At 41.6% G+C, this 144,179-nt stretch overlaps 1 protein-coding gene across 2 annotated transcripts; it reads left to right on the forward strand.

Moving 5' to 3' along the window:
- The first annotated feature begins 707 nt into the window (after positions 1 to 707).
- MYRFL (myelin regulatory factor like) lies at positions 708 to 120,519 on the forward strand. 2 transcript variants are annotated; one of them, XM_073215587.1, is made up of 25 exons: positions 714 to 1,273; positions 20,996 to 21,086; positions 37,186 to 37,253; positions 37,352 to 37,598; positions 38,404 to 38,495; positions 44,322 to 44,472; positions 46,726 to 46,921; positions 51,494 to 51,570; positions 52,733 to 52,843; positions 54,493 to 54,583; positions 63,819 to 64,019; positions 76,967 to 77,075; positions 77,665 to 77,774; positions 95,314 to 95,477; positions 96,086 to 96,149; positions 100,476 to 100,561; positions 103,060 to 103,134; positions 103,216 to 103,262; positions 103,384 to 103,563; positions 109,766 to 109,828; positions 110,503 to 110,590; positions 112,471 to 112,545; positions 115,009 to 115,129; positions 115,457 to 115,531; positions 115,664 to 120,519. In XM_073215587.1, exons 1-25 carry the CDS (start codon positions 1,228 to 1,230, stop codon positions 115,748 to 115,750), a joined length of 2,715 nt encoding a protein of 904 aa, XP_073071688.1. In that variant the 5' UTR covers positions 714 to 1,227; the 3' UTR covers positions 115,751 to 120,519. The 2 variants fall into 2 exon arrangements, 1 of the variants encoding a protein (XP_073071688.1); XR_012122363.1 differs by lacking the exons at positions 110,503 to 110,590; positions 115,664 to 120,519 and having other exon boundaries at positions 708 to 1,273; positions 115,457 to 115,530.
- Positions 120,520 to 144,179: the final 23,660 nt, after the last annotated feature.

A 144,179-nucleotide genomic window follows, 5' to 3' on the forward strand; every position in this document is an offset into this window, starting at 1 on the left:
GGAAGTTTATATATGAGATACTATTAAGTTACCATTATATTTCTTGGGTATAATAATAACATGGTGAGTATGTGGGAGAATGCCCTTATTTGTTGGGAAAGTATACAGAAATACTTCTGAGTGAAATGGCAGGATGTCAGCAACTTATTTTCAAATGGCTCAGCCAAAAAAGTTTATATACATCAAGAAATAAAAAGCAAAAGTGAGAAAATACTGGTAATGAGTAAATCTAGACGAAGAGGTATGTGAGTATTTCGCGGTACTATATTTTCAGTTTTTCTATAGGTTATAAACTTTTTCAAAATAAAAAGATGACTTTTTTTAAGTATAAACATTAAAAGTAGGGAGAAAAGAAGAAAAGGAAGGGGCTAAAAGAATTGGCTTCACTTCCTAATTGTATTCTTCTTAGGCTATTATGAAATTAGTTGCTGAGCAGTGAAAACAAAACATATTTGCATATGGCTTTATATTTAGGAGAAAAACCAGCAAGTAATGAACCACATACTTGGTGGTTAAGAATTATTGAATCAGAAATGCAGTTTCATTGCTCATTAAAGGGACATCTATTTTATACTTCCAAAGAAAATAAACTGGAAGAAATAGACTAGGTGTGTATTGAAGATTTTGTCTCCACTGTGAGTTAATTTGGAAATATTTAACAAATCCTAACTTCATTATCACAAGCTTGTTTAAATTATCTGCTATTCAAGGTATCCATACAAGTGATTCTATTGATTTGCCCCCTTTCTCTAGGTGAGAAAAAAGAAAAGCAAAAAATCTGTCTCTTTGCATGATTGTGGCTAAATCCATCCAGTTGATGAAGGGGAAGATATAAATATGTTGGCAAAGAAGGCCAAATCAGAGATAAGACTGTATTTATTGCCTATTTATGTAATTACGTGTGTCACTAAGGACAAAGGTCCTTGAAACAGACGAAGGCAGAGTAGACACACTTCCTGATAATCAGATAGATGGATTTGCTACCACTTCCCTTTTCATGAATTTTTTTTTCTGTATAGTTTGCCGATCCTAGTTTTAAAATCATTATGAAAACTTAACTATCTTTCTGGGTACAATTAGATGGCTGAAAATATGCTCCACTCCAATAAAAAGAAAATGAAGACTTTTCAAGAGCATTCATAGGCTTCAAGTCAGGAGGACTGCACATACTTCCTGGGGTCTGATAGCCCTTGCGCTGTGAGAACGTATCCCTGGGCCCACAGCACCATGGACATGGTAGGCGAAAATGAGGCCCTGCAGCAGTTCTTCGAAGGTAAGAGGCCAGTTTCCACCATGAAGTTACTGCTTCTGAGATCTGCCACTGCTCACTGTTACTCTTTCTCCTTCCTGGAATTCACTTAAACTTCACCTTGGAAGGAAGGCCATCCTACTGACTGTCCTGAAATCAGAAGTAGAGGTTTATTTGCTATGTTTGTAGCCCTAATCAGTGGTATAGGTAGTGATTTGAAAAAGTACAGATTTCCATCTTACAGCATGGTTGTTAAAAGAACCCAGGAATCAGCATACCTGTGTTACTAGTATTTGTCCCTGTCTTCTGCTAGATTTTATTTCTTCTAATTCCCTACATTTCAAAAATTACAGATGTCATATCTCTCAAATTATTGAATATAGTACAAGGAAAATGTAAGAGTTTGCTTAAGATAGTCTTTCTCATAGTGTAGTTAAATACAAAACAGCCTAAAACAACAAAGGAACACCTCTTCCCCCATTCCCATCTTCATTTTTCAGAACAGTGAAATTGGATAATAATTTATTTTTGAAGTTAATGAATCTTTTTCCCTAAGGGAGAAGCATACTATAGGATGTTGTTACCCATATTTTTGTCTTTCGAAAAACTTAACACAGCAGTACAGCTTCTCATATTTACTTCTGGTTGATGTTCTAATGATGGGTCTGTTGAAAAGTTTGGCAAGGACTTGCCACCTCATGGCACCTCTTGGGTGTGCCGTGGGGAGCTCTCATCCGGGAAGTCTGGTTCCTTTTGGTTAGCTGTGCTCAGATTTCCATAGGAAGGGATATGTGGCCACAACTTTTACACATTTCAAGGTATTTTTCCAGGAGTGAGTAGGAAAAGTGAGGGCATACCTTCTTACTCACAGGACCCAAAGGGCAGTTCCCAGCATACTGAGAAAGAGCTTTTGGCATTTCTCATGCTTAGTAAAGAGCCTGACAAATGCTAGATGTTTGAAGGTTGAATGGAATTCAGCCAACACCCAACAGTTCTGGACACTAAAGGGTGGTCACACTGAAGAAATAGATTCCAGGTCACTCACAGAAGGATTCAACACAATGCGATAGTTTCTGTGGCTTGGATTTTGACAGAAGTGGCAAGAAGGAGTAAGAGACCAAGGGAAGGATTATGTTATCTCAGCCATCAGACCCATCCCACCAGGTGTCCTGACTGGCAGTGGCCCAGGCAGTGCGCCCACTGGCTCATGCTTGGCCCACAGAGGCACACTGATGTTGCTCGATTGTTACTGCCTGATTTTATATTTTATGTGACTTCGATTCCAGCAGTAGTTTGCAAGCTCCAAGCTCTAGTTATATCCACTTTATTTTTAAAAAAGCCAATTCATTTTATAAATGCAAAAAGTCTACTTGATTTTCTTCCAGAGCTGGAGAAGATCTGAAAAGTTAATCTGGTCTACCTTCTGGTTTTTTTCGGGGGGGTGGGGAGGAGTGATATTATAGCTATAGGATCCTGAAACTGTCTCTGTACTGTTTTCAGAAGTCTCTGTGGGTGTCGTTTTCATGAGTCCCCTCTGCAAACTGTTATAAGTATATGATTATTTTCATAATAACATCTTCTTAGCCCAAACCAATCTCTGTTACTTCGTTTGAAGGCTTTTTCATGAGGGACGATTCATTTCTTCATGGAAAGAGAATAAAATGGTTAGTATTTTTCTTACATTGTCTTTCAATGAATAGATAGAAAAGATGATAGATTTTAGAAATAAAAGTTGGAAATACGGATTAAATGATTTCTTACCCCCTGAAAATCTCGTAGCTAGTTATCAATTCGTTATTACCTCCACTATTCAGGAAATATTCGAACACCTACTGTGTTCCCAGTACAACAGCCACCTTCTTTAAATGGTAGCTTGTAGGGATTTAAATTCTTTCCCTTAGATTTTTAGTGATTTCCTCTCCCAAATATTCCTTAGAATGAGGATGTAATGTTCAAATGAGGAGGGCCAGTTGTTGCATGTCATGTTCCTGCTGATGTGTTAGTTCTAATTAAATGTGATTTCATATAAAAATTCAAGATCTGAAAATCAAGAAAAGTTTTGGCAATTTGTTACCCACCTGAAAGCTATTTTTCTGTTTCCTCAGACTCTTCATTCTTAGAAACCAGGCCCTAAATAATGTACTTTTCCTAATGAAGAGGTTTGTAATAAGAAGTATCTGTATTGACAATACCATCTTGAATGAAATGGCCTTGAGTGTCGAAGCTCATGACTCTTATTTTTTTATTTTCAACTGTCGTACAGGCCTAAATCTTTATGGTGTGCCTCAGGAAAACAAGAACAAAGAGGGTTCCAGGGGGCCGTCTATTCTAATTTTAATTCAGATCCCCTGTCTGCCACCCATGCAATAGGTGGACCCATGAGCTAACGCGGAAGGGGCAGATCAGGCACCCTAGGGATCCCAACATTCCCCTGGAAACCCAGACACTATGTGAAATGTTTGGCTTTTTCAACCATGCTGGTACCACTGTGAGAAAAAGGCTGTCAAACAGGAGGCATGTTATTTTACTTAACCCCAAATTGGTAAACCTAAATTTCTAATAGTGGTGGATTAATTAAATTGTGTTTTTTCTCACATGATGAAATACTTTACATTTGTTGAAAACGATGCTGCTAAGGAAAGTGTTTATTATATAAAGGGGATAAGTGGATTACAAATTATTATATACAATATACTTGTATTTTAGAGGTTGGCATAGTTATTGGTGAGGTCATGAGAGGAGGTGACTGGGGTGAGGTGGAGAAAGGCAGTAAGAGCTGAGGAGCTTCGGGACCTGGGAGGCTGGGGTATCACTGGATGCCTGCTGAAGCAACCAGAAGGAACGTGGGCGAGAGCAGGGCTGGAGAGAGGAAGAGAGGGACTCAGATGCTGAACGCTCAGTGGGAAAGGGACAGTGACCAGGAAGTCGGTAGGTGTGCTGCCAGGAGGTGGCGTTAGGTCTATGCTTAAAATGAGCTGAAGCTTGTGAAGAAAACTGCTTTGAAACAGCAACAAAGAGCAGGAGAGCACCTCTCACATTTTCAGGCCCCAGGGCCACACGAGAGAACCTCTAATTTGAGATGTTTCATCTTTAGCCAGTTCTTATTGTTGGACATGTAAGCTTGTTCTTGATTTTTACCTATTATACATGTACTGTGATAATCCCTCCCCACCCCAAAGCCTTAGTTATTTACTTTATATGAATCTCCCCAAAATAGAATTCTTGGCACAGAGAATTTTCTTTAAAAATTAGCTCTTTGGTAAGTGCTGCCAAATTATCTGCTAAGAAGTTTAATCGATCTGCAGACTGTCCCTACCACTGCTATTTTCACTTTTTGACTAAAAAATGACTCTATGCTTAGAGTTCTTCACCTGGGATAGGACTGGGGAGGGGGAAAGTTGAACTGTCTGAGATTGGGTGGAAATATGTATTTGCAAAGGCTTATACTTACAGGGAAAGGCTCCATAGTTTCCATCGGACGCCCAGAAGAGGTTAGGAGCCCCTGCTCCAGGCACAAGCTCTCGGCCCCTTCTCTCCCCCACCTTCCCAGACGGGCCAGAGCCTGGAGCAGCCCACAGGGGGGAGGTGCACTCTGAATCAGGCAGAAGATCCTGCACCGGGCATGTTTCAGCAATCAAATACTCTAGAAACTTCTAGATTCTACTCCAGATGTTCAGAGATGGGAAAGGGAGATTTGATAACATGATTAAAAGCAGTGATGAAACACTTACTAAAATTTCATCTCTGTATTCTGAGTTGTAAAAAGAAACACTTACACACAAATGATACTGTAACTAAAAAGGGAGTAAATTCTTAAAAGTCTGCTCTCAGTTTTACTGGTGGGTCTAGAACACCAGGTGATTTCTCCCTGAGCAGTTGACCTGACCAGAAAAAGGTGATTATTTCCTGTGCATGGAGCTTCCTCCTGACCCCAGGGGCTGTGCACGAGGCCCTGGACAAGATGCTTTGCAGGGCTCCAGTCTGCTGGGAGGAAGCCCCTCACCGGGGAACAGCATTTATTGTTTATGCCTAGCCTGCTTCTAAAAAGATTCTGGGAAAAGGTCAGTACGAGGGAAAGGAGAGGTATCAGTAGTCAGCAAGGAGATTCAAATCCCTCCTGCAACTCCATCCTTCTTCCAAACACTCACCTTTCTCTTCCCTTTTTTCACCCAACTCTTGAAAAAGCCCCATACTCTTCATTCTTCACATCCCACTCACTTTTCAACCTAACTTCTTCTGGCTTCTGCTCTGACTCTTCTGAATTTTCTCCTAACTGCTAGGTTGCATTACAAACCTCCAGCGCTCATCCTCCTGGCATTCTCCCTGGGGTTTGTCACCGTCCCCCATTGTTCATTCATGGAAACTCGCTCCAGTTTGATTCGGCCTATATTTACAACTGTTTCACGTACACATGTATGTACACGGGTGTACCTTAGTTTTCCCAAATCAGTACATTCAAAGTGGAGCTCGTTCTCTTCCCCGTCCATGGTTTCAGTCTCGGCTGCCTCCTGTATTCCCCCCACTCTCCAACAGAGCCCCTGAGACTAGAAACCAGGGCGTCTCCCCTGGCAGCTCCTCCTACACCCTACAGCTAATCCTTGACCAGATTCTGTTCCTTCAACCTGAGAATTGTCTTTCAGCTGCAATCTCCCCTTTGGACGTTTATCTCTTGCAAGAGCCTCCAGAAAGGAAAAGAGGGGAATGCGAACTCCACAGTCCAAGCTAAACTTTTAGTTATTGCTGAACCAGAGAGGGACCTCCCTGTTCCGGCGAGCAGAACAAAGAACGTGTCTCTTACAGGCTAAGACCCTTTTTTATGGCCAGGTTTTTTTGGCAGGCTTTTTGAGGGGAGGGGTCAGGGAAAAGGTGGGCTTGTAGCTTACTGACGTGGCTTCTGAAGAATGCTTGTAGCGTAGGTAAGATGAAACCTAAATCTTTCTGGGATGGTGGGTGGGCTTATTAAAAAAGGCAGTACCCCTCTCCGGATTCTATCACCTCCTAACTTGTGTCCCTGTGGAGATACCTCCCACTTTGCTCTTGGCTCATAAGAAGTAATGCCACTACTTACACATTTCTGTTGCATCTCCATTGCCTGAGCTTAGCAGAATGGCCCGATGTAACGTCCCAGTCATCCTTGTCTCCCAGGACTCCCCCTGCTCACATCTGGTGTAAGTGGTTAGGAGGATGTTCTGTGGCCAGAGCTCTCATTGTGCCCCTGCTCCTTGCTAACCGCGTGATCTTTGTCAAGTTACTTCATGCCTCAGTGCCTCGAGTATGTATCTGTGAAACCGGGATATTATTGGTACCTCTCGAATTCAGTATCCATGAGGCTCAGAACAGTGCCTGGATTGCTCTGGGTTTGTTATTACTATTATTATCTTCAGTATTGTTCTTGCTGTTCCCTATAACCAACTAGTCAGGGCATTACATGGCTTTTTTGAACCACCATCTTTGAATATACCCTGCCGCTTCATAACAGGGGGGTCTTTGTGCCTTCTGCCCAGAATGCGCTTTCTTACTGCATCAACAAAGTTCCCTGGGGACAGTTAAAGCAAAACTCTCCATGCTTCTCCAGCGCTTTGCCCATGCCTCTGGGTGTGCACCCTCCACATCGAAGTTCCGTTTATGTGTTCACCTGTCTGTGTCCCCAGACGACAGTGAGTATCTCCAGGTGCAGACTTGCCTTTATCTCATTCATTTTTGCGGGCTTAGTGTCTTGCATGTAGCAGTTACTCAAAACATTTTTGTTAAATAATGTGCTAAATGAATGGCGTTCTTGACCAAAACTCTTATGGAAAAGCAGTGTATACAATTTACTGCATTGTACATAGTAGTCTGGTTTATGCTCCTTTTCTTACAGATACTTTAATATCAGAATCAGCTCTGGGGAGGAAGTCACAGCTCCTCGCCAAGGTTTTTGATGTAACTTGCTATCGGATCTATGGCCTGTAGTAGTGATCTTCCTTTAGTGTGGTAACTTTGTTTCCCCTAAAGGGAACTTTTTATTAGCAGGAGGGAATGGAGGTGATGTGGTGCTCAGTAGGAAACAGGGCAGAGGTGCTAACTGGAGATGGAGAGGATTCTACGTCCAAGTCACTAGGTGAGAGGTTCAGGCTATAAGTCAAATTGAGTTGTGAGCTGAGAATCAGAATCAATACTTAGAAGTTACTAGGAGACGTTAGGAGTCAAATGGAGGACTGAGAGCTGTAGTCCTGAACAAAATAAAGGTCTAGGCACCAGGAAACATAGACAAGGTAATAGACTTGGGGTTGTAGGAATGATTTTGGGAATTGTCTCATTACAGCATCTTTCCCACATTTCACAGGCCACCCACATCTGCTCTGGAAATTGGGCACCATTACAAATTACACACACTAACCCTGAGCTCCTGACCCTTACCTGAGCATGTGGTGATGAGTGACATAGAAGTTAGTATGTCCAAATCGCCCTGGGTTCAAATCCCACCTCTATTGTGCTGCACTGGCAAATGATGGCCTCTCTGATGCTGTTGCCTCATCTGTCAAATGAAGTAGCCATTACTTTGTAGGAGAGGAATGAGAATTCAGATGATGTATGTGAAGTACTTCGCATAGTACCTGACACACAATTACTGCTCAATGAAGTAGTGTTGTGAGTATTCTGTAGTGAAGAAAAATGTTTATACTTTTAAAGGCCCAGCGCTAGCTCCATAAGATGTGTTAGTGGTAAAAAGACAATGGTTTATGTTCATAGAGCAGGCAGCTACAGAAACTCAAATGACAGGACTACTCATGAGAAGGCAAAGACACAAGAACACCGGCGCTGGCCTGTGCTACTGCTTCATGCCGACAGAACTCCACAGAGGGAATTTAGGTGGCTGGGTTTGCTCATAAATGTAGTAGAAAATATTAACTCTCGACCTTGTCCGGTTTGGTAACGAGACTCAGGACAAAAAGTCCAGCACGGTGGGACCCTGATATTTGATACCCTGCTGTTAGCACCATAACAAATAATGATTGTGTATACCAGTGGGAGTCATGTGTTTTAAGGGGAACATCATATGATTTGATAGTTGGAAAAAGTGTCACTTCCATAGGGTGGAAGCAATCAATATTCTCAAATGTGAAGAGCTGAGAAATATGCTTCCTATGAATCTCCACGGTGTGGGGTTGGTGGTGTGAGCCTAGGCTCAGGCAGGCCGGGGTGTCAGGTCTGGTTCCTCTGTTCCTTTGTGTGACCTTGGGCCCATTGCTGAACACTTTTTAAGTTTCAGTTTTCTCTATCTGTAAAATGGGGGTAATAACATCTACCTCTTAAGGGTTGTGAGGATTAATGATGAAATGTCAAAATGATAAAATAAATAATAGTTATTGATATCTATTATAGCATTTGCAAGTGTGAAGGAACCACATTCTTGCTTTATTTATTTTGAAAAAAATGGGAACAAGCTATATGTATATATATATACACACACACACACACACACACACACACACACACATGTCTTCATGTATTTCATTTTCAAAGAAACACTCCTGTCTCCAGGGAGTTATTACAACTTTTACATGTTCACATTAATTCCAGTACCTTTATAATCATAAAATCCATTTATAGCCCTTAGTTGCCAAGCAACAAAGGACAAAGTACTGAGTATTTCCTTTTATTGCTAAAGGTTCAGCTTTTCCATGTTGGTCTTGAAATGAACATTTTTAGAAAAGACAGAACAGTGAAATGATAAGATATTTCCAAGGTTTAGCGGGCATTCCTTGTTTGGGGATAGAATCACAGCTGAAGGAATACATTATTGTAATTGTCTGTTATTAAATAGTCTAAAACATTTTATGCTAATTTTATAGTAAAGCTGTAAGAACTTCTGAAGTTGGGAGACAGCAAATTCAGTTTAAGGAGAGAACTTGTTTCATTTTCTCTGTTCTGTGACACTCTCACTGTAAGGGAGCTAGTTCTTTTATCTGTCAATTTTCTTTGGGAAAAAGGCTGGGGTGGTGTAAAATGCATGTGAGAAAATGTTATCTGCTGACCTGGGTTATCACAGACCTGGAACAGGTCATTCAACCATACATGGCCAGCGTTCAGGGAAGCTGGTTCTGAAGCACATAACTAAGCTAAATTCTCTACTTCTTTGAAAGGTATCAAAGCTTTTAATTACTTCTGTTGTTTTTGTCTGTGGATAATAAGTAAGTAAATGTTGGAAATCCAAAAAGAATTGAAAGAATGTATGCCATTTAACATCCTATGAAGTACCCCAGTACAACTTACATTTTTAAGAGCTCATAAAAGCATGTATAGGAATATTTTTTTAATCAGCATAGCTGCCCCTCTAATTGTGTGTATTACAACACAAAAGCAGATCAGAGTGTCTTGATTGGAATTTTACTCTGCTTCTCCCATATGCATTCTACATGTGCCGTGGGGTTCTGTACATGCAAAGAGCAGGCACAACGGTCCTCTTTTTTCTCTTCCCTTCTTGGGTAAGGGAAGCTTGTTGCTTTGAAACAAATCTGCCAAGAGGCTTTATATGCAGGAAGAGGCAGAAAGGACGCCTACAAGAGATTTCTTATTAATACTATGAGGGAAGAGCTAACCAAGGCTCTTCTGCTGAAAGTACATGAGCTTTAGGATGACTTCTGTCTGTGAATGTAAAAGAGTAAGATCTAGCTGCTACCATGACTAGGCTAACTCCAGTTAGAGGGGCACTTTAAAATCTGTTAGCCACATGACTCAAGAAGTGTGCCATCAGGAACATTTGGAGAATTACCATTTCCTCTTTTTATCTGCATGGGGATGAGACAGACAAAAATCTGTTCCCCTCCCTGGGAGAAGCAGGCTTCCATTGAAAATCTTAATTGACCTTTCATGGGGGTGAGGCTGTCAGGCCTGGAAACCCTGTTCAGGGCTCATTCTTCCCTTTGCTGGCTGTTTATGGAGATGTTGGAAAAAACCAAAATCCATACACAGCCACCGATTTTTACATTTTCTTATTTTTCCCATTCATTCTTAGTTCTTCAGTTTTCTTCTCACTCTTCCATTTGTATTATGTTTATTTATATAGAATTTGACATTTTACAAACTCTTTCATTCCCATCAAGTCATTGTTCCCTCACATGACTCCAAGAGGAAGGCATTTTACAGATAAAAGAAATGGACCTCAAAGAAGTTGATACCATCACACTGGCAGCTGTCAGGGTGGGTGACAAAACCTTTGTCTTCTCATTTCACATCCAAGGCTCCTCCCATCTGCATAGCTCTCTGCCTTCCCAAAGGGGAAAAAGGTGAAAATGTGTACTGGCTTGTCAGCTTCCATACTGGAGGGCTAGATGTCAGAAAAATATGTAAGTAAACATGTTTGGTCTTTGGAAGCAACTCCTCCCTTTTATCCTCTCGTCCTGCACTTAACTCCAGACACCCCATTAATCCCTCACAGACTGACCACTGGCTCCCCGCTCCACCGGCACCCACCCACCACTACTCCCCAGAACAGAGCCAGTGAGTTCCTATCTTTTAGGCCTTCATTAACTCCCTGCTTTGTTGAAGCAGATCTGCCCCACCGTCAGCAACTGGTTTATTGTTCTGTACCCTGTGCTGGGGTGGGGTGGGGTGAGGTGTGAAGCAGAGAAGGAGTAAGGAGGGAATGAACATTTATAATGTGCTAAGCAATCATAGTGTTAAGGAAAAACAATTCAATGACATTGTCAAAGCATGGTGAGGATGACATTATTCAAGGGAGGGATATCACCATAGATATAATGACCACCCGGCTGAAATTTTGCAGCTGGGGAAGAGTGGGCTCAGCTCTGAGTACCAGTGCTGGCAAGTGGGAATTTCTAGCCAAGGAGCAGGGTAAGGGAGGATTCTGGCTAAACCAACTTAACAGAATTCTTGCTGAAAGAAGGCAGGGATGACCAGCCATCACCTGGGGCATGTTGGAGGATGAGGAGCCCAGCCAGATAGCAAGGCTGATCAGATATGGAGGGTGGGAATTCTGGCTAAACTGATTTATCAGGTTCTTGCTAAAATTGGACAATGCAGAGGGAAACATGAAAGGAAGGAGGTGTCATTGAAAAGTACAAGGGGGCCTGAGTAGAGTTTGATCTAGGAGAAAATCTCTCAGTAAGTGAATTAAATATATTATCACACTTAGTCTGCAGACAACACTGTAAGTTGATAAAACCCAGCTCCTTTTTTTCCACAGAAAGAAACAGTCCCAGAGAGGTTCATCAGAGCTCGGATTTGCCCAAGCTCTGCCTGACTTGTAGTTGCCCACATCTCATGCTTTTCCTGACTCTGGGTCACACAGGGCTCCCTCCTTCTGGAATGCTCTCCTCTCCCTTGTTGATCTGGCTAACTGCCATTTGCTCTTGAGGTCAGCTGTGGGTGCCCTCAGGGCTCCTGGGTCTGTGGGCTGCTTTGTACTTCATCTTTCAAAGCATGTATTGCCTTTTACTGTGTGTCTCCTGTGGACAACCAGAAGGAAGGAACTATGCCTCGTTCATTCTGGTAGCCTCTAGGAACCGGCCCATATTAGGCACTCAAGCATATTCATTGAATCAATAAATAAACCCCAAGCCTGGTTTTTTCTAGGATTCCAGGTCTTTTCTAGGATTCCAGGTCTTTTGGATTTCCCTCCTTTATTTCTTGCATATAAGAAGACCTGAGTCTCTGTGCTACACCTGGCTGGAGACTCAGCCCCCAGCCAGTGTGCTCTGCTGAGCTGTGCCCTCCCTGTCTGCCTGGCTTGGCAGGACAGGAAGGCATCGCTGAGGCAGGACAGTCACTGCTGAAAGCCATAGGCTTTCCTGAATTTGTGCCCTGCAGGGTCTTCCCAAGGGGCACTGGTTTAATATTGAACACTGTACACTCCACATGGGCCCAACCACCTGTAAAGCCTGTGGGTGGGTACCCCCACTTCAGCTGTCCCTCCTTTGGGATGCCTTTCTCTTCATGCTTTCCTCTTCCTCCTCTTTCTTCTCATTTTTGGCCCTTGGCAAAATAAGATTTTCTAGTAAACCAAACCAAACAATAATTCTTCAAAACCTTGGACATAAAATAAATGAGATTCCTTCATATATTCCTATACCATTTAAAGGAAATGTTGCCAGCTTCTGTTTTCTACATGTATCTTTCAAGGTTAAAAAATAATATTGGTTAACATGTAGTTGAGTGTGTTTCATTTATCTTTTGGTGTTTATTTATTCCTGTACATATTAACAGTAGTTAATATGTTATGTGTTATTGAACAGAAAATGGACAAAGCATGAAAGCTAAATCCTCATGTTGAAGGGCTGGGAGGAAGCTCAGCTGTAAGGTTCTAAAACTCTCAGAAAATGAGTTCCAAGGCTTCCAGAAAGGCCAGAGGATCTTACTTAATTTGTATTTAAAATCATCAATTCAAAAGGAGAAGGAAAGTGAATCTATAGTCAGCTAGTGAAGACACTGAAATACGTTCATGAAAATTGAGGTTACATGATGCAATGGACTAACCAGTTCCCCTTTGTACTTTAAAACCCATCTGAATTGTTCAATTATTCACTGGGAAGCTGGTCATATGCCACAAAGACAGCTCTCCAAAGGTGTTGAGCCAATCAGCAATCATTTATTATTTACACCATGCAGCTCCTGAGTTTGTGAAAAAGCAATAGAGGACACAGTCGTACGGAAGTGTAGTGACGCTAATGCTGAAAGGACCTGGATCTACATCTTCAGCTTATATGCGGCAGACGCCATCAGCTGCCTGTCTGATGGCAGTGCACCCCTTCTTTCCTGCTAACAGTAACTGCTGTTATAGTTTGAGCAGGCTACTTAAGCTTGCTGAGGCTACTGGCTTTTCTGAAAAATGGGGATAATAATACCTAACTGGTGGAAAAAAATTATCATGAGGATTAAATGAGAAAGTAAATATAAAATTCATAGCACCGTATTGGTCCATAAAAAGTGTTCAACCAAGTATTATTATGATTACTAACTATTCTCCACTGATCATCTCTCATGTGGCTTGACCTGTGATTCTTTTGCAGTCTGTTGTATCTCCTCCAGGCACCCTACTGTTTGTCAATATTCCCCTTGAGGTCTCGGGCCCAGCTCTTCAAGGTTAGACCTGTGCAGAGAGGACCAGGGACCTCCCCATTCTAGCTCTGCACTCAATGATTTTATTAGTATAACTCTACCTGTATTCGTTTCTATGTCTTCCCAGTACTTCCTCATGATGACACAACATAAAGACTTGTCTTTATTATCTCTTCACTCATAAACCAAGTCCCCTCATCACACATATACATAATTTTAAAAGTTGATGTAGAGCCAAATGTATTTACTAAATTTCATCATGTCGGAGTCAGCCATCTTGCCGTCAGCCCAGGTGAGACCTGACTCTTTCATACTCTTGCACCTGGCCCACTTCCTTCAGGCTGTCTGCATACTGGGCCATTTTGCCCTCTCTACACCTACCTAAGTCCAAATAACATTACTGAGAAGGATGAGAGCAGAATCATTTTATACTGAATTTTAGGGTTTTCTCCAGGTTACCATTTTGGGGTACAGTTCTCCCACGTGTAAGTTTACCTAACTCTAATGTGATTTCCTCTACCATTCTTCACCTTAGCTACAAATACAGCCATCCTTGACTGCCCACCCTCGTCCCCCAAATCAGAGTAGAAGCTGCCCATGTGTCTCCTTGGGCGTGAGTTTTCACACTTTGGTAGTACTGCCCTCCCCTACTCGAGCGTAAGATTGAGTGTTGCTCACTGTTATACTCCTGGTGTCTAGCATACACACACTACATTAAATACTTATTGAATGTTGAATAAATGAGTGAAAAATTCTGTTGTCTAGTTGAAGTCAAGATATGCATTTCCAGAGAGACTCTACTAATCTTCTACTCAAGTAACTGAACAGGAAGAAAAATAAAGTCCATTCACACAGCTGGTTCTTGGTTGGCATATGCTGGCTCCACCATGTCTTCAGCTGTTATTAGATTCCAACAGGCAAGTTTTTAGCAAATCTTTCTAGAATTTTGCCTCTGTGACAGTTATAGGGAACCCATGTGGGTGTTGCCATCCTGTTACACAATGTGCTTGAACTATTTATTAACTCAAGTTGAATGAAGTTAATTTAAATTTTATCTTTTGATTATTGGGCACATACATTTCCAGTGACTCATATCATGCTAAAGTCCAGAGAGTCTTTTAATTTGTTCACTGTTTGCAACAATGGGTCATGTTAACCCTGATTGAAAGAACTGATTAGATTCTTCGTGGATCGATGGTACAAGGAAGACTGGGAGTCTCTCAGGATTCCAGGTCAGTGGGTGGAGTTTTCTTGAGGGCAGTAACCTGCCACTCACTTCTGTCTCCAAGAGTGCAAAAATAGGATTGATGGACATGGCCCCAAGCAGATAAGCTCAAGCTCCTTACCAGGTTCCTCACCCTAGTCTCTCCTAGTCTCAAGGCTCCAGCACAATCCCCAACCCAGTCACCAAACAGACTAGAGAATCTCCTGGGTTCCTTCCAGTCAGTCACAAAGTCCAGTGTGTCTCTCAAATATTACTTACATCCAGTGGTGAGCTGGTAAGTGTTTAACAGCCAACTCTTTTGGGGAAAAAAAATTCCCTGGTTTGTAGTGTTTGTCAATTTCCACTATGATTGACTTCAAGCTACTAAAATGAAGACACTAAATATGGAGTTGATGTGCATGAGCAGCTTGCACAAGCTGGCTTCAGCATGCTGCCTCAACTGTCCACTTTCCTGATGCCTCGTCCACTGACTAAATCAGAGTCTCATAACATTTAAGGGTTGAAGATCTGCCCCCACAGACAGGTCCAACCTCATGCACCTCTGTTCTCTATTTCAGAAGCTTTTCCTGTCCCCCTTTTGCTCCAGTTGAGTCTTTTCAGCATCCCATAATACCCTGTGTACATCTCTATGGTCATATCGCACTGCTAGGGTACGTTATTATGTCAGTCTTTTTTGCTAGTCTTTGAACCTCTTGAACACAGAAACTGATGGTAATGGCAAAGGGTAGTTATTTATTGAGCTGGACTATGCTAAGCCCCTTTATCTCACTTAATCCTCATAGCTGTATGGAGTAGATGCTCTCATAGATAAGGAAACTGAGGCATAGAGAGGCTTGAGAAGTGGTTTAAGGTTCCACAGTTGGTTGTACAAATCAAGCCTGATTATGGAATCAGGACCCTTAACTACTCAGGCTCCTTTGTCTGGGTGTTTCTAGCACTTGGCATGTCCCTGTCCATAGCAGGTGCCCTTTGATTGTGTTTGTGTGATTTACTGAGGGAAACTAGTGTTGGCAGCATCTTTAGTCCCTTTGTTCTAGTCTTGCCAGCTTCAGTCCAGTCTACCTCCAGCAGGCATAGTGATCTTTCAAAAGTATAAACCTGATCATGTCTTTCCTTTGGTGAAAAATTTTCAATGTCTCCATAACTTTCAGTATTAATTCCTTACCTTGTTACCTATGAACTATCATTATCTCGTGTATACCAGCTTCTCTAGATAGACCTTCCACCATTCATAATCACATTTATTCATTGTAATTTTATTACTCATTCAAATAATTCAGTATTTAGTGACTGACTACCATGTTGCAGACCTTGTTCTGGGTGCTTAGCATGTGTACAAAAAGAGGCAGTTTTTACCCTAGCAGGCTTAGAGTTCAGTAGAGAGAGATAGACACTCACTCCGTAATTGCTGCAAGTGGTTGAAATAAAAGTACATACAGCTTGCAGTGGGGTCTGTGAAAGGCACTGTTCTCAGTCTGTGCCATGTTCTGCACCTGCCTCCGGCTCTGGCCAGACTACTGACACATTCCCACAGAGCCCTGCTACTGATTGAATTCATTTGCCAGTGCTCTCTTCTGTTTCTAGAATATTTTTTTATCACCCTCTACTTATCCTTAAGAATCGCCCTCCAGTGTCACCTGCAGGCAGTCCTTGGTGCACCCCAGCCTGTCTGATGGCAAGTCTTCCCTAGGATGTACCCGTGTCCACAGCCACCCTAACACCAGGTCCTCCTGCAGCTGATTTCCCTGTCCCTCTCACTGAGCTGGTTTTATTCCTCGATACATAGTGGATGATGAGCAAATGTTAAAAAAATGAATGAAACAGTCAATTAATGATTGGCAATGTTACCTTACTCATTAACTCTGAATGGCTATGGCTCGAAACATCGTTAGATTTGAAATCCAGTTTTATTTTCAGTGGCTTGTCAAGACAAAAGTATCCCTTGGCAATCAGAGAAGGAGAGTATCTCCTCCATCTCCTCTTCTCCCACCACTTCTCCTTTGGAATATCCACTGACATTTCTCAAGAACACTGGTCTATCAGAGGGAGCTGTCTTTATGTCTAAATCCAAAGGGCAACCATTTAGGGGATCCTCATTGTTGCTTTTTAGAATATTTTCAAAATGTACAATTGTGATAACAGACACATTTTGCCATCTTGCCTATTGTCTGAATACTCTGGGTATTGTTGTTTTGGGACAAAGGATGAAAGAGCAGACAAAGGAAGGACCGGGGGGCATCTAGATTGAGGAAAGGGATTGGGAGCCTATCAGATGGAGGCAAGAAAGGGCTGGTGGGAGGTGCCTGTGCAGGTGGGCGGAGGAGGCAGGGAGTACTGACAGGAAGTCCTTGCTGTGAGCGCTCTACTCATACCTCTGAAGAAGCACTGTTTCCCAAAGGCATGTGTGAGTCTGCCAGCAGATCCTGTGGGTGCAACTTGGATGTGCCTTGGTGCTCCTTGGTGGGCTGATCCTTATCACCATGTGCTTTTTTCTTGTCTGCCAAGACCAAGGCCACAGGACAGGTTACCAGCTGCAGGTGTCACTGTGCCTGGAAGGGAGGCAGGGAACCAGGATGGGGATGGGGGGTGGGGGATGGGCTTTGTTTCCCAAGAGCAGTGAGGTGGGCAGCTCTCCGGCGTTCCCAGGAGGCCTGGGCAGCTGCTCCTCTTGGGAACAGGGCTGCGGCGGCTCTTCTCAGTCACAAAAGACAAATGTAGAAAAGAGTGGACAATGTTTGAAACTGAGCTTCCCTGATGGGGAGAGATGCCCAACAATGCCGTCTCAGCAGGTTTGGGTGTTATAAACAAGTGTTTAAGACATGTAGAGCAAAGTAATTATTTCTAAAAGCCTAAGATTTATTTTAAGAGCCATTTGAGAGCTGCCCTGTGTGTGTAAAGCCTCCTGCAAACAGTTTTGTCTGACATACAGATTTATCTTGTTGAGTGATTTCCTCTGGGTCTGGAAGGCACAGATGTGATTTTGGAGCCTGAGAGAAAGCTGGCTACTCTGGGAAACACTTCCCCTTGTTCATTAAGGTGTTTGGACCAGCCACCAGGGCAGGTCCTGGGAGCTAGGGACCAGCTCCTATTTCTACCTGGGATGAGAGGAGGGGAGGGCAGGTGATATAAAGCAAGTGGAGCATCGGTCATGTCTTAGCATCCAAGGGCCACATCCTGTTTGTGCCTGGGAATTGTGTGTGTGTGTGTGTGTGTGTATGTGTTTGTGTGTGCTGTACAGAGCAGATGGGACACCAGCAGGGGCTAGTAGGAAACTAAATGGATCCCTCCTTCCATCTGCTTCTTTTAGCAATAGGCTTCACCCAAGTATAGGGCAGTGGTAGGAGCAAGCCAGCCATCTCTACAGGTGGCTGGTCTGTTGGGGGCCTGAGGAAGCCTGGGGTCGGGGTGGCAGTGAGAGCACACCCAGGAATTGGGGTAGGCCTGTTGGGCTCCCCTGTGTGTCACTTACTGCCTGTGTGACCCTGGGAAAGCTAATTAGCCCATGTAATCACTCTGCCTTCTCTGGAAACAGGATAATATTAATGTCCCTCTCCTTGGGCTATTATGAAGATTCGTGAGGCCAGGTAAAATGCTCCTCCTTCTGGTTGGCCCAGAGTGAGAACTCCAAACTACCTCTGAATGTCCCCGGACAACTGAGATACTACCCCACTGATCTCCCTTCCTCTCTTCATGTCCCCTTACAGTCCTTTCCCACAAAGCAATCAGAGTGACCGCGTAGAAATGCAAAACATCAGGTCACTTTCCAAAGGCCTCCCCTGCTCTGACCACCTCTCCTGTCTGTGCTGCTGGGCTCCTGGGATCCTGGGTTCCTGTGCTCCTATGCTCCTGGGCTCCTGGGCTCCTGTGTTATGTATGTCCTCCTCCACCCCCACTGTTGTCACCTTTCCCTCCCCTAGTATATAGGGCACCCCCTCCCCCACGAACAGGTCTTGTTTTTTTTTTCCTCCCCCACTGCTGTGTTCTAGAACCGTGTACAGTGCTTGACATATACATGGCAGGTGTTTGATAAATATTAGTTGAATCAGTGAAAGTATGAATGTGTCTTCTCCTCACTCACCTCCACCCTATGTGTTCTTCAGAGTCAAGCTCAAGACTGAACCCACTGTGAGGTCATTTCTGAGCATCTCAGCTTTGAGGACTGGCTTCCATCCATTTCCCTCTTTGTTCCTGCCACTGAAAGACTTGGCATTCTCTCTCCTCTTTCTCTTCCCTTTTCTTTCTTCCCTCTTCCCTTCCCCCTTTCTGGCACCCATCAAATGTTCACACTTGGGAGGTGCTCAAGATTTTTACAGTTTTATTTTAGTGCACTTGGAAGAGATAGCAACCCAAAAGCTAAGCATAAAATGGCCTTCCTGTAACTAGTGTGGTGATCTGGACGTGAAGGGGCCTGCCCCACCCCCTCCCCCGGGGGAAGGCAAGGCACTGGATTACAGGAAGGACGTTGGTGTGGGGGACAGAGATTCTAAGTATTACCTATTTAAATTGTACCCAGAAAAAAACCAATAAAGTTAATAATTGGTGAATTATGAGTGATGGGTATAAATGAGTTCCTTTGTATTCCTGAAATTTTTCTTTAGGGTTTGAAATTATTTCAAAATGAAATGGGAAAAATTCTTCCCCCTCAAAAAATGTGTAAAGTGAAATTTATCAGTATTTTTCTTTATAGTTTTTATTTGTTATGCCATGCTCGCAAAGCCTTCTTTATATCAAGATCATAAGAATATTCACACATCTTCTTTCTATGGGTTCACTTGTTTATGTTGAAATATTCAATCTATCTGGAATTTTGGTATGAAAGTAGGAAAATGATCCAGGTCTCTTTCTCCTAAATGTCTGACCAATGTGTCCCCACAACTTTTATTAAATATTTAATCTTTCTCACTGCTTCTGTCAAAGTATATGATTATTATGCACTAAAAGTCCTTATATATTCCCAATATGTGTAATATTTCTTGATATAGCCCAGATTTTTTTGTGTTCCTTTCATATGTCCATTTGTTTCTCAGCACTGATTTACCTCCTTTCTCCCTAGTTTTCTTGGTGATTTTGGGGTATTTATTCTTCCAGAAGAATTTCCAGACATTTTAACTTGTTGATTATTTAATTTCAGATAACATACAACCCAGTTAAAAAGGGTTTGTTGGGTGTATACCAAAGTTTGTCATACGATTGGAGTAGAAGTGGAAAAACCAGGCCTTAGAAAGGATAGAGTCAAGAAGGACCTCAGCAAATATTTAGACTATCACTCCAGTCCATGCCTTAGTTATAACCTGACTTAATCTCAACCACCAGCTGTAAAGTCTAGTTCAAATTCTTGGAAGAAATAATTGAATTGGTCATTGGCTAAGCAATGGATTGGTTCTTCCTGCTTCAGGTGCCCGGAGAGGTTATGTGTTAAAAATATGGCTTCTAAGGGGGAAGTTCTCAGAAAATGAATATATGGGCTTGGCAGACATCTTAAATAATGTTTAGTAAAAGTTTTAAAATATTGAGTCTTTTAGCCTAAGAACAATGTAGATCTTTTCATTTATTCAAACTTCTTATGACCTTTCATAGAGGTTTTTTTTAGCTTTCTAAAAAGATTTTGTCCCTAAATATATGGATAGATATTTTATATTTTTGTTATTTTGAATAGAACCTCACTTTTTTCCATTATATTTATCTGAGAGGTTTACTTGTTATTTTTTGCATATAAGGACCTAATTAGTTTAATATTTAATTTTAAGCAATGACTGTTGAATTTTCTGATCATTTCTAATTGTTGTTAGATGCTCCACTTGCATTTGCTAGGTATAGTCATTTTATCCACAAGTAAGTATTGTTTTATCTTCTTTATAATATATTCCTATATTTTATGTTCTTTTAAAATTCTAACATTTTTGTTATGACCAGAAAGAAAACAGGAAATTTATTTTCATTTTTTAAACCAGGAGAAAGGACAGAAATATTGTGTTAACCTTTGGGAAGTCTAACAAAAAAGTTGAAGAAAGTTACTCAACTTCTTGTTGGAAATAATCTGTCCAAACAACAAACCAACCACCAATCCACTTATCCATCCATCCAATTAATCCATCCAGCAGATGTTTATTGCTGCCTTTTTTATACCATAGATTTTTGTGGCTACAAAAAGAAAGACACAGTCCCTGCCCTAAAAGACTTCAGATAGAGAAACAAACACAAAAGCAAGCATTATAATAGTGTCTAGGGCAAAGCACATGGTGTTAATGGACACACATAAAGAGGGGCACCTAAAGGTGCCCAGGAAGGCTGCTGGAGGAGTGTGACATCAAAAGAGATTTCTGGAGGAAGTATTTGAATAGAGGAAAGACCTTAACTCTCAATGCATGCCTTATGCCATTTAGTTGCTTTGTCTGTTGTTTTTAGCCATTAGTCATTCTGAAGTCTTCATGAATCTTAGGATTTTTAATTTGTCTTTGCAGCTCAGGGGACTGATGGCCCTCTGGGGAATCCGGCCCTGGATACGAGTCTGCTGGAGGAGTTCCTGGGCAATGATTTCGATCTGGGGGCCTTGTAAGTAATGAGAGCACTGCTTTCTGTTTGATGTTTAAAAAAATATATGAAAAATTAAATGAGTTGGGAAGTATTCCCTCCTCTTCTATTTCCAGATCTCTAGAGTTGGTAATGTTTCTTCTATAAATCTTTGGCAATTTGCACCAGTCAAGCCAACTAGGCCTGAAGTTTTCTTTCTAGGAAGGTTCTCCCCTTCCAAGTCAATATCTTTAATAGATGTGGGCTATGCAGGTTATCTACTGGAAGTTATCAGGCAGTTTATGTCTTTTGATGAATTTCTCAATGAATTTCATCTAAGCTGTCAAATTCATTGGCATAAAGTTGTTCAATTTCCTTACTAAATAGTGTTTTTATATGCTCTTTATGTCTACAGAATCTATAGTGATGACCCTTTGGTTGTTCTTGATGTCAGTAATTTGTGTCTTTATTCTTCTTGATTAGCCTGGCAAGAGGTTTATCAGTTTTTTTTAACCTTTTAAAGAACCAGCTTTTAGTTAATTATATTCACAATTGTTTTTCTGTTTTTTATTGTATTGATTTCTGCTTTTATATTCTGACATTAATATAGCCACTGCAGCTTTCATTTTTTTAATTTCAACTTAAATTGAAAGTAAAATCTTATCCTGTATATTGTTTTTTAAGTTTTAACAAATGATAGTCCTGAGTCCTGTACTACCACCATGATCTGCACACAAGATAGTTTCCTCACCTGAAGCATTTTGTATGCTTCTCTTTTTAGTCAAACCATCCACCCACCCAGAGCCCTTGGTGACAACTGATTTGTTCTTTGTCCCTAGAGTTTTGCTTTCTCTGGGACATCACATACTTGAAGTCATACAGTGTATAATATTTTGAGTCTGGCTTCCTCGACTAAGCACAATGCCTTTGGTCAATAGTTCATTCCTTTTGGTTGTAAGAAAATGTTGAATGATTATAACTCTGTTTATCCAATTACCCATTCAAGGACAGTTCGATTATTTTCCATTTTTGGCAATTATGAATAGCTTCTATAAATACTCATGCAGTTTTCATGTGATCAAGAATTTTAATTTCCCTAGGATAGTATTTAGAATAAAGACTGCTGGGTCATATTGTAAGTGTAAGCTTAACTTTACAAAAATTGCCAGATTTTCCAGAGGGGCTATCCTATTCTGCATTACTACTAGCGATGCTGCTTCTTGTCTTTGCCAGTCCTTGGTATTGTCAGTTTAAAAGAATTTTTTTATAGCCATTCTAATGTTAAGCCCACTCTGACATGACTGTAAATGGCCTCCCACTGCTCTCCAATGAAAGTAAAAATGGGCCTGAATCTAAATAGTAATAGGGAAGCTTACTGTGGATATTTTTGGTACCTGGTCTTTGCTGCTATTTGCCAACAAAAATATTCCTGCCAAATGATCAAGGGAAGAAGGGAGGCTCAACATTTTGCAAGCTAGTTAAACACACACACACACACACGCACACACACACGCACACGCACACGCACACGCATGCACACACAGCTAGTGGGTTGCCAAATGTCTGAGCCAAAACTCTCACACTCTGAGCCAGCTGTTCTGCTCCAGGCACTGAATGGGCTAAACCCAGACCCTAATTGCCCCTGTCCCTGCTCTCACATTCCTCTCACTCCATCCAAGCTGCTGGCATGAACTGCTCTGGGAAGTGGGTGCCACGGATGTATTCTTAACATCTTTGGCTTGGAAACAATCCGCCAGAAGATGTCTAGTCTCTTTCCCCTACATGACCTTCTCAAGAGAAGGAATAGCTGACTCCACTGGGGTTCTGTTTAACCATCTGGATCACTTTTATGACTTGCAGAAAGTACTTCAACTGTTTGTCAGGGAAAGTGGACAAAAGTCTTATTTAAAGAGCTGTCTTCATACCTGGGAGGCCTGAAATCTACTGAATGACTTTAGTCTCTGTAATATGCATGGCCCTTCCTCTGCAGCCAGAGGTATCTCCCAATAGGCTACTGGTGTTGGTTTGCCCAGTAGGTTTCACTCTCTGCCTCTGAGGGTGGGTAGGGGATGGAAATGAAGTAGAGGACAGTGTTAATATTGTTGAGCACTTAACCAGTGTTAGGTGCTATGCTTTGCACTTGACATATTCACTTATTTAATTGCATATTTGATTTTACGCATTTCATTCTCTTAACAACTGTGCCACATGGGCACAATATATCTATATTTTACAGATAAGGAGGCTGAGGTATAAAGAGGTTAAGTAACTCTCCACAGGTCAGTAAGTGGCAAAGATGGGATTAAAATGTGCCTGGCCCCAGAAAACATGCCCTTTGTCCTACATGTAGCTTTTAGATTAATTGATAGTTTAGGTGATATTTTTGAGAAATGTGGACTTCATGGAAATACATTAAATGTGTATAAAATTATCTGCCAAAAGGTATGACTCAGGATGAATCTGGGCCACAGTTTACAAAGATGGTCAGAGTTCACACCCATTAAAGAGAAGTCCTGTGATCAGCTACCCTACTCATTGCTTGATAAAAACTGCTCAGGTGCATGCAGTTTAAGTGGGGCTGCAATAATAATCTGAGTGAGAACAAGTGGAAACAGGTCCAGTTCATGACTGTGGGGTGTCGGGCTGCTTCAGTGATCACATCTGTACAGCCTATTCAAATGCTGCAAGTGTTGAGTATTTCTAAATACTGGAGTTCTCTTTTTTTTGCAGGTTATTTGCATACCTCACAACAGCCCTGAGATGTAGGTTTTCTCTTGGGGCTTGCAGCTAAATCACAGCAGAGTTGGGATTCATACCTGAGTTTAGTACAAATCCTGTTACTTCCATTCTGCCATATTGTCTGTGAATTGTGCTTTTAAAAAATGTCAATGACATATAGCATCTTACTTCGCTGATAGACAGTGACTGCACTGGGGTTGGAGGGGGTGAGAACTTGATAATATGGGTGAACAATGATACTTTAATTTTAAAAAATGTCAGTGACAGATCCTATCAAAATGATCTAAGAGATCAGTAGGCTGAAAAATTACTAAGAGCCAGTCTGAATCTCATAGGCAGATTCTCAAATCTGAAACATCAAACAATGGGATTATTGGCCCTGTAAAACAGATGGGCCTAAATACTCCATGGAAAATTGGTTCCATGAAATGCTGCAGGGAAAAAAAACCCTCCATATCAATAAATAAGCTTATGACTCATTGGTTTAAACAAAATTAAATAAACTTCTTTGTTGCAGGACTTCTCAGAGCCTTTGACATGCTAATATGCAACTGAGGAAGGGAAATGGTATGCAGTGTTCCTCAAGCTTACTTGGCCATGGATCTTTTTTGGGAGGCATGTACTCACATATGAGCATTGGGATATGCTGCTCAGGACTTTCTCATCTTTCTGTGTGAATCTAATTGGTATATTGAGCTGGGGGCAGTCTTGTCAACATGTGAAGTTTTCTGAAATTGCCCTTAGCCCCTGATTCCCTTGTGCGGTAGAATCCAGGGCAGCTGTCTGCCAGGAGAGGTGGGCTGAAGTCCTCTCTGATTCCCGAGGATAGCCAGCCAGGTACCTACCAGGAGCACAGGTGAGCTGTGATGTTTGGACACACTGGGAAATGTCTAGGTATGAAGAGCTGCTCGGCAGGAAGGAGGTTACATAGTCACTGGATAGCATAAGACCCTGGAGGTTGCTGTGAAAAAGGCCAAGAAGTGTGTGTGGATGTGTGCATGTGTGTGCTTGTAGAGGAAGGAAGACTCTGGAAAGAGGCTAGTGAATCTTCAAAACAGGCTTTGTATCTTTCAAAACTGCCTGCAGATTCACTTGCTTCCTTCTGTTACTCAACGTGTGGGTCAGGGAGCCGCACCATCGGCACCCCTGGGAGTTGGGATTGTAGTGTCTTGGGCCTCACTCAGAAATGCTGAGCAGAACCTGCTCTTTTAGCAGAAGCCCTGTGGGCATCACATGCACATTACAGTTTGAGAAGCCCTGCTTCAGGTCACATAAACATGTCCCCTAACCCCCACCTCCCAAGCCTAATAATGAATCCAGTTTGGACAGGGTAAGTGTGTCCAGTGGGGGTAGATATCATACCGAGCTTTAGGCTGTCATTGAGGACCTACTATGGGGTAAGAAGGAACTAGCTGAGGGCACTGAGGTGACACCAATTCATAGGTTTGAATGGGTGACTTCACAGCAGAGGGTCCTCAGAGAAACTCTCCATCCAGGTGGAATAGACACCAGGTTTCATTTCATTTCATTCTAATGGTTGAGCTTGTGTCTAATATTCTGGGTTTTACTTTGGACTTGGTTTAGGGCTGGAAGACATAATGAGTCTCGGGTCAATGACCAGCTGCACGTTTTAGTCTGTCACTGGTAGAGTGGAGCTGATAAGCTCTTTACTGTGATGTTGCAAAAGGGAGTGAGGTAACTCCTGGGGTTCTCTGAGAAGAGCTTGTTAAAGGCTGTTTGAGTTCATTGACCGGTTTGATTACTGGATTCAAACTGATGGAGTAGAAGGAAAGCTAAACAGAATCCTAGGCTAAAACATTACTGGCTACTTCTCAGTTGAAAAGATATTTGTGGAAAATGAAATAACCTATAGTAATTAATTTGATTAGCATTGTCTATATTTAAATCTGTGTCTTCAGAGCATGAACTCTGGTGGCAGACCGTATGACTCCAGCTTGACTTGCTGTTGGGTGAATAATCACTAGTAGATTATTCAATCTCATCAGTCTCATTGCCTGTGGGATAGGGGCAATAACAGCACCTCTTCACACGCTGATAGTAGAAATTAGACAAGACAATGCATGCAAAAGGTTAGCTCTGGGTCTGGATTAGAGTAGGTTCTCCATAGAGATTATCTGCTTCTAAAGCCACAGAGGTGGGTGGTGAGAGGCTCAGGGTCCTTGCGGATTGCCAGATAGGACTGGAAGGGAAGAGAGGCATCTTGGCTGTTCTTGCTTCTGCTGCACTGTCATGAAATGGTTTTCTTGGGCCCCCTTATCCATTGATGACATTTCTGCCAAAGCCCTCTCCCACCCCGATTTCTAGATGGTGGGTCCAAACCCCATTTAAGCTTATTCAAGTATTTATTGAGTGCCTACCACGTACTCACCACTGGGGCACTGTACATCACACACACACACACACACACACACACACACACACACACACACACACACACAGTATTAAGTCACATTAAGGCTCTTAATGTGACTGTCTATGTGGAAGGATAAATCATACACAATAAAAATTAGAGAAAATACTTTCAATAGCTACTATTTTTATAGTTGGGTGATAGGATGCAACAATGAACAAAACAGATGAAATTCCTGCTGATAGTTTCAGGGTTCAGGGCAGTTTGGTGGGAAGCAGTCTGTCCTGGCAGGGCACCCAGGCATTTTTTTCTGAGTTAGTGGTACATGGTAATAATTAAAAGCACACTGACTTTTTAAATGTTTAAGGATTGTTTTTAAATTCTCATCACACACTGTATTTCCTTATTGCCTGTTCCTGGGGTGAGTCATTCCCATCCCTTTACTCCTGGTACTCCACCAGGGTCCTGCCACTCTAGTGGGAGGGGGGCGGGAAAGACAATGGCATATGGTATAGTCATTCAGTAAGATGAAGAAAAGTAAGCATAAAGTAAGAGAGTTGAAGTGAGGGGTGGGGAAGCCTTCCATTTTATATTGGGTGGTCAGGAAAACCCTCTCTTGACATATGTGTGTGTTTGTGTGTGCATAAACATATTTATAGCCATATGTAGCTAATATTCATGAAATCATTTCTGCCTTCTGCAATGTAATGAGTCATAAGAAATACATATTTGCTCATTCATATGACCAAATATATACTTCCCAGGTATATTTGGTCTTCATCCACAGTTCCTGAAAAAAATGCAGGGCCTTAAAGGTGAAATGGATATCTTGTCATGTTAATGAGAAACTTTTGGACCCCCCAAGGGCAAGGGCTAGAGGCTGAATCAGCCAATGGCCAATGATTTAGTCAATCATGACTATGCAATGAAGCCTTCACAAAACCCCATGAGAAAAGTATATCTTTCTCTTGCATCCTGCTTCTCTGTTGGAGAGAGCTTCCATGTTTGGGGAACCAGAAAGCTTCCACATGCCACTGAGATAGGCCCCAAGCTCCCTCCACAAGAATGGAAGTTCCTTTATTTGGGACCTTGCCCTATGTATCTCTTCATCTGGTTGTTAACTTTTATCTTTTATAATATCCTTTATTAAACTGTTAAATGTAAGTGTTTTCCTGAGTTCTATGAGCAGTTCTAGCAAACTAATTGAATCTAAGGGGGAGGTTCTTGGAACCTCCAATCTGTAGCTGGTTGGTCAGAAGCACAGGTCACTGCCTGGGACTCTCAACCTGTGTCTGAAGTGCAGAGTGGAAGGCAGTCTTGTAAGACGGAGCCCTTAACCTGGGGAATCTGGTGCTGTCTCTGGGCAGATAGCATCAGAATTGAGTTGAGCTCCCAGACCCCTGATGTTGTTTGATAATTGCTTGGTGGTGTGCATGAAAAGAACCCCTCCCACACACTTATACACTGGAATTGGGTCTGGGAACCTGAAAGGAGTTGAACTATTACTGCTGTGTACTACTGCATATGAAGAAAACTCACCTGCTCATACACATTTTTTTCTCTATTAATGTTCAATTTATATGAGGCTTTATATTTCAAGTGTTTTCTTGTAGGCCATATACAGTTATGTCTTGCTTTAAAAAAATCCATTGTTCCATTCTTTTCTTTTTAGTCCATTAATGTTTAATGTAATTATTATATTTAATTCTGCCATTTTATTTTCTTTTTATCCTTTTTATTCTTATTTCTTTGTAACTCCTCTCCTAGTTTGTCTTATATTATTTGAATCATTTACTTATTTATTTTTTTAAAATTCATTTTATCATTAATCTACAGTTACATGAAGAACATTATGTTTACTAGACTCCCCCCTTCACCAAGTCCCCTCCACAAACCCCATTACAGTCACTGTCCATAAGCATAGTAAGATGCTGTAGAATCACTACTTGTCTTCTCTGTTGCACAGCCCTCCCCGTGCCTCCCCCCACATTATACATGCTAATCGTAATGCCCCCTTTCTCCTCCTCCCTTATCCCTCCCTTCCCACCCATCCTCCCCAGTAACTTTCCCTTTGGTAACTGTTAGTCCATTCTTGGGTTCTGTGATTCTGCTGCTGTTTTGTTCCTTCAGTTTTTCTTTATTCTTATACTCCACAGATGAGTGAGTGAAATCATTTGGTACTTGTCTTTCTCTGCCTGGCTTATTTCACTGAGCATAATACCCTCTAGCTCCATCCATGTTGTTGCAAATGGTAGGATTTGTTTTCTTCTTATGGCTGAATAATATTCCATTGTGTATATGTACCACATATTCTTTATCCATTCATCGGCTGATGGACACTTAGGTTGCTTCCATTTCTTGGCTATTGTAAACAGTGCTGCAATAAACATAGGGGTGCATATGTCTTTCTCAAACTGGGCTGCTATTCTTAGGGTAAATTTCTAGAAGTGGAATTCCTGGGTCAAATGGTATTTCTATTTTGAGCTTTTTGAGGAACCTCCATACTGCTTTCCCCAATGGTTGAATGAATTTACATTCCCACCAGCACTGTAGGAGGGTTCCCCTTTCTCCACAAGCTCACCAACATTTGTTGTTGTTTGTCTTTTGGATGGTGGCGATCCTTTCTGGTGTGAGGTGATATATCATTGTGGTTTTAATTTGCATTTCTCTGATGATTAGTGATGTGGAGCATCTTTTCATGTGTTTGTTGGCCATATGAATTTCTTCTTTGGAGAACTGTCTGTTCAGATCCTCTGCCCATTTTTTAATTGGATTATTTGCTTTTTGTTTGTTGAGGGGAATGAGCTCTTTATATATTTTAGATGTCAAGCCTTTATTTGATATGTCATTTATGAATATATTCTCCCATACTGTTGGGTACCTTTCTGTTCTATTGATGGTATCCTTTGCTGTACAGAAGCTTTTCAGCTTGATATAGTCCCACTTGTTCATTTTTGCTTTTGTTCCCTTGCCCGGGGAGCTATGTTCATGAAGAAGTTGCTCGTGTTTATGTCCAAGAGATTTTTGCCTATGTTCTTCTCTAAGAGTTTTATGGTTTCATGACTTACATTCAGGTCTTTGATCCACTTTGAGTTTACTTTTGTGTATGGGGTTAGACAGTGATCCAGTTTCATTCTCTTACATGTAGGTGTCCAGTTTTGCCAGCACCATCTGTTGAAGAGACTGTCATTTCCCCATTGTATGTCTGTGGCTCCTTTATCGAATATTAGTTGACCATATATGTTTGGGTTAATGTCTGGAGTCTCTATTCTGTTTCACTGGTCTGTGGCTCTGTTCTTGTGCCAGTACCAAATTGTCTTGATTACTGTGGCTTTGTAGTAGAGCTTGAAGTTGGGGAGCAAGATCCCCTCCACTTGATTCTTCCTTCTCAGGATTGCTTTGGCTATTCAGAGTCTTTGGTGTTTCCATATGAATTTTTGAACTATTTGTTCCAGTTTGTTAAAGAATGCTGTTGGTAATTTGATAGGGGTTGCATCAAATCTGTATATTACTTTGGTCAGGATGGCCATTTAGATGATATTAATTCTTCCTAGCCAAGAGCATGGGATGAGTTTCCATTTGTTAGTGTCCTCTTTGATTTCTCTTGAGTAGTTTTCAGGGTATAGGTCTTTCACTTCCTTGGTTAGGTTTATTTCTAGGTATTTTATTTTTTTTGATGCAATTGTGAATGGAATTGTTTTCCTGATTTCTCTTTCTATTAGTTCATTGTTAGTGTATAGGAAAGCCACAGTTTTCTGTGTGTTAATTTTGTATCCTGCAACTTTGCTGTATTCTGATATCAGTTCTAGTAGTTTTGGAGTGGAGACTTTAGGATTTTTTATGTACATATCATGTCATCTGCAAATAGTGACAGTTTAACTTCTTCTTTACCAATTTGGATTCCTGGTATTTCTTTGTTTTGTCTAATTGCCATGGCTAGGACCTCCAGTTCTACGGTGAATAACAGTGGGGAGAGGGGGCATCCCTGTCTTGTTGCCTATCTCAGAGAAAAAGCTTTCAGCTTCTCACTGTTCAGTGTGATGTTGACTGTGGGTTTATCATAAATGGCCTTTATTATGTTGAGGTACTTGCCCTCTATACCCATTTTGCTGAGATTTTTTATCATGAATGGATGTTGAATTTTGTCAAATGCTTTTTCAGCATCTATGGAGATGATCATGTGGTTTTTGTCTTTCTTTTTGTTTATGTGGTGGATGATGTTGATGGATTTTTGAATGTTGTACCATCCTTGCATCCCTGGGATGAATCCCACTTGGTCATGGTGTATGATCCTCTTGATGTATTTTTGAATTTGGTTTGCTAATATTTTGTTGAGTATTTTTGCATCTGTGTTCATCAGGGATATTGGTCTGTAATTTTCTTTTTTGGTGGGGTCTTTGCCTGGTTTTGGTATTAGAGTGATGTTGGCTTCATAGAATGAGTTTGGGAGTATTCCCTCCTCTTCTGTTTTTTGGAAAACATTAAAGAGAATGGGTATTATATCCTCTCTGTATGTCTGATAAAATTCTGTGGTAAATCCATCTGGCCTGGGGTTTTTTTTCTTGTATACTTTTTTGCTTACCACTTCAATTTCTTTGCTGGTAATTGGTTTGTTTAGATTTTGTGTTTCTTCCTTGGTCAGTCTTTGAAGGTTGTATTTTTCTAGAAAGTTGTCCATTTCTTCTAGGTTTTCCAGCTTGTTAGCATATAGGTTTTCATAGTAGTCTCTAATAATTCTTTGTATTTCTGTGGTGTTGGTCATGATGTTTCCTTTCTCATTTCTGATTCTGTTGATATGTGTTGATTCTCTTTTTCTCTTAATAAGTCTGTCGAGAGGCTTATCTATTTTCTTTATTTTCTCAAAGAACCAGTTCTTGATTTCATCGATTTTTTCTATTGTTTTATTCTTCTCCATTTTATTTATTTCTTCTCTGATCTTTATTATGTCCCTCCTTCTGCTGACCTTAGGCCTCATTTGTTCTTCTTTTTCCAATTTCGATAATTGTGATGTTAGACTATTCATTTGGGTTTCTTCTTCCTTCTTTAAATATGCCTGGATTGCTATATACTTTCCTCTTAAGACTGCTTTTGCTGCGTCCCACAGAAGTTGGGGCTTTGTGTTGTTGTTGTCATTTGTTTACATATATTGCTTGATCTCTATTTTAATTTGGTGGTTGATCCATTGATTATTTAGGAGCATGTTGTTAAGCCTCCATGCATTTGTGGGCCTTTTTGCTTTCTTTGTACAATTTAGTTCTAGTTTTATACCTTTGTGGTCTGAAAAGTTGGTTGGTAGAATTTCAATCTTTTGGAATTTACTGAGGCCCTTTTTGTGGCCTAGTATGTAGTCTATTCTGGAGAATGTTCCATGTGCACTTGAGAAGAATGTGTATCCTGTTGCTTTTGGATGTAGAGTTCTATAGATGTTTATTAGGTCCATCTGTTCTAGTGTGTAGTTCAGCGCCTTGGTGTCCTTACTAATTTTCTGTCTGGTGGATCTGTCCTTTGGAGTGAATGGTGTGTTGAAGTCTCCTAAAATGAATGCATTGCATTGTATTTCCTCCTTTAGTTCTGTTAGTATTTGTTTCATACATGCTGGTGCTCCTGTGTTGGATGCATATATATTTATAATGGTTATATCCTCTTGTTGGACTGAGCCCTGTATCATTATGTAATGTCCTTCTTTATCTCTTGTTACTTTCTTTGTTTTGAAGTCTATTTTGTCTGATACTAGGACTGCAACACCTGCTTTTTATCTCCTTGTTGTTTGCATGAAATATCTTTTTCCATCCCTTGACTTTTAGTCTGTGCATGTCTTTGGGTTTGAGGTGAGTCTCTTGTAAGCAGCATATAGATGGGTCTTGTTTTTTTATCCATTCAGTGACTCTATGTCTTTTGATTGGTGCATTCAGTCCATTTACTTTTAGGGGTGATTATCGATAGGCATGTACTTATTGCTATTGCAGGCTTTAGATTCGTGGTTACCAAAGATTCAAGGTTAATTTCCTTACTATCTAAAAGTCTAACTTAACTCACTTAGTATGCTGTTACAAACACAGTCTAAAGGTTCTTTTCTGTTTCTCCTCCTTTTTCTTCCTCCTCCATTCTTTATATATTAGGTATCATATTCTGTACTTTTTTTCTATCCCTTGATTGACTTTGGGGATAGTTAATTTAATTTTGCATTTTCTTAGTAATTAGCTGTTCTACTTTCTTTACTGTGGTTTTATTACCTTTGGTGACAGCTATTCAACCTTAGGAACAATTCCATCTATAGAAGTCCCTCCAAAATAACCTGTTGAGATAGTTTGTGGGAGGTAAATTCTCTCAGCTTTTGTTTATCTGAAAATTGTTTAATCCCTCCTTTAAATTTAAATGATAATCTTGCCAGATAAAGTAATCTTGGTTCCAGGCCCTTCTGTTTCATGGCATTCAATACATCATGCCACACCCTTCTGTCCTGTAAGGTTTCTGCTGAGCAGTCTGATGCTAGCCTGATGGGCTTTCCTTTGTATGTGATTTTATTTCTGCCTCTGGCTGCTTTTAACAGTCTCTCCTTATCCTTGATCTTTTCCATTTTAATTACTATGTGTCTTGGTGTTGTCTTCCTTGGGTCCCTTGTGTTGGGAGATCTGTGGATCTCCATGGCCTGAGAGACTATCGCCTTCCCCAGATTGGGGAAATTTTCAGCAACTACCTCCTCAAAGACACTTTCTATCCATTCTCTCTTCTTCTTCTGGTGTCCCTATAATGCGAATATTGTTCCACTAGGATTGGTCAGACAGTTCTCTCAATATTCTTTCATTCTTAGAGATCCTTTTATCTCTCTGTACCTCAGCTTCTTTGTATTCCTCTTCTCTAGTTTCTATTTTATTTATTGTCTCCTCCACTGTATCCAACCTGCTTTTAATACCCTCCATCATTCTCTTCAACAATTGGATCTCCAACCTGAATTCATTCCTGATTTCTTGGATGTCTTTCCATATCTCTGTTAGCATGTTGATGATTTTTATTTTGAACTCCCTTTTAGGAAGGGTCACGAGGTCCATATCATTTAAATCTTTCTTGGGAGTTGTATTAATAATTTTACTCTGGATCATGTTTCTTTGGCATTTCCTATTTGTATATGGCGCCCTCTAGTGTCCAGAACCTCTATTCTGGAGCTGCTCAGCCCCTGAAGCAATGTTGGGGGTTGCAGGGGAGCAGTACAGGTGACTGGGGGTAGGAAAGAGCCGTTTCCCGCCTCCTGGCTGCTGTGCCTGTCTCCACTGCCTGAACCAGTGGGCTGAGCACACAGATATAAGTTTTTGTCCCAGAGCAGCCGGATATGGATCCCTGCTTTCCACAAGCAGCCAGAGTCCCAGTCTCCCCAGGTACTCAGCCTGTATTAACTTTCCAACCCAGTAGTCATGCAAGTCTCATGAAGGCACCATGAAATGTAGGTTTGTGCTCCCAGAGCAGATCTCCGGAGCTAGGTATTCAGCAGTCCCAAGCCTTCCACTCCCTCCCTGCTCCGTTTGTCTTCCTCCCGCCGGTGAGCTGGGGTGGGGGAGGGGCTCAGGTTCCACGGAGCCACAGCTCTGGTATGTTACCCGGTTGGGTGTGCTCTGCTCTTTTCTCCAGGTGTGCAGTATGGCGCTGTCCTCTTTCCTGTTGCTCTCTCAGGATTAGTTGCGCCAACTATATTTTCTGATTGTATCCAGTTTTAGGAGGAAGCCTCTGTCTCTCCTCTCATGCCGCCATCTTTAATCTTTTCCCCATCTTGAATCATTTTAATATTCCACTTTATCTCTTGATTTTAGCTGCATTTCTTTGCATTATCTAACTTTTTATAGTCTACTTAGAGTTAATGAGTTAATATTATACTACTTTATATAAAATGTAGACACCTTTAACTGTATAGTTCCATTTATCCCCACCTCCATCTTCTGTGCTATAGTTGTCATAAGTATTATACCTACATACATTATAAACTCTACATGATGTCATAATTTTTGCTTTCAACAATCCTATGTATTTTAAAGGAATTAAAAGAAAAAGTAATTTGTACTCAGATATATACCGTATTTTATTCTCTGCATTCCTTCCTAAAGTTTCATGTTTCCATCTCATATCATTTCCCTTTAGACTGAATAATGCCTTTAACATTTCTTGTTGTACATGTCTGTTCATGGTCTTACTTAAAACATTTTTTATCTGAAAATGTGTTTACTTTGCCTTCATTCTTGAAGGATAGTTTCATTGGCTATAAAATTCCAGATTGTCAGTTTTTATTTTCTTAGCACTTTAAATATATTGTTGCACTGTCTGCACATCTGGAGATTTTGATGAGAAGTTTCTGATCATTTGAATCACTATTACCATACATGTAGTGTGTTGTTTTTCTCTGGCTGTTTTTGAGAGTTTCTCTTTATTTTTGGTTTATAGTGATTTGACTTTGATGACCTAGGTGTGGTTTTCTCTATACCTATCTTACTTGGAATTTGCTGAGATTCTTGAACCTATAAATTTATGTCTTTTAACAAATTTGGCAAGTTTTGGGCACTCATATCCTTAATTATTTTTCTGCTCCATCCTCTCCACAGGTTCATGGGTCTTTTTCCCTCTTCCTCTTTTTAAATTCATTTTTCCTCTCTATTATTTAGATTGAATGATATCTATTGATCCATCCTCAAGTTCTGTTATATGACCCAGTGTTTATTTTTATTTTTTTAAATTTCATTTCTAATTGTTTGTTTTATCATAGAATTTCTATTTAATTCTTTAATTCTAGGCCATATTTTCTTGGTTCTTTGTTTGTTGACTAATTCTTAATTATATCCTAGACACTGTGAATGTGAACTATTGTATTCCTCTAAAAAGCATACTTTTGTTTACCAGGCAATTACTTTGCTTGTACTCAAATTGCAAACTGTCTTTTGGACCTATAGCTTAAATTTCAGTACAGTCCTTTTGAATCAGTTGGGGCTGCATGCAGTCACCCCCATACATTGATGGCTCAGGAGTCAGCCATACACGTGGCCAGAGTTAATACACAGAATCTGGGTTTCCCTTTGTACATCTCTCTTTTCCCAGGATTCTCTTTTCCCTTTTAGCAGCTATGTTTACCCTAAGCTCTATTCTCTGGATCCCTGGGCCAGAAACATTGTGGATTTCTATTGGAGGTTTAGTTGTCCTGTGGTTCTGAGTTCAAGTGACCCTAAGGCTAAAAGCTGTAAACAGGTAACTCACATGCTCACATTATGCCATACCTTTGCCCAGGTTTTAATGACCCTCCAGAATCTTTTTGCTTTGACCACTTTCCAGTATTTTAGTGTAGATTTTTTAAAATTAATTTTTCACATTCATAGGGTCAGGTCTGGTAAGAGCTTACCAGCCATAATGAAATCAGAAGAGCTCTTTGTGACTCTTTTGCATTCCTTATCTGTCTAGTTGTTTGTTCTCTGTCTTTAATGTTAGGGGCTTTCTGAAAATGTCTGATCCTTCATTGTTTCTGCTTGTAAGCCATTACTTTCAAAGGGTCAGTTTCATGGTGGAGTGACCAGGCAAGGACTGGCCATCTCCTTGGGTGACTTTAGATGTCCTCTTCCCCCTGAAGACATTTACTTTTTCTTGGGAACATCTTCCAAATTCTTACTGTGAAAAATCTGCTTGGATGCCTGCAAAGCCAATTTGAGAAGGGTCTCACAGTTCAGCATTTAGACTTTTAATTAATTCTTCCATTTTTAACCTGGTAGCTCCACAGTCTCCTTGAATATGTTTCTCCAGAGGATAAACCTTTCCAATGTCTGTGGGAGTGATGGAGATTGTTGCCTGGCGGTCCAGGTTGGGGAAGCTGATCTAAGCGTCCAATTGCTCCTTAATCAAACTTTAAGTCATCAGCTCCACCTTACTCCTGAGTTCAGAGGCTCTAATTTGTTGGGCTTTGTATTGCACTTGGATAACATTTTGTTGGTTCTGTTGCCCTCCACTATCCCCAGATTGTCTTGTTTTTGCTTTTTCTGTTTTGTTAATTCATTTGAAATATAGTCTACTGTAGTCTCTGCTCAGATGCACTATGTTCTTTTGTGTTTGTGCCTCTCTATTCCTTTATTTTCATTTGGGTGGGGTCTTTGGAAGAAGGTTCTCTCTTCCCTTATTAATAGAAGTGAATACATTATAAAAGACCAATCTGAGGAGAAAACATAATATATAAAAGCACTTTATGAAGTCAAAATCTTAGTCTACCAAGAAAAACATTATAGTTTACACTCCAGTGAAAGAATGGGGTGGAAGGTAGTGGTACATGTGAATGGCTTAGAATCATAGCGTTTAAGCCATAATGGACTTGTAGGTTTTTGGAACAGAAATTTTCATGCTTTTTCAGTGGTGGTATTTATTATTTTAAAATGAAAATATACTTGCACCTCAATATATAGCAGAAAAAAGTTATGATTCTTTTTACCCAGGCACTTAAAATTTCTCTTTTTTAAATCCCTTAGCTCCTCCCAAAAACCTTGGGATTCTCCAAAGCACAGATGAAAAACCATTTGCTTTAGTGGTGCCATTTTATAGTGTTTTTGCCCAAACAGTATATACAACCGTCCCTCTGATATAACTGCTTTGAGAGTGTTAAGTAGCAACAATAATATTAATTAAACTTTTTTGAGCACACATTCTGTGTAGCGGCATTATATTATAGGCTTTGTGCTCAGCATCTCATTTAATTCTCACAATGATGCTATAAGGAAGGCATAATGATTATTTCCATATTGTAGGTAAAGAAAAAGTGGCCTGGAGAGGCTAAGTACTTGTTCCTGGATACACATTTAGGAAGTGGCAGAGCTGGGACCCAAACCCAAGTTCGTCTGACTCAAAGCCCACTCACTTAACACATGTCACTGGGCATGGGCTGGTGGGCTTTGGCCCCCCTGGAGCACCTGGAACCATACGTGGGGGTGCTGTACACAGAGGGCTGCCTCCCATTTGTGATAAAAATACACTAATGTAGTGAGTTAAACAACAGAAGCAATGTGTGTCTCCGATCCTCAGGCAACGCCAGCTCCCAGACACCCCACCTGATTCTGCATCAGACTCCTGCTCTCCTCCACAGGTCAAAGGTGAGTGCAGTCTGCCTCTTGAACACCTTGTGCTGCTCCTCTTCTTCGACTCTGGGTGGTGAAAAAGACAGGCCCTTCTCACCTGTGTGTTCCCACAGGTGCATGTTGTCCGCCCCTGAGACCTACAGATGTGAGGACTCCAGATCCTTCTCTCCACACCACAGCCACACCTGGGATGCTACCTGCACACCTGTTCCAGAGCTCACCTGAAATGAGTGACTTTGGCCGTATCCACTGTGGCTTTCACAACTGCTACCCAGACACCAGTCATCTGGACCAATCCATGCCCTCCCATCTGGGAATAAGCCATTCTTACCATCAGCAGCCTCTATGCCACAGCCCTGGGTAAAGGGCAAGACATTTAGTAATGAAAGACCTCAGGGCAGCAGCCAGCCGCTGGCCAAGCGGGCAAAGCCCGAACGGTGGAGTCCTCCCCAGGAGATGGCAGTGTTGAGACATATATCAGACACGGCGAGGCCCCAGTGCTCCTGGCTTTAGACCATCTTTTAATTAAAAAACCACTAAACTCAAGGTCCTCATTCTATGGAAAGTCAGAATGTCAGAAATATATAGGGAGATTCCAGGTGATGGAGAAAGCAGTGTTTACATTTGCTCCTCAGCTGGACTACTCAAATAATTTGGGAATGAGCTCTCAGAAAAGTATCTGCCACTCCAGTAGTGACTAATATTCCTTTCCTTCCTCTCCTTCTTTTCTCTCTTTCATTCCTCCTTCTGGATCTAGAGGATGGGGAAAAGAGTAAAGTCCATCAAAAACTGTGGTAAAATTCCATGTGAAAAAATTTGCAGGTGTAAAATATACACTTATATTTTAAGTCCCTATCTTCTCTGTCTCAATGCCTTTGGAAATGTCAGCTCATTTTTCAAGTAGGAAAATCCCAGATCTATTGGATATCTATTGATATTGGAAAACTAAGTTTCAGACTAGTAGGGATGATGGAATAGGCACTTGCTCTACCCATTCCATCCACTGACCTGGTATTTGCAGACTAACTGGGGCTTAAGGAAAGTTAACTTAGTAGAATTAGTCACAGGATGGCCAAGAGCAGAGACCTAGGAAATTAGAATTGACTTAATGTAACATAGAGAGCAAAGAAGAACCCTAACCTTCATTTTGGCTTCTTGATTGTAGAGCCTCATGGCCACCATCCAAGAAGAGAAAGTGCACGCAGGGGCTGGAGGACTCCAGGAACTCTCAAGTGTGGACCCACCGCTCCAGAACAAGTGAGCCACCATGGGGCCTGTTGCTGCCTTTGCTGTTAAATCAGGGATTTTTTTTTCCAGCCTTGAAGTAGCCCTACAAAATTATTTTCTGTCTCATAGAAGAGCAGTGATCAGCTCTGAGAGTTTATTTCTTCCCCCTTGACACAGTGTTTCACGCAGTCTTAGGGTTACACAGATGCTCCTAGAAGAGATGCCATTCTCTCTGGTGGAAATGGAATGTCAGTCCTTTCAGTTGTTTTGGAGGACGCAAGCTCCAGGCTGGGGAAGCTGCACAACCTGGCAGCATCTTCAAGAGCCTGCTGGTGTGCTTAACGTGTTTGTGCACTCCTCCTCAACTTCCATGTGCACACAGATAACATGCAGATCTGGGTAAAATGCAGATTCTGGTTCAGAGAGCCTGAGACGGGATCAGAGATTCTGTCTTCCCGACCAGCTCCCAGGTGGGACCTCTGCTGCTGTCTCCTGGAAGGTACTCTGAGAAGCAACACTTTGAAAGGTTTCTCCAGTGGAGCAGAAAGGCAGAAAGTTCAACTTGCCTAGCACTCACTTCAAGTTAGCAGGTTCCCAGTAGATCTTTGAAATTTCGTAAAATCATTTTAGAAGTCTTTCAGCAGAATCATACGGTGCCCAAGTGGTCAAACTGCCTTGTTCTTTGTCTTATATAACACAGGACACACCATGTTTTGAGCTCAGAAACCTGATTAAGTTGTGAACAAACTCAAGTTTTTGAATCTGAAGCCTTGCACTTCAGAGTTTTCTGATCGAAGCCCATGGTACTTACCAGGAGAAGGATATGCCAATTCTATTGGCCATTGTGAATAGTCAAATGCAGGCTGTGTGAACAGCACCCCAAATCAAGGGTACCAACTCACATCTCTTTCATACCCACACATCAGCTTGGCAAGAAGTCCAAGATTGCCCTCTTGGGGGCTCCCCCTTCCACTAACGTCCCCAAACTCCACAAGTTTCTACTGCCCTGAAAAGATATGCACGTGGCTTTCACACCTGCTTGAGTTCCTCCTTTGCCTTTCACAGCTGTATGATAACAGCTGGTACTCTGTGCCCCATGGAGCCCTTCCAGGGACATCGGGTCTGAGCTCCACCATGGGCCATGGGTGATGCCTCCAACCCCCCAGCCAAGGCCCACACGTTGCCGTCCCCCAGAAGTGCTGTGGCAGAAGTGTGCTGGGCATCCAGCCCTTGTACAAACCAAACCTCTTACAGCCTTCTTTCCATTTACATGAATGTACCATGGCCAACAGTTGCTCAATTTTTCTTATTCAACCGCAAAGACACAAAATGCTAATTAGAGCCCCCTCTCTTGATAATATAGGGCTTGCCATCCCCTTTCCTATGCAAGGCTACTCTAATTTCTTCAGGAATCCTATAACCAGTCTGGAGCTTCTTTATGATTTTCAAACACAAAAGGCTGAGTAAATGCCCAGCCAGATGAGGGAACCACATGTTCACCCTCCCACAGATGCACCAGCTCACTGGCAACACTGGGCAAGCCACCCAGACCTTCCATGAGCTTCCCCATGGGACCACATTGCTGCTCAGGTCATCCCAGCCATTTCAGAGTTAAACTCCATCCCATGAGTATTTTTGACTGCCTGACCCCGGAGACGCATTGGGCTTTTTCACCATCTCCAAAGAACAGCCCTTGAAGAGTAACTGAAATGTCCCAACAGACAGAAAATCCTGAATCCCTCTTTAAGTCCTATTCAAAGGTCACTGAAAAGCTGGTTAAAGATAATTGGCTTCGGACAACTGTTCCAGAATGAAAATGAGCAGGTTCCCAGGGGGGAAAGAAAAAGAAAGCCATGTTTTCATTATAGTTTATATTTTCAGCAGAGATTTTCTAGTGGAGAACTATTTGCTGTTGCAGAGGCTGACGGTTTTTACCAAAGCCCTGGGGAGATGGCACATGGGTAGAGAAAGGAGGAGCATATACTAGTCTAATAGGCAGGATTTTTTGTGGGAGAAAGGTGTTGTAAGTTAATCAGTAAGGTTTCTCTGGTGACCTTCTCCCAAGTAGTTTACTTTGGCTAAGGGTTCAAAGACCCCCATTTTAGGGCTCACAATATAGAATTACTGGGTTGCCGTGAGCATATGTAAAATCTAGCTTAGAGAGAAAGCAGCTGGTGACAGGGCCATGCTAGTTGGTTCCAGCCCTATGTGGTCTGGACCCCAAATGTGAGTGAGTTCCTGGTTCCACCTGATCTGAACCCCAAGTATAAGAGAATTCATGGCCTCATATGGTTAAAACATCAAATACACAGGGATTTTTCAGTCCTGGAGTTGTGGCCTTGGGTTCCCAGTAAGAGGTGCACTGGCTGAATTCATACTGTAGAGTCAGAAAAATTATCTGTCTCCTCTCTCCAGTAACTGGAGACTTTCTGAGCCTAACTTTTCTTGATTATCAAATAAGAATAATAATTTCTACTTAGCCCCATTTTAAAGATGTTTTTAAAGTAATGTATGAAGAAATATTTTGAAAGACATTCAAATGTAAGTTTTCGGCTTTCTCCAGAAGATGGGACCTGGGTGGTTAGCTGCCTTCTTGTAGTTCTCTCTTCTGTTGCATTTTCTCAAGAAATCCTAAGTGCAGTATGAAGGGAAGAGGGAGGTTTGAGTCCCGTGTCTTCCCCTTAATAGCTGTGACACCCGAGCTAGTTATTTTAGGGCTTTGAATCCCAGTTTTCACATTTGTTAAATGAGATTAAGAATCCTTACCTCATGGCCACTTTATAAATCTGTTAGACTGCATCTACCAAAGCATATCCTATGACCTAGTGATTCCACTCCTGGGATTTCACCTACCAGAGATGTGTACATATGTCCACAAAAGACATGCACAAAAATATCCAGCATTGCTTATAGTAACCACAAACTGAAAAGAAGCCAAATGGCCACCAGGGAAGGGGAACTGTAGCTTATTTATATAATGGAGTACTATACAGCAATGAGAATGAACAAATGACTGCTGTTTGCAACAATAGTGAGTGAATCTCATAACTCTAATGGTGGGCAAAAGAAGCCAATAGATAAGCGTAGGTATCATGTTACTCTGTTAACTGGAAAGGGGCAGGAGTGTGTCTTCTGGGATGCTGGAGGTGTCCTATTTCTTGATCTAGTGGCAGTCACCCAGTATAATTCACTTTTTAAGAATAGTATCAAATTGTGTAATAAAGATCTGTGTACTCTTCTTCATGTATATTATACTTCATTAAAGAAAGTTTATTGAAAAAAAGGAATCCTAACCTGGAAGGTGAGTCACTATGTTGATGAGAAACTATCAAGTGTCTGGGAGAATGCCTGTGGTACAGAAAGCACATGGGAGTAGTAGATCTTATTATTAGTGTTAATAATAATAAGTCCTGGTATTGGGCTCAGGGTGCCTGGAATTTCAGTGTGGTCTTGTGGTCCCAGATTCCCATCCCTGATAGCCAGCCCCAGAGAAGCCACAGCTCTGTCAGCCCCAGGATGGCTGCCCTGATACCCTTGTTGTGCGACAGGAAAGGGAATGAGATGCCATTGCCCTTGAGGACAATGCCCCCTGTCCACACACCCTGCCAGCACCTGGACAAGTGGAGCTGGCCTTTGGCTGCCTCCCTGGTGCCATGACCTGGCCACAGGCTTTGAGTGGGAAAGGGCCTAAGTTCACTGGGATTCACTCAGGCAGAGTGTTAGTTATTTTACATCGGGTAGAGTTACCACAGAGGCCAAGAGCAGAGGTGCTTGCCAAGGTTTCTCAGGAGTAACGGAGTCACCTAAGCTGAAACAAGTAGATGTGACAATGACAGTGCCAACAGTGCTAACTAAAGACACATTGTTCTAGCTCCTGCTGATGGCAGACTTGGGGCTAAGCACTTACAGGCATTACTCACTGAATCTCTTCAACAGTCCTGGGCGGTTTCAGACTGTTGCTCCCATCTGACAGATGAAGATACTGAAGCCCAGAGACCTTAAGGAATTTTCCTAAGAGTGTACAGCCGTCAGGCACAGAGCTGTGATTCAAATGCAGTTCCGTCTGATTCCAGACTCCGAGCTCTTGAACTTCCTGGACCTCTCTCCTTGGAGGAGAGAGGAAGGAAAGATGGAGGAACTAGTTTCTCCCTTTCTCTGAATTTGGTATAAGCAGGAGAGCCAGGAAGGGTTTTGCTTTTTTTTTTTTTTGAGAAGTGTTTAGGCCACATTGTAACTTTGGAAGAGTGAGTGCATGAAGGGCTCCTGGCATTGCCGACCTCCTGTGTTCTAGCTGGGAAGAAGTCTTTCAGGATTTTGAGAAATCTTTCCAAAATGGTTGTTCACAAAAACTAAACTGATGTTTCGCTTTGGTGACATGTAACAGTGATACCCCAAGAAAAACACATTTTCTGTGACATTTGGCATCAGAAGCAACTGGAAGCAGCTCAGTAATTTATTTATTTTAGGAACTTCTCCATGTTAGATGAATTAAAGAAAACCCAGCCATGTCTCCTGCAGTTTTCCAAGCTGTGCGCTAAGTGTAAACTCTGTAGGAGCTAATGTCATATTTCTGTGCTGTTGCTTATAGCTAGTGCTGGTTCTTATGAACACCCATTATTTCCCTTTATCTCCTGATGTCATGCATGGGTGATGGTCAGGGGCTTAAAAGAAAAGGGTAACAGCAAATGTACCAACAGAATTTACATAAAAATTATCTGTGGTTGAATTGTACATTTTGGAGGTGTACTCAAATTAAGACAAACATCTTGCATAGATTATTCAAAAATAGTAGCTTGCACATGCAAAATTGTTGTTATTTGACCATTTTTGACATACAGAAGTAGCAGTATCATATAGTTAATACTACTTACTAACAGGGTATTTTCTATTACTTTGTTGTGGTTTCAGCTTCTGAAAGTGTTGTCTTGTGTTATGGTCGTCTCTCTGCCTGTGTAATATTGCAAGATGGGCAGGACATCTGTTTTAACTTCCATTTTGAGTTGAGGAAAGTAAGACACTAAGTGGATAAATAACTCATCTAAGTTCAGAAAGTTAGTTGGACCACAGAATCTTGGTGCCACCAGGAATCTGTAACACATTAGAATGTATTGGTTGCAATTAACAAAAGCAAAAAGAAACAAGGGATTAAACAAAAACCTCAAACTGCTTTAAGCTTAAAAAAACAAACAAAACAAAATCGGGGGATTTACTGGATCCTGGAAGCCAAGAGTTTAGGATTGGGTCCCAGAACTCAAATCCTGCCATCAGGACTGGGTGCCCTTCATTCTCAACTCTGCCTTCTGCTGTCCTGGTCTCATTCCCAGATAGTCTTTTCCTTCATGTCCCAAAATAGGGCAAGCAGCTCTTGGGGATTTCTCTCTCAGATTCTCACTCATGGAAAAGAGTCAGCATCTTTGAACCTGCATTTCCTGAAGTGCTGAGACCCACTCTGGTTGGATTGAATTAGGCCATCTGTCTATGTGATACAAGAATTAATGCAACTGGTGAATGCTGAGCTTTGCTTGATCGAGCCTGGTCTCCTACCCTCCTCAGGCTGGGAGCAGGCTTGCCTGCAGTCACTCAGACTGAAAGTGAGGAGATGCTACGCAGGAAGTAGGGCAGATAGAAACTGAGAGCAAAGTTTCCAAGTCCTCACTATGGCACTTTAGTGATCATTGACACTAAGCTGCTTTTTTTATAGGTGAGAAAATAGGGCTAGCGACATATCTCCTGCTCCCCACCTGTCATTTCTCACAGGTGGCCTATGTGGCCTCTTCATTTGTTCCATGCAGTGGTATGTGAGTCTAGGAAAGACAGCCTTGGAGAAAGGATCTAACATAACTTATTTCTTTGCAGTGTCAAGTAGGAATCACAGCAGTGAAGTGCAGGACCATGATAGTGAGGGACAGAATGTGATGCTTGTGGACCAGTGCCCTCCTGCTCTGAAGTGGCAGCCCTACCAGAGTCTTCCTTGGCATAGTTTATTCAACGGTCATTACGAAAAACTGTAAGTGGCCTTAGGAACCCCTTGTGGTGAACTGGAGAATGAGGGGAGAAAAGCTGGACTAATTCTCAAGTCTACAAGGATTTGGGCTTTGCTGTCACCCCTGATCAAATAAATGGGACAGGTCAAATAAATGCTGGGGGATGGGGACTGTCACTAGGTAACAGTTTAATGTGGCACCCCAAAAAAGTCATCTCTCTTCTTACTTCTGTAGTTTTTTGTTTTTTTAAGTTTATTTAAACAGCCAATCTATGCACCACTGATCTGGAAAAAAAAAAAAAGGAGAACACATAACACAGATGGTATCAACTCAAAGGTGTAGAGGCAGATTTATTTTGAATGCTTAGCCGTAATTCATTTTACTTAAGCAAAAAAGGAAGGCAGTATTCATCTGGATTAAAAGTCAAGTTGTTTTGATTTCACTGCCATTTCATTGAGACAGAAAATGACTTATTGCTTCTTAGATTATTACGTCTAATTTGTGACAAGAATATTGTTTCCTAAGCTACCTAAAAGCAATAAGGTTAGGGGATTGAAATTTTCTCATACCTTTTTTGTTCTGAATGATATTTTAAAACCTATATTGAAAAGAGTTTTTAAAAAGCCAGGTTAGTTGACTTTTTATACAATGTCTGCTATCAAAGACAGAAGTGCTATTCTTAGGGAAATAGATTTCTGTGACCAGAGATTAGTGTTTAAAATTCAGAATAATCTTCAATAATTGTTGGTTGATTCAGTTTCTGCTTATAGCTGACCTTAAATTTCAGGCTAATGTTCAAAACTGAGCTGTAAACCTTACCTTCATCTTTCAGAGATTTTGATAGTGAAACATGGAGGATCACAAAAAACTATTTTCCTTTTCTCAAACAAGACAGTTACCCTCTGCAGTAAAATCTATGCAATTCAATTCATCTAACATTTAGATGAGCAAATTAGCAGATTAGTTCCAGAAACCTGATTAAATGCAAAGTTCCCAAATGGCAGAAGACATGTGATCCTTACCAAATCCTTCATTCAGTGGATTTCCTTTCGCTGCTGGTGGGTACTGTAGTAGCAGAGACTTTGACTGATTGATCAGCTTCCAGAGGCTAATCAATGAACCCCATGCCTTGATCCACTGGAAAGGTGCTTAACTCTCAAAGAACATGAACACTCTTCCCCAAGAGACCCACTCGTATTTTCTGTCTCTGGAATTAGAGGAAAGTTGAGAAACTCCATGCTGTTTATTATAATAGCAGCCATCCACACTGAGACCCCAGGAAGCAAAGATCCACACCACAGCAGAGAGCGAACTCAGTAGCTCTCCTTGGGGGAGGTCTTGGGGAGGAGCTTCTTTCCTGAGGAAATATTCACATTTAAGAACCTTAAGGAATTAAGTCATGTTCCATATATACACCATGTATGGGAAAAACTCACTAAAGGAATTTTCAACTTTTATATTCTCTACTTGATAATGTTACATATTTAGTGTTTTTATTTTTATTATGGTTTGAAAGTATTTAATTAAACATGTCATACACAAAGCGTTGCTACTGAAAATGGTTTGATAAAACAAATAAAGCAAGAAGCTCACTAGGCACCACCACTATCTCACTCCTTTTTGCAGAAGTGCCCGGCTTAGCAGGTTTTCAGCACTGTTATCAGATCAGGAAGATATAAAGGAAATGACCATACTCTAGTGAAAAGAAGTTTTTAATTAGTAGTCTGAGTGGCTCTGGTTAATCTGGTTTAAAGCCATTCCTGGTGTTTCTTACCAGTGTGTTTTTTTCATTTGACCACTAATAGGCTGAATGTTCCTTCATCGTAGTGACTGTTTGAATGAGGTGTTGCTGATGAAATTTAGAGACTTTTTTTTTTTTTTTAAAGGAGGAAAGATGAATTCTATCCCAGATATTTCAGAAGGGCAAGTATAGTGGTGACTTTTCAACTTCTAATCTACATCTTCCCATCGTATGTTGGAGTCACATTAGAGCTCCGGAGAGCACAGAGTGGAGAGGCAGTCTGAGCAAACAGTGCTTCCACTTGGCAAGAGCTGTGCTTCTTCCTCGTGAGAATATAAAAAGCTGTGAGAGAACCAGCTGTGTTTTGAAATGTCATTTTCTTTTCCTCAGTAAAATTCATTAAATTGGTTAAATATAGCAAAAGTCACTTTACACAATCCATTTTCCAGAAATGTTTATACAGTTAATGTTGTGAATTAAATTAAATGTGTAGGAAATATTTGTTAAACCAGTTTCTTGATCCCTCTTTTCATAGACCTGATATAGGCTACCGAGTTGTCACAGATAAGGGATTTAATTTTTCACCAGCAGATGAAGCTTTTGTTTGCCAAAAGAAGAACCATTTTCAGATAACCATCCATATCCAAGTTTGGGGAAGTCCAAAATTTGTCAAAACCCACATGGGCCTAAAGCCAATAGAGATGTTTTACTTGAAAGCTTTTGGGGTTAAGGTAAGTCTTTTATTTAGCTATGTTCAAGTAATGTTTATCAATTCAACCAATGTTTATCAAGTATTCCAACTGTCTGTCACTATATAACTAAATCTCCCAAAGACTTGGCAACTTAAAATAATAAGTATCTATTTGGGTCATAAATCTGCAGCTTGGTTAGGGGTTGACTCTGATGGCTCATCCTCCGTTCAGGTCATCAGATGGGGCAGCTCAACCGAGTCAGGGTCCAGTTTCCAAGATGGCTCATTCACACGTCTGTCAAACTTGGACTGGCCATTGGCCAGCAGTGTAAATGGGACTGTAGCTGGCAAGCCTTGGCTCTCCATCATGTGGACCTCTCTGTGGGTCAGCTGATGCTTCCTCACAGTGTAGTGGATGGATTCTTAGAATAAATGTTCCAACACATAAGAAGTAGAATCTGCCAATTTCTTAAGCCTGGTGCAAACCGCCACAACATCCCTTCAAACTATAGTGTCTAGTTTTCAGTATATAAATACTGCAATTTTTTTTTGTAAATGTAGTTATTTAATTCTTTTTGATGCTGCTGCAATTTTGTGTGTGTGTAAATATTTGTTTATTATTTTTATTTTTATTTATTTATTTTTTAAATTAATTTATTTTGTTGTCATTAATCTACAATTACATGAAGAGTATTATGTTTACTAGGGTCCCCCCTTCACCAAATCCCCCCCACAAACCCCATTACAGTACTGTCCATCAGCATAGTAAGATGCTGCAGAATCACTACTTGTCTTCTCTGTGTTGCACAGCCCTCCCCATGCCCCCCCGTACATTATACATGCTAATCGTAATGTCCCCTTTCTTCTTCCCCACCCTTATCCCTCCTTTCCCTCCCTTTCTCCCCAGTCCCTTTCCCTTTGATAACTGTTAGTCCATTCTTGGGTTCTGTGAGTCTGCTGCTATTTTGTTCCTTCAGTCTTTCTTTGTTCCTATAGTCTTTGGGTTTGACGTGAGTCTCTTGTAAGCAGCATAGAGATGGGTCTTGCTTTTTTATCCATCCTATTATTCTGTGTCTTTTGATTGGTGCATTCAGTCCATTTACATTGCAGGCTTTAGATTCGTGGTTGCCAAAGGTTCAAGGTTAGCTTCTTTAGTATCTTACTGTCTAACTTAACTCACTTATTGAGCTATTTTAAACACTGTCTGGTCATTCTTTATTTTTCCCCCTTCTTATTTCTCCTCCTCTGTTCTTTATATGTTGGTTGTTTTATTCTGTGCTCTTTTGTGCTTCCTTTAACTGCTTTTGTGGGTAGTTGATTTTATTTTTCGCCTTTACTTAGTATTCGGTTGGTCTGCTTTCTTTGCTGTGATTTTATTTTCTCTGGTGACATCTATTTAGTCTTAGAAGTGCTCCCATCTAGAGCAGTCCCTCTAAAATACCCTGTAGAGGTGGTTTGTGGGAGGCAAATTCCCTCAACTTTTGCTTGTCTGGGAATTGTTTAATCCCTCCTTCATATTTAAATGATAGTCATGCTGGGTACAGTATTCTTGGTTCAAGGCCCTCCTCTTTCATTGCATTAACTATATCATGCCATTCTCTTCTGGCCTGTAAGGTTTCTGTTGAGAAGTCTGATGATAGCCTGATGGGTTTTCCTTTGTAGGTGACCTTTGTCCTCTCTCTAGCTGCCTTTAAAACTCTGTCCTTGTCCTTGATCTTTGCCATTTTAATTATTATGTGTCTTGGTGTTGTTCTGTTGGGAGTTCTGTACACTTCCATGGTCTGATCGATTATTCCCTCCCCCAGTTTGGGGAAGTTTTCAGCAATTATTTCTTCAAATACTCTTTCTATCCCTTTCTCTCTCTCTTCTTCTTCTGGTACCCCTATAATGCGGATATTGTTCCTTTTGGATTGGTCACACAGTTCTCTTAATATTGTTTCATTCCTGGAGATCCTTTTATCTCTCTCTGCGTCAGCTTCTATGCGTTCCTGTTCTCTGGTTTCTATTCCATCAATGGCCTCTTGTATCTTATCCATTCTGTTTGTAAATCCTTCCAGAGATTGTTTCATTTCTGTAATCTCCCTTCGGATGTCTGTAATCTCTCTCCAGACTTCATCCCTTAGCTCTTGCATATTTCTCTGCAGCTCCATCAGCATGGTTATGAGCTTTATTTTTTATCCTTTTTCAGGAAAACTGGTTAGGTCTATCTCCTTCTCAGGGTTTGCCTCTGTGATCTTTGTCTGTATCAATTTCTTCTGCCTTTTCATGGTGATAGATATATTTGTGGGGAGCTGGCGCATGTGTTGGGTAAGAGAAAGTCCCTTCTTGCCAGTTTATGGCCTTCCTCTCCTGGGAGAACAGCAACCTCTAGTGGCTTGTGCTGGGCAGCTGTGTGCAGACAGGGCTTCTGATCTTGCCTGGCTGTTTTGGAGTTTATTTAGCTCTGCAGTTGCTGTGGGTGTGGCTGCCTCAGGCTGCTGCTCCAATATGGCGGAGCCGCATTGGAGGGGATACGGCCGGGAGGCTGTTTATCTCTGTGAGGGGCCTCTGAGCTGTGCTGTGGGAGTTCCCCCGGATTTGCAGCTGCTGGGCGAGGTGTTCCAGGATGCTTCTGTCCAGCTGTGGGGTCCCTGTCCCTTTAAGACTTCCAAAAAGCACTCGCTTTTCTTTGTCCCAGGGGCGCCGGCTGCGGGGACCCACTCACAGGTCTTACTGTCCTGCTTCCCTAGTTTCCAGCACCCCACGCATGCACTGTGTCTGCGCTCTGGTGCGGATGGCTAGGGCTGGGTGTTCAGCAGTCCTGGACTCCCTCTCCCTCCCCGCTCTGACTCCTCTCCTCCCGCCGGGAGCTGAGGTGCGGAGCCTCGGGTCCCGCCGGGCCGGGGCTTGTATCTTACTCCCTTCACGGTAAGTTCTCACAGGTGTGGATGTGGTCTGGCTGTTGTCCTGTGTCTTCTGGTCTCTCTTTTAGGATTAGTTATATTTGTTGTATTTTCAAAAAATATACATGGTTTTGGGAGGAGATTTCCGCTGCTCTACTCACCCTGCTATCTTGATTCTCTCTCTTGCTGCATTTTTATATGCAGTAAATTCATTGCTTTTTCCAAATTCTCAATGAGATCTCTGTCTTTAAAAAGCCAAGGAACCACTAATCTAGTGAATATCCCCTCTTTCCCAGTTTAACAGAAGGGAGACCAAATCCCAGTTTAACAGAAGGGAGACCAAATCCCAGTGCAGTTTCACAATTCATTTGAGATAGGAAATGGTAGAGCTGGGTTTGGATGCAGGCAGGATGACTTCTGTGTGGTCAGGAAGTACTGATTAAATTATTACCTCAGATCCAGCTTCTAAAGGGGAGGAATGTCAATGATCTGCATATTTTATTCTGATCGTTAACCTGGGCTTAGGCATTGAATCTCCCAAAATGGGGCTTGACCGCTGATCATATCTGCTGCCCTTGCTCTAAAATGAGCTCTTAAGTCAAACCAAACCAAACCAAAATTAAAGCAAATATAAAACACAAACAAACAACAACAAAACATTTTTCTGATTATGGAAGTAATATGCACCCATTGTGAAAACTTTGGGACAAAATAGAAAAGTTATGAAGAAGAGATAAAATTTGTTCATATTTGGGATCCACTATTTGGTAGCCTAACTTTCCTTATTTTTTCTGTTATTAAAGTTAATCTCATACTGTTAATATTATAACATTATTATGATGTGAAAATAACATCATATGATATTACTAAAGTCTTTATAAAATATTGCTTATAAAGATGACACAGTTTTCTATTGTATAGATATATCATATTAATTCCTGTATTATTGTTTTGTTTATTTCCAAGTTTTTATTGTAGTTCATAAAACTGCAGGAAACAACCATGTATACCCAACTTTGCATGAGGATAAATTCCAGAAGAGGAATTCACACATCAAAGATATGACTATTATTAAAACTCTTAATGTAGGTTACCCAGGTCTTTTCCAGAAAGATTGTTACTTTGCTAATACCCACAAGTCCTATGACAGGTCAGGTCTCACCATACTCTTGCCACTGTTCACTAACAACAAGAAAAGTTTGTAGCAAGTGCTGAATAAATGTCATTTCCTGTACTTTATTTTTATTGCTTATTGGTGTTTTCTTATTATAATGAAAGCTCTGCAAGGGCTAGGATTTCTATTAATTTTGTCTACTCCACATCTCTAATTCTTCAAGAAGTGCTTGGAGCACAGCATGTGCTCACTGAGTATTTGTAGAAAGGATGAATAAACAAATGAATGAACAGATGTATCCTTTGAAGTTTTCTCCTGTGTTTTACTCCTGATGCTTCAATCATCTATAAGCCCACTCTATGGTCACTGCTTCCCTGAAATATGCTGTTGTCTTGTGTTTTCATTGCTTAGGTTTATACATGTTTCTTTCTCACAGAGAGCACACTGCTTTAAGGTCAGGGCCACTGTCTTACATGCCTTTCAATCATTTGCCCCTCCTGCCCAGTGTTTGATGCCCTGAAAAACATTTTAAGTGCTTGAAATTATTTACTAATGAACATCTTTTATTAATAAATTATTTACTCAGTGGTTAATTTAGTTTTTGTGTTCCACACAGGTAGAAGCCACCAATCAAATAATTGCTATTGAACAGTCCCAAGCAGATAGAAGCAAAAAGATTTTCAATCCTGTTAAGTAAGAAATTCTTTACTGAATTCCTTTGTGAATGTTTTTGGGAAGAACACTATTTCCCAATTTATTTCACTTATTTAAAATGAATCCCACTACAGAAACTAAATTAGTAATAAATGTTAATATTATGAAAATATGTTTATCAACAAAAATATGCATCAAAATAATTGCACAAAAAATTCCTTACAGAAAGCTCCCATTTTAAAGTCATCATTAGTTTTATAATCATTTATTACAACCTTTCTAACAACTTTGGTTCCTTGAGATAGAGTACAGTTAGATCTTCCTTTTAATTTTTCATTTAAATTGGCACAATGCTGATTGAATTAATGCAATCCAAGGTTCTGGATGCATTGTGTGCTTACAATTAGTTTTTTATTATTTTTTAAAGCTATGCTGATAGACTGCCTAATGGGTTCCAAACTAGAAAGAGTACAGGACTGGGGTTACCCGCACCAGTATGGCCATCCAGAGTGAGCATTCACACTGCAGAGTGACCTGGAGTGAGATTAGCTTTTCAGCTGTTTTGACTGGGATGCAGTTGAGATGTTTTGACCATGAGTCAGTCCCATCTGCACTGGGAAGAAGCTGGTCCTTTAGCCCTGACAGAGCAGAAAGGAGCTCAGCCCAACGTTCAATCAGAGCCACATGCACAAGCCCAGCACAAAACCTGCTTGGTGCACCAGGTGCTCCTTGCCCGGGCAGGCTGGGTGTGGTCCTCCTGAGACACCAGCTCCTCCCGCAGGCAGACCAGGAGAGAGCAGACGTGGGGAGGAGAAGGGAAGGGGGTTATGAGAAGTCTAGAGAAGTTGCTTCAGTCAGGAGGCCAGTATGACAGCAACCTTGGCAGAGGCACAAATGAAATGCAGTGGTAAGACGACTAGCATGGGTAGACAGAGCAGACAGCTCATATGAGTCAGAAACTGAACTTCTGCTAACTGAGCATTTCTTACTGTTTGGAAGTTATTCTGTGGCCTTCCCTGGCAGCCATTCCTGATTGTGCTTTGGATAGTTTATTAAAAATCAGTGACAGGAATAAACTGTCCTCCACAGTGTGATGAGAACAGGGGACTGAGCATACTTGACAATCTAAGTATGAGTTAGATACGATCAGTGATTCTATGTCTCTTTCACAGTCTCTTGGTATTTCTTCTGTTTGTTTCAGAATCGACCTGCTGGCCAACCAGGCCACCAAAGTAACTCTGGGCCGGTTACACTTCAGTGAAACCACTGCAAATAACATGAGGAAGAAAGGAAAACCGAATCCTGAGCAGAGGTCCTGGTCTCCCTGTGCATGCTCCGCGGGGCTGGGTGCTCCGACTGACTGGCAGAGCTGTCCAGAGCCCCTTGATCCTCTGGGCCCTGCCAGCGGGCATGCTGGGCCTCCCCCAGAAGCTCCCCTCCTGTCTCTGACTCTCTCAGTTCATTAACACATCTCACTTACTCCCAGGCATCTTTCCCTCCATCCTACTCCCCACAACAACCTCTCCCAAAGTCCGCTTGCCTTGCTTCCCTCTGTGATTCTCTGGAGTGACCATATGTTTATGTCTTGTTCCTGTCTGAGGGTTGAGAATTGGCTGCATTGCTCCAACTTTTGCTGGTCATGAGTTTAAGGCCCTGAGTCCTGCAGCTCTGTTACAGCCTCTTTTGATTAAAGAAGAAAATAAGTTTGCATTAATGAGTTAGACCTTTGGTTCTCACCGTGTCCCCGAACTAGCAGAGACAGCACCACCTAGACATTTCCTAGACATGCAGGTTCTCAGGCCTCACTGAAAACCTGATGAATCAATAATTTGGGGATGGAGCCCAGAAATATGTATTTTAACAAGCCCTCCAGATGTCTCTGATGCACACTCAAGTCTGGTTTTAGAACATGAGTTTGGAATTGGACAAAATTAAGTTTGAAATTTAATATTGCCATATACTAGCAGGGTGACCTTAAGCACATAATGTAACCCTCACTCATTTGCCCATTCTGTAGAATGGGGACAATATCCGTATCGTACTCTAATAGGGCTGTTTTGTGGTTCCCAAAGAAATGATGTAGGTGAACTGCTGAGTCCAGCGTGTGACACATTTTCAGCACTGAGAGATAATAGCTGATAATAATGATGATAATGATTATTATTATTCAGGGAGAACTCTTGTACTCTGATGACTGGAAAATCTATAGAGTGCTACAGAGAAAGTTGGCAAAGTTTTTTCATGCAGTTCTTAAAGCAAAAGCTTCTCTAATAGGAATAGTTTTTATTTTGAGTTTTAAGAAATGGTGTGATTTTAAAAATGTCTCATGAATGCTACATATGAAGAAGGAATTGAAATAACAGTGATGAAGATTGCTTTGGGAGCAGCTGGAGGGGAGGGTCCAGGTCTTTGACTTAAGTCCTGGCAAGAGGATGCAGGAGGTGCAGGGCACATGGCCAGGAGCAGATCAGGCTGAGGAGGACCCGGGGTGGCTGGGTGAGCCCTGCTAGGTTGTCTTCCCCAAGGCCTAGGCTGTGTGGCATCGGTTAACCTGGCAAAGGGACCTCTAGAGGGGCTTTCTGTTGTTTCATGTTTGTAAGCAGTGCTATGTTGAGGGCCCAGGTGTGCAGCGGGTGAGGCCAGCACCCAGTCAGCACAGATGGGCCAGACACAGGACCCAACCAGCGGGTCCCCCCTGCTTTGGGGCCTGTAAACCAGCTCACACATACCTCAAACTGGGTAAAGGGCAGAACCCGAGCAGTAGTGAGTGAATCAACTGGTCTCTCATTTCCCAAGAGCCACCACTTAGAGCAGAATGGAAAATCTTTGAAAATGTAATTTTTAATCATGCAAACCCATCCGGGTCAATTCACTATTGATTAGCTTTTGGGTGGTGTCTGATTGCACAGATTGTGTCTTTGTCCCCTGCTGTGTTGACATCTTCTGTTGTTTCTGAATCAGGTACTTCATGTTGGTGGTTGGACTGTATGCCGCTGTGCAAGACCAGTTCCACCTGTTGGCTGCCCACATCTCTGAACGGATCATTGTGAGGGTAAGCTCAGTTCTTTGATTTTTCTGGATTCCGTATGCTTTTTCTCCATATGCATTTTCCATGACGTGCTTGAAGTATGCTGTTTCTCAATGGATGATGATGATAGCCATGGATATCATTATTCCAGTTCTCACTCAGTGGCTCTCAACCAGAAGAACCTGTGTCCCCCAAAGGTCATTTGGCAATGTCTGCAGACACTTTTGGTTGTCACAACTCAGGGTGCTCCTGGCATCCAGTGGGTAGAGGTGAGGAATGCTGCTCAACACCAGACAGTGTGCAGGACAGACTCACACGAAGAAGTGCCCTGCCTAAAATGTCTATAGTGCTGCCGTTGAGAAACCCTGGTTTTTACACTGTGTTCTAGGCACTGGACTAAATAATTTATATGTGATATCATTTTACATTGTGTCACTTTTTTTTTTTTGAGTAGAAAAAAATGTTCGTTAATGAACCATGATTGTATTATTCATGCTTCTCCAGAGAAACAGAACCAATAGGATGGAGCTATATATGAAAGAGAGAAAGAGGAGGTTGGGAGAGAGATTTAAGGTTAAGGAATTGGCCCACACAATTTTGGAGGCTGACAAGTCCAAAATTTGCAGGGTAGGCTGGCAGGCTGGAGCTTCAGGGAAGTTGGTGTGGCAGTCCAAGTCCGAAGGCAATCTGGAGGCAGAACTCTTCCTTGGGGGAGGTCAGTCTTTTCTGTTAGGGCCTTCAAGGGATTGAAAGAGGCCCATCCACATTAGGGAGGGTAATCTGCTTTACTCAATGTCTTCTGATTTAAATGTTAATCTCATCTAAAACACGCCTTCACAGAAACACCTAGAATAATGTTTGACCAAATATCTGGGTACTGTGGTCTAGGACACATAAAATTAACCATCACAATGACCTAGGGTTTAATACGCTCTGATTTACTTATTACTTTCCTGTGTTTTCCAAATACACAATAATGACAATTTACTTGTATGATAGAAAATGTTCCATAAACACTTCAACACACAGCTTCCCTGGAGTCAGCCCCAAGCCTCAGTGCTCTTCCCAGGGCTCCCAGTGCCCCTCCGAGGGCTCCCACGGTTCTCACCAGTGTCCTTCTGTCACTGCTCTTCGTGCCCAGCATGTGACTTCCTCTGCTCAATGTCAGACTCTTAGAGGTCAGCAGTCAAGTTTTGCTCTTTGTTGACTCTCCTTGAAGCACGGGAAACGTTTTTCAATAATTGTCCAGTTGAACTGAGTTAAGAACTTCAAATGTTTTCTTCTGTAAGAGTCACCCGCAAAGGAGTTTTAGAAACTGGGATTTTAGTGAACGAAGGAAGATGTGGGAACCTGCATAAAGGCATTAATTTCAGCCCCAGTTTATATGCTGGTTTCTAAGGCACACACCCACCTGAGAGACATTGTGGGCAGTGGACTGAGCTCCTATTCCAGCTTCTTGGCAATATCAGCTTCATAAGATTTTCCTACTTCTATTAAAATTGCCTAAAAGTTATCAGTACTTTAATTGTGTCTGTGTTCCACAATTTCTTTGAGTTTTGTTGCTTATGCTTTAACTTCTCTTTTTCCTTTTTGCTAAGTGTAATATCGCTACACCTGCTTCACTTTTTTCTGGTAAGTTCCCATAAATGGATGGAATTCCTGTAAACTAAATCCATCTTGCTTTGATTTTCTTTTTTTTTTAATATCTTTTTTTAAATGAAGATACCATTGATATACACTCTTATGAAGGTTTCACATGAAAAACATTGTGGTTACTATATTCACCCATATTATCAAGTCCCCCCTATACCCCAATGAAGTCACTGTCCATCAGTGTAGTAAGATACCACAGAGTCACTACTTGTCTTCTCTGTGCTACACTTTCTTCCTTGTGAACCTCCCCCACACGATGTGTACTAATCATAATACCCCTCAATCCCCTTCTCCCTCCCCACCCACCCTCTCACACCCTTCCCCTTTGGTAACCGCTAGTCCCTTCTTGGAGTCTGTGAGTGTGCTGCTGTTTCGTTCCTTCAGTTTTGCTTCATTGTTACACTCCACAAATGAGGAAAATCATTTGGGACCTGTCTTTCTCCAACTGGCTTATGTCACTCATTATAGCCTTTAGCACCATCCATGTTGTTGCAAATGGTAGGGTTTGTTTTCTTCTTATGGCTGAATAGTATTCCATTGTGTATATGTATCACATCTTCTTTATCCATTCATCTGCTAAGGGACACTCAGGTTGCTTCCATATCTTGGCTATTGTAAATAGTGCTGTGATAAACATAGGGGTGCATATGTCTTTTTGAATCTGAGAACTTGTTTTCTTTGGGTAAATTCCTAGGAGTGGAATCCCCAGGTCAAATAGTACTTCTATTTTTAGTTTTTTGAGGAACCTCCATATTGCTTTCCACAGTGGTTGAACTAATTTACATTTCCACCAGCAGTGTAGGAGGGTTCCCCTTTCTCCATATCCTCACCAGCATTTGTTGTTCCTAGTCTTTTGTATGTTGGCCATCCTAACTGGTGTGAAATTATATCTCAAAGTGGTTTTAATTTGCATTTCCATGATAATTAGCAATGTGGAGCATCTTTTCAGGTGCCTGTTGGCCATCTGAATTTGTTCTTTGAAGAAGTGTCTGTTCATATCCTCCACCCATTTTTTTCATAGCTCTTGCTTTGATTTTCAATACAAGTTTGGAAATTATTTTCCAAAGATGAAATATGGTGCTCTCAAGACACAATTAAAATTGTACTTTAAAATGATGTCTACTGCTTGAAATATAAATATTGAAAGCAAAGTATGGGATGACATTAACCATACTACTGTGTTGTGGTAAAGAACTTAAACTCTGCCAAACATGTAAGAAACTGATTTTTGAAACAACAACCAGCGGAGCAAATAAAGATGCTCCAAGTGTTGTCTGTCCCTTGAAATGTGGCTGGTAGTTCTGTGTCTTTCTTGTGCAGCTTTCCTTCCATGGTATCTCAGATGGTTGGGATTCTTAAAGGGTATTTACTCCAGACTCCCACTGAAAGCAAGAGTTTTTTCCCATGATGTCATGCTGTGTAAAGATCTGTCCCGGCCCAAACACCTTCAGTGACAGGAGGTGGAGCCTGCGTGCAGAGAGAAAAGAAAAGAAGAACCTGGAAGTCTGGTTGCTCAAAGAGGAAAGAAATTCAGAATCTGTGAAAGGGGAAGGGAATCTGGAGATCAAGAAACTATAAAACTGCTGTTGGGCAATCCAGTGCAGGGAGATCTCCCTGTGCGCTTGGTAAGACCTCAACCCTGACTCGGATAGAGAAAGAATTCATGAGCGGGTCGAGCAGGTACAGGCAGAGTAGTTTAATAAGGCAAAGTATACACTCCAGAGGTGAGCATCCCAGTGTGTCACATTTAATTACGTTCTTTACATCCAGAACTGCTGAGGTGCAAGAGAGTAGAAACTCATCCATGGTCACACAGCTTGTAGATCTTGGAGCCTGGGTTACAGCCCAGTTCTCACAGACCCCGAAGCTCACAGAGCAGAGGAAGTGGTGAGAAGGCCTCCATGCCCAAACGTGATCAGGACCCAAGGACATAGGGGCCCCTGCCTCGCACACAGGAACGGCTCCGCACACTTCGCTGAATGAATGATTGGTCGCAGCTGTGGATGGGAGTCTTGGCAGCCACAAAAACATAAAGCTGTTGGCAGCTGGGACTGCAGCTGTGTGAGGCAGGCTGGCCACCGCTGAGAATGCTGGGGGCATGAGGTAACAGGTAACCATGGGCCGGGCAGCCCTGGGAGGGGCCATGTCACCCTGGGTCTTTGAAGTGGCAAAGGACATGCTAACTCCGATAGGGAAAATTGTTCATGCCCACATAGATGGCTGTTAACCTCAGGCCTGGGGACAGGATCTTTCCATTTGAGGAAGTGAGTCTTTCCTTGCTTGCCTTGAGCTACTGAAACAAAGGGCCCTCTGTGTAATTCTTTTAATCAATTAAAAATAATAAGCCACCTATTAGTAGAAATCCTTAAAGTGCATCTCAAAGTTTTAGTGGAGGTGAAGTAATGTTGACAATGAGATAAAACACTGTTCAGATGTCCAGGGCGTGGGCTGGGCTATGTGCCTGCTAGCAGGCAAGCCACAGGCTGCATTTTGTGGGGCCTGATCTAACCTGTGGCAAACGAGGCTCTTCTGGGGTGGAGGCAGGTGGGACCTTCTCCTTCTGCCATAAGCCAAGGGCAGAGGTTCCTGTCCATCCGTCAGCAGGTTTAGGGCGGCCTTGGACACCTCATCGATGCCACTGGTGACTGCTTTTGCTGCACTAGTAAATGTGATTTAAGAAAAGTCTGAAAACCTAGGTTGCTTTTTGTTTCTGATTTCTTGTAGGAAGAAATAAAGGTAGACGATGCCATTCTTCTCAGAGTTAGCAGATTAGATATGAACGTGCTGCTCTGAGCTGAGTAACTGATGCTGGCGTCTGGCAGCCTGCTAGTCACAGGGATGCTTTGAATCATTCACCTGGTGTCAGGTTTCTGCATTTCCTCTGGCAGCCCCTGCCAGGCAGTTGTCAGGCTGCTGTAAGTGCACACCAGGGCAATGTGGGAGAGCTCCACCGGTTAACGTTCTGTTACCAGAACTCTGTTAATTAACACCTCCTCGAACCCAAAACAAAATGATAACTTCACTCATAATGGCAACATAAGGAGAAGTTGAAAAATTTTGCAATTCATATTAAGTATGAATACTAAAAACATTACATTTTACTTTGTATAGCTTGGATGTCATGTTACTAAGTTTTTATTTTTAAAAAGTGATTTGATTGCTTTCTTCTTGCCCTAATTTTTGTTGAAAGAGAATGCCCTATTCTGTAAGTGTGCTGGCTAACACAGGGTTATCCAAACAATGGGAGGAGTAGTAGCCATAACAGCACTAGCCTTCTCCCTGTCCCCCAAATTGGAGCTATCTTATTGCTATTATTTCATTCTAACAGCAAAATGCATGTGACTCCGGGGGGGAAATCCCAGGCAAATACCTTTGAAACCGAAATCAGTCAAAGGGAGAAATAAAGTTTATTTCTTACAACCAGTCATCCACTTCTGTTCCCCAATGTGTCTCATGATCAGGCTCCAGAAGAAGAGCCCCCACCCAACCTCTCCAGTCCAGATAAGCCCTTGCTCAACTTTGTAATTACCTGTTCATAAGGAGATGGGCTACTCCTCTCCACCCCCTGGAAACACCTATTTATGGAGATGCACTAAAGCCAGGAGAGAGATTCTGGAAATACTCCAAGTTTACCCACATGCAGCAGTGAAAATGAATGCAGACTTTTGAATCTATTTAATCATTGACAGTTTAAACCAACCGAGAGAAAGACTAGGTTTCAGAAATGGTGATATTGTTTGAATCAGTGAGTTTTTTAAATGTCCACAGAACACATTTCTTGCTGCTGAGGTTCTAGAGGGCTCTGTGGAAATACATGCATCATGGGTAGGGCAGGGGTCGGCCAGCATACGTTCTACAAAACAGCCAGACGTGCCCTCTTGGGCTATGGCCTGGGTCTGTTAGTTTGAATTCCAAACTGAAAGACAAAACAGTGGGCAATAAAAGACACTACAAGACCTGACTGCGTTACATGGAGAACTTAAAATTACATTTAGCAAATCCAGGTTCATTTAAGGCCTAAGAATTATTCTTCTCAAATAGCAGAAATTCACATAAGGGCAATTGTATGAGGATTGAGCTAGATGTGTTTGAGGGCCCCCAGGGGGGATTCAGGATACCAAGTTTGTCAGAATTTTCTTTGGAGAGAGCATGATGGGCAAGACCCAGTAATTGTTATGGGCTGTCAATCAAAACAGTTTAGAAATATGGTTCTATAGTGTAAATTGACCAATTTAATGGATATTAAGGTTTACTTAAAAGAACATATTTATTTTTCAGGTCCTGTTTTTGGGAGCATTCTCCAGGGAAGTCCCTTCAGACTGTCCTTGTTAATGACTAGGTCTCCTTAGCAGCACTTCCTCGGCAGACACATGACTAAGTCTGGTGTGAAGTGCTGTGTTACATGCAGGAGGGGTGACATTTTTGTCTGCCTTTCAGAGACACACCAGGGTTCTTAGTTTTGAGAACTAATAAATTATTCCAGTTTCTTTTCCAGCATCATAGAAATGGGCACGTCCCCAGTAACTCCTCCTTTACTGTGTGCCAGTGAGTGGGAAACCACATCCAGGGCAGGGAAGACAAAAGAAATAATGCAGTCCCAAGGATGGTGAGGGACGGGGGTAGAGCAAAGCCATCCCAGGTACCATCTCCATTTTCACTGGCCCTTGTCCATTTCTGACCACACACCTCCCCTTCATCCCTAGCGCGCGCGCACACACACACACACACACACACACACACACACACACACACACGCACGCACCTCTGGGAGTTCAGATGAATTTTTATTTATCCAGAGCAATGTTTGTTTCATTCTGCAACTGGGATTCAGCAGAACCTTCTGTCAACTGTAGAAGGAGTAATTCATGCCAGGTGCATATGGCATAAGGAATCCCCTGGAGAGTTTGTAAAAACACAGATACCTGGGTCGCATCCCCACATTTTTTGATTCAGTAGGTTGGAGATGCTCAGGAATGTGCATTTCTAACAAGCTTCCAGGAGATGCAGATACTGCTGACCTTTGGACCACACTTTGAGCAGCACTGGTAGAGAGCATTTCTGGGCCCATTGTCCACGGCCCTTTCACAAGGTGCAAAAGCTGATTTCTTATAAGCTGCCTTCCTCCCCTCCGGCTTTCCTATGGTAGAGATGCCTGAACACCAATAAAGCAAAGAAATTCTAGCTTTGCATTCCAAACTTAGAGCAAGCATCAAATTACTCTAATTGTCGGTTCCTATTTCCAGGCGCCTGCAGGGGGCACCATTTACACTATTCTTGGTGAATGGAATTTCCCCTAGAAACATGCAGCCTTGCAGGGGTGTTGCTGAGGAGAGCAAATGAATCTATTACAGGCTGCAAGGTTGCTATGCACAGAAGAGTGTGTGCTGACGATGAGTTGGAGACTATTCGTTTTTGTTTTTGCAAAATGCTCCTCCTACATACGTGATCTCACTAAATGCCCACAACCCTGTGAGAAAGGTAAAGAAGTCGTCATCTCTATTTTCAGAGGAAAACTGGTTCCGAAAGAAAGGCTAAGCCTGTTTGTGTCGTAACACAGCCTAAAATGTTCAGGTCTTCCCTAAATATATGAGGCAGTGGGATAAATAATACAAGTATTTCAGAAACTTTAATTCATTTTGGTGTTTGCTACCAAGTGACCATTATTAGGCCACATGGGAATACATGTTCATAAGTCCAGAAGGAGGTAGTACACTGCACTTTGCTTTGGCACCTTAAGATTGGGGATACCAGAGAAGGGAAAAAAGTTCACAGATTTTGTAATACCATTTCGCACTACTGATGAGGATGACCCACCCCCCCATAGGGCTATATTCTTAGAAAATAGGAGATCTGTGGCCCTTTCCAAAATGATTTGAACATATTTTAGGGATCTGAGTTTTCATCTGATGAAAGTCAACTGAGATTGTTGCATTTTTTCAAAAAATTAAATCTACTTGTATCTACTGTTCCAACCTATCAAGTTACCAACATGTTGTAATTACCCACAAAGCTCATAAGGAAACAAAAGAAAATCCATCACTGTTCTGTTTGGACTTAGTTGATTGATCCCCATGAAAGGATTTGAGCCAAAACCAAGTTAGCATTCACCACCAAGGCGGCTCTGAGGATTTGCAGCAAAGCTCTTGTTGAAATGAATGCAAAACAATGTTCAACATTATTACTTTATACTCTTGAACTGCTTTTGTCTCTCAGATGTCAATGGTTGAGTCTTCCAAGTTGCTCAGGGTTCATATAGGTGGGAATGAAAGAGGAAGTTGAAGACACCTAAATGCTCTTTAATTGAACCCAAACTAAGGACTAAATTTTGTGGTTTCTTTTATTCCATTAAATTTTGTAGCACATAGGAAAAACATTCAAACAATACCAAGAGAGTAGATAGTGCACAGTGACCCTCCCTCCCACCCTCTGCATCTCCCAGTTCCCATCCTTGAGGAAACCATTGGCATTGGTTTCTTGGTATTCTCTGGAGATGATGCATCTTCAAGGGCTGCGTTCACAGTGTCTGTGTACTGCCAGAAAGGCGAAAAACAAAGACACTGCTTTAGCGCCAATTTCTCAGGCGATCAAGGGCCCTACTGTTTATCTCAGTTTGTGACAACCTGCCTCACACAAAATCGGATATCAAAGGACAGACCATACTGAAAACACATTAATTTTGTTGTGAGGATTTTGAGAGATTCAGAGATCCCTACTTGAAGATACTTGGAAATACGTTCAGTACCTGCAGGAAGTGGTGAGGGGAGAAGGTAGTACATGGAAAATTCTTTGGCAAAGAGTTTTATTTCAGAGTAAAATCTCCAGGACTTTGTCTAGTCTATAGCTCCACTTGAATTTTCTTTGAAGACTCACATTTGGCCAGCGCTACTTCTCATAAACAAAGTTAGAACCATTACTTAATAATGAAAGGAAGTATAATTCCAGCTTCAAATTTTTATGGTTTGTGGCCTTGAGCAATTTGTTTTGCTTTTGAGAGTCTCAGTATCAATAAAATGAAAATGACAGTACATATCTCATAGAACTGGGTGTGGATTAGTTCACAACAGATGGAGCTGTTACTCATCTTTTGGTATCATCTGTGTGTAGGAAATAGTTGAAGTATGTTTAATATGTTTGTATTGTCATTAGCTTGTCAATTGCATATGAAAGTGCTTTGAAGTATAAAAGAGCTAGCTAAATGCAAGGTATTTTTATTTATCTGGGCTTTAATAATCTTGCAATATTGTTCTGGTGTAAACTTCTGGTTTTAAATAATCATTATCCCTGAAAAGATAGTAATTTAAATTCCCTTTTTCCTTATCATCCACCCAGGTAACTGACACATTCTCATTCAAATAGATGCAATAAAGACTGGGTGTTCCAAGCCATGGTATACTGAGCTCCTGCTATGGATGCACAGCAGTTAAGGAAACCCTCTGGTCTCCTGGCCACACAGTTATTTAGATATGTCAGAATGTGCCACGCCACGTATGATTCTCAGGTGAAAGACTGAGATAACATTCTGTTTTCCTTTGCTCTGAGGAAAAAAATGATGATCTATTCCTGCTAGCATGACTTTAAGTGTAACATATTTATGTATTTTTTCCAGGCCTCTAACCCTGGGCAGTTTGAGAATGACAGTGATGCATTATGGCAGCGAGGCCAAGTCCCAGACGCTGTTGTCTGTCATGGTCGAGTGGGAATAAACACAGAGGCACCCGATGAAGCTCTGGTTGTTTGTGGCAACATGAAAGTGACGGGGACAATTATGCATCCCTCTGACAGCCGGGCAAAGGAAAACATCCAGGAGGTGAGCACAGGGCAAGCCTGGGGCATCTCCTGGGTCAGGTACGCCGGCCTTCTGACACACCTCACACAGGGCATTGCTCCGCATCACCTGTTGGTGTGAGACGAGTGTGATGCTTTACAGTTACGAATGCTGGAGCTGATAGGCATCGCTGTCAAAACTGTAAAGCAGCTCCTACCCAGAGAGTGGATTTACCTGACAGGAGCAGCGGGCAGTGACAGCATAACCCCAGCCTCACAAGCAGGAAGTCTCTGAGTTATTTTCCACAAGGCAGCGCCCCTCCTTCCAAGCACTGCTGACCACTGGAGCTTGCCTTTTCCCTTCAATCTCCCAGTTCATTTTCTGAGCACTATGCCCATATTTTTCCTGGACCTCTCCCACCTCTTCCTCCTCGGGTCCCTGGCTCCACCCTGCCGGCCATTGCCTGGGCCACTCAGCACCCGTCTCTCAGGAGCAGTTAGAGAAGCTCCTCAGCTCTCACTTGGTCAATCCCATTGTGCAGGGCTCCGGGCCAAGACCTTCTCCCTCTGTGGAGAGTCAGTCACCTAGTAGAAGTCAGAAATCAGGCCTAGAAATCAGGATGCTGCTCCTCTGCTTTGCATTCCCTTCAGCTGTCTGACCCTCAATAAAATGCTCAACCCCACCCAGACTCAGTATCTGCCCCTACAGATGGAAATGGTGCCTCTTCCAGATCCCACCAAGGTTTTATATATATATATTTGTTGTTGTTGTTCCTTCTGTTTAGCTTCTTTTTTTCTTTGGTATCACTAATCTACAATTACATGAAGAACATTATGTTTACTAGACTCCCCCCTTCACCAAGTTCCCCCCACATACCCCCTTAGTCACTGTACATCAGCATAGTAAGATGCTGTAAAATCACTACTTGTCTTCTCTGTGTTGCACAGCCCTCACCATGCCCCCCCTACATTATACATACTAATTGTAATGCCCCCTTTCTTTTTTCCCACCCTTATCCTTCCCTTCCCACCCGTCCTCCCCAGTCTCTTTCCCTATGGTAACTGTTAGTCCTTTTTTGGGTTCTGTGATTCTGCTGCTGTTTCGTTCCTTCAGTTTTTCCTTTGTTCTTATACTCCACATATGAGTGAAATCATTTGGTACTTGTCTTTCTCCTCCTGGCTTATTTCACTGAGCATAATACCCTCTAGTTCCATCCATATTGTCGCAAATGGTAGGATTTGTTTTCTTCTTGTGGCTGAATAGTGTTCCACTGTATGTATGTACCACATCTTCTTTATGCATTCATCTACTGGTGTACACTTAGGTTGCTTCCATTTTTTGGCTATTGTAAATAGTCCTGCAATAAACATAGGGGTGCATCTGTCTTTTTCAAATTGGGCTGCTGCATTCTTAGGGATTCCTAGAAGTGGAATTCCTGGGTCAAATGGTATTTCTATTTTGAGCTTTTTCAGGAACCTCCATACTGCCTTCCACAATGGTTGAACTAATTTACATTCCCACCAGCAGTGTAGGAGGGTTCCCCTTTCTCCACAACCTCGCCAACATTTGTTGTTGTGTGTCTTTTGAATGGTGGCCATCCTTATTGGTATGAGGTGATATCTTATTGTGGTTTTAATTTGCATTTCTCTGATGATTAGTGATGTGGGACATCTTTTCATGTGTCTGTTGGCCATCTGAATTTCTTCTTTGGAGAACTGTCTGTTCAGCACCTCTGTCCATTTTTTAATTGGATTGTTCGCTTCTTGTTTTTTTGAGGTGCGTGAGCTCTTTATATGTTTTGGACGTCAACCCTTTATCAGATCTGTCATTTATGAATATATTCTCCCATACTGTAGGATACCTTTTTGTTCTCTTGGTGGTATACTTTGCTGTACAGAAGCTTTTCAGCTTGATATAGTTCCATTTGTTCATTTTTGTTTTTGTTTCCCTTGCCCAGGGAGATATGTTCATGAAGAAGTCGCTCGTGTTTATGTCCAATAGATTTTTGCCTATGTTTTTTTCTAAGAGTTTTATGGTTTCATGGCTTACATTCAGGTCTTTGATCCATTTCAAATTTACTTTTGTGTATGGGTTAGACAATGATCCAGTTTCATTCTCTTACATGTAGCTGTCCAGTATTGCCAACTCCAGCTGTTGAAGAGGCTGTCATTTGCCCATTGTATGTCCATGGCTCCTTTATCATATATTAATTGACCACATATGTTTGGGTTAATGTCTGGACTCTATTCTGTTCCACTGGTCTGTGACTCTGTTCTTGTGCCAGTACCAAATTGTCTTGATTACTGTGGCTTTGTAGTAGAGCTTGAAGTTGGAGAGTGAGATCCCTCCCACTTTATTCTTCCTTCTCAGGATTGCTTTGGCTATTTGGGGTCTTTGGTGGTTCCATATGAATTTTAGAACTATTTGTTCCAGTTCGTTGAAGAATGCTGTTGGTAATTTTATAGGGATTGCATTGAATGTGTAGATTGCTTTGGGCAGGATGACCATTTTGACAATATTAATTCTTCCTAGCCAGGAGCATGGGATGAGTTTCCATTTGTTAGTGTCCTCTTCAATTTCTCTTAAGAATGTCTTGTAGTTTTCCAGGTATAGGTCTTTCACTTCCTTGGTTAGGTTTATTCGTAGGTATTTTATTTTTTTTGATGCAATTGTGAATGGAATTGTTTTCCTGGTTTCTCTTTCTATTAGTTCATTGTTAGTGTATAGGAAAGCCTCAGATTTCTGCATATTAATTTTGTATCCTGTAACTTTGCTGTATTCTGATATCAGTTCTAATAGTTTTGGAGTGGAGTCTTTAGGGTTTTTTATGTACAATATCATATCATCTGCAAATAGTGACAGTTTGACTTCTTTACCAATATGGATTCCTTGTATTTCTTTGTTTTGGCTAATTGCCGTTCCTAGCACCTCCAGTACTATGTTGAATAACAGTGGGGAGAGTGGGCATCCCTGTCTTTTTCCCGATCTCAGAGGAAATGCTTTCAGCTTCCCGCTGTTCAGTATGATGTTGGCTGTGGGTTTTTCATATATGGCCTTTATTATGTTGAGGTACTTGCCCTTTATACCCATTTTGCTGATAGTTTTTATCATGAATGGATGTTGAATTTTGTGGAATGCTTTTTCAGTGTCTATGGAGATGATCATGTGGTTTTTGTCCTTCTTTTTGTTGATGTGGTGGATGATGTTGATGGATTTTCGAATGTTCTACCATTTTTGCATCCCTGGGATGAATCCCACTTGGTCATGGTGTATGATCCTCTTGATGTACTTTCGAATTCAGTTTGGTAATATTTTGTTGAGTATTTTTGCATCTATGTTTATCAGGAATATTGTCTGTAATTTTCTTTTTTGGTGGGGTCTTTGCCTGGTTTTGATATTAGGGTGATGTTGGCTTCATAGAATGAGTCTGAAAGTATTCCCTCTTCTTCTATTTTTTGGAAAACTTGAAGGAGAATGGGTATTGTGTCTTCTCTGTGTGTCTGATAAAATTCTGCAGTAAATCCGTCTGGCCCGGTAGTTTTGCTCTTGGGTAGTTTTTTGATTACTGATTCAATTTCTTTGCTGGTAATTGGTCTGTTTAAATTTTCTGTTTCTTTCTTGGTCAGTCTTGGAAGGTTGTATTTTTCTAGGAAGTTGTCCATTTCTTCTAGGTTTTCCAGCTTGTTAGCATATAGTTTTTTGTAGTATTCTCTAATAATTCTTTGTATTTCTGTGGGGTCTGCCATGATTTTTCCTTTCTCATTTCTGAATTTGTTGATGTGTGTAGATTCTCTTTTTCTTTTTATAAGTCTGGCTAGGGGCTTATCTATTTCATTTATTTTCTCAAAGAATCAGCTCTTGCATTGATTTTTTTCTATTGTTTTATTCTTCTCCATTTTATTTATTTCTTCTCTGATCTTTATTATGTCCGTCCTGCTGACTTTAGGCCTCATTTGTTCTTCTTTTTACAATTTCGATAATTGTGTCTTTAGACTATTCATTTGGGATTGTTCTTCCTTTTTTAAATAGGCCTGGATTGCTATATACTTTCCTCTTAAAACTGCTTGCGCTGCATCCCACAGAAGCTGGGGCTTTGTGTTGTTGTTGTCATTTGTTTCCATATGTTGCTTGATCTCTATTTTGATTTGGTTGTTGATCCATTGATTATTAAGGAGCATGTTGTTAAGCCTCCATGCGTTTGTGAGCCTTTTTGCTTTCTTTGTACAATTTATTTCTAGTTTTATACCTTCGTGGTCTGAGAAGTTGGTTGGTAGGATTTCAGTCTTTTGGAATTTACTGAGGCCCTTTCTGTGGCCTAGTATGTGGTCTATTCTGGAGAATGTTCCATGTGCACCTGAGAAGAATGTGTATCCTGTTGCTTTTGGATGTAGAGTTCTGTAGATGTCTCTTAGGTCCATCTGTTCTAGTGTGTTGTTCAGTACCTCTCTGTCCTTACTTATTTTTTGTCTGGTGGATTTGTCCTTTGGAGTGAGTATTGTGTTGAAGTCTCCCAAAATGAATGCATTGCATTCTATTCCTCCTTTAATTCTGTTAGTATTTGTTTCATACATGCTGGTGCTCCTGTGTTGGATGCATATATATTTATAATGGTTATATCCTCTTGTTGGACTGAGCTCTTTATCATTATGTAATGTCCTTCTTTATGTCTTGTGACTTTCTCTGTTTTGAAGTCTATTTTGTCTGATACTAGTACTGCAACTCCTGCTTTTTTCTCCCTGTTGTTTGCATGAAATATCTTTTTCCATCCCTAGACTTTTAGTCTGTGCATGTCTTTGGGTTTGAGGTTAGTCTCTTGTAAGCAGCATATCAATGGGTCTTGCTTTTTTATCCATTCTATTACTCTGTGTCTTTTGATTGGTGCATTCAGTCCGTTTACATTTAGGGTGATTATTGAAAGATATGTACTTATTGCCATTGCAGGCTTTAGGTTTGTGGTTACCAAATGTTCAAGGTTAGCTTCTTTACTGTCTTACTGTCTAGCGTAACTCACTTACTGAGCTATTATAAACACAGTCTGATGATTCTTTATTTCTCTCCCTTCTTATTCTTCCTCCTCCATTCTTTCTGTTCGGTTTTTTTGTGTGTGTATGTGTGCTCTTTTGTGTTTTCTTTGACTGCTTTTGTGGGTAGTTGATTTTATTTTTTGCCTTTAGTTAGTATTTGATTGTTCTGCTTTCTTTGCTGTGATTTTATTTCTCTGGTGACATCTGTTTAGCCTTAGGAGTGCTCCCATCTAGAGCAGTTCCTCTAAAATACCCTGTAGAGGTGGTTTGCGGGAGGCAAATTCCCTCAACTTTTGCTTGTCTGGGAATTATTTAATCCCTTCTTCATATTTAAATGATAATTGTGCTGGATACAATAGTCTTGGTTCGAGGCCCTTATGTTTCATTGCATTAAGTATATCATGCCATTCTCTTCTGGCCTGTAAGGTTTCTGTTGACAAGCCTGATGATAGCCTGATGGGTTTTCCTTTGTAGGTGACCTTTTTTCTGGCTGCCTTTAATACTCTGTCCTTGTCTTTGATCTTTGCCATTTTAATTATTATGTGTCTTGGTGTTGTTCTCCTTGGGTCCCTTGTGTTGGGAGTTCTGTGTGCTTCCGTGGTCTGAAGGGCTATTTCCTCCCCCAGTTTGGGGAAGTTTTCAGCAATTACTTCTTCAAAGACACTTTCTATCCCTTTTTCCCTCTCTTCTTATTCTGGTACCCCTACATTGCAGATATTTTTCCTTTTGATTGGTCACACAGTTCTCTTAATATTCTTTCATTCCTGGAGATCCTTTTATTTTTCTCTGCATTAGCTTCTCTGCGTCCCTGTTCTCTGATTTCTATTTCATTAATGGCCTCTTGCATCTCGTCCATTCTGCTTTTAAGTCCTTCCAGAGATTGTTTTATTTCTGTATTCTCCCTCCTTAGCTCTTGCATATTTCTCTGCAAGTCCATCAGCATGGGTATGACCTTTATTTTGAATTCTTTTTCAGGAAGATTGGTTAAATTTATCTCCCCAGATTCCTTCTTAGGGGAGGATGTTTGGGTTAGTCTGGTCTGTATCAAATTCTTCTGCCTTTTCATGGTGATAGAGGTAGTCGTAGGTAGTTGGCACGTGTGTCAGCTAGGAGAACCAAGTCCCTTTCCACTTACTCCTGGCCTTTCTTTTCTGGGATAATGGCGACCCCTAGTGGTGTGTGCTGGGCAGCTGCACCCACATGGGGTCTCTGATTCTTGCCGGGGCTGCTGTGGAGTAAGCTCTGCGCGGTTGCTGTGGGTGTGGCTGCTTTCAGGCTGCTGCTCTGCTATGGTGGGGCCATGCTGAATGGGGAATGGGCAGGAGGCTGTTTATCGCCATGAGGGTCCTCAGAGCTGCCCTGCCACCCAGAGGGTTAGGGTGCCTGGAGTTCCCTGGGATTCCCAGCTTCTGGGCTGAGTGTGCTGGGATGCTTCCATCCAGCTGTGGGGTCCCTGTCCCTTTAAGAATTTCAAAAGCACTTGCTTTTCTTTTGTCCCAGGGGCACCAGCTGTGGGGACCCACTTGCATGTTTTACTGTTCCGTTTCCCTAGTATCCAGCACACCACACACTGTGTGTCTACACTCCCTGTGCAGATGACTAGGGCTAGGTGTTTAGCAGTCCTGGGCTCCCTCTTTCTCCCCGCTCCGAGTCCTCTCCTTCTGCCGGGAGCTGGGGTGAGGGGTGTTCGGGTCCCACCGGGCCACAGCCTGTATTTTACCCCCTTCGTGAGGCACTGAGTTCTCACAGGTGTGGATGTGGTCTGGCTGTTGTGCTATATCTTCTGGTCTCTCTTTTAGGAATAGTTGTATTTGTTGTATTTTCAAAAATATGTATGTTTTTGGGAGGAGATTTCCGCTGTCCTACTCACGCCGCCATCATGGCTCCTCCTCTATCAAGGTTTTATATTTTTTAACCTTTGAAATAATAAGTACTATATTGTCTTGGATGAAGACCTAAGTGATAAGGGCTCCCTTCACCAGGCCACTCCTGGCTCCAGCTCTTTGCCATTTAGTTCTGTTTCCCATTCCCTGCTCCAACCACCTCCCCACCTTCTCCTTTACACTGCTTCTCCCATAAGCATTTTTGAGGTTCTGGCAGAATTGTTTTTAAACCTCCTTTTTGTATTCTTTTTGCAGTTAATAGGAGACTTAATCTGTAAATCATTGGCCATTCTTCCAGACTGCATTCCTTTCCCAGTGCAAATCTGCACTGGTTTTTCTAAACCAGCCAAGGAATGTCCTCCTTTGCTGAGAGGATTCCAGAGAATGGTTGTGATTGTAGACTTTTATACTGATTGTGAAGCTGTGGTTCATGTTAGAAGAGCTGTGACCTACTAGCCGGAAGGGAACTCTTAAGGCTGAAAAGTTCTCACATACATTTTCAGATCCCAGTCCTAGATATTGTGCCTTTGACTTTGAGAGAAACTGCGTGCTTTTCAGATCACAGCAACTTGAAACTGGCTGTACAATTCCCTACCAGGTCTTACCTAAACATGCAATTGGCCTTGAACACATGGGTTTGAACCATGTGGGTCCACTTATATGTGGATTTTTTTCAATAAATTTTTTTTCAAAAAATTAGAAAAATTTCAAAGATTCATGGCAATTTGAAAAAACTCTTGTCCCTGGCTTATTTAATTGTAAGAATACAATGTATATAATGTATATAACATACAAAATATGTGTTAATCAAACATTTATGTGACAGGTAAGGCTTCCAGTCAACAGTAAGTAATTAATAGTTAGGTTTTGGGAGCATCAAAAGTTCTATGGGGATTTTCCACTGCAGTGGGGGCTGGTGCCCCTAAACTCACGTTGTTCAAGGGTCAGCTGTAAAAGGAAGATGGCAAGTGGAGAGTCCTCCACAACCCCTCCTGCTACCCAAAACTTCATTTACCAGATGTCTTCAGTGATGCTCCTTGGTTTGAAGAAAACATTGCTCTAAAGTAGCAAGCTTCCAGAGAACTCCCACAGCCCCTTCTAGGGAGCCCTCTCCATGTAAATGAAATGTCATGGCAATCCAAGCTCTAAGTGTGGGAGTCCTATACCTCCTTCCTGCCCGGTCTGAGGGAATGCAGAGAAACCTGCCCTCCAGGGGAAGGCTGGCGTTGTAGTCCTGCTTCTGGCACCCGCTGGCCCAGAGCTGCTCTGTGCCTCTGTTTGTTCTTCCATGACCAGGGAATGCTCATACCCATTTTACCTCTGGAAAGGGCTTTTTCTAAGCCTTTATATGTGAAGGACTTTTTCACCATGCCAGACTAAGCAAATAGATATTATCATTATTTACTTGTATAAAATGCAAATTATGTGTCATTCATTTATTAAATTATTTTATATTAATATATTCATTCTTAGTAGGCCTTTCACATACATGAAATGCATGTTGCTAGAAATCTTGTCTGTCCCATTCACCATTGCAGACAAGAGAGATGATGGTGCTGATGGTCCTGACAGACTGTGAATGTCATCTTCACTTCGCCCTGCCTCAGTTGTTTCCAGCTTTTAAAGAAAGGGCCATTCTTCCAAATGCTCTGGGAAGTGGACCCTTGGCTGATCTGACTGCAAGCAGAGGACTGGTGGCAATGTCCCAGTCTCTCAGGATGCATGGCCACCAGAACCGGCTTCTGGATGAGCTGTTATAAAATGTAATGGCCAAATCTGGTGCGCCGTGCTGTGACTGGGGAGAATGAATGCAGGTGGCTGCCTCGCCTGGCTATGTGTCTCCTCCCTTAAGGTGACGTAGTTTGTTTTGTGGATAGTAAGCTCGCAAGCACTTTGCATGGAGTCCTGGTGGAGGAGATCCTGGTATTCATCTGGACATAAATGCAAGACATGAAGAAGATAAAGCAGATATGACTGAAGCCTGTGAAACTGAAGCTCTGGGAAAATGAGCTTAGCCTACGTGAAGAGCAGCTTCACATACCCAGACAGCAGCATTGGGTTTACTGATGTGACTGCAGCTGGAGAAGGCCATGCAGCTCTTTCAGAGGAAACTGGGCCAAATTATGGTAAAAGGGATGTGCTGAAAATCAGAGGAGCATGAAGCATAGCAGCATCAAGGCAAAAAGAATGAGGAAGTGGAAGTTGAACACGTCAATCAAATTCTGCAGTGAAGGCCAAAAACAAGGCTGCAAGACTCAAAAATAAGAGCCAGAAAAGAAATCAGTTTAGATGAAATGCCCAATTATTGTTTCAACTGCATCAGCAGCATGCTAGTGAAACATGCAAGTGTGAAGAGCTTGAGCAAGCCTCCCCTCAGGGCCATGAGCCAGATGCTGAGGTTCCTCCACTCAGGGGGAGCCAGTGCCACCCAAGCTGCTCCTGATGCGAGGCTGATAACTGGGCTCTGGGCCACAGCCAGCCGATGAATAAGGGACCTCCCTCCCTGAGGGAACCGGAGTTCCACCAGCTGGAACATCTTTTTGCTGTGGTGCAATCTTGAGTTAAGGATTTAGAAACCTTGGGCAGGAGGCAACATGACAGGTGACAGCCATTTGCATTCATAGTCAAAACTTTGCCAAACTCCTGTGGGCAAGATCAATCAGGCACTGGAGTTCAGTTCATAGCTTCTCACAGTGGGTTAACACATTGGTGAGTAAGGCGTGGTGTTGTGTGCTGGCCTGTGTAGGCTCCAGACAATTCCAAGAAGACACAGCCCTTGCCTCGAGGGCTTTTGCTAGGCCAAGTTCCCAACTGCATAGGGAACATGCAATGCAGGCAGTTTCTATTTAGCTTTGGAACATGTACAAGCCGGCACTGGAAATTAGAAGAGCATTTTCTTAAAGAAGCATTGTTATAGATGGTGTTTAGATCCCCAAGCCAACCCTCAAATTTTTCTTTGGCTAAAAATCTGTCTGAAATACAATGGTAATAGTTCTGTGGAATCTGATTGCTGGGTCTAGCAATATGTCTTTGGGGAAAATGAATTCAAGGGCCCGAAGTAGTCATCAGGGTTCATTTTCCCTCCATGTAGCCTGGACAGCCTGAGAGGATGCACATCTTCCTCTGCTTATCAGCAGCAGCAAAGGAACCACCACTGCTTCCGGTTTGTCACTGATGAGGCTCTTGCGGGGGCCATGGGGACAGTGGGAAGCAGGCAAAGTGGGCACAGGGCTCTCACGGTGCAAGAAACGGGGAACAGGCTAGGGCCTGGCTAGTGCAGGGCCAGCCCGGCTGGCTGCTGATTGAGCCATCTTCAATTCTGTCAGCATCGGGGGCGTTCTGCCACCTGACTGCCTTCATTCTTCCATTCCTCCTTTTCTTCATGGATGGTTCTAGGTGCCATTGGGGAGGAAGGATTTCCCTCTACCCTTCAAGGTTCTTCTAGGCCTAAGAATCCAATTGATGTGAGGTAGATTAACAGGAGAAAAAAACAAAGTTTGATTATGTGCATTCAGGGAATCCACGGCTGTGAGGTTCCAAGGACAGTGCGTATGAGGTATATCTGTTATGAGGTATATATGAAGGGGGGAGGGGCCTGGGACTTCAAAGGGAAAGGGAAGCAATTCACAGGATATGAAAGAGTGTTTGCTAAATAAATGCTTAATGAGCCACACAGAAACAATGGGCCACAGAAAGGGATTTTAACAGGTTTTGCCACATTCGTCCCTGTCTACTGCACCTAGCTCATATTATAATGTGGTTATCTGTGGTGATACCTCTCTTCCTGGGCCATTCTTCCATCTGCACTCTTTTTATGCAGTTAACTTGCATAGGTCAAAATTTCTCTCCAGGCCTTTGGCCCTTGACTGCTTACAGGTCTGACCTAATCTGCCTGCTGCAGCAGCGTACCTTGGGGCGGCCTGCCCTTGGCCCCTGCACTGCTATTGTATGTCAGACACTTTGCTAGGCACTCTCCTGAGGTCCTGAGAGGAACTTTACAGAGGTCTTATCCTTAAGAATAGAACTTTTCTTAAAATTTAAGCTCCAAATAAGAAACGCTCATTGACTCGCCAGTGCCTAGGAGAGTATCTGGCACATAGTAGCTGTTCATTAAATATTTGTTGAACAAATGAAGGAGCTCATGGTGATAGATTATGCACAGGACAATATGACATTGGAACTGCTCCTTCCTAGCATGGCCTGCCAGGCCCTCCCTGCCCTCCTTCATCTTTACGGTCTCGTATGCCCAGCCCTGCCTTGGTTCTGCGGACCTCGTTCAGGGCATTGATTCCCTTGGATCTCGGCTCACAGTATTCTTTCTTTCTAGCATCCCTGTCTTAGTCTAACCCTTTCCACCCCTTCTCCCTACTCTACATACTTGCTTGACTAACTCCTATCTTAAGGTTATTAATTTCTTTAACAAATAACCAGTTGAGCACCAACTATGTACAAGGAATTGTTCTGGAGCAAGGGTCCTGAAATGGTGGGAACAGAACTGGTTTGAGAGCTGAAGTAAGCCAAGATCCTGGTTGGGCTTCATCAGTTCCAGAAAGCCTCCGTTATGCTCCCCAGGAATATTTCAGGTGTATCCTCAGAGCTGCCATGATCCTCTGCTCATAATTCCATCATACTCTGCATTCTCATGGTGTTAATAAAATCATATGTGATGAGTCTGCCTTCTTGTCTAGAACACAGACTTTTAAAAGGCAGTCACATTTGGTGTCAGGAGGACCCAGGAGCCAACTTGAAGGGGCTCCCGCTGGCCAAATCTGGATATTTGGATGTTCAGCTTAGTGTAGTGCACAGTATGTTGAAGGCAATTGGTAAATGGAAATACAACAATGAATGAATGAATTGAACCAAGTTTGGTAACAGTAGTTATCAAAGCAACTGTGAGCTCAAAATTAAACCATGAGCTTTACCCGAAGTGAAGCTAGTCCATTTAGCCAGGTATGTTCCAGGCCACAACCTCTCACAATCAACCAGAGTGAAAGAGAGAGAGCCTGTAATAATACTGGAGGAGGTTCCTACTAACCTGGCCGAGTGGGTCAAGGGAGGAGTTGAGGGCCATGCAGGCATTTTCTTAAAACGACAACATTAAAGCCTTTTTGGTTGTTCTGGCACAGAGATGACTGTGCAGGTGGTGTAATTTTAATTGTCAAGGGGCCACTGGTTTCATAATCCAGTTATACCCTAAGAAGAAAATTTAGGGAGCCCACATAGGGCTGCTAACATTTCACTTGTTGAATAAGGTCATTAAAAAATTTGATCTTGCTATTATAACTCCTTCAAACAAACCCTCAAATGAAAGGGGGAAATCATGCACCAATCAAATGCATTTAGCTTTAGGAAAAATTCACTCTGTCTTCATTGTTATCATTTTGCTGGGCCCCAGTGAAGTTATTTTGAGCAATCTGCAATGACGGTTGGGAGTGCCTTTAACAACCTGTAAGAAGTGAACTCAGAGGAACACACCATCCCGACCAGGGTGTTCTGGGGGGAAGTCAGCATCTGGATCTTGAAGGTCCGGTAGGTGGGCAGTCTGGGCTTGCCATCGGCCATTTGAGGACATTTTCTCCAGCAAGGTGTCCAAAAGCAATTCGAAGATCAAGAATATACCTACTTCTCAAAGGCGGTTCCTTGAACTAAGTGTCACATTTTCAGTTGACAAATACAAGGACTGCCTGTACTTGTCTGGTGTTTCTACTGTGTGTTCATTTGGAAATGATCCCTTGCAGTCGTGAACAGCCAGTACTTCCTCCCAAGCGAGCAACCTCCGTTCTCAGAAGGCGGGTTCCTCTCAGAGGAGAGAAGGCGAGAGCAATGGACGAGGGCGCCTTCTCCCTGTAACTTCGACATACCAGCTCTGCCGCGGGTTGTTTGTCAGGGGATGGAAGTCACTCACATAAACCTTGAAACTTTGGCTGCCCCGAGAGGAAAAACCTAAATTTCTCTTAAAAGGGTTTGGGCAAGAGAAAAGGACAGTCCCACTGTCAACATTCCTAATCTCTCTGGGTCACTTTGGGTGTTGAACAGCAAATATCTAAGGCAGGTGAAATCTGCTCTTCTTTAATTAAATTAGGTTGACACAAATGAACAGCTGAGAAGAATAGCCCAAATGAGGATCGTTGAATACGACTACAAGCCAGAGTTCGCGTCTGTGATGGGCATAAACACTGCCCATCAGACAGGTACACACACAGATTCCCTTTTACATTTTGTATTGTCAACTATTAAAGATTCAATTCCTTCTTTTATCTGGAGGTTGTGAACTGTGGCATTTGGCAAATTTTGTTGGCCTAACATCCAGTGTGAAACCTATAGTCATGAGAACAGGAAAGGTTAAATCACTGGGTCATCTGTTTTCAAACCCCTTCACCACTCCCACAACCCATCATATGTGGAGTATTCTGAATGTATTGTATCTCTTTCCTGGAGTCCTGTTGCTCATGAGCTGAGGGCTCGGCAGCAGCACCGTCAGTCCTGGCATTGGAGAGACAACGTGGTAGGGTATGTGGGTCTGCGTCAGAAAAGGGGCAAAGTGGTATTTATACGCCAACCCAGGTGTGTCCTAAAGAAAGGCCGGCTAGGCAGCAAAGTCCTCTGGCAGGAAAAGAAAGGCAGTCAAACTAATGCCCCACCCTACATCCATGTATAGGAATTTCAAGGTATTTGCTCACTCTCCCCAACATTTGGCCCAAAGTCTCAAGGAAAAGTGGAGAAAACGACACTCCAGAAAGGTCTTTCCCTAACTAAGCCTGTTTGCACGTCTGTGACTAGGCATGATTGCCCAGGAGGTTCGAGAGGTCCTGCCTAGAGCCGTGAGAGAGGCCGGAGACGTCACGTGTGAAAACGGAGAGACGCTGGAGAGCTTCCTCATGGTGGATAAGGTAACCGCGGAAAGGCACCCGCACGGGGCACCCCCGCTAGGCAGCACGGTGCACACAGCCAGCGGGACAGGACAGGGAGCAGAATTCCTTCGAGCTGTCGGGGGAGCTGGCGTCAGTTCCGCAGCACAGGTCAAAGGTACCAGAAAGAAGTCCCACTAGGGAGAAAGAAAACGGGTTTTGCAGCAGCAAGCCTAAGAGTTCAGTGGGGGTTCTTGTTGGAGGAAAACCGGCCCTGGGAAAGTCCCCTTATGGGGAGCTCATAGAACAAGAACTGAACATCATAAGCCATAGCGACAACCTTGATTAGACTTTGTGTTTAAAAATGGACCTGAAACCTTATGATGGTGTAATTTATCTCGTGATATCATTTTTCAAAACAATGTGCTGTTTCGAACGATTACACGTTGAATGAAGTGTTGAATTTTTTTGAGCATAGTTTTTCAACAAAACTATGTAATTGGCTTTCATGGCACAATCATAAAGTGGGTCATTTGTGCAAAGATATTCATGAGACTTGTCATTTTTCCCAAAGGCATATCTTAATTCTTTGATATTCAAATCATTCTCCTTTGAAGGAATGTCACCATCCTTACATATTAGCTTCCCTGCACATGTTAAGGGCTTTTGGTCTGCCGTTTCCTCGCTGGCTGTTGCTTTGTGTGGGATTTGAGTAGTTCTCCAAGGTCACATCTGTTAATTCTGTGAACTCCTGCAGCTGTTGCAATGTTTACAAACTCCCCACGCTGCTAATTTGGTTATGTTGCAGTTATATTTGATGCTGGAGGAGAGACTGATTGACATGGAGATTTTATAGTTAGTAGGGAGAGGTGTTTGTTTTGTAATTTGTAATTTGCCGGTTCACAGGGGCAGTGCTTCTCACACTCAGAGTGTACAGGAATCACTGGGCGATCTCATTAAAAGGCAGATTCTGATTCAGCAAGAATGGGATGAGACCTAAGATTCTGCATTTCTAACCAGCCTCCAGGTGACGCCCATTTTGCCTGTCCTGTTGGTTAGCAAGCCACGCTTGGAGTAGCAGGGTAGAGGGTACTTTTCCACAGTCAGCTACCTGCAGGCTTGTGGACAAATACTTAGATAACAGGTCTGGGCTGCAAGGGCTGAGTGGTGAAAGTCGAGTTACTTCCTCCTGCTTCCCAGGACAACCGCTTGGACAGAAGAGATCACCTTTGGTCTCTCTCAGACCTAGACTATCACAACCCTTGAGGGGTGTATCATGAGAAATTGATTTCTAATAATAAAGTACTGAAGTTTTCCAATTGTTTACTTAAAGATATAAAATAAGGGATATTTAGAGGTATTCCTATTCCAAAGTGACCCTCTCTGTCTTGCACTTTCATAAGCTACCAAGGCTGAGAGAAAAGAGTGTCAGCACAGCCCTGGGAGTGTGCCACCAAACTCCTGGCATTGCTCACCTGGCAGCAGTCTGTCACTCCTGGCTGTGGCCCCCTCCAGAACACCTAGGAAAGATCTGTGTTCTCTGTGTAGGTAATGTGCATAAGGCCTCATGACTGTCACTGTTCAGCAAAAGAATCCATTCTCTTTCTGGCTCAGGATCTTCCCCCTCTGTTGAGTTGAACTAGTAACAGGCAGGATTATTTGGAACAGGAGTTCCCAGGAGTGCCTACAACCCATCTCCATTCCTAGGAAGGCAAGTCCCCTGCTCTGGGAAAGTAGAGGGTGGCAGTCCTGTTCCAGGCAGCCAGGCCTGTTCGTCTCCTGAACAGCAATCCATGCCAAAGTGGCATTTGGTTTATAACAAGTGAAGCAGGGGTCCCGAATGCAACAGTTCAATCCTCTTAGTAACAGGACCTTGTAGTGATATCATCTGTGGAGGCATCACTAAGGCCACACTCATTTATGCACCACATAACACTAAGAGCAGGTAGGTTCCAGGCTGGTCCTGAGAGTGACGCAGCCAAGCAAACCACCTCTGCCCTCTGAAGCCTTGCTTTCTCTTCTGGATCTTCTGAGGACAGACTTCAATTGCCTGTTTAATTGTCAACCCTGTGGAATATCCCTCTCTCCATTGTAAGTACTTTGCAGAGTGTCTCCTTTATTTTTGCTCATTAAGAATCCAGGGAAGGTGGCCCCTGTTGTCCCGGGCTCCTGTTAGTTGTACAATAGACAAGATGTACAGAGAGCCTCTTGTTTCCTGGCTTTCAACCCATCCACCTGGGCACCGTGGTGGCTTTGATCGCAACATCCAGGGCTACTTGTTTTAAGGAACTTTGGTAGGACCTCCTGGGCTTCATGTGTTGTAGTAATAGGTGGAGATCAGATTAAGATACAGTATCTCCCTCTGCCCTTCATTTCTTTTCCACCAAATGTCCCTTTTTTTAAAAGAAATTTTCACTGACGCAAAAATGCAAACTGGAAATGCACATGAAAATGTTGAAATGTTGTGCCCCATGATTACTCTATCATTTCCATGTGTACTCTGTAGCTTTATGCCAAAATGGGAAAAAAAAATGGCTGGATCTTTACAGACTGTCCATACAACCAAAGGTGGAGGAGAGAAGGTGCTGTCAATCCAAGTTGGCAGAAATCACTTTTCTTTCTCTTTTTAACAGGAGAGATTACTTTTCAAGATATGCGTCTCTCACCTGGGGTAATTTGCTTCTTCTCATAAATTCCTCATGGTTCATGTGCCCCCCATGAAAGCTCAGTGATGGGGGGCTCCGGGCTGATCCTGAGAGCAAGGTGGCCAAGCAAACCACTAGAGCTTAACCCTGCATTAGACCCCTGTGGGCTTTGCCTTTTGGCTTGTTGATCTGTGTCTTTACCTGGCAACCTTATTTGTTTCTATGATATTTGGTAGCAGGTGGTGCCATTTCTTGAGCATTATCATTAGGTATACTTAGTGTAAGAAAAGTGACCCCAATAAATGTAAGAACTACCTTCCATGAACTCACAAGTGAGTCTATATAAAGATAGATTCATCTTGTGAATAATTAGTCCTGGAATAATTGTGTGTGTGTGTGTGTGTGTGTGTGAAGATTGCATGTTATAAACCACACTATATCTTAACATATGGCTACTTTTTACTCATTGATTCTATTTTTCCTCCAACTGTAATGTGACAGGGATTGTCTGAAAAGATCAGTAACACTCAGTTCCTGTCTTCAAGTAGCTTACAGTCTAGACAGGGTGATAAGGCAGGGGCACGGGTAATAAAGTTTTAAGTGACAGCACGGTACGTCCTCTGGCATGCATAAAGAAAGAGCCACATCAATTCAGAGGAAGGAGAGAGGGTCTCTGGCACTAGGCAGGGGTCCATGGAGGGAAGGAAGTGGTGGAGACTGAGAGACATGAAAGAAGATATTGGTGGTCAGGAGGCTGAGGTGTGGTGGGGTGTGGGGTGTGGTGGGGGTGTGTGGTGGGGTGGGGGGCACCACAGGTAGCCTCTCAAACCTTCCTTCCCATCCTCAGTGTCTGATTAGCCACCAAGTCCTATTGTTCTGGCTTTGTACTTGTTTTTTGTCTATCATCTCTGTTCTCTTTCTGCTTTCCATTTCTCTCATTATAAGGACTTCCTAACTGACCTATGAGCCACCAGTAGACTTACCTTCCTTAAAAACAAAGAACAAACTGAAAAAAGTCTCTAATCATACAATCTCTCCCACTTTGGCTCTTCATTGGCCTATTATTAGAACCTTCTACAGTCTGGATGGAATCCACTCTTTCTAACTCGTTTCCTAACACTCATGCCTGGCCCCAAACACCTTTCGAATTAGCTGCGACCCTTCAGAGTGTGACCTATGTGCATGTGCTGGCCCCTCCGGTTTGCCAGCTCCTCCCCCTCCAGCCTTTTCTTCCGTTCCTCACGGCCAAGTTTGTTTCTGCCTCAGAGCTTTTCCGTTGAGCTTTCTCTGTTCTGAAGACCCTGCCCTTAGATGATCTCATCGTTTGGATCTCAGCACCAAGACCTCCCCTGCCTACCTCATCTAAAAAAGCCTCCACATCACCCCATTTCACTTTGAAAAATTCAGGGTCCCTGCAAGGGTGTATAGAGCCTTTGCTGTAATTAGAAAAAGATGCGCCCACTGGCTGGTGCTGACTCCTCCCACCCGCTCAGCCGGGCCTCTGTGCAGGGGACACCCTGCACATGTGCTTATAGCGGCCTGGAGAGCTGTGTCCCCAACAGAAATTATCTTGTTATTTGCCTATTTGTTCTTTGCAAATCTTCCTAGTTAGTTGTGTGAGTGCAAAAATCTTCTAAGTTTTTCAATATTCTCTCCAATACTTTATTTGTGGCTTTAACCCCAGGCCTTAGACTACTGTAGGCATTCAACAAATACTGGTTCAATGAATCAATGAAATCTGTAGTGCCTTGACTGAACCTCATTCTATACCATCTTAGGCCTCCACACATACATCTTCTAGAGTATTTATCCGTCTGTGTTGTCATTCACTCTCCATGATGTGTCTCCATTGCATTGGGTGCATCTTAAGGTTGGAGAATGTGTCTCATCACTTCTTGTGTTGTTTATTACAGTATCTGACAATCATGGGCCCTTAGTAAGACTTGGTTTGTGTTAATGCGTGGTTTTGAATCTCAATGCAAGGAAAGAAATGGTTCTACTCACATAAGGCAGTCTGAAGGAAAAACGTTCTTCCAGGGGAAAAGATGAGGTCCATTATGAGTTTGAGGTGTCAGCTGAACATTCAGATGAAAATGTCCAGAGGTGATGGGGAGTGTGGAACTTGAGAGAGCAGATGGGGGTCACAGGGAAGCTGCAGACATGGGTGATGATATTATTTAATAGGGGAAAGCTTATGGATGCCCGTCACAGATTGGGAGCCTGTGGCCTATGCTGGCCTACTGATTTTTTCCCCCCATCATCATGGTTCAAGAGTTTTCAAATTTGTTGCCTTTCTTTAAAAGTTAGGATATCTTCACACAAATTCCAGATTTCTGGCTCCCTTGGGGTATCAGATTAATGACATGGTGCTGAGGAGAGGCCCCCTAGAAGAGCTTCCTGTGCCCTCCCATCACTGCTTCCTGTTCCCTGCCTGACGCTGTGGGCTTTCACAGTCATACAGGATGAGAAGCAAAGGGGACTAAAAGCTGCAGAACTTTTCCACTCAGGGCCCACAGAGGAAGGAAAGCCCCTGGGAAGGCTGAGAGGACTGGGCAAAAGCAGGAGGAGATGGTGCCATGAGCAGGGAGAGGAAAGAGAGGACATGAGGAAAATGAACATTTCCAGACTATCATTGGTTTTGATGATTGAAAAATCACCGAAAATATACGGCATAGGGTTAAGAGTATGAATTTCAGACCCAGATGAAACTTTGTCCACAAGTTGGCTGAGCAAGTTTTGGGGTTTGTAAGGTCACTTTGACAGCTAAACAAAACAAGCTAGTTTATTCTTTACAGTTCTGCAGTAAGAATTACTTCAGTACAGCGAGTTAAAATTCCAACCCAGTCACTTTTTTCCCCACCTAAGCAATTGCTTTTATAAATGACTTTTATTAATGCAACTTTTCTTGGACCACAACTTTTCGGTCTACAATATAGTACAATCTAATAAATGGTTCTTAATAAATTTTTCCGACATGCCACCACCTCAGGTGTCTTTGAAGTGATTTTTTAAAATAGAGGGACACATTATTTTTCATTTTTAAATATAGAAAAAACTGAGTTCTACAAAAATTATTTTAGTTTAAGTTTGTATAGCTAGCCCCAAATCTAAATGGGGCCTTTTAAATATACTACTCAACAATTAGCTCTTAAAAAAGTCCACTCTTTTCTCATCAACAGAGGAAGTAGAATTCATTCATTGGTTGTGGTAAGTCAACATGATCGATTTGGCTCCAAGCTGATGATTACTTTAGAGTTAATATGTTATTACAACCAACCCTGGATATTTTAACAACTGATCATCTGTTTGTAGATCATGTTCTTTCCTAGGAGCTCCTCACACTGGAAGCAGGAAGAAAATTCCCTTGTTTCTGATAAAAATTTTAGAGGGAACTAGGACATTTATTGTTTTCTTGGGAAATTTCCTTTTGCAGCCATGTCTTCTTTGAAAAAGTTGTCATTCACTTATTTATTTTGTTTCCTGTGCCAAAAGTTCAGAAATAACAGAAGTAAAACCAATGTATCACTCAAGTAGTACTTAGGAAGTTTCCTGTCACACACCAGAGAGACGGTTTGCAGAGCAGAAGTGCTCAAATGAAAACTAGGAATGACACTCAGGGTATTTTGTTACGTAGCAACTCATTTAGTGAGAATTTGTCTGCTCAGGGAAGCACTTTCCCCTCTCCATCCTCATCACTTCCGTCAAACCCCACATAACAACAGCAGCCACTCTAATGTGTTTCATATATGCCCTTGGATATTCGGGCTTTCTGTAATACCATTAGTGTTGTTTTTAAAATGTGTTTTAAATTTATCTTCAGAAAGATTGGTTATAATATTAGAATTTTCTTAAATATTAGGGAAGTGGTCAGTGGTTACTTTATATCAACCTTGGGCAACAGTTCAACTTTTGCTTATGATTTCCAGAGGCATAAGCAAAGAATAAACCAGCTCAAGTTAGCCTTGCAAAATAAGTTAAATTAAGTTTTATTTGTATGACTAAACTGGGTTTGTTTGCTCAAGGAATTTTCCAGGCTGGTCCCCATTCATTTTTTATTTTAACAAATGCATTTAAACAATGCAGAGAAAAGCAAATGGTTAGTGATAAATGGTTGGATAGATGAAGAGATACATGGTAAAGGAATATTATATTAGAGTAATATACTAGTTGTGGAATGTAAGTGAGGAGTATATGGGTGTTTACTGTACAGTTTTTCTGCAAGCTTATAAATTTTTGTAATAAAATAGTCAAAGAAGTCATTGTTCCAGATACCTAAAATTGCAACTTAAATATTGTGTCTGCAGGTGGTGGCAACGCTTTGGAAATCAGGCCTGTTTATTCAAGCCAACAATGGTTGGTACTGGAATTTCACACTTTATTTACTAAGGTGTAACTTAGCTAAAACAGCTGAATTTATGCCAGAGTTTTCACGGAGATGTTTTTGAGTACTATTGAAAGATGTAGCGTCCTTAAGTAGAATTCAGTCCCTTTCTGAGTAATGCTAACTTTTCTTTGCTGTGAACTCTGGCTCCAAAGTCAGTCACATCCTCCCTGTAGGGGCAGCTTGCTTGGGCTTTACCCACAAAGCACCCCATTGTTGAGCTCTGTCTCACCTATTTGGAGTCTGTCACTGAACCTTCAAGCTACTTAAGTGTGTAAGAGAGCAGAAGAGTAAGTAAAGAAACTCTGGAGTACAGTGGTGTCTCTCAAGGTGTAAAATCCCTTTCATTTTTTTTCCTCTAGAAGTTTTTGCCCCTTGTCTTTATTCTTGAAACTTTGGAGTCGATGTACCACCCCTCTCCTCATTTTTCTGCTCTTTCCCTTCACTGAAGCACTTTCCCCTCTCCATCCTCATCACTTCCGTCAAACCCCACATAACAACAGCAGCCACTCTAATGTGTTTCATATATATCCTTCGATATTCGGGCTTTCTGTAATACCATTAGTGTTGTTTTTAAAATGTGTTTTAAATATATTTGAAGTATGCCCATCTGCTCATAGTCCGATGCGTGGAATTCCTTGCCATGCATCTTTATGTTCTCGGGTGGCGGACCCCTCTCACTCTGCTGACGACAGGCTCTGCAGTGATGAACATTCTCACACAGGCTCCCCTGTGAATCTGTGGGAGGTGTTCTCTGGGACCTATGCTAGGAGAGAGGTATAGCACACAGAGTGAAGTAAGGATACATAACCTTAATTTTACTGCCAAATGGCTGGGCAGCTCTAACTCCTAAGAGTGGTGCACAAGACTTACTGTTTCTCTGTATCTTCATCAACACCTGAAATTATCAGATTTTCTAAAATTTGTACTTCTGATTGGGATAAAGTGATATCTTATTGTTTTCCTTTGCTTTTCTCTGATGATTAATAACGTCACGCATGTCTTCTTTACATTAGCTATTTAGATTTCTCCTCCTGTGAATTCTTTGGTCCACTGGCCCACTGGGTTACCTGTGTTTTCCAGGATGAGAGTATAATTTTATTGTTTTATTCCTTCCTGATGCTCTTGAAAAAAAAAAAAAGAAAAAACAAATAGACCAAATCTACAAAAGTGGCTTAAGATAGTGTCAATTATTTTTTTATTTCAATACCTTGTTGGCCTCCCCACAGGGCTAATTACAACTTAAAACTATATTGTTTATTTGTGGTTTACTCGTTGGTCAGTCTCTCCCACTTGAAAATATGCTGTGTGAGGGCAAAGGCCCTGCCTGCCTTATAAAATTGTTTCATCCCTGCATTAGGAGAGTGGTTAGCACATTATAGGTGCTTGATAAAGAGCTGTTGGGTTCTGTTCATTGAATATTGAGCTGCTCCAGGTACTGAGTTGGCCCTGGTGAGTCACAAGAGAGTGACTGCCCTCAAAAGGAGCTCATCGGTCACCCAAGGAAGACAAGAAACCTAAGATTGACAACAAACTGGCATGTGCTGGTGCACATGGAGACTTACCTCAGTTAAAGGGCTCAAGTCTTCCATGGAAAGGTTTGTGTTTCAACAGAGATGACAGAAACTAAGCAAGAATTCTAAAGCAAAGAAACAATAGGCAACAGTAAAACACAGAATTTTAAACAGTTTTATGCTCATGTCTTTTCCATGTAAGGCAGAGGTCAAAACACAACATCCAGGAAAATGAGCCCAGGAGTTGTCCTCTTTGAAGACATGAGAGGGAAATCTCTTCTCCAGAGACCTTTTGGAAATTCAGCTGGAAGTCTGAGCTTCCATGCACCTCAGCAGCCTTCTTTTCTGGTTTAGGGAGCCTGTGTTTTTAAATCCATGTCAAGGCCTGGTGAGCTATCCACAATATAAACTCTTGGACAAAGATCTAACACTGAACTTATCCACAGCCCAAGCAATTGCCAGGCACACCCATTGGCTACAGACAAGTTTTCTCCCATTGGCAATCATTTTTACAATGCTCAATTACAGGCTGTTTTATTCCCATGATTTATTACAAAACATCAGCCCATCCAACATCGATACCAGAAGGAGAAAATCTCAAGTCTATGGCTCCACTGGGAAAGAAATAAGAGCCTATTTCAATTTCTGAAAGCTTTCTTTGTGTTCGGGCTTTGTTAGCCTTACTCAGTGTTGTTTAGACAGGACAAGTTAGAATTCCCGGAGAGGGGAGATCAGCCCCACTGCCTGGCTGCTCCCAGTGTTGTGGGCTCACATAGCATCAGACCTGCAAGAGTTCCAGGAGCTTGGAAACTGTGTGCTGTAGAGCCAGGGTTTCCTAGGGAGTGAGGGGTACTGAAAAAACTTCTATTTCCTGAGACAATTCCCTCCGAACGTGGAAAGGGCCTCACCAGAGAGGAAACCAGTTTGCTGGGTACAATCCAGCAATTTGCCCATGACACTGAGGATGATAAACGCTAGTGTTTCTCTGCTGAATTCACCCCAAATTCCCATGAACATTTCCTAGCATGGAAAGGGAATTTGGACCATAGTATTTTGGCTTTTCTGAGAGAAATCTCAGCTAAAAGAATGAACTGGAGGTTTGGCCCTGAGAGCAGTGGTATGCCTCTCAATGCCTCATGCCATGAGCCACCACTGTAAGAATATTCATTGATTTAATCATCAGATATATACTGAGTTACTGCCCTGTGCTGGAGAATCAGCTGTGGACAGGATGCAGGCCATGATTCCAGGGGCTTATAATGCAGGTAAATATGACATCACATGTAAGAAAGGTGGGCAGAGAGGGAGGACTGATGGCTCAAGAACAGGAGCAGCCTGAGCTAGCTCCAGAGACTAGAGAGAGTATGATATGCTTAGCAGAAGTGGTTCCATATGTTGTCGTGCAGAGCATGAAGGGGTTGGGGTTAAAGGCAAAGCTTCAGTAAGGCACTTGCTCTAAGCTAGATAATGGCTCTGACTTCACAATGCCTCCTGTTGTTTCCATGTGCACTTGCCCAGCTGCCCCATGTGTCCTTTCAGAAAATACATTCATGCATCACCCCAAAGCAAGTCCTAAACAGTGGGTAAAAGACACATGTGTGATTTGAAGCATTTCTACTTTCTCTCCACAATCTCATGAACAATTTTTGGTGGCAAGTTGGTTTAATCATTTTTGTATCATAGTTGTAAAGCTATGTTTCAGCTGAGGTAGTGGGTCCCGTTTACCATGGTTAGTGAATGGACAGAGTTGAATAATAAACTTAGATTCAATCACAAAATAGTTCTCAGCCATCAGTGGGCATCAGATAGGCAAGCTTTGCAAAATGCTGCCAACTTAAGCCCATCTCAGTCCTAATTAATACAAACCTCTACATGGGACCTAGGATCTGTTTATTTAGGAAAAGTTCCCCAGGCATCTACGTACACATTCATGGTTAAATCAAATTCATGGAGACTTGTCACTGCATAGAAAAGGACATTTTCATAAAATTGTAGATTATTTCTTTTTGAACATATTTATACTCACTTCACTTTAATGATAGAGGGAAGAAGTCAGAAGTATTTTAGTAAGACCGAATCCCATAACATGTCCTAGAAATTTAATTTTTTTACTAATTTTCCATTGAATCAATAAAATCAGGGCCATCATTATAACCAGGAAAGTAGTAGTAAATTCCCTCTCCACCTTTATTTCCTCTAAATAGGAGAACACATGAATTATCTTCTTGCCTATTGGGTCTACCTGGAAGATGTATGGTACTGGCAAGTTTGAGTTGGAGAAATCAGAGCTGGCTCTTTATCATTACTGACAAGTAATTGGACAATTGAATCCATTGCTCATATCTCATGACGCAGCATTAAAAGTCTCACTGGGGAGACATTGCAGAAAAAATTTGTTGTGACTTTAAGGGGAGCTTAGCATCATTCTCCATGATCTGCTTTGAAAGTCAGTTACCCAGAAAAATAGATCAAAGAACATTAGATATGGTAGTGCCAGTGAGGGTGGAGAGGAGTGGGTAGGTTGAGGAGATTCAAGACATTGAACTGACAACACTGCATGATGGATTGCCTGTGGAGGAGCAATACAGGTGAAAGAATCAGAGAAACCTTTTTTAAACTGCTCAGTAGACGTCAAATAACCATTTCATCCACTATAAATAATATTATTATAATTATAGTATAAAGCTTTTTATAGTGTAAACATACTAAATAGTCATATGACATTTACTATGATTTAGAACCATAGAATATTACTAGCTTCATTATTTCTGCCTTACTTTAATTTAAAACAAATTTAGAAGTTAAGGAAATCTGTACCAGAAGTAGAATCTTTTTTTTTTAATCTGGAATTTTTTTTATTACATTGAAGTATTATCAATATACAATCTTTTATTGATTTCAAATATACAACAGAGTGGTTCAGCAGTTACCCATATAATTAAATCCTCACCCCCAGTAGTGCAATTACTATCTGTCTACATAGGAAGATGTTACAGAATCATTGGCTATATTCTCCAGGCTGTAGTACTATCCCTGTGACCAACTTATATTATGATTGAGAATTTTTGTGCCCGTTCTTCCCCTACTACCCAACCTAACCCTTCCCCCATGGTAACCACTAGTTATTTCTCAGTGTCTCTGAGTCTACTGCTGTTTTGTTCATTCTGTTTTGCTTTGTTTTTATACTCCACAAATAAGTGAAATCATTTGGTATTTGTCTCTCTTCATCTGGCTTATTTCACTGAGCATAATACCTTCAAGATCCATCCATGTTATTGAAAATGACAGGGTTTCTTTTCTTTTTATGGCTGTATAACATTCCATTGTGCATAGCATCTTCTTTATTCATCTATTGGTGGACACCTAGGTTGCTTCCATATCTTGGCTATTGTAGATAGTACAGTGATCAACATAGGGGTACATATATTGTTTCAAATCAGGGGTTTTGTTTTCTTCAGGTAAATTCCTAGAAGTGGAATTACTGAGTCATATGGTATTTCTATTTTTAGTTTTTTGAGGACCCTCCATACTGCTTTCCACAATGGTTGTACCAATTGACATTCCCATCAACAGTGTAGGAGAGTTCCCTTTTCTCCACATCCTTGTCAACACTTGCTATTTTTTGTCTTTTGGATAGTGGCCATTCTAACTAGTGTGAGATGTGTAGCTCTGGGCTGAAGGGTATTTCAGCTCTGGGCAAGTTCACTCTGGATTCAGTGAGAACAAATAATGACAATGGAACTTTGGGGATAAAAAGGGGCTCATTATAAGCTTTATTCTCATGATAGTAGATGGAGTGTTAGAATCACATCTGTACCCAGCAGTCTGCAAGCAGCAAGTCTCTGTCTCTGCCTCTGCTCCAGGCTTCATCTCCACTACCGGCTTCTACTCTCCTGCTGTCTTGCTCTCTTGCTTGCCCTTCAGCATTGGGTGGAACTCTCAATAAAGCAACACCAGCAACGATGGCTTATTGCCAATGGATATACAAGCCTGTGCCTGCTCAGTAGCCAAAGTATTACATCATTGCACTTACACAATGGGCAAGTACATTAAGATCAGTTGAGTATCCTGGCCATGGAACTTCCATTTTCCCTTCAGGGGATATCCTATAGTTTTGATTTGAATTTCCCTGATGATTAGAAATGTGAAGCATCTTCTCATGTGCCTGTTGGCCATTATTTCTTTGGAGAAGTGTTTGTTCAGGTCCTCCATCCATTTTTGAATCAGGTTATTTGTTTTTATGGTGTTGAGGTCTGAGGTCTTTATACATTTTGGATGTTAAGCCCTTATTGGATGAGTTGTTTATGAATATAGTCTCCTGTGCTCTAGGTTGCTTTTAGTTTGATGGAGTCCCACTGTTCATTTTATATTTTGTTTCCCTTGCCCAAGGAGATGGGTCCAGGGAAAAATGGCTTATACTTAGATTCATGAGATTTTTGCCTATGTTTTCTTGTGTTTTATGGTTTCGTGTCTTACATTTAGGTCTTTTGAGTTTTAGATCTATTTTGAGTTTACTTTTATGTATGGAGTTAGGCAGTATCCATTTTCTTGCATAGAGCTGTCCAGTTTTTCCAACACCAGTTATTGAAGAGGCTGTCTTTTTCCCCATCATATATTCATGGTTCTTTTATAATATGTTAACTGACCATATATGTGTGGGTTTCTATCTGGTCTCTCTATTCTTGTGCCAGTACCATACTGTTTTGATTACTGTAGCTTTGTAGTAGAGCTTGAAGTTGGGGAGTGTTAATCCTCCCAGCTTTGTTCTTCCTTCTCAGTATTTCTTTGTCTATTTGGAGTCTTTTTGGTTCCATATGAATTTTAGAACTATTCTAGTTCATTAAAGAATGCTGTTGGTATTTCGATAGGGATTGCATTGAATCTGTAGATAGCTTTAGGCAGGATAGCCATTTTGACAATATTAATTCTTCCTATCCATGAGCATGGGATGTATTTCCATTTATTGGTGTCTTTAATTTCCCTCATGAGTGTCTTGTAATTTTCAGGGTATAGGTCTCCCACCTCCTTGGTTAGGTCTATTCCTAGGTATTTCATTCATTTTGATGCAATTGTAAATGGAATTATCTTCCTGATTTCTCTTTCTGACATTTTATTATTAGTATATAGGAACACATCAGATTTCAGTGTATCAATTTTGTATCTTGCAACTTTGCTAAATCTACTTACTATTTCCAACAGTTTTTGGTATAGTCTTTAAGGTTTTCTATGTCATTTGCAAATAGTGACAATTTAACTTATTCCTTACCAATTTGGATGCCTTTTATCTCTTTGTTTTGCCTGATTGCCATGGCTAGGACCTCCAGTACTATGTTGAATAAAAGTGAGAATGGACATCCTTGTTTTGTTCCTGATCTTGGAGGAAAAGCTTTCAGGTTTTTAACATTCAGTATGATGTTAGCTGTGGGTTTGCTGTACCTTTATTATGTTGAGGTACTTACCCTCTATACCCATTTTGTTGAGAGTTTTTATCATGAATGATGTTGAATTTTGTCAAATGCTTTGTTGGCATCTATTGAGATGATCGTATGTTTTTATCCTTCTTTTTGTTAATGTGGTATATGATATTGATTGACTTATGAATACAATATGATACTTGCACTCCTGGGATAAATCCCACTTGGTTGTGATGGATGATCTGTTTGATGTATTTTTGAATTCAGTTTGCTCATATTTTGTTGAGGATTTTTGCATCTGTGTTCATCAGGGATATTGGTCTGTAATTTTCTTTTTTGTGGTGTCTGCCTTGTTTTGGTATTAGAGAGATGCTGACCTCATAGAATGAGTTTGTAAGTATTCCCTCCTCTTCTACTTTTTGGAGTACTTTAAGAAGGGTGGGTATTAGCTCTTCTTTAAATGTTTGGTAGAATTTGGCTATGAAGACATCTGCTCCTGGAATTTTGTTTGTTGAGATTTTGTTTGTTGGGATTTTTTTGGGATTTTTTGATCACCAATTCAAATTCATTGCTGGTACATAATCTGTTCAGATTTTCTGTTTTCTTCCTGGATCAGTATTGGAAGGTTGTATTTTTATAGGAATTTGTCCACTTCTCTAGGTTGTTCAATTTATTGGCGTACAATTTTTCATAGTATTCTCTAATAATTCTTTGTATTTCTGTGGTATCCATTGTGGCTATTCCTTCTTCATTTCTTATTTTGTTTATGTGTGTATATTTTTATTTCTGGGTAAGTCTGGCTAGGGGTTTACGTATTTTGTTTATTTTCTCAAAGAACCAGCTGTTGGTTTCATTCATTTTTTTCTATTGTTTTATTCTTCTCTGTGTTATTTATTTCTGCTCTGATCTGTATTATGTCCCTTCTTCCACTAACTTTGGGTTTCATTTGTTCTTCTTTTCCTAGTTTCTTTAATTGTGAGTTTAGACTATTTATTTGGGATTGCTCTTGTTTCTTGAGAAAGGCCTGTACTGCTGTGTATATTCCCTTTATAACTGCTTTTGCAGCATTCTACATATTTTGGATTGTTGAATTTTTGTTTTCCCTTTTAATTTGTTCATTGATACACTGATTATTTTGAATATCCACTGATTATTGAAGCATGTTGTTTAGCCTCCATGTGTTTGTGGCGAGAATTAGAAAATTCAGAAAAGCATTTTACAGGAGACATTTTCTTTTGATTTTATTGTTTTGTGATTTATTTTTTAATAATTTAATGAAAAATTTCAAAATTAAAGAGAAAAAATATATATTTTAATTTCCAGTTACCAATTTGCATTTGATTTTTATTTAAATCCCCCAACTATATTCATAACTGCATGTTTTTCAGCTTTATTGAGATATAGTTGACATACAACACTGTATAAGTTTAAGATACACAACATAATGATTTGATACACAGATATATTGCAGAATAGTTACCACAAGGTTAGTTAACACATCCATCATCTTACATAATTACCTTTTTTTGGGTGGTAAGAATTTTAAGATCTACTCTCTTAGCAACTTCCAAGTATATAAAACAATATTATTAACTATAGTCACTGTGCTATACATTAGATCCCCAGAACATATTCATCTTATATCTGGAAGTATATGTAACTTTTACCAGCATCTCATTTCTCCTATTTCCTCAGCCTCTGGCAACCACCTATTTACTCTTTGCTCTATCAGTTCATCAGGTTTAGTTTCCACATATAAATGATATCATACAGTATTTATCTTTCTCTGTCTCACTTATTTCACTTAGCATAATGCCCTCAAGGTCTGTCCATGTTGCTACAAATATCAGGATTTCCTTCTTTATTATTGCTGAATAATATTCCATTATATGTATGGAATATTCATCCAATATATATAATTCAGTTTTCTCTCTTCATCCATCAATAGGCACTTAGGTTGTTTATATATCTTGGCTATTGTGAGTAATGCTGCTGTGAATAAAAGGGTGCAGATGTCTCTCTCTTTGACATAGTGATTTCATTTTCTTCAACTATATACCCAGAAATGGGATTGCTGAATCACTTAGTAGTTCTATTTTAATTTTTTTAGACACCTCCACACTGTTTTCCATAGTGCCTATAGCACTTTACATTCCCAACCAAGAGTGCACAAGGGTTCCCTTCTCTCCATACCCTTACCAATACTTATCTCTTGTCTTTTTGATAATAACCATTTTAACAGGTATGAGGTGATGCCTCGTGGTTTTGATTTGGGTTTCCCTGATGATTTGCGGTGTTGAGTATCTTTTGATGTACTTTTTGGTCATTTATATGTCTTCTTTGGAAAAATATTCATGTCCTCTGTGCATTTTAACATCATATTGTTTTTTTCTTATTGAGTCGTGTGAGTTCTTTATATATTTTGAATGTTCATCTCTATGAGATACATGATTTCCAAATATTTTCTCCCATTCTGTAGGTTGCCTTTTAATTTTGTTTTTTTATAGCAGTGTTTGTCTTTAAACTGCATGTACTGAGCCTTAAATCTGTATTGTTCACCTTTTAAGTCCTTTCTGAGTGGTTGTTTTTACAGTGTTTGAAACTCTTAAGGCTTTATTTTGCATGATGAGAATTTCAAAGACACACACCCCTCAGTTTGATTTCCCCCAACCACAAAACAGTCTTTCTTTTTTGGCCTCAAGGTTATTGCTTTATTATAGCGGACCAGCCTCTATGGACCCCCAAAAGTGCTATGGTGTTCTGACCTTGTAAGCAGAGGGGGAAAGGCAGAGAGGTCATAGGAGCACGGTAAGAGTTGAAGAGAGCTTTCCAAAGTTTTTGTTATGGCTGAGAGGTAGACACACATGTTGTTGTGATGACTGAAGGGTGTGGGTGGGGGAATGATTGCCTGGCATGCTGACTGTGGTTGGTTTCCCCTTTTTGCTCTTTCTAGCATGCCAGTGACTTTCTTTGAACAGGGAGAATTAAGTGTTTTGTTGTTTTAAATTCTACTTGGGAGTTCAGCTAGAATATAAATTGTACATTAATAGCTCAAGGGATGTTAAAGCAGAAATTAAAAACTCAAGAATTATCCTCTGATTTACACATGAAGAAACTGAAGCTTAGAGAAGTTGTGTTTTACCTGGGGTCTCACATCTAGTAAGTGGCAGAACTCAGAGAAAAGCCAGGGCCTTCATTCCTCCCTCCTTTGCTTGAGCAATTTGATGTGCACTTTACCAGGGAGAACTGGAGTCTTTTCTTACGAGATGTCATGATGTACACACAAATCAACATTCATAAGCCTGTTCTGACTTTCTTTTTATGAGTTTCAAATATAGCATAATGGCCACTGAAAATAAATCTTTGGATTCCAAACCTGACAATGTCCTTCGGCTCCATTCTTTCTCTTGGGTTCAAGGACATATTCCATTTTATTGCAAATTGAACATAAGCCATTTTACTACACAGCCAGCAATTTAGCAAGACCTTTCCAGCTTTGTCTTGAGGTTGTGTGTGTCTATAACCATTTTCTGTGGTGTGTTTCAGCTGTCTTTGAATGGGCTGGAGACCATTCCCTAGTGGTCCCAAACTGTAAATTTATGCATTCTGTATTATTTTCATTTTTAGGACCAGATTTTTATGGAAAATGTAGGTGCAGTGAAGCAGCTCTGCAAATTAACCAACAACCTTGAAGAAAGAATAGAAGAGTTAGAAATATGGAACAGAAAGCTGGCCAGGCTAAAGCGGCTCAGCAGTTTGAAGTCCTCTGCCAGTGAAACAAGTTCAACCAGGTATATCAGGGTTGCCACAGAACTTTGGAGAAAGGAGAGTGGGGTCTCTCCCTAACTAGATCAATCTAAGGTGCCTTTCTGATTGAGCGGCAACCATTACTTTCTGATAATGAAGTCTCTATTCTTCTTTTAGTGTTTTGGAACACAGCTGTCTTATGTGATAATTTTCTTGTTTTCTTCTGCTGGCGCTTTAAAAATGAAATAAAACATGAATCATCTGCTTAAGAGCAGTTGTTATAAGAAATGCTGCATTTTAGCAAAACGGTGGCTTCTCCTTTAACAAGGGATTTCTAAATTTAGCATACCGTGTTTAGTTTTCAGGGAAAAACTGGAAAAAAATTTTTTTTATTACTTAATGAGGTAAGTGCACATTTCCTGGGCTCTAATTTTGAGGAAAAGAGAAATGTAACATTTAATGCATTCATTTATGCTTACTAAGGTTCTTTTCCACAAAGGAACTTTCAAATGCCTTGACTTCTCCTTTTTAAAGTTACTGCTGTATTATAAAAAAAAGTTATACTGCTGTGTTAGTGATAGCCTGGGCCTTTGTCATGTAACCCCTGGTGGAGAAGCATTTCAGTAGTAATTAATTTTCTCTTTTTTTAAAGCAAATTTAGCAGAGCTCTTAGTGCATCTTCTCCAAAAAAGGACATTCCCCAAAAAAGCAACAAGGTAAGTAGACTTCACTTTATGATGAACAGATGATATTTTCTTTTGTTTTTTAAAGCCTTTAGAGAAATTGATCAAGAATGTTTTTCTTCATTAATGTGTTAATAGAGACCCTGATTTGCATCCTTATGAATTTCAGGCATTTAAGAACTGTCCCTTTAGTAGATACTAACTGGTGTTTCAAAGGGAAATTTAGAGAAACGAGTATTTCTCTAAATACTCATATTCATTTCAGAAAATATTCCTTTCAGAATATATTCATTTCAGTATATTCACAGAACATATTCATTTCAGAAAAACTGTTCTGCCAGTTTGTGTGTACATTGTCCCTATCAGGTGAAATTCATCAGCCTCCACACGCACGGGGCCCTGGGCTGCAAGACCTGTGTGCATGGCTCCCCTCACCCCACTTCCTTATCCTCAGCTTCAGAAGGTCCCCGAGGGATATCCGCTAATCCCTCTTTTCACTTTAATTTTTAGTACTGTATATGCAAATGGAAAAGAAATATTTACTTGCTTGCAAAAGTTAAAATGTGATGGTTTTATTAATGAATGAAGAGAACTTTCATCAAGGAGGGTAATATTTATGGTAAAAAGTGAAGGTTAATCATTTACAACTTAAAGGATACCCTCCTCCATGCGGAGGGAAAAGCTGCAGTGTTCCCTTCCCAGCTGCAACTCAGAGAGAGCTGTGAAACTCAGTTTGCTCCTACTGACCCACCAGTGTTTCCAAGGGCCCTTTGCAGGAGAAGATGTTCATAACCTTGAATCTATAGCCTCTTAAGGGCTGACCTGATGTTTGGGCCATTTCCCCAGTTTACTATCTGCTCCTCATGTTATACTGCATGGAGCTCTTCTAAAAAGATTCAGAAGAGTTTAATGTTCTACTAAAAACTACTAAAATGTTATGCTGCTGAAAAGCTTCTCGGTGTACTAATAAACAGAAGTACGTGGATAAATATATATATGTGGAAGTGTTCATGGGCAAGTTACTTAGTTGCACTGGGAAATAGAGATAATCATAGCATCTACCTTACAAATATTATTGATAGGATTAAATGAGCTGAAGCCCTTAGGCACAGTGCCCAGCACATAGCAGGTTGGTTAGTAAACACAAAACATTACAAACAGTGTGAGGGAGGGTACCCTTTGTTCTGACCAGTTTGCAGTGGGACAGAGGGAGCTCTGATGGGTGCAGTCTGGCCACATGCAGCCTCTGTAGCTCCCATCTTGCATCTAGAGAATCTATTTTGCAGTTATCTCAGAATATGAACTAGAATGCATGGCCATGACAGCAGACTCCATGTCTGCCTCGCTCACTCTGTGTTCCCAGGGACTGGCACATAGTAGATACTCAAGAAATACTTGTCAAATGAATACAGGGCCCTGTCTGAAAATATTCTCTGAAGGCTCACAATCTAAATTACAAACATTAAGTGGTTCAGTGTTTTGGGTTGGGGGTTGAGTGTGGCCACAGGAAAAAGGACTTCTGTAGGCATCAGAGAGCACCCATCAGCTTGGAGACCTCTTGCGGTCACTGTCCTATGCCTGTGGGGGGCAGACAAAGGTGCAGGAGTATTGGGGGAGCTAGCCCTTCAAGGAGGAGTAAGCTTTGGCTAGGTAGTAACAGGAGCTGTAGGAGAGGTTTCAGATGGAATGGTATGAACACAGGTCTGGGAGCTGGCCTCATTGAAGGATCAGGTGGGTGTGGGTTAGGGAGGAGAGTAGAAAATAAGGCTGAAAATATTGCTTAGGCTCAGATTTACTGGACCACCAGGAGTTCATTTGGTAAGCCATGAAGACCTTTTGAATAATAACAAAAAGTGTACATCAAAGATGTACAGTATTTCCTTTTTTTATAGACATAAAAAGGGAGGGAACATAGCACTGTGGTTAGGGGCACAGATTCTGCAGCCAAATGTTTTTTGGTTCAGATCCTGGCTCTGTGACTTACTGACCATGTGATCTTGGGTGAGGAACTTAGCCTTCCTGGGCTTCAGTTTTCTCTTTTCTCTGAAATGTGGATGATGACAATACCTGCCTCACAGTGTTGCTGAGGATTCAATAAATTAGTATATGTAAAACACTCAGAGTATGGCACACAGGAAGTGCTATGAAGTGTTTATTAGTAGTAGTATTTTTCAAACCCACCATTTGAGTGGTTCTCTACCTTGCCATACATCAGTCTTCCAGGCAGCTTGATTAAGTATGAATAATGAGGGTGTTTTGCCTCCTCTGTGCTCTTCGTAGGAGGTCTTGGCTGTTTCTCTGATGTTAATTTCCCCTTCCATGCCACCAACCCCCCAGGTAGCCTCTGTTCCCCAGAGCCTCAAGATCCTTGGGTCACTGAAGCATATGTGGGGGCAGAGTACTAATCTTGGGTGGGTGGATGCATTCATGAGCACAGTGCTGGCTGTGAGCTCATGGTAGTCCTTACTAGACAGAAGCTGGGCTGGGCCCTGCCTCGACTTCCGCACAGCTGCCAACGCTGGCCGAGATGGGGCTTGTTCTGGAGGAAGACAAGGTCTCCTGGTCTGTCATCCAGGCCATAGTGTTCCTCTTCCTTCTCTTTTTCTACCTCTCAGAGGTAGGTGGGGGATTCCTGCCCTGTGTTGGTAGGTGGGGTGAGGTGGGAAGGCTTTCAGGGTTCAAGTAAGAGTTTACTGAGTATGTGGGGGACAGGGAGAGAGAAGGAAGAAACACGGATACTTTCCATTACCCCACTTTTTACAGATCCCCAGCCCCCACCCCACCCCAAGTGAAAACCTTCTGAATCAGAATTTTCTGGGGCATTTAGGTTTTTCACAGGCTCCAGAGTCATTCTCATGTTAACCTGAATTTGGGAACCATTATGTGTTAATGGGATTCACCCAATAACTCTGAATGGTAGGCTGGTATTATTTTATCATTCCTATTTTATTGATAAAGAAAATGGGGATCAATAACATTTAAATGACTTGTTCAGGACTCAACTCCAAGTCTGACTCTAGGTTTTACTCTACTTTCCTACAGTAGGTCAAAGGATTTGAAGTAAGAGCAGGAGGTTTAAAACCATCCAGCCTCTGAGGGGAGGAGCTTAGAGGGGAAGCTCTTATCCTGAGACTAATGCTTCTTAATTCCAAACAACCCAACAAACGTCACTGAGTCCCTTCTCTGCACAGCATGTTATCAGGACATCCTCAGAGCAGATCCAGTGAGATGCAGGAGTGGTAAAAACCATTTACTTCTTGGTATTCAGAGTGGCTTCCAGCTGTACCTATGGATGACTCAGTCACAATAGCCCTGAGGTTTATGTACTTACTGGAAAGGGTATGTTTAATCCCCCAACCACACCCCCTCATTCTCCAATATAACACTACAGAACAGTTTTTTATTCAACCAGCCCAAGACATTCAAAGACCAGTATGAAGCTATTTCTTAACTACCTCCACCGTCTATTTCCCTTCTGACCAAAGGCATGGTCCTTCCCTTATCCCCAAGAGGAAGCAAATAAAATACTCCCTATGCATTAGTAGGAAAACTCATATTTAAGAAGCACCTTATGTAAGTGGGCAGCGAACTTCTCCTGTCTCTTTGACTGGATTCCCCACCAGCTGCACAGCTGCCTATCTTAGAGTTCTTGACCCATTCCTCACATGCAGGTTTTCATGCCAAGATGTATCAGTCCTAAAGCTTTCTCATTCATTTCCCAGAGACTATAATTTACATATTTTTAGATCCCCTATAATGTTATGCATAGTAGTGCTTAATGAATATTTGTTAAATGGATGCAAGAATAAATAAGACAGGGGCCCAGAACTGTCCTGCCACATAGGTAGCAGAATTGGATGCCAACATGTATGACTTAAGGAGTAACTTAGTAGTAGTATTTCATGCTGCAGAAATCTTCTCCATGGTTTGTCATGCTGCTTGAAATTCTTCCTTTAGGATTTATTCCATCATGTCTTAAAGACCTTTTGATTTTCAAAAGTATCCTATTGAAAGAGACAGATATCTAGGTTCTTTCAGTATCTCGTCCAGTTCGTCCTCCTCTCTCATTAAACTTCAAGAATAGGCGCTAAATGAATGGCACAGACAACTGTCCTGCAGGATGTCAGGAAACAGAGAGGTTACTATAGCCCTCAGTGTCAAGGAAAGGGAGGCACTTGAAGGAGGCTTTGGGAGAATGTCATTGCTCCAGGCAGAGAGGAGGGGGAGACGCAGGTGGACGAGAGAACACCAGCACCCCCAGGGAGCTGCAAAGGTCCCCACTGGGCATCCATCTCCAGGCGTCCTTCTCGCGGCTAGTGTCGCTGATTGATCACTGCTCATTCCTGAATCTTTTTATAGGTTTATTTTTCAGGAAGAAAACGACTGTGTCCTAACTGGGTTTTCCAGACTCTGGTTATAACTCTCATTGCTGTGATGGCATTTTGGTAAGAAAACCTCGGCGTTATGCTTTGCCAAAAGCCCTTTTTTTCTTCCCGTCTTCTTTTTCTTACATATGAACTGGGGGCTGACCTATTTCCTTTGAAGACAAGGAGCTCTTTAAACTGGGCATTGACCTGAATAGCTTAGAGATGGAAGAGCCCTTTTTAAACTCATATTTTGAGCAAAAGAGCACAGGCTTTTTGTATTTAAATGTGAGAGAAAGAATATTTTTTTTTCCAACCAAGTAGCTCACTGTGCCTTGTCGTGTGTGTGTGTGTGTGTGTGTGTGTGTGTGTTTTCGTCTCACAAATAACTATCAAATTCTTTGTTCTCCTTCCTGTCTTATTGGGGAAAGGAGAAGAATAACAATCAAATACAATCTACTATCCCTTGGACAGTCATATTTATTAGGATTCTTCTGGGTTCGTCAGTGAGACTTCACACCAAAGGGACTATGAGGTAATCCCAAAATGTATATTTGAAATTGTAGCCAAATTTACTTAGTTAGAGCAAGCAAACTCTTGCAGTAAAGGCACAAGTATTTGCTATGCAGGCACTGGGTGACTTTGGACCATCACCCCTCCTCTGAGGGGTGAGTCACCCCTTCCTGGGATGGGGTGTTCCCCAGGCTTCTGATCTTCTGACTCCTGCTGCTCTGATGGCCCCTTAGCCATTGAGCTCTGGTCATTTTGCCTGTGTCCTCTGGGCCCTCTTGTTTTTGGTCTGTGTATTCACCTGGTGAAAGGGACATTCACCTAACCCTCAAAAAATGCTGTGTCAGTGTGGGAAAGGCTGGCTTCTGGCCTTGTCTCCAGGCAGACAGTCATTTTCAGAGGCAAAGTAAAGGATGGTGTCAGGGTGCTTCCAGTTCCTTGATCTGAAACAGCTTGTCAGCTACAGCGGACAGTTTGGGTCCCTCGGTGCCCTTCTCTCCCCTCTGCATTCTAACTGCCCACTCCGGGAAGGATCCCTGAGTATCCGACACCACTACACAGAACTCCCATTAGAAGATGAGCCATTTTTCCCACTCCCCTTGGTGAGCTTGTCTTCTGCGGGAACTTCCAACTCAGGAGAGCGGAGCACCCACCTTTACATCCTCCAGGAACACAGATTCCTGCAAACACCCAATGGACAGGCTAGAGGGAGTCTAATTCTGATGACTACTTTTTAAACATGCTTAGTAGACCTTATGAATTCCAATAATGTTGACCGTGAAGCCCACACATGGCATATTATCTTGTTTCTGGCCGGTGGTGTACCTGAGAAGGGTCAAAACCAAACTTTTCCCCAAAGAAAGGAGATGACATCCATTTCATTCGATGATCCTGTAAGTTCTCTGGGCCCTGCATTAAAGCAGATTCCAGGGACAAATCAGAAAGTGTAGGCAAAGATACCAGGGAGCTAGCGAGTGGGGCCTATGGGAGCACAGACGGAGACTGGCCGCAGCAAGTGGGCACCAGGGCGACACAACACATTCTGTCTGGTGGCATCTCTGTCAGAAAAGCACCACTCTTCTCAGGCAGGACTGTGCCCGCTGGGCAGTAGCCTGCTGCTACTGAGGACACTCTGGGAATTCTTTCTTTATGAGTGGAGTTCAAACATATGGCACAACGTGTGTATTAATGATGGTAAATCCACCACCTTTGATGGGGAGCCAGGTGAAGTAAGTCAGGCTGGTGGGAAGTCAAGTTAGGTCACCCTGCGTCAGGCCCAGCACACAGTGAAGGATCAGCAGCGGGGGGGCTTGTGAGGGACCCCCCGAAGGAGTGAACGCTGAGGGTTTGGATGCATGAGCATGGCTGGGAATGGCTTCCCAAGGTCCAGGACCTTTCAGGATAGCTCCCATTTGAATACCCAAGTTCTGATAACTGGGGAGGTACATACTGGTTATTTTGAAGTCACGTGCTGTGGAAATGGGTGCTGTATTGCGGCCTTCCCCACACTGACACAGCATTTTTTGAGGGTTAGGTGAATGTCCCTTTCACCAGGTGAATACACAGACCAAAAACAAGAGGCCCCCCTTCCTCTGTCCATTTTGGTGTATCGTGCTTTGGAAAGGCAGGCAGCTGGAGACGTCAGAGACGCGGCCGCAGGGAATGACACGGACAGCTGTCTAGTCCACACCCTGCGCCAGCACCACGTGGACCCGGCTCGGACTCTTTCCTCCGGCGCTTCACATGCTTCCTCTTGTAATCTTCCACGGTGCTGGATGCGTCTGAGGCTGCTTGCCGGGGTCAGGGGGCTGCTCTGTGGAAAAATCCGTCAATGCAGAGTGCCCCAGGAGCCTCCGAGCCCCAGGAAGCCCCAAGGGCTGTTTCTCACCAGGGCAGCCAAGCGAAGCTGTGCAGGTTTCCACGGTGCCGCTGTCAGCCATGGCCGCCCCTGCCCTCCTCTCCCATCTGTGTGACCTGTGAGAGCGTATCTTTGGCCAGCTGGTTGTGCGAGATACAGTTGGACTCAGATCTGCCCCCTAATGCTTTCTTCCTGTGTGTTTTTTAAACAGTGCCTTGACGATAGTCTCCCTTTACATACTTAGCTTAAAAGGTCAAGACCAACGTGCCCCAAATCTCTCTCTGAGGTGAGTTTTGCTCTTGTTTTACTCTGGGGAAAAGAGTTTTTGAAGGCCCCCTTCATTAATCAGTTCGATCTTCTCCTCCAGCAATGTCACATGCTCTCGGGAGCCTCCGACCACAGCCTCCCCCTCAGGTAAGATCTTCACATTCCTCACCCTCAGACCCAGACTGCATTTCACGTGAATTGTCAGCAGGAGAACCAGTCTTTCAGGTTAACCTTGCTGCCTCTCTCCCCTCTGCCCAATGCTATGCAGCATCTAATATGTCCCAGGCAACCACGCAGCCCTCCTTCCAAGTACCAGAAATCACCTTCTGTGAGATCCTGCCGTGTCAGGAGACTCACTGCTGCCCCATCTGGGGAAAGAGACGAGTCCTCTCAAGTCCTATGCAACGGCCGTCGGGGGAGCAGGAAGTGCATCAGAGGCCATGGGCAGGTAAAGGATGTTCCAAACGAAACATCTAGGGCTTCGAACCTGAGGGGCTTTTCTGTGTTAATATTTACTTGCATAGTCTTCAGTTGCACCCTTCTATTTGGGGTGGCAGGATCTTTAAAAATGCAAATACGCAAACTTGCAGTTATCTGTAATTGAGTTCCTGCCCAGGTATGAAATTTGGTTCATTTAAGTGGAACGGTCTCCTTTGTCCACTGCAAACGAAAATAGTAATAGTAGCCCAAGTGAAGTAATTACGAATGATGGGTAGATTTTTTGGCTCACTTAGAACTTAAAAAAACAAAGGAGTATCTGCGCTTTTCCCCCAACCATGTAGGGCAAAATGTAAAAGGCTTTGGAAACTCTAATAAGTTCAGGGTAAGCTGGATGTCCATGAAAGATACAAGGTCAGCAATCCAACTTCAGATTATCTTCTTCCTCTTAGGGAGAAACATACACCTACATGCACACACATTTTTTAAGTAACAGGATTTTCATATTGAAAAAATTATGGACAATGATTGAGGGCTAAAAGTGTGATTACCTTTGTAAGATCAAATATAATACATCCAAATGTGTACTAATTATTTTTAGAAATATCCTTTTGTATACGTATTAACAAGCATATACAATAATAATGACGATGATGCTAATAATAGGAATACATGCATATTAGTATGGTGTGGTATTTAGGTACGTTAGGATGCTATGGTAACAACTCCCAAACCACAGTGGCTTCATATAGCACAAATGTACTCTGACTCTGTACATCAAATGTGGGTCAGAAGAGGTCTCCTGCTTCTCGTGTCATCCATGCTCCAGCTGATGGGTTGCCATCTCAACACATATGTCCACAACCTTGGTAGTTGTAGAAAAAGAGGAGGCAAATTGTGTGCTTAAAGCTTCCCCTGGGGTGTAACAGAGGTCACTTCTGTTAGCACTTTATTGGCCAAAGCAAGTGTCATTGGTCATATCTAACTTGAAAAGAGTTGGTGAAGCTGCTGACACCTTCATCTCTGACTTCAGGCCTCCCAACTATGAGAAAATAAATTTATTTTGTTTAAGCCAACAAAAAAACAAATAAATAAAAACAATTGGTAAAGTGCAGACCTAACAGGTACCTGGAAGAAGATGAACCAGAATATTTTCAAGAGGGGTTAGTGACAGCCACATAGAAGATGGTCAGTGGCTGAAGTGTTGGCATAGCAATGTAATTTCTTTTTCCTTTTGGTATTATTCCATATCCTAGTCTTGAATAAATATAATCTTTCCAAATCCCCATCCCCATCATCATTTATTGTACACAAAAGCACTGGCATAAGTAGCCTACAGGAATAAGTCATTTAATCCTCACAAGGCTAAAAGACAGGTACCGTTATCCCCATTTTTCTCAGTGAGGAAGGTGAGGCATAGAGAGATTCCTGCACATCTCTAGGAGGCAATACTTGCACTATTTTTCTCATGAAAGCAACTTTTGATTGAACTTGGGAACAGAAGCCTCACTAAAGGGTGAAGATAAAGGTTCGAGTGAACGCAGGAATTAGTTTCAGTCATCATAGTCTCCATAGTTTTAAATATGGAAAAGTCCACTACTGCCACAAATACCCACAAAGGCTTCATCCCTGTGAAAGCACATGGAACCCTGGGGCTGGTGAACCCTCTTCTTGCGTTGGGAGTGCCCCGTGGGAGAACTTGGCAGCCTTTCCTGAGAGCAGTCCTCAGAGGAGACCTGCGAGAGAAACAAGGACTCTGTACAGGAAGAGGTCACAGGCTCATCCAATCTTAATTTTCAGAAAGGTTCTTGACCCTTGAGCAAATTCATTCTCATAGCATCCAGCCCTTCCCATCAAGAGAGCGGCATCACTGAACTATGTGCAGGTTTTTTGCTCTGTTCTCTGGGGTCTGCGTCTTATGTTTCCGTGACTATGGGAGACACTGTAAAGACTCCTGAAGAAGAGGATCTGCTCCATGGGCCTGGGTCTTAGATACAATTTTCAGCTTCTTTGGCCAAAAATAGAAATTTAAGTTCTGCCTTCTCAGGTTCCCTGATATACTGGGAAAGTTGTTCCCTCATTCCTCTTCCATTTGGAGAGAAATGGAAAGGATTTAAATGTGCTATGTACTTTCACCTTGCCAAAGCCTGAAAACTTTAGGGGATTTAAGAGTCACAGAATGTCAGAGACCAGCTATACTGGTGGCACACTGATTTTTTGACCCTGAGAATCCACTATTAATCCATTCTACTTTATGATTATTTGGTTGAGAAAATACATGGAAAATGTAATTGTAAACTCAGTTAAGCTTTTCATTGAATTGTTTTTGTTAATCCGACAGCAGCACTTGAAAAATCTATGGGAGAGATGTAACTTTTCAAGTCCGCAGGCAATATCACAGACCCCTTTATGCAATCACCTTGGGTTCCAGAGTCCCCAGGTCAGGAGAATCTCTGATTCATACCAACATTTTACAGCTGGTGAAATAGAGGCTGAGGACCTTGCTGAAGGTTCTGCAGTGAGTTACCGGAAAAGTTGGAATTGGAGTCTGGGTCTCCTGTCTCCCTGTCCTGGATTCTTTCCCATTTACCATTCTGCCTTCATTTATTTGGGCGCAGTGTGTACATGTACCTGAAATTAACTCTAGAAGATGCAGAAAGTATTTACTGTATGGTTCTGGAAAGCTCCTCAGCAGCCCCCTCCCAAATTTTCCTAGAGCCATTGAGCTGTCCCCATTATGGGATATTTCTAGGAGCCTAGGGAAAGGCCCTTCTCGTCTGCTGCTCATCCATCCCTCCCTGGAATTCATAAATTCCAAAGAGGAGGCAGCCAGGCAAATATCCTTCCAAGCAGAGGTTTCTGAGGCATTGAAGACCAACAAAAAAGGGACAAAAATACAAAGGAAACTCAAGGGTTAAAAAAAAAAACTTGGAAAAACTCTCAGTGGGCTAATCATATCCAAGTTCACCAAACTCCTGCACATTTGTAAGCCTGCTTCCTAAGAGGTAAGACTACTAGTGCAATAAGGACAGAGAAACCAGCATTTTTATGGCATACCGAGGTGGAGCCATTATGCTTCTTTTCAGTCTAAGCGGATTGTGTCAGGTGTCTCAGAAAGGTTAACCCCTCTTCCCCAACTTAAGAAAAGGCTTGGGTAAGACTAATCAGGAAATAGAAGATGAGTATTTGGAGGTTTTGAGCTTCTACTCTGAGGAGCCCACTGAATGTGATGAATTTGGTTTTAGTCTATGGAACCAATAAGATTTGAATAGACAGCAGAGTTAGATTCTAAAAAAGCAAAGAGCTTGTGGGAAAAAATATATATGGAATTCTACAGATTTTAGAGACTGGGTGAAGATTTAAAAGACTTCACAAAGCCAAAAGGCATCTGAAATTTATGCTTATTTTTTTGGAGCTCAGACCTCTGAGAAGAGCAAACGGCCAAAAAAATGGTTCCCCATCTTAAAGGACTCAATCATCAGTTGGGCTTGTTGACCTATTTTGGGCATGAGTCTTTTTTATTTTTTGCATTTCAATCAGGAAATAAAAAGGTATCCAAGATGCTGTATTTGAACTCAGCCTCCAGCACAGGTTTATAAGTAGTGCAATGTACACATTCTGCCACAACAGGCTGTACTTTGGTTGGACACTGTTTTAAATCTCTGCTCTCTAGAAGTTTCTAACTTTGTTTACTGGGAGATCTTACCTAATGATTGTGAAATATGTCTCCAACCTCACAATGAAAAACCACTGGGAATATGTATTGAACTGATAGTGAATATTACTGAAAGGCATTTGTAAAATGAGAGCCAGCCTCGTATGACTACAGGACAATTTATGGTTTTCCAATGACCAGCCTTACGAAATTGAATAGTCTTGCCTCAGAGAAGAGACACATTGGAGGGGTTTTATGGGAGATTTTAAATTTGTTATTTCTAATCCTGCTTTTGAAAAGCCATTTTTGTAATTCTAATCTGCCAGATTCTCTCTCTGAACTTTACCTTTCTATTACTGTTTAAAAAATAAACAAAAACCTCACCCCACCCGGTATTAAAGCCTGTCCCAGGGTCCTGTGTCTCCAGGAAGCTGAGAACAGGCTTCTGTGGAGGGAAAGCGGCACTGTAGTTCTGTTGCCAGAACTTATAAAGAGACCTTTTCCTGCAAATTCAGCAGGGAAGTAGAACAAAAGGTAGGGGGAGAAAGCCAGGATAGGTAAGTTCTGGTTTCCCCTCCTCTTCGTGTCTCCCTGGCCTTGTGATCACAGCCTTCTGTGGAAGCAAGCATACACAAATCTCACAGGAGATGGGCTTCAACGTTATTACATATACATATAAATTTGTATGTATATATGTATGTATCCTTAATGTAAACAGAAATAAATATTCAATTGTCTGGAAAATCCTCGCCTATCAAGATTCATTTCTCCTTAACTGAAAGCATCATGTTGGGCAGGACGCACTTAGGAAACTCTTCTGTCCTTCAAGTGCTGTCTCACTCATGTTTGCCATTTGGGTGAAGGAATCCTGCTCCCCCATCCATGCCAGCACCCTCTGCACCCACGCACCAGGGATTTCCCCTTGAGTGTGTGAGAGGGAACATTTTTTTAGTGGGTATGTGCTGGGCCTTTCTTCGCTCCCTTCCTCTCTTCCTTCCACCACTGCACAAATACTTGCTAAGCCCCCTCAGTGAGCTGGGCACCGCCTTACCTGGGGTCCCGGCAGTGAAGGCCGTGCTGCCTTCCAGGAGCTCAGTCAGGTTTGCACATAGGTAAAGGAGCCTCTCCTCCTGGTGTGTCCTAACCAGGACAGATGGAGGGGTGACTGTCCCCTAGCAATGCGCACAGCTGCTTTTGCTCTCTGTCCTAAAACTCCATACAGAAATTTGAACAGAAACTTACTTTAAATCTTGCCTCTTTTTCTTCCCATGAAAGCAGCGTACATTGTAGTAACTTGTCTTGTTAAATGAGGTTTATGTCTTTGTGTTTTCTCCAAAACTATGTTGAAAAATATAAATAGTATATTGTTTAATGCAAATGAAGAAATGCAATAAAGAGTATAGAGACTGGAAAACTATCTGCAATTTGACAAAATCATGGCTGCAAAAACTTTCAAATTCTTTTGTTAAATTTGTTCAGCAACCCACTAAGTGACTGCTTTCACTATCCACTTTAAAAACTTACAAGTTTTTTTCATAGCCTTCACACCAGTCATCTGAATGGTTCCTTTTTCAAAATTGCTTTTAAAATGCCATTTTGACTATGATGGGCAAAACCACTCTCCCAGCTTCCTTTCCACAAGCAAGTGCTGGCCACACCCCTGATGCAATTCTCTCTTTGGCTGACTGTAGGTCAGTCCTTACCTTGGGCCTTAAGCTTGCTTTTTTCCTGTGTGGTCTTATACTAGGAGTTACAGAGGACACAAAGAATTTTAATAGATATTCCATATTCTGGAGTTGTTGAGAAAGGACCAAAATATATGAAAAGTTAAGTGATAATACAGAGATAACACGCCTGGATATAGTGACAGATATGTATCACTAGGTGGTCACCACGTAGACGGCTCCGTGATAAACGCTCTGCTGGAAAGCACTGGAAAGGAGGGAGCTGTGAGCACCACGGATCCGATCTAGGATGGTGTCTTAATCTGCTAGGGCTGCCGTAACAAAAGAGCACAGACTGGGTGACTTGAACAATGGGAATTAATTTTCTCACAGGGCCGGAGGCTAGAAGTCCAAAATCAAAGTGTTAGGAGGGTTGGTTTCTTCTGAGGCCTGTCTCCTTGGCTCACAGAGGCTGCCTCCTCACTGGACCTTTCAAGGTCTATCCCCTCTCTGTCTGCACACCTTCGTGGCCCTTCGTGGGTCCCAATCTCCTCCTCTTCTAAGCATCCCAGTTGGCCTGGGCTAGAGCCCACCCTAACATCCTCATTTAACTTAATTACCTCTTTAAAAGCCCTCTCTCCAAATGGTCACATCCTAAGGGGTTAAGGCTTCAGCATAAGGATTTGGAGGACAAAGTTCAGCACAAACCAGATGGCTTCTTGGAGAAGGAGAGTACACTTGCTCTGAGAATTGGGATAGATATTGGATGGATTGAAAGGAGCAGGGAGAGAAGGTGGGGAAACATCCAACTGACAGAAAAACAAAGGCACACAGTGTTTTTTTTTCTCATCCTGACCAAGTCTTAAAGACTGACATACATTTTTCCTCTTCAGAAGAAGGAAGCCCATCCTTCCTGGTGAGCGATGTGCTGTCCAGCCCAGACTGGGGGAGCGACTGTAAGTTTACATTTAAGTGACTCTATTCTTTGGCTTTGTGGGGCCAGGCAGAGTAAGAGCAGGCTGTACAAGCATCACTGGAGTGAGGGATGGGGACAAAGGCTGCAACCTGTCTCGCCCACTCATGGGATTATGGTTTTCTAACCAACACTGGCCTAACCATGTAGAGGCATTAGAAATGATCACTCACTACCAGCTAAGCTGTGGTTGTGGTTTGATCTCCATGGGTTTTATGTTGTGGTTGATCTCCATGGATTTTAATAATTTATTTGAACTGCTTCCTTCTTCTTCTATTCTGACTACATTTTTATTTCATTTTATGTTTTCTGACTTTTTTTTAAGGTTTCTTTATTGACCAGATAGCATTTCATGCTGCACTTTCCGTTTTCAATAAATTTCAATTTAGTAGGACTTCCATGGTCCAGAAATGCTTTTGGATGTTATGGGGCTGTTGGAGCCTGAATTTGTATGAGTTTTGTTAAAATTTATTATAACAATGACAAAAAAAAAGCTTTCTCCCCTTTCTTCTCCTCCTTTTTCCATTTGAATGCAAATGGATCCATTTACCTAGGAAACTTATTTTACATTCTGCAATGGGGAGACCGCACCAGAGCATAGTACTCTTCTCTCTGAGGAAGAGTTTACTTTCTTTTCTCTATTGCCTCTCAATTCAGGGATTGATACAACCATCAGTTCTATTCAGATTATGGAAATCCAGCAAATAATAGATCATCGGTATTGCAGTAGAAGCCTCAAGTGCGGGTGGGTAAGCCTCCCCATTATACCCCAATTGCTTCTGGAATTTCTCATGGCTCTGGGTTCTTGAGCCTGGAGTGAAAGCTGAAGCTACATGGTAGAATCAGTGTGTGCTTGCATTGCTCCTTAAGTGAAAACACATTTGTCACATGGTGGAAGAGGGAATCATAAAACGGTTGATGTTTGCAAATGTCAATAAACCATGGCTCCGTGACTTCAGTCTCCTAAAGGCAAAAAGCTTTAGGGGGCACCCCTGTAGCTGACTCTGAGGGCACAGACCATAGACACAAAGCTCCCAGTTAACTGTATTGAGAAGAAAGACATTGTTACCGATGGCTCCCAGTCACATTCGTGTATTTTAATAACAAGGAATATCATTATTTTAGCTGCTGAAAGAATATAGCTTATCTTAGCTTTTTCAGTTAGTAGGAAAAAAATCCGGGTATTCCACAAGTTCTCAGCAAGATCCATCTCTAGTGTATGCTGCGTCACCTGTATTGAGGTAAAGATGCACCCAGAAGCATAGAGTACAGACTAAAGCAAGCACAATAGCCAGGTTGCAGGCATTATGAATGCAGTTATTTTTCTTTCTTTGGTAAATATTTACCCACCAGGTTAAAGGCCAGGCCCTGTATTTTGAACTGGTATCCCAAATCCTATAGATTTCCAGCCTTATTTCTTTTTCAACCTGATACAACTTAAGCTTCAAGTTGATGGTCCTGAGTTTAAAAAATGAACTGTATGGCACCTTATAATTTCTTTATGACCTCTACGTTCATTATCTCATTGAATTCTCACAAAACCCCTATGAGGTTCATATTATTTATCCTCATTTTTCTGTTAAAGAACCTGAGGTTCAGTGGGCTTGTAAAAGAGACAGACATTAACTAATATAGTAGGGTGACACGATGAAGATCAAGGTGATTCGGGTTCATGTTTCAGACCTTTCTGTGCGATGGGGATGCTGTCTACTGCACGGGGTTGCTGTGAAGCAAGCAGATGTTGGGAGGCATATAGTAGGAAATCAGTCCCATTAATCTAAGCTTCCTCCAGTCGAACAAAGTTTTCTGATGCCAATTCAGATCTATTTCCTTTATTTCTGATTTCTCATTTTTAGCAATTTAGTTAGTATTCAGTAAAGAGAATCTAAAATGACTGGCTCTTTTTCACATTTATCTGGTTTTAAATTGTTTCTCCATAGAATTCAAGGGATGTCCAGGTCATGAACTTATATTAGACACAATATGTCTTTTTGCTGGAGTTTTTCCTTATAATCTGAATCAAATGAACTCCCACTCCGCCCCCCAGATATCTTTCTTAAAGTGTCGGGGGGAAATATCCATCTTGTAATTTTTTTCATTTCTAAATGGCAATTAGGACTATAATAATTTTAGTTGATTCAAGTTCTGAAAGTACATGGTACTTCCTGCTACTATAGCCTACAAGGGAGTAATTTACGGTAGAGAAGCTGGTATGTGTTTATCATTTCGAGTACCCCTTTCCTGAGAGATTGTGAATTCTCAGCCTCTGTTCCATTGGTCTTCTGGAATCTGTTAGCTCCTTGAGGGGACCTGAAGCACTTCCTGGGCGTTTAGTTTTATGTGTTTGGCCTGGGATTTGGCTCTCCATCCTTTCATCTGTGTTCTAACAAACTGTAACTCTTTGTGGTATATTTTATATTAAGCCCTGAAAGAGATTGGTCTGCAAGGTGACAGGTATGTCTCTGAAAAGCATAAAACTATATACCGTCTTAGACTGTATTTTCTGTATTTATGATTTATTAGATGATATTTCACAGTTTACATATTATATAGTCAGTAGCAAAAAGCCTTTTGAAGTCTTTGCTGCATATTTTGATTTGCAGTTTTATTTTTTTCCATAATTAGGTCTGGAAATTACAATTACAATATTCCTGTTAATAAGCACACACCCACCAATGTCAAATTCTCTCTGGAAATCAAGTAAGTACCTAGCTGTACAAAACAGTTCTGTTTTTGTGGTTCTTTGAATAGCAAGTCTGAATTTACTTCACAATTTGATCCATTAGTTAGGAGGTTACCTGTCCATATTAACTAGTGATGGTTGGGTTGAGAGGTGAGCCAGCTCAAGGGAGGGGTTTTCAGCATGGAGGCTGGGCTCTTCCAGGCTCCCACAGTGGAGTGGAGAGACTCTAGGCTGTCCATACACACCGGCAAAGTGGTTTGAAGCCTGCAAGCTGCAAATTGCCCTAGCTGTGCCCCTCTGAATGGGGGTGGGAATAAGAGAAAGAGCAAGCAAGTGTGGCCCCTGGATGGGGCTGCGCATTTTGGTGAGCTCTGACAGTAATGCTAATGAAGACCCCACCCCCTTTCCCAAGGGAGTTAAAAGAAGAAGCCGGAGTCTGGAGTTGGGCAGACCAGGGTTCAAATTTTGTCTGTCATTTACCAATTCTGTAATTTTGGAGAAACCACATTATCGAGTCTGAGCTGTATAGTTTACCTGTATAGTAAGTTTGACATTATTCCAGAACACATAGAGCTGCTGTGGGAATCACTGTTAATAACAGTGAAATTAATAACTACTATCTGCTGAGCTCTGAGTATATGCCAGACATGCTATACTTTAGCTCTGGATTATACAATCTTCACAACAACCCTGTAAATCTGGGATTTTTTTTTTCTAGTTTATATTTGTCAGATGGGAACACTTGTTTAGAGAGGTCAAAAAACGTGTCCCCAAATTCACAGCTAGTAAGTGTTAGAGCTGGGCCTCAGACTCAGCCCATCTTGCCAACCATCACTTTTCTGCCTTCCCAATGGGATGAGATATGTGAGACCACTGCCCCTTTGGGCCCCTAGTAGGCACTCAATAAATGGTATCTTTTATTATGCCTACCTTTCCTCCAAAATCACAAAATTCTAATCTATTCCTATCAGATATTTTAAATAATTACTATATTTTAAGACTTTCAACCCACTGCACTAAAAAATTATGCAATGAGCTACTCACCAGGAAGATAGGGGATTTTATTTCATGTCTCTCCTCTTCTCCTTCTCCCCCTCTTCCCTCTGCCCACCTCCCTCCCCCTGTCCTTCCCCAGCTCCATTATTCTTCCTCCATCATCTTGGTCTCCTGCTCTGTCTCTTCCTCTCCTTCATCCAGGCTTCATACTCCCCTCATCAACTTGGCTTCTGTAATGAGCGAATAACGCTCAACCCACCTGCTTGCCTTGGAAAGGTTTATTTCAAGCAGTTAAAATTTCATGATTCAGAACCCAGCATATTTCAAGGCAGAGAAGAAGCTAAATGTACCCTTCTCCAGCATTCCCTGAGTAACCTGGAACAGCATTGCCTCATTCATTCCTAGCTTTGATGGAGGGAAATAAGCTTAAATAGCACATCCCTTGAAGTGGTAAAAGATCATCTTGAGCCACTAAATCAGTCTTTTGAGTTTAAGAACCATTTTTCTACTATGGGTGATTTTAAAATAGCACATGTACTCAACTGAGATTGTATGTTGTCCCACTTTTGCAAAAAAAGATAATTTCCAAAGAGAGATGGATCTCATCCTCTTGATGGTGATCAATGGGCCACCCTACAGAGAAGAGCCCTTCTTCCTGGCAGGCTTTCCTCCCTGATGGCTTTAAAGACTGGTAGTTTTGAATGAGCTCACCCCCATTCCTACCTGTGTTTACCTTACTGTTTCAAACAGTATCTACCCAGACCAGAAGTTTGCAGAATCTGAAATCCTGGAAATTTCAGATGGATGCAAATTCAGCTGCTACTGGAAAGAGAAGGGATATATCCAAAAATTATTTTAAAATCTATGGAGATAAGAGATTCTGATGCTGAGGTGATTTAAGTCATGATATTAGGTTTCAAACATTTTCATGTGCTATTTCAATAGCTGTTTTAGTCACTTGGGCTACTGTGACAAAAATACTGTAGACTGGTGTCTTAACAAACATTTATTTCTCATAGTTCTGGAGATTGGGAAATCCAACATCAAGGTGCCAGCAGATTTGGTGCCTGGTGAGCGTCTGCTTTCTGGCTCGTAGAGGACCATCTTCTTGCTGTGTCCTCATGTGACAGGAGAGAGAGCACTCTCTGGTGTCCTTTTCATATGGACAGTAATCCACCCACGAGGGCTCCATCCTCAAGATCTCATCACTTCCCAAAGGCTCCCTCCTAACACCATCATGTTGGAGGATTTCCACATGTGAAGATTCAGTCCAGAGCAGTAGTCACCTGAGACTGAGTCTCTTTTTGTAGTAATGAGATGTGAGCTAGCATCTTGGCATCAGGGAGCTTTCTGTGATGAAATTTGGAACTTTGAATGGATTTCCAGTTTAGGTGCCCATTAGTGTCTCTTCTTATCAAGGTGTAGCCTAGTTCGAGTTGGTAACTGCTTTTCCATTTGCCCCTTCCTTCCCTTGTCTCTTGAAGCACAACAGAACCATTGATAGTCTTCCAGTGCAAATTCACCCTTGGAAATATATGTTTCCATAGCAAAAGGGGAGCCAAATGGATGCAAAGCCATGGAGAAGTCTCCCAGGAAATGACACAGGTAATGTTTTCCAGCTCTTCGGCCTTCCATCCTTATTCCAGAAGTGCATCTAGAATCGTACAATGCCTCAGTTCCTTACTAAAAGACTGGTGCTGGGAGCCGAATGCCAGTGTGTCCCCTAGCTAGCTGACCCTGGTCACAAGGCTTTGTTCAGCATCTTCTGTGTGTTCTTCAGAAGCTACAGACTGTAGGGCCCCCTGCCAAGAGCTGTTGGTACCTTTTTGTCATTTTCTAGTATAGTTAAGGAAATATTCTCTCAGGCTGTGCTCTTTCCAATTGGGTCTAAAATGTGGTTATGAAACAGATGTCTTTTTCCTTCATTACTAGGGATACCAGCACATTTGGAGCCTCCCTGTCGCCCCATTCTTTGATAGTGCATACCATTTCCGTGTAGCTGCACCGGTGAGCTGGCTTTCTTTCTTTCCTTTTTCTGTTCAGTGAGAAAGAAATGGACTATTAAATAAATATACAAATAAACAAGTCACTGACCTACAGTTGATTCTTATACTGTTCTTTCTTCTTCTGTTCTGACAGGACTTAGCAGACTGTTCAACGGACCCTTATTTTGCTGGAATATTCTTCACAGATTACTCCTTCTACTTCCATCGGCACTGTGTTTAACTCATTCAAGTTTGGGTGGGGGCTTTACCAGAGAAACATACCAAGAAATACGCTTGATGGAAACCTTCTTCTTCTTGCAACTTCTTTCTTCTTTTTGTGAATAAAATATTCACATTTTTTGGTGAAGGACTTTTTCGGGCTTTGGATCCAACAGTTTTGAGACATTAATGAGGAGAATAAAGTGTCTGCTGGAACTTGAGATAATGTGGTATTTGGTGTTGTCATGACTGTGAAGAAAACATTTCCTGGAGTACACAGCACTATTGGATTTGAAAATACTGCTTCTGCTATTAAGGAAGTTGTGAGGTCAAAGTGGGCAGGTCCAACGTAACTTTGTCTTCATGTATTGCAAAGCTTTTGAAAAAAGCAAAAAGGCCCAGTTCAGCGATGTCAGCTGGGACCCACCATAGACTCCAGGGAGTGTGTGATACGGCATGTGCTTGTGGGCCAGGGTACGTGAGTCTGATGCTGAGCTCACATCTAGGCAAACTGTTACAATGTACTTGCAGGAGTGTGTATGTGCATGTGTGTGCACACATTGTACATGCATTGCACTATAGAATGTAGCTTGCTAGTGAATTGGATTTAAAAGAAATAGAGCAATTCTACTTCGGAATATTTGATGGACACTAAACTAAATGTTCTGTGCCCTCTTGTGAAGCACTAGCTTGTGGCAGTCTTTTAACCCAGAGAATCTAGGCCCAGAGAGTTGATCTTCCCATTGTCATTGCTTTTTTCATTTTTTGCTGTTTTGTTTTTCCTCTCTATTACAGGGCTTTCAGACCTGTCTCCATAGTTTATAGCTGAATGATCTTTGGGTACTTCTGCCTGGCTTTGGGGTAGATTTATGTGCTTTTCCCAACTTAGAATGGCCAGAAATCCTCTAGCTGGAACATAGCGACCATGTCTTCTATTTTTTGTATTCTGATGTTTTGACATCTTAGAGTCTCACTGGTGCTAGTGGGACTACCCGCCAGGGTTAACCAATTCCTAGAGGTAGTAAACTTGTCCACAAGCTTCAGATTGTTGGTTTCAAATACAAGCCAATCAATCCAAAACCTGTACCAAACCACCTTCTTTGTTGGATTCTCATGCACCCTCTGCCCTAATCACCCCAGGGTCAGGTACAGACAGCTAGGCCCCAGTAACCCAGAGCCTGGTGATCTTACTCAAATGAGCCAATCCTAAGCCAGTTTGCCTGCCTCTTTGTGTGGAAACTTCAATAAAAGCTCTTGCTCCATTTTTCCATCTCCCTCTGCCTCTTGATGGACCCTAGTGTTTCCCAATGTGGACCCTGAGTCATGGTATGTCCCCTTGGTTTTATGAGCTCTAACGAACTATCTTTTTGGTGGTGATATTGTCTCCTGATCTGTTGGTCCACCTACAGCTCAAATTTTCTATAAATAGATTATATTTTGAAACTGCAAGATTCAAGCCCCTCACTGTAGTTCCAGGGCTGTGGAGTGACTGGCCTTCCTTTGTCTTACTATTGGCCTGTGAGTCAATTAGGATGAGACAATTTGTCTTATTTTGTACCTTGACAGTGATAATCGTTAGTAATAATAGCATATACTCCTTCCTTATTTTCAAATATTATTAAACATGCATGCCATGGGGCTGGAAATTAATTGTGAAGCCCCAACTATTAAGAAAAGAAAAGACGTCATCCTTGCTCTCACAGAAAGTATTTTGAAATAAATTTATTAACACAAAGGTAGATCGGTCCAGTAGGAATGGAGACTCTGGGGCCAAACAGTCCGTGCCTAAAGTTCAAATCCTAACTTTGTGTGAACTTTATCTAGACAAGTTAGTTAACTTCCCTAAGCTTCAATTTCCTCATTTATAAAAGAGGACAATGAATCTACAACAGATAAGACTACATGAGATAAAACATGTAAAGCATAGATGAACTTTAAATAAACATAAGCTATTATTGGTATATCTGCACAGAACAGAATCATTATAAAGATTACAGTGGAATTTTAAAGGGATTGAGTCACTGAACATTCACACGTACACTGAAGCATTTTCATCAGCTGTAAAAACCAAACTGCAGATAGAGCATTTGTGTATTTACATAATGTTTACATTATTTCTGTATTTCAGCATAGCCATTGGAGAAAATTAAATGCGGTAGTTAATTCTTGGGAGGAATATTTCAGGATTGCTCCAATTTCTTAGATTCAGAGTTGGTTCTCTTGAGTTACAGGATCATCAGCCCGTCCCAGAATGACCTGTCTAGATACTGTATTTGCCTCTCCATTTTTTAATAGCATCCCAGGTGCTCCATATAGGAGAGACTCTTAATTTGATCCTTCTACTGATAGAAGAAGGCGTGTCAGCAGTAGGGTTCTAAGGGTTCTTTTTGGCACATAAATGTCATGCTTTTATTCATGCACTTATGTTTGAGACAATATGGGAGTTTCAGATATCTAATGTAGTTCAGTAATGTTGCCTATAAGGAGATTTCTATAAAATGAATACTGTTTTCCCATTAAATTCCATTAAAAAGCTGAAAATCTTTTCTTCAGGGAGAGCTTCTTGCAGGAGATTGTTGAAAGCCTTCCGAAAGAAAGGATTAGGGTAGTGAGCCCGCCAGCAGCAATCTGTGGCGTGTTGGGGTTACGCAAGCCTGCAGGAGAAGAGGCTTTGCTGGGTGATTTACTGTGTGTTTGCAGGTATTCCCCAGTTTTGAGATGCCCACTGTGGACCGTGCTGCTTCAGGCCATTAGATTTGTCCTTATTCCAGAGAATTATCTGACTCTCTCCTGGAACATCTCCAAAATTCAGGTTATTAAACTGTCTATAAAAGCCTTCCTTTCAAAAGCCCCCTAACTCCAGTCTAATCATGAGCAAAACATCAGACAAATCCCAACTGAGGGATGCTCCACAAAGCACCTGACGGATTCCAGAAGACTGTCAAGGTTTTCAAAACCAAGGGAATTCTGGGAAATGATCACAACTACGAGGGCTTAAAGAGACATGATAACTAAGTGTGATGTATATCCTGGATGGGACCCCGCAAACAAAAAGGGACATTAGATAAAAACTAAGGAATTTTGAATAAACTATGGACATCAGCCAGTACTAATACACTAATATTGTCCCATGTATTATGACAGATGTTAATAATAGGGAAAACAAGGTATGGGGTTTATAGGAACTCTATGTACTAGCTTCACAATTTTTCTGTAAATCTAAATCTGCTATAAAGTAAAAAATTCATTTTAAATAAAGTCAGAGAAGTCCATAAGAGCTGGGCTGAAGTATTGCATGCTGCCCACTGGTGCCATTTGTGATAACAGGATAATTTTTCAGGTACTGAAAAATGAGTACCATTTTAAATCTCAGGTCATTAGTATCTTAGTTCCCTACCTTGCCAATTAGTTGTCAGATTCTGTATCTTAATTTGATCAGCTGCCCCCAAATGTCATAGAGAATACTATGTAATACAAAGCATAAATACTATATAATGTAAAATACTTGCATAACATAAACAAATAGAAGAATTACAGTAATTTCCCATAAGTTCTAATAAAGGAACTCCACCAAGATGTGAAAGCTCTCTGACAGATTTTTTTTTAATAAACCAAACCATAAAGGTTCACTTAAAATAATTAGCATGCAGGGTCCCACCCTCCAGCACGTTTAAAACAACAGCATTTTGTAGAGCTCATGACCCATTTCTTTTCCCATTTTTATTTATATTTCTTTTCATACACAATTCTTGGATTTCAACTTTCCTGGCAGGTTCCCAACAACACATTGAGTCATGAAACCAAAGATCTTCAAGCGAAGAGCAAAAAGTCAGTTTTGTTGGCAGTTTGCAAAGTGCTTTCACATGCCTCCTCTCACTGATTCTCACAACAACATTGTGATGTTCGGAGTGAGGGGAGTTGTTCATATTTCCCCATTTACAGATAAGGAAACTGAGGCAAAAAAAGGCTAAGCAAGGATAAGAGGTGAGCCAGGTTTTCTGGGCTAATTTTCATCCCTTTCCACTAGACTACGTACTTATTCAGCACGGGCTGCCGTACAAAATTCAAGGCCAGGTGACCTAAACAACAGGAATTTACTTCTCGTGGTCTGGCGACTGGAAGTCCAAGGTCAAGCTGGTGACCGGCTCAGCGTCTGGTAAGGGCTCTACGCCTCAGCTGCTGCCAACTGCCCTCTCGCTGCATCGGCATGCGGCCTTCCCTCAGTGCGGGCAGATGGAGGAGAGAGAGAGAGGAAGGAATCAAGCTCTCTGAATGTCTCTTTTCATAAGGGCACTAATCCCATCATGAGGGCACCCTCCTCATGCCTTTGTCTAAACTAATTACCTCCTGAAGGCCCTGCCTCTAATTACCATACTCCGGTGACCAGGGCTTCAATACAGGAATTTGAAGGGGAGGTAATGTAGCCCATACCATTACATCACTTACCCTTTGGAAAGTTTTTCCCTTCTGCACAATTTAGAATTTGCAAAAGACCACAGACTCAGGTATTGATCCACCAAAAAGGCATTAACACGTTAATGGCTCTGGTAAGTGATATTTACACTTACCAGGCTGTGTAAGCTGAAAGGACTTATTAGAGGCCATTTAGTCATGATTCAGAATGGAGAGAGGGCAGAGGGACAAAGATGAGTGGAATCTCCTGTCAAAAGCACTAAATTACATCTATTTATATTGCACCCGGGCTTAACAGCTCACTCAAGCATGCTAAATATCAACCTCACTCTGAGGAACCAAGGGAAACCTTCCCTTGGCAGAACTAAATGTGTTTTGGCTTCCATTTCTTCAAGGACCTGTGTCATTGATTTTTGTGTCTGATTCTAAAGAGCCAGTTGAGCTCTTGAGCATCCAAGGATTTAGAATCTAGTGCATTTTTGATGAGTAGTTGTTTAAAGCTCATAGAAATGCAGCTTCAGAGACCTCCAATTACCAGCAGTGTTCCACATTCAACTCCATCTTCTCTTGGTTGGATTGTGTGAATGGAGAAAATCTCTGTCAGTTCTCAGGACACATAACTGGAGGAGAGGATGGGTGCCAAAGATCAGCGTCTCACTCCTTCGCTTTCTTTATGCCCCATCCCACCGCCAAATATAAATGCTAAGGGAAAGATGTCAGATAACGTGTCTCCACCTGGGTTGAGTTATGAAGCCATTTTTAGCTGCACGTCTCACCTCCTGCTAAAATGCAGAAAAACTAAATAAGGACCAGACTCAGAGGCAGGAAACGCAGTGCTCCTGGTTCACTCTGGATACTTCACCTCACTTTCCTGGGTGCGTAACTGGATACGTACTAGTCCTGCCTGTGCTCAGGGTTATTGTGAACAACATGAGATATTTATGTGAAATCTCTTTGTAAAGTGGAAGGTGCTGCCTGAATCCAGAATCGTTAAGAGGGTCCCTGGGAAGACATCCTTTTGAATGAGTAAATAAGAAGTTAGAAACTCATTTCTTTTAATGAGTTCAAGTCCATTACGCTTAGGCTGAGTTACTTGCCTTTCCATTCACGATCTTCCTCACCTGCAAAACATGCCAAGCACACAAAAGATGTTCAGTCGACATTTATTAAGTGCAAAGTGGGTAAATAAAAACAGTTCCTCTTTTTTTTTTTTAACCAGGGAGCATGGCAAGATCATGTTAAAAGTTTTGAATTCCTCTCTCTTTCACGTATTTTTATTGCTATTATTTGGAATAACAGGATGTTGTGATTCTCTTCTCCAAGCACATTTAAAATACCTCTAAATGACTTCCAATAGAACTGCGAAAATCAAATAGCCTATTGCCTGTTGCAGGATTCCAGCCCCTGATAGTCAGCTGCAGCTTGTTATTCATCATTTACATTTATACTGCTGAATGTTATTCTATACAGAACAACTGCATATCTAAATTAATTGTAGATTAACTGTAAAGCACTTAGTGAGTGTTTCGTATTACATCCAAACATGGAAGGCGTTGTGACAGTAATTAGGCTGTTCTGGTTTCCCCCTCAAGTGAGTTGTGAGACTTCAGGCCTGTCATCCTATACAACTACTGAGAAACATTTCTTTTCAGTGTGGAGATTCTTGGCTCTTAGGAGCAGTTTCTGAAATTACCTGCAGTAAAGAAGTTCCTCAAGATTTTAAGTAAGAAAAAGGCTCTTACTTAATGGAGGGCCCCTTTATCTCTGAGAAAACACACCAATACTGATGATCTTTCACATCTTCACTCCCCAAGCTTTGCACTCCCTCTCACACTCAGACATTTGTGGAAGACTTTTCTATGTGCCTGACTCTCTAGATGGTGCCAGGGTACCAGAGAGGCATGGCCTTGTTCCTGATCTTTCTGCAGCAGCCCCCAGCTGGGGACCAGTCAGTCAGCCCCACGGTGACTATCCCGCAGTAGGGAAACTGTCTCAGCTGTGGCATTGACAGTGCGCTGAGAGTACCAGGAGGGGTGGTGCCTCCTGCCTCTCGGGTAAGTGAGGAAGAGGATGGAAGGGGGAAAAGGGGAGGCTTCAAGCAAGAAGAGATAGCTGAGCTATCTGGGGCTAAAAGGATGATAAGTGTTTTTCAGTTTTGTGTTTTGTTTTTAAGCAGAGAAATGGAAAAAAGTTGAAGTTACATATGAATCTATTCATTGTAAGAAAGAATCTGCTTTTAAGTGCACCCTGAACTGCAAAATGAATAATTACCACACCCACCCACCTGAGCCAGTTCTTCAGCTGGCTTTACTTAGAGAGGCACACCTGTTCTGAAAGACATCCTTTCTGTTCCTCAGCCCCAAGAATGGGCCATCAGTCCCAGGCAATTCAAGGAAACTTGGAAAAAGCAAAACACGTTGGGTGGGGCCTGGGGTGACTCAGGGAACTGGCTTTGAGGTCATGGGTGGGGAGGATGTGCCTCAGGACAGTGGCTGACTCACCAGCAGGTCCTGCTTTCTCTGGTGGGGGCTTGATAAATATTTACCCCGGCAAGAGCCAGCTGGGTATGCATATGCCTCCAAGTCTTTTGGTCACACTGCGCATTTTGAAAAACAGGTTTTCCTTTCTAAACAAAGTTTACTTCATTTTTAAGTCTCCAGTGTTCATGATGGGAAGACCTGGGAGGATCTCTTAAACGTGCTCCCAGCATGCTTTCCCCCTTCTTTTGCTAATAGCACCCCCTGATTTTCATCTGGCAAACTATCTTGTCCCAGCTCTCAGTCACTATGAAACAGGTAAGGCTGGTACCAACCACTCACTCCAGAGAAGAGCAAGTAAACCAGGCCTGAGCAAAGAAAATCCTGCCTTCCTTTGGCAACAGTGATTTGTTTAGGGGTGAGCATATATACGAACCAGGTCAATCAGAACTGTCTCTCGGAATTTGACCAGAACTATAAGAAAGATACATTCTCTCTGGGAGTTACCAGACCGGTAGAAGTAAGCCTGGAGTGACTGGGGGCCATCTGCCCATCACGGTGGACTGGCTGCTTGAGAATGAAGCTAACACAAAGGTGGAGCTAAGATGTGAGGAGGACAGATGTCCAAACCAGACTTGGCATCCAGGTGGGCCAATACATTTCCATTCTGCTTTAGCTAGATTGATTTTTGTATTCTGCCACATAGCCAAAAGAATTCTGATAAACACTAGCCCTTCTCAAGAATCTTTGAACATTTCCACACAGGATACTCAACTGGCTGACTTCAGATCCTGATATCTTACTTCTGAGGGTGTTGGTCACTATTCAGTGTTTGGAAGGTGGTATCTGGAGCTGTTTACCCAGTCCTCCTTTCTCTAAAGTCTGCTACGCTCTACGTGACAAAGACAAACCGAGTCTCATATTTGTACAGTGCTTCCCATTTTATAATCTTGTAATTATTTCTCTCCTCCTATTTTCTTTAACCAGGAACAAAAGCTTACTTAAGAGCAATGAGTTTACTATATGGAAGAATTACATGCTGAATGTAGTAAGTACATTTGCACCGAGAGCTGGAGAGTTACCAAATGTTTCTCCTGCCATGTCTCTTTCTCTTTTGGGGACCACATGGCTTCTTGCCTGATTCTCTCTTCAAGGTCACTGTTCTCCTTTCTGTGGACCAACTTCTCTGTTCACTCATTTGCTTGTACCCATCATAGCTACCCCAAAATATAGTCTTGGACCCCAAGCCTCCATCAGCGTCCAACTTGGTTCTCCTGGGTTAAACGACTCAGTCTCTCAAATCTCAAATTTCTGCAAAGGGGTATCTGACTGGTCTAGTCTGGCTCAGCCACCCCCTGGGGTTTAATCGGCTGAGGTCCTATGAGGGATGTGTGGTTGTATGACTGCCCTTGTCATGCTGGGGATAGTGGCACATAGACTCTCTAAGCAGGGAATGTGAGAGAGAAAGAAATTATAAGCGTCTTCAATATTGCATCTTAATCTCATCTGATGCCTATATTTCTAGAAGGCAGAACAGATTATTATTCCCATTTCATATAAGATTTAGGGTAAGTCTGAGACAATGCAACTAGTATGTGACAGATGTGAAATCTTAAAAAAGACTTTTTTTTATTAAAGTATTATTGATATACAATCTCCTGAAAGTTTCACATGAGCAACATTGTGGTTTCAACATTCATCTGTATTATCAAGTCCCCCCCATACCCCACTGCAGTCACTGTCCATTAGCATAGTAAGATGCTATAGGGTCATAACTTGTCTTATCCATGCTGTACTGCCTTTCCAGTGACATACCTATATTGTGATTGCCAATTATAGTGCCCATTAATCCCCTTCTTCCTCCCTCCCCACCCACCTTCCCCAACCCCTCCCCTTTGGTAACTGCTAGTCCCTTCCCAAAGTCTGTGAGTCTGCTCCTGTTTTGTTCCTTCAGTTTTGCTTTGTTTTTATTCTCCACAATGAGTGAAGTCATTTGGTACTTGTCTTTCTCTGCCTGGCTTATTTCACCGAGCATAATATCTTCTAGATCCATCCATGTTCTTGCAAATGGCAGGATTTCTTTTATTTTTATGGCTGAGTAATATTCCATTGTGTATATGTACCACATTTTCTTTATCCATTCATCTACTGATGGACACTTAGGTTGCTTCCATATCTTGGCTACTGTTAATAGTGCACAATATACATGGGGGTGCATATGTCTTTTTGAATCTGGGATCTTGTTTTCTTCAGGTAAAGTCCTAGGAGTGGAATGACTGGGTCAAATAGTATTTCTATTTTGAGCTTTTTGAGGAACCTCCATATTGCTGTCCACAGTGGTTGAACTAATTTATATTCCCACCAACAGTGTAGGAGGGTTCCCCTTTCTCTGCATCCTCACCAGCATTTGTTGTTTCTTGTCTTTTGGATGGTGGCGATCCTAACTGGTGTGAGGTGATACCTCATTGTGGTTTTAATTTGCATTTCCCTGATAATTAGCGATGTGGAGCATCTTTTCATGTGTCTGTTGGCCATCTGAATTTATTCTTTGGAGAAGTGTCTGTTCAGGTCCTCCACCCATTTTTTAAGTCAGGTTATTTGTTTTTTGGGTGTTGAGGTGTATTATAAGTTCTTAATGTATTTTGGATGTTAACCCCTTGTCAGATCTGTCATTTACGAATATATTCTCCCATACTTTAGGATGCCTTTTTGTTCTGCTGGTGGTGTCCTTTGCTGTGCAGAAGCTTTTTAGGTTGATGTAGTCCCACTTGTTCATTCTTGCTTTTGTTTCCCCTGCCTGAGGAGATGTGTTAAGGAAAAAGTTGTTTATGTTTTTTTCAAGAGATTTTTGCCTATGTTTTCTTGTAAGAATTTTTTGGTTTCATGACTTACATTCTGGTTTTTTATACATTTCAAGTTTACTTTTGTGTACGGAGTCAGACAGTAATCCAGTTTTCTCTTACATGTAGTTGTCCAGTTTTGCCAACACCAATTAATTGTTGAAGAAGCTGTCTTTTCCCTTAAACCTAAGACTTTTCATTTCAGATCCCAAGTTGTTTCCACAGCACCTTCTGTTGTCTGTGGAACTATATGGTCTCACTATCTTGAGCATCACGATTCTATCTCATCTTGATTTTCAAGGATTTGCTTAATAGCACAAACGCAATGTTTTAAAGAAACAGTCAGTGGTCTGGCGCGGGCCATGCTGCTCATGCTGTCCAGGCACGGTCCAGGCACGAGGAGGGATCCTGAAAACAGGAAACCTCAGAGCTGGCCCTGCTAATTCCCGCACTTATTTTTGCAGTTATGATGTTGGTGATTGGGCTCATATATGGGAAATCTTATGTATTTAAGATTTATTAATCTTTAGTAAATAACATAACCCAAAATATCAATCAAAGCAGCAATTCCGGAATGAAAGCAGTGTTACGGGACCAACTGTTCCAGGCAGACTGCCAGAAATGAGTGAGGCAGAACAGCCCGAGCCTCTCTTAAACCTAGATGCAGTTTGTCCTCCCCTTTGTAACAATTTAAACATGATTAGCAAGGACTTCTTTAGGATATTGGCAGAGAAGGATTTATGGGAACCTGGGCCATGGAAAACCCATTCTCCCAAGAAACTTCTATGAAACAGCAAAGTAAAAGAGATTAATAGTCCCTACTGCCCAGGGCCCCCCTTACGTTGCTTATAATATTAGAAGATGCCTCTGGTATCCCCCTTGAGGAAAGAATTTCCTGTTGCCTGAGGCTTTGGCTTCCAATCAGCCTGAATCTAAGAGCTCCCCAAGATCTTCCCTTGCGAGCCCCTGACTGCTGTTGGCATACCCACAACCACTGAAAGCTATTAAAAATAAAATAGGCTGCTTGGTCAGTCACAAAAAAGTGAGGGCAGGGTAGAACAGTAAGGTGCAAGTCCTACTAAGGCCAACCTTTGTAGTCTGTGAGAACTGGTTGTTTGACCTAATGCATAAAAACCAACACAGAGAGTCAAGGAAAATGAAGAAACAGAAGAATATGTTCCAAATGAAGGAATAAGAAAAATCCTCAGAAAGAAAACCTTAATGAAAGCATCAATAAAATGAAAAGACAACCTACTGAATGGAAGGGAATAACTACAAGTCATATATCTGAAAAGGAGTGAATACCCAAAATATATGAAGAACTCATACAACTTAATAGCAAAAAAACCCAAATAGTCCAATGAAAAAATGGACAGAGGATATGAATACACATTTTTTCTAAAAATGTCCAGCTGGTCCATGAAAAGATACTCAGCATTGCTAATCATCCGGGAAATGCAAATCAAAACCACAGTGAGAGATCACCTCTCTGGCTGTTAGAACGGCCATTATCAAAAAGACAAGAAATAACAAGTGTTGGCACAAATGTGGAGAAAAGCGAACATTTGTATTTTGTTGGTGGGAATATAAATTGGTGCAGCCACCATGGAAAACAGTATGGAGGTTCTCCAAAAGATTAAAAATAAAATTGTGATAGGATCCAGCAATTCCAGTTTGGGGTATTTATCGAAAGACAACAAAAACACTAATTTGAAAAGATACATGCACTCTCATATTTACTGCTGCTTTATTCCAAATAGCCAAGCTTTGCGAACAACCTAAATTTCCATCAACAGATGAAGGGATCTAGAAATATTAGAATATTTTTCAGCCACAAAACAGAATGAAGTCTTGTCATTTGCAACAACATAGATGGGCCTTGAGGCTGTTATGCTGAATGAAATAAGTCAGACAAAGACAAATACCATATGATCTCACTTATATGTGCACTCTAAAAAAAGAAAAAAGGAAAAAAATCCAAGAACAAGTTCAAGGATACAGAGAACACATTGGTGGTTGCCAGAGGTGGGGGGCAGGGTGGGGGTAGAGGTTGGGCAAAATGTTTGAAGAGAGTCAAAGCCACAAACTTCCAGTTATAAAACAAATAAGCCATGAGATAGAAAGTACAGCATGGCACTATTGTTAGTAATACCATATTGCACATTGGAAAGTTGCTGAAAGAGTAAATCTTAAAAGTTCTCATCACAAGAAAAATAATCTGTAACTATGTGGGCTGACATATGTTGACTAGACTTATTGTGGTGATCTTTTCACCATATATATATAAATATCAAATCATTACATTGTACACCTGAAACTCATACAGTGTTATATGTCAATTATATCTCAACAAAAAAAAGGAAGGAAAAAAATAAAATATTCAATATGCCAAGATGCCATCTTTTGGGATTGCACATCCTGAACACCATCACTAGCCAAACGTCAAGGGGTCCTTGGGTTCTATTTACCCAACCCCTGGTGTCCTGAGAGGTTTGCAATTGTGTTAAAGAATTTTAACAATTAGGAAGCTGACAGATAACTGAGCCCAGATGAACAGGAATTTGTGAAGCACTTACTGTGTGTCTCTCATACACAACAGGGATCTAAAAAGGACAAATTTGTGACAAGTAGCCTTATCACTCGGAGTTGCTTCCTTTCACAATTGCTCAGGCTCTCGTGGGAAAGATTAAAATTCACTTCAAGTCCACTTCGGCTGCTGCTTACATTCAGTCTCATATTTAACAATCTTTCCCAGAGCTGAGACAGTAATGAATACATGGGTTTGCATTTTACTGATTCTCCTACCTCAGAAATGGCCAAGGGTTTTATAAGGCAATGCCTCTCTCAAGCGGTCCTTTCCTGAGCAAAGGGAACTGCTCCCAGGAAGAGCCTGCTCAGCCTCACCCGTCGAACTCATCAGGCCCGGGCAAGGACGACATGGAAACCTCTAAGAGGGCCCAGTCCTTTATGTTTGGCTATGTTCTATTTCGCCGGCAGTATATAAAAGGAAAACACAAAAATTACAACAGGCTGAGTTTGTTTAGGGCCCTAAAGCAGGGCTTCTCAAACTTTGATGTGCATACAGCTAGCCTGGGGATCCTGCTGTCGGGCAGGTTCTGATCCAGTAAGTCTCTGGGTGGGGCCTGAGAATGGCCTTTCTATACACTCCAGCGTGACGCTGATGCTGGTCTGGGGATCCACCATGAGCTGCGTCTTTAGAGTTTGCCGGGTGGTTTCCTGTCATCTCATTCAGTCCTCACAAGCAGCTAGTGAGCTGCTTGGCACATCCCCATTTCACAGAAGTGGACAAGGGTTCAGCGAGGGAAACAGGCTTGCCTTGGGCCCTCTGAATCCAGGACCTATGCTTTTCGTCCACGTGACAGCAGCTCTCTGCAAACATGAGCCCTTGGTCCCAGATGTCACTCAGGGCACTTGCACGGTGGGCTTTTGAGGTCCGAGGGCTGGGTCGGCAGCATGCGGCCATTGGTTTCCTGGCCCTTGCATCTTATTAGACCAGATCTACTCCCTTACGTTGCTTCCTAGCGTGTTTTGGCTGGCAAGCCCGCGGTCCAATGTACTTAGTATCCCTCTCCACTTCATACTTCATCCACACGTTGGTATAAATATCCTTGTTTTCATATTTGAGTTATAAAAACAGGCTTTTCAGGGTGTTTGGAGGCTCAAGTAGTGATGAGTACTCAGGGGACCAGTGCAGGAGAAGTAGAACAGGCGTACATACACTAGTGGAAGAAGAGAGTAAACATCTTCCTGAAGACAAGGAGAAAGCAAATACTAATTTAAGTTAGACGTTGACAAAAGAGAAATGGGTGAACACATGGGCTTGGGAGTTTCGAATCCTGGTTTGACCCTCTTATCAAGTAACTTCAGATCAGTTACATAACCTGTCTGTGCTTTGATTTCCTTGTATGTTGGAAGGAGGTAATATGGTTTTTGCAGCAACTAAAAGAATCAGTTCACAGCAGTGCCCACAACATGGTAAGTGCTCAATAAATATTAGTGAGCATCATTATTACCAATCATGCCAACCTCTTTATTTTCAATATAGAGCCACAGAGGCCTCAGAAGCTTAAACGATCTCAACATTCTTTAATAAACACTTATAGAGCATTTATATGTAGCAGACATTTACTAGTCGAGGACTAAGCATAAGACAGGAAGTAGTGAGCTGTCTTCTGTGATGACGAATATGAGTGTATGTGCCCACCCTCTGGTCTGTCTTCTGTGATGATGAATGTGAGTGTATGTCCCCACCCTCCCTGCCACGCTGCATCTGTAACAGTTGTTTGCTATTTCAAACAGTTGCACAGGCAGTGTGGACAGCGCTGACTGCAGCAGGCTGCGAACTGTGCCTTCCTGCCTCCCTTGTCCTCTTGGCCTGGAGGAGCCTGGGGGCATGGACTGGAAGATTAGGAGGCTGGGCCCCACCACAGGTTCCTCTGCACCAGCTGAAGGGCAGCCTGGCAGAGTCAGGAATACTCGTGAAGCCCAGTGCTTGGTACTGTTCTTCTCAGGAAACATTTCCAACTCCGCCTAGAGATTGTTGGTTTCAGAACCAGCATGGTTTACCTGGCTGAAGTCAGTGCTATTGGAATGTCTTCCCCCATGACTGGTAGGGAATCTGGTTACCCTGGGCTGGGAGGCAGGCCCTGGTTTGAAGCTAACTAACCCCCCTGCCGCATTTTTTCAGTTCTCTGTTTCAACTGGATTTAAAAGTCTTTGTCTCCAGAGAACTCTCTGGCTCTGAGCTTTGGTACTTGTTTGGGGCAGCCTCTCCCCTGTCTTCAAGTTTCAGGGAAGGCATCCATCTGGTGTGTAACTAAGGATAAGCACAGGAAAAAAGAAAGATCTTTTATTACTTGTGTGAAGCCAGGTATGTGCAAATAAACAATGAAGAAGTGCAAATGAATTCCAGAGAGGAACTGTATGAACTCCCAAGGGGATATTACCCATCCTTCCAGACCAAGAGTTGCTTAGCATTTCACTACTTTGTTTTCCTCTACATTTAGAACACAAATTTATGGTCCCTGATGACAATTTAAGGGTTACATTCCCTTAAAAGTTAAGCCTCTTATTGCAAATGTTTGCCTCATTGCAAATTATTTCAATGTTACCAAATAGTTCCTCCTTCAGCAATACCATCAACAATATCTCCTGTATATGAAGCCTATGTGGGCAGAAAACCCAGAAATGTTAACAATAGACCTTCATAGTCACTCTAGCCCAGGGGATTTGCTGTCCCAGTTACAGTATTTGGGGGTTGCACAGGATAAAGGGCTCCAAACTGAGGAATGTGTAAAATGGGAGATGCTGTGGTCCTTGACACTTACACAGGGAATGAGGAGTTAGGAATATGGACTTCTCAATGCATTGATTTGTGGAATTAGACAAAGTTCAATTTTTTTTAAATGTTGTTTTATCACAATAACACATGCATGGGATTTCAGAAGTGGAGTGAGACTAGTCAGCTTACTGCAGAAGTTGCAGTTCTGCCATGCACACCCATTCTGCTCTCCGGAGACAGCCATGTTCCCTGCTCTTTCGAGTCCTGCTCCCGGACAGGGTCCATGTTTGTAAAGACTATGTATACTCTGCTACCATTCATCAATTTCAGACCCTGAAGCCAACGAAGATGTTAGCTCTCCCATGTGTTTTCATTAATCTGAATGCATTCATTGTTGAGTCTAGGACGATTATATTTTCCATAAATGTTTGCTGTACTGTGAATGTTGTTGTTTTCTGGGCTCTGTTTCCTGCTGTTGGGATATTTTTCTTCAGGCACACTCTTCCCTTAGTTCTTTAGGCCAACAACCAGAATTTGCTGGGCCCTGTGGTCAATAGATATCTCAGCTTACCATCACTTCTTTAGGAAGCACATTTATCTAGATTGATTCCTTCTGGCTTCTGCCCAACCTCCCTGAACAGCAAAATGTGAGGCCCCACCATGGCTTGAGATTCTTAAGTAGAATTTAGAGATGACAGGCAGACAGAACAACGTGAATAAAGGCAAGAGGCGATCTTGAGCATGGCATTGTCTAGAATGAGTTTTCTGGGCTCTTTAGATGCTGTGTGCTGTGAAATCTGACCACAGTGTGAGTATGGATAACAAGTTAGGGGATAGCTTTAGAATCACAAAGGGGGTTTTCTGTTCTCTTCAAAAATATGTCATGCCTTAAAATCTATTTCACTCAGAAACAGATTATTTAGCTCACAAAACTTGGAATCACTCACCCCGTGTGTTACCATCAGGCCCCTCTCAGCTGTGTCTTCCCCTGCCTCTTTTTCTCATCACTAGTTGAGAAAAGACAAGCCTCTGCTTACAGTTGCATTCCAGCCTCCGTCACAGATCCCCAGAAGTCCCAAGCATGCAAGAAATCAGTGCCTGCACCACCACACACGGGTGTGCATGCACTGATGCTCATCCCCCATGTAACAGGACCAAAGGGAATGAAAACATGCGATGCGTGCGGGCATGTCCACACACGCACATTGATCTTCTTCTAGTTAATCTTTTCTGTTTCTTTTAGGGCCTTGAGTACACGCATCAGAACACATGTGAAACTTTGAGATGGGCATGTATGAGGAAACATCACACGATAAAAATTCTGTGCCACACTTCATTTTTATTCTTGTCTATGAGGATGAGAACCACTCCAGAATGCCTCTTCTTCTTTCTTTGTGGTAGAGAAATAGAAAAAGTAATAAATAGATGGAGAATTGGCAGGGAGGGGATGACGGGAAGCTTGCATGTTTGCTTTCAAACCCAGGATATAGATAATCATTTATAATAAACCATGCAAGTTACTCCAGTTTTCAAGCCAAGGAAATGAAAAGAAAAATGCTGGTAAGTAATTTTAATAAAAACTGAAAATGTCTCTGTATTAGTTTCCCTGTTTCCTGTCCCTGCTACAGATGGGAGTAACTTCATAAGATTTGTAAAGCTGTCAGTCTTTTCATGGCCAGTGGATCCTTCTAGACTTTCTTTTAGGCTTTTTACCAGTATTGAGTCCAATATGACACACAGATTTTCTTTCTGAAACTTTCACTTTAAAAGGCACAAATTCCAAGCAGGAAAAACAAAGTCTGGTTGCATAAAAAGAAATGTTTGACTAATCATTGGAATTAATATATGTGAAGACAGAATTTGTGATAAACCAAATGGGGGTGGTTGACAGAGAATCCAACGGTCAAAAAATTGCCAGAGAGTGTTTAGCGTTGTTCTCAGAGGAGCTGCTGATGTGCTGGCATTGTGAGCACTGGGTCTACTGAGCAGGTGCAACCCCACACCTGGAGGCGGGTGTCTGAGGATATCAACCTGAAGCATGGGCTTTGCTTTGAACTCCCCTCTTCCGACTCTATATTTGCCAAGAACATATCTGACTATAACATGGCTTTCCATATAGAGTTTCCTATAGGGAGCAAATATTTGATCAACTGGCACAAACATCCCAGTTGGCCTGGCAGCCTTGGTTCTCAATGCAAATGAACTGATCTTTCATTTATGCACCGCTTGCTTGAGAGGTGAGTTTGCGTAAGCCTGACTACTGGAGAGCTGTGTGCTATGGTGCTCTAACAAAATCAAATTGATCAGCCTGCAAGTGTGAGGTGATACAACTATCTCACTTCCCTTCCCCCCTACAGGCCTCTTCCTGACATTTGCCCAGGCCCAGGTATGAGTACAAATGGAGGACCCAAGCCTGGGTCTTATCCCCTTTTCTGCCCACTAACAACTCTAACCTTCACCCAGGGGCTAAGTGAACATCCATGAGGACATTTCAGTCACCACGTCCAAGGTCTGTCCCTCCCTACCTGCCCAGCAGCCACTCCGCAGGCCCAGGGGAACGGGGAACATATATGTCAATGACTACCTTTGGGAGGACAGACCCAAGGAAGAGGCCCAAGCAGGACCTGCCATTTTCCAAGGATGGACTTGGGGTGAGGGGCTGACTTCAGGGCAGACATGTCTCCTTGGCTTTACAGAATTTGAAAAGAACAACATGAAATTTACTTGCTTATAAATATGCTTTGGGGAAGAATGGTTGCAAAAGTGATTGCATTTTGTTCCAAGAGATTTCACTGTTATTACCCTTTGTGGAAAGGGGTTGTCACAGAGTAAAGGCCAGAGTGGTTCCCAGGGCAGGAGACTAGTTGCCCAGTTCTTAGAGTGATACTGCCCACATGAGCATCCTTTTCCCTATGCTGAGGACATTCAGAGGTGACCACATGACCTCTTGGGATGACCTCTCTATTTCAGCTCTCTAAAACTGCAGTGCTACATAATAGAATGTCATTTGCCAGACTGTGGCCTACAGAGGATCTGACTCAAGCCTGTGGACCATGAGCAATGCCATATCTTGGTTGAAATTGCTCTCCAGAGAATGGAAGAAACTTTGGGGTTCTCTTTTAACATTTGTAGAGGTTCCTCAGGCAATCAGACTGCATTCTGACCTATCTAGAAATGCAATTCAGGGTTATAGCCTAATCTGTCTTAATTATAGGGTCAAAACAGAGAAGACTTTACTTAACTTATAATGGAAGTTTTTAATCTGAATGATCCTGGACCATCTGGCCCAGGGAAATTAGCACATTAATGTCAGCACATGACATTCAAATAGTTTTAAAATAATTTAATCTTCCAGAGCTCTGAGCTTGGCTGATGGACGCGGGAATTTGAAAGGAACAGCGTGGAATTTACTTGCTTATTAATGTGCTTTGGGGCAGAATGATTGCAAAAGAGACTGCATTTTGTTCCAAGAGATTTCACTGCTGTTTCACAAACATTCCGTCCAGTCTTGCTGATAGAGTAAAGACACAGAGCTGCATTAAGAGTGAAGCAGGAAATGATTTTATTCTATTTAGCCAGCTGGTCTATCATCTAGATTATACAGGGGGAGGAGGCAGAGAAAGACATAAAACCTAATGGGACACACAGAGCAATTTCATATGATTACCTGATAGAAGATGCCTTCAAGGTGAATGGATAGAAAATCAATATTTACAAAGTTCTGGATGGGTTGAACAATTGGCCCTTTCTGATAATATTGAAATGGCTAAAGAGCTATGACCTGGAGGACTGGCTTGCTTGGCTGTTCATTTAATTTTATTTCACATCAATCATTCCTTCAGCAAATATTTAAGCACTGGCCAAATGCAAGGTGTTGTTCAACTAGAGACCATTTCTACGTATTCTGTTCCTTTGCCTCCTTTCCTATCTTCTACTTTCCATCTTCAACTCCATCCCCAGGGAAGTAGTATAACATAACATGCAGGCCATGTAACCTTGAGGAAGTTATTTCATATTTCTGAGTCTTGGTTTCTTCCACTATAAAATAGGGAGAGTAATGGTGCTTAGGTTACACTAGGGCTCGGCACATACTAAGCTCCCAATAAAGGTTAAATATAAATAATGTTATGAAAAAAAATAATTTGGCTCATAAGTTGCTAAAGCTAATGTAGAGTCCACCTTTAGGAAAAAAATGGCATTAGCTCTAGCTAATGAATCAAGGATGATGCTTCTAATTTCCAACATTTTGTATGTCTTGAGCATGAAGAAACTGCTAACATTTATTGAGCATGTACCATGCTATGATATAAGCAAAACTTTTTGAATATGTAATATTTGTTGGGGGGAAAGAAACTTTTTTCTCTATCCTATTAGGTTCAGTGGCTGGGCCTTGAAAAATAAAATAAACTGATAAAAGACAGATTAGCAGAAGAGAAAGGTTTATTTCATGTGAATATGGAAGGTCTCACAGAAATGATGTGAAAATGCCAGAGGTAATCAGATCTGAAGACTTGCATACCTTTTTAACAAAAAGCAATAAATGTGGAGAAATGACAGATGAAAAGAATTTGGGCTTCTAGGGGCCGTAAATAGTGGGCATAAATATATGGGGGAAACTAATGGAAGGTAAGGATTGTTCATTATAGTAAAGTTTGTAATGCAGAGTCCTCTTAGTGTTATCCCTGGGCTGATAAAAGTCTAGAGCTGTCTCTGGTGATTAAGAATCATTCTGCCCTTCTTGGTATGAGTGCAGGGCAGGGGGACACCTTCACAAAGGGAAATATATGCTCTGCTTTTAGGCAAATTATGGTGAAGGTAGAGGTCTTTGTTCTGCATCTATTGTTTCTCAATTGCCTTCAGCTCAAAATAATCCTTGTGCTGAAATGGGGTATTTTGGGTGGAAAATTCTTATAATCTTCATATTATTTAATAACCTTCACACAACACACTATAAATTGGGCACTACTGTAATCTCCATTTCATATTTGTGTAAACTGAGGTCTAAGGAGATAAGATATTTAACATGATTACACAGCTAGTAAGTGGTAGAACTGGGAATCAAAGCCAGACCTAGCACCCTCAGCCATCACTCTCCCTGAAGCTCTCTGTGGACACAGCTGTAGTGGAGATCCTGAAACAGCCAGGATTACAAAAATGGTCTAGTTCTAATTGTTAGATGAGGGAGAAAACTGTTTGCTGAGGAGTTGGGCCCTGGACTCTGTTTAGTTATTATTTAAAGGGATTGATCAAATAATGCCAGATGACAGACTCTTACTACAGGAAGAAGGGAGGCGTGTTCTGAAATTCTGAATTAAGCCTCTGAAATCACCCTTTACCATGGTTCCTCAGTGACCAGTCATTCTTTTCTCCTTGGTTTGTTCCCACTGGAGGTCAGGGACTATGTCTTCAGCACTTGGAAGAGTCCTGATGCATTTAGGTGGCTCCCTGTCTGTGGAATGAGAAAAATCTGACACATTGGTGCTCCTCTCTGTAAAACAGGCAAGAAGAATCCTACACAACTGTGAAAAAAACAATTAGGGCCATTAAAATCCTTCAGAGTGGAGTAATCTCACTTTATTAGGTAATCAGTGTGTGCAAAATGAGTAAATAGAAACTAGTAACAGAATCCTGCCATTCACAGGTTTTCTTTTGGTTTTGGCTATTTTTGTAACTGTATTAATCTCAGTTCCCAAAGCCTAACTTCAACTCATCAAACTCAATTCTCCAACAATTGGCCCTGTTATTTTGTCTGCAAATTTATCACAAGTTTTGATTTCTTGGCTTGTCTTTTGCTGCTAAGTGACCTCCAGAATTCACTGACAGGTCCAGTGGTTTCCTCTTGCGGAATGGAATTCTGGAACCATTCTGCGTTGATGAACCACTTGTGGAACCATGCCTGGTCAAATAGGTTCAGTCCCTGCCTATCCATACACCTAAGTATAGGCCAAAGTAGCCTGGGGATAGAGCAAACATGAAGGTAAATTCAGACTAATTGATATAGAGATTCTAATACTGGGGTGCAGAAACACACAGGCAATTGATCTACTATTTCTACACAAAAACTTCTTTCCTCCAGATAAACTCTTAGCTCCTTTATATGGGAGGAAGTCTGGCGCAATGGTTAAGAATGCTGTTCCGGAGACAGCCTGCCTGGCCATTGGATGGCTGCAGCCATCTTGCTACTAGGAGGAGAGCAGAGGTAAGAGAGTGAGAAACCAGGTGCTGAAGATGCTGTAAAGGGATCAAAATATGCCACCCCAAAATATGCCACTTTGCCACAAGGATTATTTTGAGTTGAAGGAAAACAAGAATCAACAGATGCAGAAAGAAGCCATCTTGGAGCTTCCCTTATCTAACTAAACAGAAACTTCTAAGAAATGAGGCCTGCCGTGAATCTCCGCTCCTGGGTAAGTTTTATGGCCATGAAGAAGATGGGGAGTTGGCTCTGAGACGGACCTGCACAAACAAAGCTTCCTCCGTTAGTTTTCCCCATGTATTTACTCTCCCAGTTTGCTGCCCTTGGAGGTCTAAAACCTCTTCCTTTGTCTTGTCATTTGTCTACAAATTTATTGCCCTTTGTTAAGATGCTGTATAAGCCCCAAATTCTAACCACTACTTTAAGCACTCATCACTGAGTTTGTCCTATGTAAATGCATGCTGCACATGTTAATGAACTCTGCTTGTTTTTCTCTTGTTAATCTGTTTTTTTTTTTTTTTTGTCACTCTAATTTGTAGGGCTCCAGCTAGAGAACCTAGGAGGATAGAGGGAAAAACTTTCTTTTCCTTCCCTACAGTGCTAATAGAGAGCCCTGACCAACCTGAGCTCAAAGCCAGAGCTATCCCTAGATTTTCCAGACATGTAAGCCAGAATGTTTTTGTTTTGCCTAAACCATTTTAGGCAGGGTTTTTCAATCATTCACATTCTATTCTCCATCTACTGAAATTTTTCCCATTATCTAAGCCCATCTCAAATGTATCTCTCTGTGAAGCCTTCCTTATTCTCTGAGCTGTCCTTATGCCCGCTAGGCAGAATGGTGTCTGCTTGCCTCTCTCCCTCCTCCTGCCCCCATGTAGTACTCAACTGTCTCTTCTCTTAACCCTTACCAAGTATGCCTTGGGCCATGAAGTGCCTGGAAACTCTGGAGCTAGATTGCCTGCATTGCAATCCTGGATATAACACCTACTGGCTGTGTCGTATTTTCCCTAATAGAATATAGGGGGCTCAAGGCAAAGATCTTTGGCTTGAGCCATTTCCCTTTAGGCTATCATCTTGTCAGCTCATCCCTTATGAAGACAGCCTATTTGTAGATCTACTCTTGAAGTCATGCGTTGTCCTTCTGCCCTCCTTCTCATCAGACGACTCATATTCTGTAGGCCTTCCTAGTACGGTCATGTATTTATTAAGTGGCATAAATGAGACCACAACCCAGGCTATTGTCTAAAAGTCTTTAATCCTTTCTGTTCTCTATTTATATGCATTTTGACTCTGTTAAATTATATTGTTTTTATTTTCCCATTAGCTCAAGGACATCTTAGTAGAACATCTGGATTTAATATTCTTTCCACAAACTCTTCAGAGCCTGTTTACTTGAATGAGGTTTTTTTGTCAACATTTAACCCTTCAGACAGCCGCTCGAGAAAGCAAAGGCAAAACAGTACAGATATGGAACTGATATTTTTTAGTAGCCAAGGAATAGAACTTAGATTGTTTTTCTGCAGAATGAATCATTTGCAGTCAAGGTAGACCATTGGAGCAAACTTTATCTGTTTTTAAGCCCTAGCTCTTCCCAGAATCTAGAAAGGATTCAGTCACTGAGATTGTATCTTATGTCATAACTCTGATCGGGCATCAGCAGAATGGAGGAGATTTAGGAGCTCCAGGTTCCCAAAATATTTGCAGGGCCAGCAGAACATGGGAGGAAATGATGTATGTCACTTCTAGACCTAACCTGTAGAAACCTCCTTCACAATCCCCCTTGGGCTCTATTTTCCCCTAATCTGCCAGCCAAATACCGATGAGCTAGTGGAAGATTCAGAACACCTAGGAGATGAGGAAATCACAAGATGGAAGAACCTGGGTCCTGACTGTGTAGAGTAAATCACTCCCAGTTAACTCTCATTGGACTATGACATGGGTGCAGAAAAACTCTCCTTTTATTGTCTTAAGCCATTGTGAGAGTTCAGTCTTATTTGTTTCAGCAGTTAAGACTACCATGAATAGCACATCCTAAAAAATACAGGAGAGAGAGGAATATAAACATATCAGACCCCCTAATAATTACTGCTCTCAGAGACATGATGGTATTCATAAGCTCTTTTTGGTAACAGATTCTTAAAATTACAGACCTAAAGGGAGCATAACAGATCTTCATATATGTGATACTTAAAACAGGAATAAAACATACAAACATTTCAGGGGCCAGGCTTCATATATGGGGAAAAAGGGGCACAATAATTTGCAATCACAGTATAAGTTGGTCACAGGGATGGTAGTATAGCACAGAGAATACAATTAATGATTCTGTAACATCTTTCCACATTGATAGCTAGTGACCACACTAGAAGGGGTGAGGATTTAATGATATGGGAAACTGTTGAACCACTGTGTTGTATAATTGAAACCAACAAAAGTTTGTATATCAATGATACTTTAATAAATTTAAAAAAAAAAGAAAAAAGAAAAAAAGAAAGAAAACCTTAAAGACTTCACCAAAAAACTATTAGAACTAATAACAGGATTCAAGATACAAAATTAATACACAGAAATGTGTTATATCCTATACACTAACAATGAATGTGCATAAAGAGAAATCAAGAAAACAATTTCATTTACAATTGCATCAAAAAGAATAAAATACCTAAGAATAAACCTAACCAAGGAGGTGAAAGACCTGTACTCTGAAAACTATAAGATGCTGACAAAATTGAAGAAGACACAAATCAATGGGAATCTATTGCATGCTTGTAGGAAGAATTAATATTGCCAAAATGGCCATCCTACCCAAAGCAATTTACAGACTGAATGCAATCCCTATCAAAATACCAATGACATTTTGCGATGAACTAGAGCAAATAATTATAAAATTTATATGGAACCACAAAATACCCTGAATAAAAGCAATCTTGAGAAAGAAGAAAAAGCTGGGGGACATCTTGCTTCCTTTCTTCAAGCAATACTACAAAGCTACAATAATAAAAACAGTATGGTACTGGCACAAGAACAGACATGCTGATTAATGGAACAGAATAGAGAGTCCAGAAATAAACCCATGCATATATGGTCAATTAACATATGACAAAGGAGGCAAGAATATAAAATGGGGAAAAGACAGTCTCTTCAATAACTGGTATTGGGAAACTGGGCAGCTACATGCAAGAGAATGAAACTAGATTACTCCCTAACACCATACACAAAAGTAAACATGAAAAGTATTAAAGACCTAAATATAAGATATGAAACTATAATATTCTTAGAAGAGAACATGGCAAAAATCTCTTGAACATAAGCATGAGTAATTTTTTTTCTGGACATATCTCCCCAGGCAAGGGAAACAAAGCAAAAATAAGCAAATGGGCATACATCAAACTAAACAGCTTCTGTACAGCAAGGGAAACCATCACAAAACAAAAAGGCAACCTAGAGTATGGGAGAGCATATTCATAAATGTTGTATCTGATAAAGGGTTAACACCTAAAATATATAAACAATTCATATAACTAACACCAAACAAAAACAAAAACAACCCAATCAAAAAATGGGCAGAGGACATAGACATTTTTCTAAAAAAGACAGATGCCAACAGGCTCATGAAAAAATGCTCCATATCACTAATCATTAGGGAAATGCAAATTGAAACCACAATGAGATATCACCTAGCACCATTCAAAATTACAACTATCTGAAAGACAAGAAATAACAAGTTTTGGCGAAGTGTGGAGAAAAGCAAACCCTCCTGCATTGTTCTTGGGAATGTAAATTGGTACAGCCACTATGGTAAGCAATATGGAGCTTCCTCAAAAAACTAAAAATAGAAATACCATGTGACCCAGTAATTCCACTTCTAGGAATTTACCCAAAAACAAAATCTCTGATTTGAAAAGATATATGTACCCTTATGTTTATTGTGCATTATTTACAATAGCCAAGATATGGAAGCCACCAAGTATCCGTCAATAGACAAATAGAAAAGAAGATGTGTTACAAATACACAATGGAATATTATTCAGCCATAAAAAAAGACATCCTGCCATTTGCTACAACATGGCTGGATCTAGAGGGGATTATGCTGATTGAAATAAACCAGATAGAGAAAGACAAATAGCATATGATTTCACTTATACGTGGAATCTAAAAATAAAACAAAAAAATGAACAAAATACGAGTAGACTCATAGACACAGAGAAGTGACTGGTGGTTACCATGGTGGAGGTGTTGGGGTGGGTGTGTGAAACAGGTGAAGAGGATAAAGAGGCACAAAATCTCAATCATAATATAAATTAATCACAGGTATAAAAGTATAGCATAAAGAATATAATCAGTGTTCTGTAACATCCTTCTATGTTGAAAGAAAGTAACTATACTTGTTGGGGTAAGCATTTAATAATGTATGTAACTGTAGAATCACTATGTTGTATTCTTGAAGCCAATATAATATTGTATATCAACTATACCTCAATTTAAAAAATATATCAAAAAACCATTCATTGGCTAATAGTAATTGTCTACAGGTAATTTGTCTATCAAAGCCAGTTATGTGGAAGACTTCACCTAGATGTCCATAGATGGCTCATTCTAGCTCTGTCAAGAAGTACTTTAGTATGTAATATTTTCTTACCTGTTTTCCTTTGGGGATATCATTTGAAGGGAAACCTTCCAGTCCAAGATATTACTGTTTTTGGATCTTAGTACTTTATTCTTTTGACACCTGAAAGTTTTTATTCCCAAGAGTCCAAATTATTAACTTGACACACAATTATTGACAGTGTTACTACATAATTTGTGGGGCCCTTGGCAAAATGAGTATGTGTGGCTCTACTCAAAAAGCAGGGAAAAAGCACTGTTAAAGGGACTTTCTTTTGTGGTTTCTCTCTTGATACATCATGGTGTTTTAAATTTAATGTTTATTTAATTATGTTAATTTAATTTAATTTGATGTGATTAATTTAACTTTTGTTATTTAATGTTATGCTCCCTCGGGCATGGGGATGCTCCGGGGAAATGCAGATCCTCACAGGTGCCTGGCGTTCCACTCCATAACTTGCTGTGCAGCACCGTGCCCCGCTGGGGACAAGTTAGTCCTCCAAGCCACTGTTCTCCAAGGCCACACCAGGATGCACTTGGCACCTGGGTCAGGTGTGGGTGAGAAGCTTGGCACTGCAGAACCAACCACTGAATGTGCTGTGGAGCTGCCAGTCAGGGGCATGACAGCTGCTGCTGCAGCCCTCCAGGGGATGCTGGGAGCATGTGCACCAGCCTCAACTCACCCGCTTCTACGCCCAGACCTCACCCTCAGTGAGGGTCTCCCCCACCTCCATCAGGTAACCTAGTTGCTCCCCAGGTGGGGAGTGGGCAACCAAGAACCCAGAGAGGCAGGAGGTGCAGAGGTGGCGGGGAGGTGAGGTGGTGGGAGGTAGAACCACGCGTGAGCCAAAGCTCCAAGCAAGTGCCCGGCCATGCTCCACTGTCCCATCAGACGTATCCATAAAACACAAATTCAAAGTAACAGTTATTAAAAATTTGAAGATAAGGGCTACAGAGCATTAACTGCAAGTGTGGAGCCCTTCTGAGTGGGCGGCCCTTTGCCACTGCCCTGATCCAAGACCCAAGAAGCCGACCTTGGTTATGGACCATCTGCTTACTACCTGCGAAGTGCCAGAGATACAGTGCTGCGATCAAAACAAACCAAGCCCCTATCCTGGTGGAGTTCACGTCCTAATAAAGTCCTTATTGAAATGCACGATAACAATGGGAGGGGACAAACTTCAGTGAACAGTTTAATTATAGAGAAGAGTTAGCAAATGATCAGCTTTTGAACTTACCTAAGGCTTTGAACTTTGCACAGCCCTAGGTTTGGACTCCGCCCTTCCACTTTTGCTAACAGTGTGACATCGGGCAATTTACTAATACTCTCTAAGCCTGTTTCCTCATGTATAAAATGGGAATGATAATACCCATTTTTATAGGCAAAGAGCTTAGAGGGGCACACGTTCATGTTCACTATTAGTATTATGTACTAGTAGTATTGATAGTACTAAATATCTGTTAGCTTTACCTTAGATGAGCAGAAATAAAATTCATGGTATAGGAAAAACGTTGCTGGGAGAAAGAAGGGGAGAGTATGCAGGTGGAGGAAGCATTTATTTCATTGTAGCAAACTGACCCAGCTCTAGGTTATTGTAACTTATTTAATGTCAGCTTCATTTAATACCTTTTCTCTTCTTTTCCTCAGGGAATTGAGTGAATGCTTTGGTGCTGTGTGAAAAGGGATCCAAGAGCATAGCTTCCTTTTATTTGCATTAAAGAAAACTTACGTTTTAAAGTTAAGTGAAGCACAGTTTATTTCTGATTTCTATTGGCAGTGAAATGATCATGTGCAATGGACTTCTCACTAAACCACAGGTCATTGAATTTGGGGTTTATGTTTACTTCCACCAGTGGCCTGTTAAGTGCATTCTCTTTAAGCTCTGGAGAATTGTAGTAACACTTGTCCCATATCCTACTGAAGTATTTTGAAGATTGGGTCAAATTCTTAAAATACTAGCCATTTAATGAAAGGTGTTTGCTTGAAGGGGAGAAAAAGCAATGTAGGAGCTCTCTTCCCTGATTTTAAAAAGAATCCAGTAATTGTTCGAAATGCAGTTGGATTTCTACACATCTTGGTTGTGACCTTCCAGAAAAGCATTCGTAAGTCTGTAATTTCCCAGGATGCTTTGCCAGAAATTAGTGCTGAAAAATCAGTTACGATGCGTAGACCCATTTGTCTAGATAGTAGTAGTTCAACACACACACACACACACTCACAAACACTTTCATTATTTGTGGAGCTCCAATTCAGAAGAGAAGGGAGTGTCCTCACCAGAGATGGAAAGGATTCCTTTTACAAGTTGTTCTACATATCCATCCCCATCTGGAAATACAATTATTCATGATAAAACACAAACTCCTTAGTTTTTTATCCCCCCTCTAAAAAACAGATTCTGTATTTTCTTTCAGTTGTTTAAAAATTTTATTTTAGATTTATTTTCATTACTTACCTTGCAATGCCCTCAAGTCCTGCCTAGTATACCATTAATATAAACTTCACCTAACTTAAATCTTCTCCAGTCTTTTCTCTCATTCTGTGTGTGTGTGTGTGTGTGTGCGCGCGCCTGTGATTTCAGCAGCCCATTCCTGGGAGCATGCGTGAAATCTCCACAAAT

Source organism: Manis javanica, chromosome 10 (assembly GCF_040802235.1).
Source record: "Manis javanica isolate MJ-LG chromosome 10, MJ_LKY, whole genome shotgun sequence".
In the NCBI taxonomy this organism is placed as follows: Eukaryota; Metazoa; Chordata; class Mammalia; order Pholidota; family Manidae; genus Manis; species Manis javanica.

What these genes read in the sequence shown, in the direction of transcription:
- MYRFL (XM_073215587.1), top strand. Translation starts at nt 1,228, where the DNA reads ATGGACATGGTAGGCGAAAATGAGGCCCTGCAGCAGTTCTTCGAAG. An exon ending in AGTAGAAGCCTCAAGTGCGG is followed by an intron (nt 110,591 to 112,470) that starts GTGGGTAAGCCT and finishes TTCCATAATTAG; the next exon opens with GTCTGGAAATTACAATTACA. An exon ending in TCTCCCAGGAAATGACACAG is followed by an intron (nt 115,130 to 115,456) that starts GTAATGTTTTCC and finishes CTTCATTACTAG; the next exon opens with GGATACCAGCACATTTGGAG.